Genomic DNA, 110386 nt, shown 5'->3' with positions numbered 1-110386 from the left:
AATTTTATGGTTGTTGTTTTAGTTGACAGTTGCGGACACGGCTCCCCTCACACATGCAACCTTTACTAAAATTTTGAATGTAGACGGAGAGCCAGACACTTGTTTAACCAATGACACAGCTAATTGTGGTGAGACAGTGTGTGTGTGTGTGTGTGTGTGTGTTAAGTTACAGTATAATTCGATTAACAGACTGGAAGTACAGTCAGCTCAGAATGAACATTTTAAGAGTTAAAATAAGATTGCAGCACCACCTGCTGGTCAGCTGCTGCCACTACAGCAAAAAAAAACAACAAAAAAAACCAAAACACTTGTTTGGCTCTAAGTTTAGGAAAATACTCCTCAATCCTGAATCGGCTCTACTTAGGAGTTAAAACTTGTTTGATTTTTGACATTTGTAGCACTCAGACACCCTTTTAGGTTTTTTCATATAGTTCCTCATTTATCTGAGGGACAAAAAAGCTTAAGATAAAAGAGAGCCTTTTACATTTCTTCTGTCATAATCCTTTTTTGCTCTCCAGAAGTGTTTAAAAAAAATAAAAATAAACCCTATAGGAACAACTGTGCTACTACAAAGCTCCAAAACCCAAGAAAAGCTTACTAACCAAACAGAAATGGAAATGCTGCAAAACAACGAACAGGATAAGACATTAAAAGCAAGACAAGTATTTAAAAATGTTAAAATTAAAAAAAAAAAAAAAATTTAAAAAAAAAGTTTGAATATAATTTCCTGAAATATTTTCAACAAACATGATGATGTGACAAAAATGACAAAATAAACAATATTATGACTCTTTAGACATTCTGTCATAAAAAAAAAAAAAAAGACATAAAATTAGTAAATAATCTATATCATTACTATCTCAGATCACTATACACCCCTGTTGAATATACCTATGTTCATTTGTACAAATTAGTCTAAGTGAATGAAATCTCTGCCTCCGACAGGACAGGGGTGGTGGATGAGGACGTGGAATCAGCCAGTGAGGCAGTGCTATTGTCCATGCTCCTCTTCCACGAGCCCTGCGTTGGCGTTGACGGGAACGAGGGGGTGGAGCAGTTGGAGGGCGGACCTGAGCTGGGGCTGCTGTGATTGGACAGAGATGAAAACAGGGCATCCTTTCGGAGACCTTTGTTTTGGAGCTCCAGTTGAAGGTGCTGACGGATTTCCTCAGGTAGTTGCCGATACTCCTCCTCCAGTTCTCTGTCCAACTGGGACTGAAGCTGGACAGGACACACAAAAAAAAATAAAATAATAAAATCAGAAATAAGTTTTGCTTTCTTACAAAGAATTAGCTCAGAGGGCTTCGTTAATTATAACTATACATTGTAAAACTTTATATATGGATAATCTTTAATCCATACAAGTGAACTCTGCAATAAATTTAAGCCTGATTTTGATATGTTGGTTAATTTTACCAAGCAAATGTAGTGACTTGCACTTAAAACAAAACACATAATATTACAAAGGAATTTATTTTAGCTACCTTTTTTATTCCATTAATGCAGATCATTACAAGTTTTACTTAGTCGGAAAGGTGAATGAATCCGGCTTTTCAACAATGCTTGATACAACACCAACCAGTATTATTAAAGTGGAAAAATGATCATAGGAGCATTTCTCCAAACCAATCAGCAGGTGGCATTACTGAACATTTAAATTCTTTCATTACTAGGAAATACTGCAGATAACTGAGATCTGATGAGTTACAACCAAGCGGCAACCTCCGGCGGTTAAAAGTGAAGCCTATGCGGAAGTGCATAAAACTGCAGTTCCCTCTTCATCCACTAGGGGCTGCAAAACAGAGAAAATCCCCATAGACTCCCATGTTAAAAAGGCCAACTTCAGAGCAGAAATAAACATGTTTACAGCCTGGTTCAAAAATCCATTTTCGGTTTACCTTCATGACAACTGTGAGGGGAGTGAATTTTTTTCTAACTCACCCGTTTAAAAGTAATTTAATCTTGAAGTTCGGCATATTTAGGGGCGTGTCCTTTTGATTGACAGGTACTGATCTCCGGCTTCAAGTAAGAACGTAGAACAACCGCGGTTTTTAGCCGGTTAACAACGTGGCTTAGCTTTAGCCCGCTTACCTCCGTTAGCTGGTTAGCTCCCGTTATCTCGGGGTTAGCTCGGTTAGCTTTTAGCTACAGAAAGCTCGGAGTTCGCTCAATGTCAATCATTCGCCATGATGCTCACGGCTCCCCTCTCAGCTCCACCTCTTTGCCCATATTTGTATTTTCCGGGCGAGACGACGCGCATGACGCTGCCAACATGGCGACGGTAGGAACCGCCCACCGAGCTTCAATTCATCTCTTCAGAAACCTATGGGTGACGTCACGGAGATTCCGTCCATTTCTTTATAAACAGTCTATGGTTACAACTCAAGGAGTGGGTGGAAACAGATTCTAATGCCAGCAGAGAAAAACTGGACTTACTGATGGAAGTTCCTCATCTATGTGTTGCAGCACTTCCCGCTGCCTCAGCACCAGCTTATCCTGCCTCCTGGTCTGCGCCTCCTCCAGCTAACATGGAGAAGGGAGAAAAGAAATGCAAAGGCTTCAGGAGATAGCTTAAACAAGAAAAAATGCTGCACTGGTGTAGGTTCTTACCCTGCGGATTAATGCTACGGAATCTTGAATATGTTTCCTGTTGATTTCGTTCAGTTCTCTAGAGAGCAAAAAAATAAAAGAAATTCGTACAACTACATTGACGCAAGGGTTGATGAACTAAATACACAATAATCACTTCACATTTACTCAGAAACACGAAGAAAGACTTTAAAAAAAACAAAAAAAAAAACAAGAAGGTTTACTACATTTCAGCCTTCTCTTTCTCTCTGTTCTTGGCTTCACTGATGCTGTTTTGTCGTTTTCTATCCAGGATTTTCTGGAGCTCCTTCTTCTCCCTGCAGACACAGATGAACATCAATCTCATGCCCACAAAACGACAAATGTAATGTTTATTTGGATTACTTTGCTTACTTGTCACATGTTTCCCTGAGCTTCTTTATCTGGGCTGCTTGACATTCGTGGGCCGTCTCCTTTAATTTCTGGAAGGCCTAACAACACACACGACAACAGACGATGACCGGCCTGTAAATCGCCGTGTTGACACACTGAAGTGGCCTTAAAGAATCTTAGAGGTCAGTTTGAGTGTTGGTTTATATTTCAGAGCTGATGCCAGTGTCGTCACCTCTTGCAGATTGTTCTTTTTCTTCTCTTTTTCCAGCGAGTGAAGCTCTTGTCGAAGCTTTAGGAGCTCCTGCATCTGCCATTCTCGCAGCTGTACCGTCTGCTTCTCAAGCTCCTGATCCAACTTACTCAGCTCATGCCGAGCCTGTTCCTGCGGCTCACTGAGGTACATTTTAAATTTAATAAGTGTCAGGCGTTACAACGTCTCATATTTAACAGGGAGACTAGATTCTGCATCTATTATCGGTTCAAATATCCACAGAAGTTCCTCGTTTTTAGATAAATGACACCTGACCAACATATTTCCTCTCACTTTTAAATGTGCAAAAAAAGGGCAAATTTAATGTGCTTTGGCTAAAAAACATATTGATATTGTAAACATGAATGCTACTTAAACTGAAAATGTTTAAAGATAGGAGGTATGCTTTATGTCTATACTGTACCTGAGGTACAAAAGCTTTAATGTTGGTCTGTTTTTTTAATTGATCGCTTGCTTTTACTCTCATCCATCCATTAGTCCGTACTTACTTTTTCTTAATGCTTCGCTTGAGGTGTTTCTCAATCTGACTGCGTCTCCTCTGGGAGTCAGAATGAAGCTGGCTGCTGCGACTCTTCTGCTCCTTACTCAGATTCCACACCTACACAAGGACAATCCCAAGAGTTTTGTGGTGCATGTGCAGAACAAGATTGTGTTTTTTTGTTTGTTTTGTTTAACTTTCAATTTCTGGATTCAACTCAACTTTGGGGGTGAAATTACAATCATATGGAATGAAATGAGTGTGTTTGCCCGAACCTTCTTTAGGTGTTTCTTACGCAGCTCTTTGACATCTTTACTCTGTTTTTTTAGGAATTTCTGGTAACTTTTCTGCTCCTTCAGTTCCTCCACAGAGTGAACCTGGATGTCTGGTAGATTTACATACAGAAACAGGCAGAGAAATTAAAACCTGCCCACTTCTGGTTAGTCTGACTTATGAAAATGACCGGAACAGATATTTTCTTCACACAGTTGAATTTGGCAAATTAAATGATTTTATTCATTTCGATGTGGAAATGAATGCGTTGCGGTCACCTTACCCGACAGGACAGAGGCTATCAAGTCCTCCCTCTGAGTTTGTGCTACACACAAGCACATAAACACACACACACACACACAAAGGAGAAAAAGCATACACACAGTATACATGAAATGGATGCAAGACTAATGAAATGCACATAAAATAAAAATGGCCTCGTTTAGTGCAAACACAGGGACATGAGCTGTGTTTATCTTGTTTTGGAGGATTTTCATAACTCTCAAATAAAATGATGAAATAACCTTTGAGTTTCTACAGAGAATAATGTTAAAATTCATGAAACGTTGATATTTTGCATGAATTTAACAACATGGTAAAGAAAATAGGGAAACATAATCCCTCACAATTATGTAAACAAAAGTGTATTTACAAATGCTGCTCAGACTGAACAAATTACATGTATGTTATATATGATTTAGTCCTTTAGCTACTTTAAACCTGGCAGGACTACGTCTTGTTGCTTATGCAACTTTAGAAACTCCTGCTGAGGTACAGTGGACTGCAAATCCACATACAGCCAGGTTACGAAGCAAAAAGCCACACAACCTTCTGCATACAGAGCACAGAAAATATGGACATAAATGACAACAGAGCCTGAAAATGGTTGGAAAGTAGACGTTTGATGAAAAACAGTGACTCATAACGTGGATGTTTATTTTAGTATTAGACTTGTGACTATGCAAAGATATATACTATGTATGTGTGTAACCCTTTGTGGATTTCTCTACCTGGTGTAGGTAACTTGATAACATCAGGGTAATCCTCAGAAGAGTAGGGGGGAAGCAGTTGTAAGGGTGAGGGGAGATGATCCCCTGAAATAACTTCAGTCTCTTTGTTGATCTTGCCGTCTCTTAGCTGGCTCCCTGAATTCTGGCCAAAAGCAATGTGAACATCACATGAGTCAATACAGACTAAAATCAACACAGATTAAAGAAGTAAAGGAGGAAGGTTTTCACACTCACACACATGCTTTCACCTCCCTGCACAACAAGAGAACTGCATTTTCTGTCTGATGTCTTAATAATAAACATGTGTCTCACCTCGCTGTCGTCAAGGAGGAGAGCCAGCTGTTTCTCTCTCTTGGCCCACTCACTGATGTGCTTGATGGGGTTGGTCAGAGCCTCTGCGTACTCTGAGTAATCACAAAACCAAAAGAGGAAACTTGACTTTGCTATAAATTCAACTGACTCATCCATTACAAAAAGGCCTATAAACCTTGCAGCGTCATATGCATGACTAACTAAATAATATAATAATGACTAGATAATATTTAGAAGTACAGTACAGTACAAACCCGAGAAAAATTAATACAAGGTCATATTTTGGACTTGTGGTGAAGCAGGAAATAAGTGTTTTGGCTTTGGAACATTTACTTAAATATAAAGATTTGCAGTTCTTACCTTGGTGTTCGTTGGGGATGTAGTCCTGAGCTTCAGTGTAAACCAGAAGAGAGGACAGTAAAAGTGGCTGGTTTAACTCATTCTTCAGGCTGATGTAGTGGTAACCTTGGGAGAATTGATGAAATTAGATGGTTAATGGTGACTGGAAAAGACTGTTGATGACTGATGTTTTCACTGAGCAGCATGTTGTGCATCTGAACTGTTTTACACTTTGTTTCCATAAAGAGACGTCTGTAATTCAATTCAACTTTATTTATATAACATCAAATCACGGCAATGCCATCTCAAGACGCTGTACAGACAGAGAAAAAAAAACATAATAAAAGCCAATTCATAATAGCTTATATAAGGAAAACAACAAATTGAGTTGAGTCCAACTCAATCTCCCATCCTGAGCAAGCACACTGGCGACAGTGGGAAGGAAAAAACTCCCTTTTAACAGGAACGAAACCTCCGGCAGAACCCGGCTCAAGGACAGGCAGCCTGCCATAAATACTTCATGTTGACTGTGTGCGTTTGTGTTTTTACCAGGTCTGATGGCGGATACTGGGAGAATTCTGTGTCCAATGAACTTGCCGTTTTCCTCAAACACAGCAATCCTCAGAGAGGCGAGTGTTGGAAGGACGATCTGGAAAGAGTTGCCACCGTGGGAGAAGTTTAGAAAAGATATACGACAGGAGAAGACGGGTGAGAGAAAGTTTTCTCAGACGTTTGGCTTTATTACCTTATTAAAGACAAACAATTCATCATCCCACACGGGGTCCAGGGAGTTCCCATTCGATGTTTTGGTTCTGTACTTTCTCTTTGTGTCTGCCGGAAGTCCAAAAATGTCCACCTCTACGTAAACACTCACCTTTCTATCAGTCAAGAACAGACCTGAGATCACCTAGCGGAGGTTCAATTAGACATTATTATAGCAACTCTAGAATAAGGCACTCACACATTGTATGAATAAAAGAAATAAAAAATAATCTTTACCTTAATTTTGACTGTATTGGCAACTATTCCATCCACTATATTTTCCGTAAAAGGGTCAAAGTGTTTGTCCGTCCTCCTCATGAACTCTGGTTTCAGCAGGTAGCCGCAGTGGCCGTTATATTCAAAAAAGCCCATGTTGAGCTGCATGGGAAGGTCTGACAGATAGCAAATAAGGGAAAGAGGATTAGAAAAGATTGAGAAGGTTATTTTTTGTGTGTGTGTGAATAAACAATACAGTGAAACAATACAAATCTGATTCACCAACATTTTATTCACATTAGAAAGTAAAAGAATTATCCAATGCTGAAAGAGAGACATTGCACCAAACAAAAGGCAGGAAAAGTAATGATACGAGAAGGAAAAATTTTTATTGAAAGAATACTTTGCAGCTATTTAGGTTAAAAACATGTAAGTAACATGGTTTAGTGCAAAAAGAGTACTTAGAGGCAGTTTCTTGTTAGTAAAGGTGCACATAGATCTGATCGTAAACATGTCATCACAAATACAGGTTAAAGCTCCATCATGCAAACTTCAGTCAGAACTTCAGTCAGAAATGTCTTCTGTTGATAAAAAGTCATTTAAAAATGACAGAGTCAGAGAGGAAAAATGCTCCCTGTTGTAATTGAATAAAAACCGGTAAATTCTTCTAGGAAACTTATGGATGCTGCAATTAAAGAGGAGAGGGATCCTCCAGCTTGTTGTCAGGTTCTGATCAAAAACCCTGTGTCTCTGCAGGATGGGGGTTCATTTGTGTCAGTAGAACTGGTGATTTAAACATCTGGAAAGTCACCATAAATGCCAAAAAGGCATAAACTTGTTTCAAAGCAACATCTGTTCCCATTCAAACAAACAACATTCAAACAAGAAGACGATACTAAACTACGCGTTATGTAAAACAGCAGTTTGGGTCATCACCTGATAAAAACTTAGATCATAATGAAATAAAAGCTTGACAAAGAAGACAACATCGCTCTCCTAAAGCTCAAGCAGCAAGTCTCCTCCGTTTCCAGATGTTTACACACGGTTGTTATAGGAGATGCTGCAGCGAACATGGTTATGTCTTATCCTTTTGGAGACATCTCACTGCCATCAAATTCAAGCGTCACAAATCATTTTATTTAAACCACAAACTGTCTCACTGTCACTAACTGATTTGTTTTAGTGGAAATACAAGATTAGTTTATGAGATCTGTAAATAATTGCATAACATCCAAACTTCTCTGCTGGTGGAGTTGTATTAGTTTCAGAAACTCAAAGACATTTTTCATTGTTCATTATTAACAACAAGAGAGAGGTCAGAAAATATAGTGTAAAAATGAAAAGTGCAAAGTAATTTCCAAATCCAGATAAATGCAAAGACAAATTTACAGTCATGTAGATGTATTCACACAGGTTGCAAACTGCGAGTGTGGGGAAAGTATTTACCGAGAGTCTGAAAGTTTAGCGCCACCATCTGGCAGCCGACGTTCCAGAAGATCTGAGGCATGTAATTGGAGCTGTCCACCCTTGTTCCTTTGGGATAAATTCTGCTCAGCTGGTTCTTATTGTACCTGGGAAAGCACTGTGAAGGATCAACACGCTGGAGACATAATGGGAGGTGCACATGTGCAGTGACGATTTATTACATGCTGGAAGCGGCACCAGAAAAAAATCACTTCCTGATGTTTGGTCAAACATCAGGTCCAGTTTTTCTCACTTTGTGCATTTTAATGTACATTTTATTTTATTTCAGCATTTATTTAAATATTAAATCTTTTTAAAAAAAAATTTCTTTTATATTGTGATCTTAGTCTATGTAACGTGATTTTTATCTCCAGTTCCTCAGTGGGGGCCGCCTGCACTGGGAGCTGCAAATCTCCGTCTTATGGTATCTATGTCTTATGGGGGACATCTGCTTGGTCTGGCGGGGTCTGTGTCAGCGCATCGCTGCTGTGCCCCTGCTGACCTGTCAAAAGGTGGCCACATGGGTGGAGGTGTTCTGGCTTTAGGCAAATAGCAGGACCTGGTGCAGACGACCCCTTGAGATTGTGTTTCCTGACTCAGGTTTCTCTGTATTCAGCCACAAGTTTGCTTTTTTTCTATACAAGTTTTTCTAACTTTTTATAGTTTGTGTACACACAGTGTGTGGGTGTGTACATGAACTGTAACTGTATGATTGGTTATGAATGTATGTATGTGTATAGGCGGTGGGGTGAAGGAGTGAATGGTGTTTTTAAATGTGTAAAGCACTTTGTGCTGTTTTTAAAATATAAAAAGTGCTTTATAAATAAAATCTGATGCAATTTGACTTGATGGAGCACGTTTGCTGCTGAGTCAGGAGAGAAGACTGATGCAGCTCACTTGTCTGTTTACTAAATATGTTGCTACAACAAACGTACATTTGATTCCTTCCTTGTTTTTGTTATTTACACAGATTTTGAAAATAGATTTACAGAAATCTGTAGGAAAGAGGAAACATTTTTGGTGCTGTAGCCCAAGGAGACCTGACCCATAACCCCATTTGTGGAGTCATTTGTTTTGCATCTGACAATGCTACATGTTAGCAGAGATCACATGTAGCGTTGAACATATTAACCAAAGCACATTCTCAAAATCATCAACTATAATCTGACATCAATCTTTCTTTTTATCTCAAGTCAGTCGCTGTCACACAAAACAGGAAATGAGAATGAACAAAATATCCATCATCTTAAAATCTGCTAGAAAGTCTAGAAATACTGTGACATAGATTAGCTTTAAACAACTATTTGTGTTTTGGAAAGCAGAACTCTCATGGGACCGGCTTATAGTTTATAAGGATACTCAACAAACTCAACGGGGTTGTTCTTCAGGGCATCCATGCCTTTGGTTTCCACAAATGAGGACATCTCAAAGAACTTCTTCCTCTCTGGAGGACAAACAATAAGGAGGAAACGGAGGAAGGCAGTCAGAACTGACAAATTAAACAACATGAAAATGCCCTGCATATCTCCTGCATGTGTGACAAGATAATGACCCGTTAACAAGTGCTTGCTTCCTACACAGTTTTTGTCTCAATAATTTAAGTATTTTTCTTTCTCAACCGCTCTCCTTATTATGCACACACACACACACACACACACTTACTAGCTGCCACCTCGAAGCTCTTGAATTTGACAGGTTCGATGTAGTTGACGAGAGTCGACATCTCCTCTGTGGCGTTCACCTCACTGCTGGCGGTACCCTGGGTAAGGCAGATAACACTAATCCATCATTCAGCCCCCGAGCCTGTCAAACAATCTATCAACCTTTCCCGATGCTCCCACCTCGTCGGAGTTGGGCTTTTTCAGATCTGCAACAGGCTCATCCTCTTCATCCTCCTCGCTTTCTCCTTCCCCTCCTGGCAGGAAGAGATAAAGGCAGGCAGAAAATGTTACAAAATGTTTAACATGTTGACACCACTTCTCGTCTATAACGCTCTTCTTCTTGAACCAACCGAGAGATTTGCGAGGCTCTGAGTCTTTGACCGTCCTCTCGGCCAGCTTTTCTTCACCGTTGGAAAGGAACTGCGTTCCGTCGCCATCTGTCAGAGGGCAGTCTCCACAAACAACAGCAATCTGTCAACTTTGAACTGCTTCTGGATACAAATGGGAACTTTGAACATTGGCAAGTGGAATAATGACTTGAGAGAATATAAAGTTGTGGTGAAATCAGCTGCTTCAGGAGCTTAAATCACTGCTGGTCATTCATACCATTAACAGGCGACGACTGATCGCCTGGCTCTTTGCGTCGTATGCTGCCGCTGTTCTCCGAAGGCCGATGATGGCGATGCTTCTTCTTGTTTTTAATGAGAATCTTCCCCAGCATCTCCTGCGGTGAGGGAAGTGGCTGGCCTGGGATCAGCTAAAACCACACATAGATAGATCCGCTTTGAGTGGCATGGCAATACTCAGCTGAATTTGGGTGAACAATATTTTGTTCATCTGACTTGATGTGGAAAACCTGAAAATGTGACAAATCTAAATTTGATGTTTCAGTTTTAAAAGGAGTCACAGGGCCAACAAGGGTTTTATAACTAAGACTCAACATCCCTGAAATCATATTAAATCAACGGTTTGGATGTTTAAAACCACACATGACTGCTTAAGCTGAGATGTGGTCAACAGAGGTTGAAGCTAAATCTTCCCATACTTTCATGTTTAGCCTGAAGGCAACGCTTTTTGAAACATAGAACACATCTTAGTTCTTGCTCCTGCATCCAGATGTGTATATAACCATTTTATGTTCATTAAAATCCAGGATAATTCGTGTTTTGCCAAATATTCATTTTCTCATTACAGAGTTCTGCTTGTCCAACAGAACCAGGACCTGCAGCCTGGATCACAGGCCAGGCTGGACTTTGTTTTCAGAGCGACATTGTTTATGGGGAAGAAATGCATTATGTGTTACGTCTGGTACAAAGTTATTGACACAAATAAATGGTTTGCAGGTTTACTAATGATGAACACAGTCAAAAGCAGTCTTCTGTAATCATACCGGATATTTCTCCAGTGGATCGATGAGCAGGGCGTCTCCAAAGATTGTCCTGCAGTACTCTGCCATCTTGGCCTGTTGTTTAGCACTGAATGGACGGCAGACAAAAGTCAGGTTTAAACTAAAATCCAAAACACCTCCAAGCATCATTGGACAACTTGACAATGATGCTTGGAGGTGGTAGAAGAAGTATTTAAATTAAAATCTTGAGGTTTTTTTTTTTAATGGCAATAAATAAATTGGACTTGTCTAAAAATTAAGAACCCAAATAAACTGTGACAAGCTGGTTGGCCTTTAATACGGAGGAAACTTACGAATCTACATGGTTTTCGAAAGAAAGGATGACAGGGTAAGGTGAGGTCTTGAAGGCACTCTCTGCTATCGCCTCAATCACTTCCTGCATATAAGAGAAAAAGAAGAAAGTTAATAAATTCATTAATATGATTTAAAGCAAGGCAGAATAAGAAATGTCATGTTTGTCCGTGTTAAATAAATTCATTCGGCCCATATTAAAATAATAAATATACGTGATTATAAGCTGAATAAATCTGGTGATAAAATACATCCTGAGTCTACAGTATTACAGTGTTGAATCCTCATCAGACATGTGAACGGCACTGTTTTTTATCACCTAAACGCATGTTTGAGTTTGAGTTTGAGGTCGGTCTGAAGTAAATAAAGCGATTTGTGGCAATGACTCGATCAATCCCGGCCCTTCAGGGCTCAGAAATAAAATAAATTAGCCTGAAATGCACATAATAGTTCCACTTTAAGGTACAGATGAACTTATGAACTTAGATGAACTAACATATACATTACATTAAACATTACAGATACACCACACATCTGTATTTATTTCAGGATACATTATTTTTTCTGATTTTAAATTAATCTAATTTTCTTTCTATATTTTTGAGTGAGTTGTGTAAACAGATCAGTAATAAAAACAGGTTTTTAGGCAAAGTAAGACCGTTTTTTCCAAATATCATCTGACTCTTGCCTCCATTATGCATCATGTAGAGAAATTATCATTTAACAAGTTGAAGGAAGATCTCAAGGTCCAAACACTAAATTCTTTAAAAATATGTTCATGTAAAAAAAAAAAAAAGAAAAGAAAAAGAAAATATGCTAATGTTAAAAAAAAAAGAAAATGTGTTCATGTTCCAAACAATAAGAGAAGAAGAAACAGCACAGCATCTCTGAGTTTCCCATACACATCTACAGAAATGCTAAATGTCGCAGATAAAAAAAACAACAAATAATAGTTTATAGTAGTTTAACATATAGTATAATAGTTTAACATTAGGCTACATATTTTGTCAAACTGCTATACAGTAAATATTATATCACAGGTAAGTGAATCTGATCCAGGTGTCAACATTAAACAGTATAAAAACAAACACCTAGCTGCAGAAATATACGCACCTTAAAAGGGATCTCAGTGGTCATGGTGAAGCCATGGGTGATGTAGGGCTCCTCATCTGGTGGTCGACCCTTCCAGCAGTCCAGCTCGATGCAGCGACAGCCGGTCAGCAGCACCTGCCTGTACATTTCCACTGACGACAGGCCTGTCAGCTGACCCACTAAGGACAGACAGACAGGCATTTAAAGATTCAAATTTGAGACTTTTTGAGCTCCACCTTAAATATGTAACACCAGGCAAAAAGAAGCGCTGCAGCCAGGCTGGACTAAATTGTATGAGTCTGTGAGAATCCCACCTGTAAGGTACGTATTATGTGATGAGTTAATAAAGTAGTGAGACAGCGGCTGGTTCATATCATCAATAACATCCAGCCTCTCTGGGGGTACGATGCCGTTCTCCTCTCCTCCCAGATAGCGAGAGAAAGCCAGCAAACTGATCTGGTCTGCAAAAGAGAGCCGGACAGATGTTTACCTCAATTATTCAACAATAAAACTTCCTTTGACAGCTGATTGCATTAACCAGCATTCATCTGTTTCAATGATCAAAATAATTGATTTGATTTTGAAGGGTAATAAATTAGCATAATCTGCTTTGAAAACTTCTGAAGAGCACAAAAGCTCCTGTTGTTAGTACAGGCATCAACCAGCTGAGTGGGTCATCTCCAGGTTAGATCTGAACACTCTGGGCTGGATGTGGGATCATCTTGCAGGTTGTGGCTTAGAAGAGTCCTGGCAGAGCTGCTTGTGGTTCCGTTTGTTCACAGGTTTAATACATTTTGTCCACAGAAGACCACAGTAAAATATGTTGCAGGACATTTAATCAAACTAGCATAATGTTCCTTTTAAGATTTCACACCAGAATTGAAAATAGATGCAGCTTTGTCACGTCTAAGGTCAAAGGTTTCAAGAGAACAAATTGTGATTCACTTCGCTGTAGCTTAAAAAAACAACACACATTTACTACAAAAGCACACCTAAAAATGAACTAAGTTTGTGCTGCTGCCCATAAAATGATGATAAATAAGACATAGCAGCTCTTTGTAGGGCTCTTCAGCAGCTTTAAGAAAACCAATGCATCAGTGACAACCCCAAACAGAGCTGTTTAAACTAAAACAAGCAGAACTATGTCATCTTTGCTGCCGCTGTTGTTGACTCACAGCATAATTTGTACAAAAAATCCCAAAGGTCACAAGCAGCTCTGCACAGAAGCGTAAATCATGTTTAATATGTAAGCACAGTTACAGACCTCTCTCCAGCTGGCCGTTGTTGGTCTCATATTTCTCCATGATCTGTCGGACTTGCTCTCTTTTCAGCGGGGGGTACAGCACCTCATTCAGCCTGGAGTCTCGCTGCCTGCGGTTGATGAAGTCCATTAACTGATCCAAAGACATGAACGGCTTCCTCTTCGAGCCGCTGCAGCAAAAGACACAAGCGTGTTAACCAGTGTGTGTGTGAACAGATAGCCTAAAACTCCAGGATTTAGGGTGATGAAGGCTAATATTTATTCTAGCAAAAGAGAAGGATAATAAAAATGTCAAATCACAGCATGGGTGTTGCATACCTCTCCTCAAAAATGCTTTGTATTTCAGGTCGGAGACACAAGCTGTCAAGAAACTTCTGGAAAGCATCCCATGTGAAATCATCTGGTTTTATTCCCTCTGCCTGCAAGCGGATGACAGAGATGATTGTGTAGCAACATACAAGAGAAAATAGACTAATGGAGCCAGAAGATGTAAAGCAAATCCTATTCAGTCAAACATGCTACTTTGTAAATAAAATTACTTCTAATACTGGTCATCTACCAACTTCAGTAAATTCCTCAAAACAAGAGACAAATTACTATAATTTACTTTCAGTTTTCATTTTCAGGCTTTCCCCTCACTGAACTTGTTAAGTGAACAGATTTGTAGCTCTGAGCTGTGAAGACGTTGACGTAGAGACAGATAACGGTGTGAACCATCTGTCTTCACCAACACATTCGTGCCAATCTTACTCATCATGTTAAAAAAAACTTATAGATGAGAATGATTTATAATTCATTTTTAATAAGTTAACTTTAGCGCCATGCACCAACAACGATGCTATTAAGAATGACTGGTGTCACTTTCAGGCTGAAGTCTTTGCAGCTGTTCACAAAGCTGACCAGCAGGGGGCGCCAGAGTACAGCAGCATCAGTGGAAGTGCTGACAGCACAGTTTGCATTGTCTGGTCTCTTTTTCAGTGAGAAATGTCTTGTGACTACACTGATTTTAAGTCAAGATTGCACTGATCTTTCAAGACACATGAAACCTTGTTTTACCAACAAACTACAAGGCTGAGTTATCGTACATGGCACACAAGCTTGTCACAGAAGAATAGAGAGAAACACTTAAATCATACTTGACTCGGATTAGCTGGTTTGAGAAGAGTGATTTAAGTAATATCAACAAAAAAATAAAATAGTTACACCACATATGAGCAAGTATTTTAGTTTATATAAGCTTGCTAACTCAAGTTTTGGAAAAATAATTCCTCCCAGTTTATCCATATACTCGCTTATTTCAATTCACGGTTGCAGGGGAGCTCAAGTAGCTAAATGATACAACTCCAGTGTAAATATTCCTCTTATGGCTGTATTGTACATACAACACCATTACAAGGTAGCTTAGCTTAGCCTAGGAGAGCCTGGACCATGGAGAGAAACACTTAGCCTGTAACAAAAATGCCAGTTTTAATATGTGTTTAAAGCCATTAAAAAAAATGTGGTTGAGCATTTCCACCTTGGAACAGAAGCACAACCACAACTTTACAAGAAACAAAAAAAAACATTCTTCCAACTTGAAATCAACTCAGGGAACCATTTTGGTAAGTTTGTGGGCTGGCATGTGCCAGAACAAATATAAAGGAACAAAGTTTGTTTTTAGGTAATCATTTCATTGCCAACAATTCATGCCTACAGTCTCAATGTGCTGGCCGCTGTAGACCATTCAGAAAATGAAAAAAACTGTATTCACAATAACCAAAACTGGCATTGTCATTTGGTTTCAACATATAAATGCTTATGCCAGACTACACACATATGTATATATTTATATATAGTTCTTTTGTCAAAGTGGACAAAAGTTAAGGGCGAGAAGCCACAGCTAGGTGAGTCGCTGCGATAAAAGTGGGATTTTATAAAAACACGCATTAATAATTGGTTGAAGCCATAATGTCACATACATGCCATTTTTTTTAGAGATTATTTTCATGGAAAATAACTTTTTGGGGTTTAATAATTGTCTAAAGTCTAAATATACAGTTGCTTTCATGCTACTCCTGGATGGGCTTGCAGACTTTTTGTTGCCTTCATTGTTTTTCAAGACATGTCAAGAATGCAACAGAATTATCTGCACCTTAGAGTTCAGAGACTTTTTCATCCCATCTTTGTGCATGAGGGGATACAAGCACATGCATATTTCTAGTAGCTCTGTGATCAGTGATTGCATTCAGTGATTACCCTGTTGTTGACCAGGCCGCACTGCTCCAGAGCCGTCTCCACTCGCTTTTTATCAGAAAACAACTTGAGAATACTGAAAAACAAAGAATTATAAGAGACTTAGTTAATGTGACTGAACTATACTATTCTCAACTTAGAATTGAAGAAAAAGCTAAGAAAGTGAAAGAGAAATAGAGAAGTGGAAGAGAAAGAGGAAGTGGAAAGCTCTTGTGTTTAAATGTGTGCAGAGTTGAAAAAGTGGTCAATGAAGCCGTTACTCACTTCTTCACAGGAATCTTCCCATCCTGATTCAACTGCAGCTTTAACTTTGTGTACCTGAAGCGGACAGAGAAGTAGAGCAAGCGTTAGCTGAAATATCTATGAACTGTGAAACATCAAGACAAGACACACACAAAGTCTTACGCTTTGAGAAGGAAGGTGTTCCGGGATACGTTCTGGGAAAGTATGTTTGTGGCCAAAGTGAACAACTCATCTGTCCAAATCTGGAAATACACAGGAGTGGATTAAACTGGGTTGTTGTACGGCATCAATCTATGACAAAACTAAGTGAAACGATCATTATATACAATGTGAAACACACACAATGAAACAGCTCCTGAACAAGCACATGCCTTTGAGTCAACATAGTAAAGTTAGCAATCAGCATATGGCCTCAGGGTACAGAGCAAATTAGGTTGGCAGAAGGAGGAACAGAAAAAAAACACAAGTTAATGTGAAGGTATAGGTCATTTGAGAACATTATAAGATGGCGGTTTCCATGGATACCTTTGCTGCATCCTCCTGCATAGCCTGAAAGTTAAGGAAGGAGATGTTCACCAGGTCGTTGCCGTAGACGATGGTTACCAGCTTGCCTTCACCATTCTCCTTACCGAGACCCAGCACCTCCCGCATCTTTTGCTCCTGATAAACACAAATTTATGTATTTTAAGATGTCTTATAACCTAGACAGAAACAATAAGATGAACACCCAGCAGACGTACTCTTTCCCATGTCTGCCTCCTGAGAGCAGTAAATATGATGCATGCGGCGTAGCACTCTGATCTAATTAACTAAATGACTCTTTCCTCCTTTTTCGTCCACTAACTCCCTCGGACATGCAGTGTCTGTCTCTCAATTATGGATCACTCTTCCTCCATCATGTCTCGGATTACAGAACGGGGGAGGGGCAATATTCCGAGAAACAGCTCCAAGACTCCAAACTTCATGATTAAAGTCTCTAATTTACAGAATATATGCCACTTTTTATCTGAGATCCAAGCAGCAAATTAAGGGAAACATGTTGGCGAAACTTCAGGCGAAAAACAGCTGGCAATGATGAATGATATGTTTTATGCATGCGGAACTACAGCTGATGGACACATGTAAAGATGTTACTGCTTAGATGTGCCAGCTATTCAAACTTGTTTTACAGCAGGTCAACGAATTTTAACAAGGTTGCTGTTGCAGCTTATCTTGTTTCCTACCGGAAACTTGTGTTGTACTGAGGCAGATTTTTTTCCTTTTACTTTTTATCTTTAACTTTGATTTTATTTTTTCCTGTGAAGATTTTAGATGCTTTAAGGACCATTGGGGATATTTTCTTTGATTTTAGTGGGGGTTTTTTGTTTTGGTTTGGTTTTTTTTTGCTTTACTTTGCCTGAGTGACTGAACGAAGTATGCTACTGAAACATTACTTAAAATGCAAATTAAATACATTACTTCAGTGAGTTTTTGTACTGCATGAACTTCCTGTCTGTCAAGAAAAACAAGTACCTCCCATAGACCGTATATGAAAGATGGACGGAGCCTCCGGCGGTTAAAAGTGAAGCCTATGCAGAAGTGCATAAAACTGCAGTTCCCTCTTCATCCACTAGGGGCTGGCTGCAAAACAGAGCAAATCCTCATAGACTCCCATGTTAAAAAGACCAACTTCACAGCAGAAATAAACATGTTTACAGCCTGGTTCAAAAATCCATTTTAGGTTTAATAGGTTAGGTTTACCTTCATGACAACTGTGGGGGGAGTGAATTTTTTTCTAACTCACCCATTTAAAAGTAATTTAATGTCGGAGTTCGGCATAATTTGGGGGCGTGCCCTTTCGATTGACAGGTACCCGATCTTCCACTTCAAGTCAGAAGAACGTAGAACAACCGCTGTTTTTAGCCAGTTAACAACGTGACTTAGCTTTAGCCCGCTTACCTCCGTTAGCTGGTTAGCTCCTGTTAGCTCCGGGTTAGCTCAGTTAGCTCTTAGCTACAGAAAAGTCAGAGTTTGCGATCTCAATCATCCACTATGATGCTCACAGCCCCCCTCTCAGCTCCACCTCTTTGCCCATATATGTCTTTTCCGGGTGAGACGCATGTCTCTGCCAAGATGGCGATGGTAGGAACCGCCCACCGAGCTTTAATTCAGCTCTTCAGAAACCTACGGGTGACGTCACGGAGGCTACGTCCATCTTTTTAGATACAGTGTATGTTACCTCCACACAATTTCTTTCTGACCTCTGTAACTTTGATGTTTCAGTTTTAAATCTGAACCTGAATATGAACTGAAATTTATTCTTGTATTACCAATAAACCAAAAGTTCATCTCATCATTAAACAGGAGATTTCATATAAGTCTCATGTTATAATAATCTGAAAGTTTCCAAAACAAAGGGTTGTACTGAGCCAGAGTGGAGCATATCTTAGTGTGACTTTTATATATTTGATCCTCTTTCGTCCTTACCTCCTTAGCGTATAGCAAATGATTGTCTAATTTGTTGTGTTGTTTCACTAAGAACTCATCCCAGTATCTGCCCACACCACTTTGCTGTGTAACTGTCTAGTTTTTGTCAATTAAACTATTTTAAATTACTTTAAAAGCTTTAAGAATCAATATAAATTTAGGTTTGAAAACCCTAAACCACATCTTCAGTGGCAAATGTTCTGCGGGTTTATCCTCTATTTCCTCCCTATGAAGAGTGCTTGGTTGCACAATTAACCCTCTTATGGAAGCTGGTAACATAATAAACAGCATCCCTGTAACACCAATCTGAGTGGTCACTAATATAATTTCTACATTATCATTTGTTTCCCCCAAAAGTTATTATAATCTTCATACACAGCTTAGAAGGTTTGCTCAGAAATACAGCTGGATTTAGAAAAAACATGGACTGACATTAATCAATACAAATAATAAATTATTGCATGAAACTCAGGGATTGATTTTCTTTTCTTTTTTTTTTTTTAAAATACATTTCCTGTTCTTGGTGACAACCGCGACCCCTTTGATTGCATGACTTACAGATTCTCGGTGAGACAACTGACATGTTTCCTGTGTTGTTTCTGTCAAAAATCAGCTTCTCGCTGAGAAAATGCCAAATTCTGATCTTTTACAATAATTTAATAAATCTGTTTTTTGAAGACGTGATAATAAAAATGTCGATGTAAGGCTGGAAACCTATCAGAAACTCCACAAATAAGGAGGATAAATAGTGACGCCAAAATCAGTTTGTCTCACCAAGATAACGCCAAATTTGTTTTTATTCGCCTTCAGATCACATTCTCCTGTAAACTATGTAGCAGCTTATTGCCTGTGATATTAGCAGTGGACAGTGGACTCCACTATTGTCCATTCATTTATTCATTCATTCATTATCCTAACCGCTTAGTCCAATGAAGGGTCGTGGGGAAGCTGAAGCCTATCATAGCAGTCTTTGGGCAAAATGCAGGGTACACCCTGGACAGCTCGCCAGTCCAGCCACACAGAGACAAACAACCATTCACACTCACTCCTAGGGGCAATTTAAAGTAACCAATTAACCTAACATGCAAGTCTTTGGATTATGGGAGGAAGCTGGAGTACCCGGAGAGAACCCATGCATACATGGGGAGCACGTGCAAACTCCACACAGAAAGGCCACTGCCCAAACCCTACCACAGCCAGGGATTGAACCAGCGACCTTCTTGCTGTGAGACCATAGTTCTAACCACTATGTCACCGTGCAGCCCCACTATTGTTCAAAGAACACCAAATGTTTTGATAAAAACAGGAAGTGACCATGTCACCATGCACGCAGATACTCCAAAATCAGACAAATAATTGACTGATAAATGTAAACAAAGATTTTTTTAAATATCGTATTTCAGAAATTCATGCAGACATGCAGTCATATTGGAATATTACAGTAATCTGATTACTCCCAAGCATCGGAGTTTGATGGTCATGCAAACGCACTCAGTATTATCCAATGATGTCTTTAATATTCAAGAAAAGCTGCAATTACATAAATATCTGTGAACAGATCAACATTAAAGCCAATCAGATTTAATCAAATCCGGCTGCTGTGAATCCAACTGATTCAGGAATTTAATGGTGATACTCAGCCCTACTCACAATGTGAATTTTTATGAAGCGGCCACAGTCTCTTAATGTAATGCTTTCAAATCTTATCAACTATTTAAAGTGCTTTACACAAGTCACATCTATCCACACACCCCCACATATAAACATAGAGTACTTTTTGTATCACACACACCTCGGGGGATAGTAATTTGGGTTCAGTATGTTCCCACAGGACACCCACATGTGGACTGAAGGGGCTGGGGATGAAATGAGCAGCCTGCAGATCAGTACGCAACCCGCTCCACCAGAATAAGAGAAAGAAAGAAAGATTCCAAAGACAGTATTCATGCTACCTAAGACACATCGCAGACCTCAGAGTAAATAGTTTTTCTTGGAGCTGCTCTTTACCCAAGAAGCTGTCCTTGTAAAGCTTTTGGCAGAGTGTTTCTGTGGAATTTCTAGACTGACAGAAACATCGGCGCTGTGTGTAAGTGATGCTGAAGTCTGCGTTTACGATGAACTCATTTCTTTTTCTGGTTTTTTTTTTTTGGCAAATCTGTCGTCATTTGATACATTTTCTATTGTCTATAAAATATCTTTGTTGATCATTGCTCTCCTTTTTTATTGACATTTTGCACATCATCCATACTTTGGTGAATATTTTGGTTGCAGATATAAATACCCTCAAATAAAGGTTGACAGTGTGCTTTTATTATAAAATTGCAACACAATAATGTTTTTCTGTAAATAAGCTCGCTGAAACCTCAATTACAGCTCTAATAATATAACTACACGTTTTTAAGTACATCAATATAAGTTTTATTTGCTGACCAAATTGATTCACTCACCTGCACTATGTCAACATAATCGTATGTTTGAATTATTTAATACAAATACGCCGCTATATCGCAGTCTACACAACATATACACTCTTACACAATGACTTCCTCACTAACAGTCACTGGTTATATCACTTCCTGTCTGACAGCCCATCTGTCAGCCAGCTCATTAACACTCCGTCACCTTTGCACCATCAATGGAGTGAGGAAACACACACACATGCAAACACTGCTTGCCGACAGTCACACTTGAGCATCACATTTGTGGTCTGAGGAGAAAGTTAACAGTAGGAAGTGGCAGCTTGTCTATCCAACTCTGACATGTTACCAACCTTTGGCTGTTTGGCGTACTTTCCTGTCCTGGTGTCCCTGATGGTGCTGATGTCCAGGATCTCCACTTCCTTAAACACAGAAATATCAAAGGAGTTGTGTTATGACCTGTGGTGCATTTTTACAATAAAAACTAAAAGGAAAAGAGGAAATGACGAGATTAGTTACAATGCAAGGGGAGGAATGGTTCCTGTCCATTTACAAATGTCATAATTACCCACATCACTGTAGTGGATGTTAAGTGATCCTTCACAACCACAGTGAATCAAGTCAGAACAGACTGCAGTGAAATTATCTTCACCCAATGCTCAGATAGTAGTTTCAGCTTAATGGGTGTTACATATAACCATCAAGAAACTTCCCAGGAAAGTGTGAGGAAAAAAGCTGATTTTAAAAGTCATAAATATCTGTATCCAGTACTGATATGCTAACAAGTTTGTTTTGCATTAGTAACAAAGCATGTCGGGACAGAGTAATGACATGAATGCATATGCTGCATGTTTGAAAAGGCAGCTGAAGTAGTCTGTGTTCACAATGTAATTACAATGTAAGGAAAGTCTTCAGATCATCTATAGAACAAGAAAAAAGCAGCAAGAAGTGTACTTTTGTTTACATGATAGGGAAGGATGAATATGCATTAAGTATTTCTACTACAATATGCAGTTTATGTGAAAAGCAGTGAGCATACGTGCACAAAAGTTTGCTTTTGGATGGATGGGGGGAAAAAAAGAACTTGAATACAAGTCTGTGCTGAAATTAATTCCCTAGGCTAAAAGTTCATGCTTCATCTAGCCTTTCATCTTCTTCCATTAAATCTCTTTTATTTATCTTTTTGATTCTCGGGACACGAAACACAACCGGGGACATATGAGCATTGTGTGTTTGTGTGCGTTTGTGTGAGCGGAAAACAGAGAGACATACATAGCCAAGAATGCACAAACATTTTTTTTTTTTTTTAGACCTATCTTTGGAAAACATTTGTATCCTTGATGCTGCAGCGGCACAGATGCACACGTGTAAGCAAGGAAAAGAAACAAAAAGTCAGAAGAGTGGAAGGACGGAAGTTTTATTATTTATTACACACAAAATACAACACAGCTCTGTTTGCAATACTCCTCCAAATGGCAGCTTTAGTTCTTTAGACAGGGTAATTATTGAATAGTGAATGAACAAAATAGCCATAAATTCAGTCAGTCAGTCATAAAATTAGCAGGATTTTGTCCCTGTTGGGTGCAAATCCAGTCCACTGCTATTGATAAGAAGCTGATTTCAGTTTATTCTGGTTTTGTCTCAGTGGGAAACGAGTGAGGACCGAGAACCATTAACCAAGATGACACAGTTGGCTTCAAGCAGATATGAGACAAAAAAAATAAAAATGAGATAACTGGACTGAAGGAGGAGTTTTTGGTCATAAATCCAACCATAAACAAGGGGGAGGGTGCATCCATCGTCCTGTGTAAATATTTGTTTAGACCCACACTCATTCCTCAAGCTTTTTCCTTCATTTGTGTCCCATCTTCTCTCTTTGTGTTCCTCTTCAGCTCTGCATCTTCACTGCGGGGCTTTTACATACAATTTTGTACCAGTTTGAATTTTTATTGAATATGAAAAATGTTTTTATCCTATCAAACATGTGGGTTTCTGTTCTAGTCGCTTGTAACCTTGTCCAAAGTCCCTGTTCCATTTTTACTTTCCAAAAAAAGACACTCACAGAAAGCATCATTGTCTAGGTATTGAAATTCACGCCTTCTTCGGTCTTTTGACAGGATCTCACTCTCGCTGTGATGTCACCTCCCTGCAGGCCGTGGGCTCCCCTGGGATTGGTTGTTAGAAATAAAGGTCAGCAGTGTTGCACCAATTGGATTTAGCTCTGTCTCAAACTTTGTCCTCTGATTGGCCTGTGGAGAATTACTTACTTCCTGGGAGATTAAGCCACTTCTGGGTCTATACGAGACACACACACCCCCTCTCCCACAGGCCATGGTTTCATTCTGCCACTGCCATGGTGACTCCTTGGAGACCACAGTAATGAGACTACAACTTTGTCTTTTACATCACTCGCCAGTGAGAAAATGTTAACTGTCAAACACACACACACACACACACACACACACACACACACACACACACACACACTTAAGATCTGTTGATATGCACATCGACACATCATTGATGTGCAGGTCCTCACTTGTGAAACATCCAGACCTGTTGAGCAAAAGAGGGTGTGTATGTCAGAGTGCATGTGTGTGCAAGTAAGAGTAGAAAACCTAAGCAAGTCAGTACACCGTCAGTAGATCCATGTGACACACAAACAACTCCTAGCGACAAATATTCACTGTTGATTAGCGTAAATGTGTCAGTGTGTGATCAGGAAATTAAGTGAGATATGCGTTTTGTTGCATTGTTGTGTATCCGAGCACATGACGTGGCGCGCATGTCTGTGTGAAGGTCAGTCATCTCTGAAATCACATTCCTAACATATTTCAGCCCTCTGCTCAGTTTGCATGTGTGTAGCTGTGGGTTTCAGTGTGTAATATTTAGCTAGTCATGGCAGCTGTAGCCCTCCATTCATCTGTCTGTGTAAGGCTCAAGTGAAGCTCTCCCCATTCATCACTGCAGACTCAGCTGCAGGCTCACTGCAGCGCCAAATGAGTCTGGGTGAGTTTTCCAGGAAGCATGCTGTGATGAAGTGCTATCATTTACTTTAATTTACTGAGTTTGGTTTTTTTTTTGGACATCAAAACTGCCATCAGCTTTCTTTGTTCCCTTCTGCCTTGGCTTTATGATTGCCTACACTTCCCAGAATGCTATCCCAGCAGAAGTTGCATTTCCACAAAAAAAAAAAACCCTTTGCTGCCATGCATTCTGGTCTGATCAGTGGTTTTGATTCAAAGGAAGTGAAAAAGAAACTTGTGCTGTTATGAATCAGATATCGGAACTCTGGTGCAGGTTTGCTGAATACTGCTTGATAGAAATGGAATCATTTTATTTTATTAGTTCTGATCTGAAGTGGTGAAAAGACATAATTAATGGTGCTTTAAACTCAGACTGAACATAAAACCAAACAACTGCATATCAGCTGCGCTAATGAAGATTGTGAGACATCAATAAAAGGTTCAGAAGAATGATTAAATAATTGGGGTGCAATGTTCTGGTAAAAAGGTTTTAAGTTAGATACAGTAAGGAAACAAATGCAAAAAATAAAACTGCATGTCAACATGTTTGTGTAACTTAAAATGAATTAAAATTAAAAAAAAAAAAAAAAAGACAACCGCTTCCAGTAAATTATCCAAAAAACGATTCTTAATTTAAAAAAAAGACAAATACAAATATGCATCCTCTATTTTGATGACAAAATCTGCAACTACATATTACAGGGAGCAAGCAATGTTTCAAGATAAAATTAAAGTTAATTCACACAAACTTGTGCAAAGATTAATTTAATCCACAGTTCAATACAAAACTATTTTCATTTATGTTAAAAAAAAAAAAAAAAAAAAAGTAACATGATTAACTGCAAGGCTGTTTGGTTAAAAACTGAATGAGCACATTTTCAGATAAAGTCCGCATTCAGTGTAAAAACAGTTGAACCATTTCACTTTTACCTTTTGCAGTATTTGTATTATTTAAAAAAATTAAGTACACCCTTACTTTTTGCGTAACTCCACCCACTACCTAATTTTGAAAAATGGCAGAAGCAACAAGTATGTGGGAGTGAGGTCTGGGAGTGTATCAGGGTGTGGATAGTTGGAAGGTTGTGGATACACATGCAGAAATGACTGAATCTCAAACAGCAGCTCAGCAGCTACGAGCAAGATGGAAAGCAATAGATTCACAACGCACCTACGCCACAGAGATTCTTTAAGGTGGAAGACTTTTCCCTTCCAGAATCCCCCCAGCTACAAAACGCAGTGCTGGAGGAACATGGGGGTTCGTGGTTTCTGCACAAATCTGTCTCTAGCCACAGCATCCGCTAGCCAGAGGCTGTAGCTATTGTGCAAGGCAGTGACACTTCCCTGTGGGGACTCGGTAGACCTCAGTTCTAGGGCTTGACTCTATTCTTTATTCACTTGTTGATTTTATTCACGTTGGTCTTTTTCTGTCCAAATTGCATCCATGTGACAGAAATTTTCTCTCTTTCATGAGCAAGCTCATTAGTTTTGGTTGGCTGGTCATCTTTTAGTGAATTAGCCTGCTCTGAAACGTGTCTGCTACGGTCTTTCTCCATGTTTGTTTATATATTGCAGTGTGCATGTCGTCAAGCGCATTTTGATGTAAAATCGTCTGTAAAGCACCTTATTGTAAAGTAAACAATAGAGCCTCATATGAAATGATAGACATTTTCTATCGTCCAAATATATATCGTCATATCGCCACGTCCTATTTAGTTCAGTAGCAATTGTTGCCTAAAAGAAAATGCAAATACATGTACCATTAAACCCCTAAATATCAAATTAGCTTTCAGATTTCTTTTGCAATTACAGCTATCAATAAAAGCAGCAGAAGGGAATATCTGATTATTTACTTCAGAACATCAAAATGATTAAATATTTAAGTTGCATATTCATTTGTGTTTGTTTAAGTCTGTTTATATTTTTACACACGCAAGGTGCCCCAAGTTTAACTTCACTGAAGACACAAAATTCCCATGAAACATGGATGTTATCTGTAGAAATCTTTCATCCAGATCTATGAGGGTTTGCAGCAGAGAATGTCTGCTACTCTACAGCAGCCTTATCGCCTCAACATGGTCTGAGACAGGTTTAACAAGGATAAAATCAGTTTTATTGCTGCCACGCTGCTTCTGAATCTGCTAGATTTAGCTTTTCCATCTTAACATTTAGTGACAACCAGTGAAACTCTTCATATTGATGATTTTTTTTGTTAGTTTATTTTTATTTGTAGTCTGAAAAATTGTAGGTCAAAACAAAAGCAAAAGCAAAATAAGCATATTAAAACATTTTAAACAACTTCTTTCCTCCACTTGCTGCCAAAGCACTTCCAACCAGCAGAGGAATGGACTTCATAAGACCCCCTCAAGGTGGATTTTACAAGTTTAGAGGTGGGACCTGTTTTTCCAGCACATGCCACAGATGCTGGATCGGATTGAGAAAGGGGCATGTGAGGGCTGGAACGACACGTTTCACTCTTTGTTCTGTCCCTCAAACTGTTCTTGTACACTTTTGAAGTGTAGCAAGCTTAAAGAGACCACTGTGATCAGGAAATCCAGCTGCGAAGGGGTGTGCATGGTCTGCAGCAATGTTTAGGTAGGTGTGACATGTCAAAGTAACGTTTATATGAAAGCTAAGACTCCAGTTATCCCAGTGGGTGCTTTTGCTGGTGCACAGAGGTCAGCGTGGGCATGTGTCTTTGCAGCTCCATACACAGCAAGCCGTAGGGCTTCTTTCATCACTTTTTTGCGGTATTTGAGTTTCTTTAGTTCTAACAATCAAAGTTAAACTGTTTGTTTACTGCTCATCTAACACACCTCTCACACTGGCGGAAGAAAACGTTTTTACCCATCAGCCACTTTAATGATGAGGCTATCGACTTCACAAATGTGACACTGCTACTAGATGATTATTTTTCATCCAAATAATAGGGATTAATTAAATATATTGTTTCAATTCAGCCCTGTGATGGACTGGGGACCTGTCCAGAGTGTACCCTGCCTCTCGCCTGCAAATTGCTGGGATAGGCTCCAGCTTCCCCACAACCCTGAATTGGATTAAGTAGTTCAGAAAATAGCTGGATGGATGTCTCAATTCACTTCTAATGCAACTATTATTCTATAAGCCTAGTAATGCTACTTTACAGGTTCCCAGGAGCAGGTGTTAGAAGGTAATTTTTTTTTTTTTTTTTTTTTTTTTTTTTTTAACCCTATAGGGAAAAATGAATCATTTTGCTATTAGAACCTCAAAATGAAAAATTATCCCCATAAACTCTGACAGAAAAGACAAAAAGAAAAAAAGAAAGAAAATGAGCTTTGCAGAGGATTGTTCTGAGTGCTTCCATGTTAAAATGATTAAATACAGATAACTTACCTTAAAGTGGAAAAAAACAAACTAAAAAAACTGGGAAAATGGCTAAAATAATTCTAGCAAACATTGAAGAGAATTGAGAAGAATAAAAACAAATACTTTTTACAGTGTCACATATGACGACATGCTTCCCCAGTTTTAAACTTGTGGTTTTGTGTCGGTTTAATCCTTTCATGCATGAATTAATAAAATACAATGCTACATTTTCTTAAATACAGTATTTTACCTCTACAGACTTATGCAATAATACTTTTCTTTGTTTATTAGTGTTATTTAGAATTTATCATGAATCATTTTAATGTTTTCTATAAAATATTTATAAAATAATATATAATAATTATGTAAATCTTGTGTAAAATATAGCTGCATCATTTTCTTTTCCTATTTATTGCAAAGGCAAACTTGTGTAATCACATTATGTTCAAATATATCATATTTATTTATTCTCCAGTGAGTGGAAACATATTGGATGACTCACTGACATCATCTAAAGTGGTTTATTTACAAAAAATACCAAGATATGCAAGAAAAAGCTTGTAAATAGGTGTTCACTATACGGCCACTATGCATGAACGGGTTAATGAAGTTGACTTTAAGCGAAGCAGGCAGGTAGATTTTGGCGACTTTCCACAAAGATAACATTTCCTCTGCATCCTGTCACAGTGCTAAGCTAAAAAGAGCTAGCCTCAGCCTTGCCTTTTGATGTTCCAGCACTTGTGTGCAAAAGTGATTTGATCCTGTACTGATTATTAGGTCAGCTTATGTGAACGCACTGAAACAAGCCCAGAAAGCGTTGATCTGTTATGATTAAAGCCTCATGAACTATCTCCTTTCCTTCCTTCATTTCTTTGATTGACTTTCTACTTCCCTTCCTCCCTCCCCCCTGGCAGCCTTTTCCATTCATTTTCTAATGATTAGAAAAATATGAAAGAGCAACTAAACAATCAGGACAGCACCACTCCTTTCCTGTGACGTGTCCAAGTGTTCATTTCAAAAGGTCACCACTGCTAAATATGTTTCAAATGGCCAATTATTGCTGCTATCAAATGGCACATGATGACGGCATATTGAAAACTGATCCCCATGAGCGCTTGCATGTGCACACCAACATAGACGGTAGTGGACAGCACGCGCCCCCACCCAATGCCACTTGGCTGCAATCCAATCAGCCAATCAGTGCAGAGGAGAAATGGAGAGAAGGTCTTGACGAGAGACTTTAAAGGACACAGAAACAGCAGAAAAGCAGAACAAAGAGAGCTTCAAACTGTTTTATGGCTCCAATGGGAGAGTTGGCAAGGTGTTTAGAGAAGGAGAGAGAGAGACACTTAATACTCCTGAGAAGCATGGGACAACTTTATAACGCTGTCATCTCATTACAAATCCTTTGTGTATATCAACTGGATCTCACTCTTCAACTTTTTCTCTTCTTTTTTTAATCCATTTCTCCGATGTGTCATATTTTGGACTGTTTAAAGAGCAAAAACTAAATCTAAATTATTAATAAAAGCAAGAATGTTAACATTTGCATTCTACACTCAGCAGTGATTTATAATGTGATTTATTGTACAATCAGCATGGAGACAATGATTTTCTTACTTCTTATAAGAATATAAAAAAACTCAAGAGAAAGAACAAAAACACAAGAAAATAAAGTCAGTCTGAATGTAAAATGATCCCTTATGGAGAATAAAAGCAAGAAGGCATCAATAAAATTAGCATGTGCACAACACACTCATAACCATATGTCTCAAAGCGCAAATAAATAAAGTTGAACTAAACACACACAGAAACTTTCACATAGAGCTTTCAGTTATCATAAATCTTTGGTAAAATAAAAACAAAGATCAGTGACGAGATCTTGCGACACAAACCCTCATGTGCACCCAGCAGCACATGGACACGCAAGTATGCAACATGAAAAAAGGATGAAACATGAAGAATAGGCTGAAAGAAAGAAAAACTGTGTGTGCATCGTCTAGCGAAAAGCAGCTTATCAGTTGCTTTTACCAAGTTGTTGTAGCTTAAACTACAGCTAGCATACAGTTAGCCTAGCCTAAGAAGCCCTAGCTGTTGGTTTCTGGGCTACAAATAAGCCAAAAAAATATCAAATAAAAGGCACAAAACAATCACAGTTAAATATTCTTTTTTTCTTCTTCTTCTTTTAGTTTTTATGAACGATGATCAGACTTTGATATGAGGAATATCTACATCTATTCCATTTAATGAATGGAGGATATTCTTATATTCAGATTTTATGACCGTTCCTCATACATGTCTCATACATCACATTTGTCCTATGTGCCTACATTTTGGCATTTTTACTGCTGTGTGAAAGTTTTTATCTGAGTAAACAAACCAGCTTTGTTACAGCTTGTCAAACAGGCTCTAAAAAAAACACCGGTAGAAGAAATAGACCTACTGTCAACCTTTTTATTTATGAACAGTTTATTCAGATATTCGCATAAATCATAGGGGCTGCATATAAATTAAAATATTGGTCAATTATTCATTTGAATATTTTTAAGCTTTCAGCAGCAAAACAGAATTAAACAAAGATTTGTACAAAGAATTGTTGTTTTTTCGGCATTCACTGTTTTCACTGTTTATTCAGCTGTAAGATTGCTACAACAATGCCCACCATTGACTGTGTTTATATGGAGCTTTTCTAGTCTTGATGACCACTAAGTGCTTCATAAAAGATCACTTCACACACATAAACATGCAGGGCCACTCACTTTGTGTATTTTCTTTATCATAAACTCATTATGGGCAACGTGTGGTTTAATCTTTCCCCCAAACACACTTCAAAATGTGAACTAAAGAAGCCAAACTTCACAACAATTAATGGATGACCCCTTTCTTCAGCTGAACCACAGAGTCTATCAGAGCACGAAACAGAAAACTATGATGATCTTATGAGTTTAAAAGAAGAGCAACATATTAACAAGCCTACTGATCTATATCAGTGTTTTAACAGCTGAAACACAATGTGTAAACATCCAAATATTATTTAAAACACCTGAACTCGGCATGCACCATTACAGCAACACAAATGGAGGAGAGGCTTTTAATTAAGTATCATTCAAGTTTAGTTGTCTAAAAACTGACATTTTTTCCTCATTATGCCGTAATCGTTTGCAGATCCTAACTATTATATTTATTATTACAGTGTCAAACTTTTGTAGACAAATGACTAATGATTAATGATTAATGACAACTGAAACTATGTAAATAAAATCCTGTATTAAATGGTATAATTAAATAAATTTGCATGCAGACATACACAAATGATACACAGACACACACAAATGGTAGAGAAAACACAAGTCACACATCCACACAGTAACTCGTGCAGCGTACAGGAAGCGTCTGCTTTGACAATAGATTTGATACCACGCAATGTCTCACTTCTCCATGCAGATCAACAAACTCGGGTTTAGAGATCTGTGTATGTGTGTGTTCCTTATCTCTGTGTGTGTGTGTGTGCGTGTGTGTGTGTGTGTGTGTGTGTGTGTGTGTGCATCAGCGTGTCTCTGCAAGTTAAATTGAAGATTCCTCTCCAAAGAGAGAATATTCACAGAAAAAACATGCAACCAAGTAAAGAAAGCAAAAGAGAGGAAAGGAAACTGTCGTATTATCAGCAGCCACACTTAACTTCCCCTGAAAACTGCTGTGTGGGTTCACAAGTGACCACCAGTGTGTTGCGTAAGCCCTTCACTCTAAGTTAATTCCTTGGGGATGTCTGACTCGAGCCAGAGAGCTAATCTTTATTGGATCTCTACCTATACCTGCCAACAATCTTTAACAATTCAGCCGGCTCATTATGGGCATTAACACACACACACACACACACGACTAAAAGCCTTACAACTGTAAGAAGCTGCAAACCATTTATTTTTTAGGATATTGGTTACACTTCCCACCAGGGAGGCTGCACCTATACAAACATTATTTCAGTCTTTTCAGTTCAGAAATGCAGAAATAATCTAAATGTTGTAATTGTTTTTCATCATCAAAGAAGAAAATCAGTATTAAGATGATAAATAAAAAGACGCAAATCTAAACTGCAACAGCCTAATCCATCTAGAGGCTATCACCGACTTGTCGTGTTAGATTTAAGCAGCTCAGATCGCTTTCACACCTCTAGGTTGTTTCCTAAAATCACATGACATGTGACACATTACACACTGAAGTACGTTTCCTCGGTTCGTTCAAGGTATTTCAAATCAACTCCACACCACAGCAGGCCAAGCTGGAGGTCTGTTACATCCCCGGGGGCAAAATATCTGAAGGCACAGGTGCTACTGACGTCCCCAGGATGCTGCTGTGGGTTAAAAGGAATTGAAGATAGAAAGACTGACAGAAGGGGAGATAGGCATGCCAGAAAAATCATTAATGGGAAATCTGGTGGAGGAGAAGTAGGCGGAGGGAAGAGGGGGCAACAAAATTCCCCAGCACCTCACATGTCCCCGTCTGTGCAACTTCCTGCCCACTTTCCCACGCCCAAAGAGAGAATGAGGGAGATTAGAAATGTTGTTGCAAGAAATTAAGGAGCAATAACTCTTATAGAGGAGGGTCCACATAGGAAAATTGATGTACTGATGAGGAATGAAGCAGCAGATAGCAGGGGATGAAGAAGGGAAGAAAAAAAAGGTGAATTTGGGAAAGAGGGAATATAGATGGTGAGTTGGAAGGCAAAGAAAGCAAAACGTAGAACAGAGCAGGAGGAAATGTCATCCTTCAGTTTATATTAGAAGAACAGCTTTTGCCTTGTCTATGTGATAGCTACCAGCTGCCCTGAGACGGAGAGACGTGGACAGGGAAATGTGGGAGGAAAAGACCAATGAAAGGTGAATCAGAAGCATAAAACAAAAGGCCAAGCACTAAAGTGATAAAGAAAGCCAAAGCAAAACAGATTGACTGCAAGGATTAGCTGCTGTGCCAGGTGTAGTTTCACTCCGTGGCAGGTGAGGCTTTATGCAGCCAAACTAAACTATGTCAAATCTCCCCCCGTTCATTAGCCTTTTTTTATTAGAAAGTACATTTTTACAAACAAACACCACAACATGCCCAGTTTGACTAGGTGGAGAGATCAGTTTTTACACTGTGTTATTTGTCTTTATCTGAACAAATGCGTGTCCAAAATATGAGCAAAAATTATAATACAATTCAACCTCTGACAGCACAATCCACAAAAAACAACACAATTTTGTACAAACACTTATAAACATACAACCCACTGAGAGAAAGAATGTGACGAGGCTGTTTTTTTTCTGCCTGATGTGCTCTGTCACATGATGTCCCTTTTGTTAGGTTTAGATCCTCTACATGTCACTGCTGTTCCTCTTTGGTAATTGCAAACCATGGAAAAACTCAGTGTCACATCTGTGTGTTTACACAATTATCAATATGTAGAATCAGTTATGACCATGTTGTTTAGTAAAGCGGTGTGTTTCATGCCTGCTCTCCCTTACCGACATAGCCCACTGGCAGCAGATTAACTTCCATCTCCATGTGCTGCCTCTGTACTAGGGCTGGGCAATATATCGAATATACTCGATATATCGTGGCTAGTCGCCTGTGCGAATATAGAAAATGCCTATATTCGTCATATTCGAGTATCCTGTTGTCACGCAGTTGTTTTTAGCTGTGGGTGGGGTTTCCTCCCTCCTCCTCGACTCTGCACCGCTTTGCACAGAGAGTTAAAGCAAGCGCACCTCGTTACATACATAACGTGAGCTACGTGCTACGTCATGAGAGACAGCGTGTAGACACTTTCTCGCTAAATTTGGTGACTTTTTGTGAAAAGCGACTAGCGACAAATCTAGCGACTTTTACTGGAGTTATTGGAGACTTTCCTGGAGTTTTGGCGACTGACTTTGAAGCACATATTGTAAAGTTATTGTCAGAATGAGAGTCTCTCCCCGTCCTAAAGCACTCAGTCGCTCCAGCTGCAGCTGCAGCCAGTCAGAGGAGCAGAGAGGACACCTGCACGACTCCACCCACAGCCACAATGAACAGCCAAATCCGCCACTGATCCCGCTCTGGATTACAGAGTGGGACGTAAATTACAAAGTTTTTCACGTCACGCAAAAATAATTAATTCTATTTGATTACATTCACAGCCTCTGTCATTTACTCACCTCATCCACTGTGTGTGTGACACAAGCATATTTATCTAGCTCGTCATGTCTCTAGAAAGTACAGAAAGGAGTGGGAATCAAATCCTGAATTAAAAACTGTCTGAAGCCGTTTATTGGAGACAATACGAGGACATTCTGCCTGTATTATAAGAGATTTCTACGCTAAACTCTGCGATTAAAATACACGACAACTCAAAAACGTATCCATAAAGCAAAGCCTTATAATAGTTCATCATTTGAAAAGTCCCCCCCCCCCCCCCCCAGAGCACGTTTTTTCATATGTTGCATTTATTACATCATGCAAAGGCACTTTATTTCGTTTTAAAATGACATGTTTCTGCCACTGCTTTAACTGTTCAATAAATACGGTTTTGATCAGTTTGCTTCATTACAATTTCATCTTTTTGGCATGAATGTTTAAAATCTGCATATCTTAATGCAGTATGAACAATTATGTTTTAATGGAGACACAAAATCATCTTACTGATGTGCTTGTATGCACCAAAGCATTAATTCAAGGCTAAGGTAAATATCGAGATATGTATCGTTTATCGTGACATGCCATAAAAATATCGGGATATTACTAAAAGGTCATATCGCCCAGCTCTACTCTGTACTGTCATACATTACAGCATAGTTCAAACTGTGAAGCACAGCCCTGACTTAGCAAAAATGAATCAGGTATATGTGAACATTGCCAAAGTATTTCTAGACAGATGCGGATGCTTTCTGAGAGTGTTGAAGACAAATATGTATTGGAGCTGGCTGTGATTGCTTGTTGGTGGTACCTAAAGTCACTTCTTATCATTTCTACAATCAATGAATTAAAATTGATTCAACATTATTTTACAGAACTTCTTTTTTGAATTCTAATCCTTTTTTTTTTTGGTACATTTAGATATGAGAAAACACTGGATTGTAAGGGCAGATGCTCCTGATAAGGGGAACTGCAGTTAAAATCCCTTCAGATAAAAGGACTTGGAGCATTCATTATGGATCTAGATTGCAAATAAATAAGGGTTGTTTTCTAAATATTTTCTTGATTTTGCTGTTAATATGTCTTATATTTTATAACTTGTGCATTTCTTAAGAAACACTTTTTAATTCAATGCATCTACTTGCTGGTTTGAATGGATTAAAGACCAGTTGAACCAACCATATCAACTCTTTCACCCATGTCCATCTCAACCTTTGCCTCAATTCTAACCTGACCCGCAGGAGCATCCATTAAATAGTCAAAACAGCTTCTTTGGAACATAACTGCAAAGAGGAAAAGTAGGAGGAAGGTTTGGTTAGAGATCACAAAGAGGACTGACTGCAAGATTAACAGGAAATTGTAAGCATATATGTGTGGATTGGGCTCTTGTGTAAGGCATGGCCACTGGCATGCACTTTGTGTTCACAATATAGCCTCAGCTGGAGTCAACCCAATGACCTGCACTCAAAATGCTGAGGAATCTCACTTATAAAACTGGATGCCAAAGGATCTTAAGGTCAGGAGTTAAGAGAAGATCATAAACTAGCTTTGACTGAAATCAGTAGACAAATGAGAGAACTCTTCTTAGACCGCATAAAAACTACAGGAAATTCTGCAGCACATTGGTCATCAAAAGGACTTCTGTCAAAAGCAGGTCTGTTCTGGGTTCCTCCTGAACACAAGCTGGCTAGTGCATGTTTCCCACCTTTATTAAAGTCGCCATTTGCAATAACCCCATTTGTCAAATGTATCCCTCATTTGCAACCCGCTCAGTCCATGCTTGCAAAAGCCAGGAGAGACCGTATTTGAATCACACGAGTGTGGTTGCTCATTGGTTAGATAAAAATGGGCTTGTTGGTGTGAAAATTCACTAATAATCATGATTGGGCAGATTTTAAAGAAAGGATATCGAATGAAAAGGAAAAGAAACCCAGTGCAGACTGGTGCATGGTGGGATTTGTCTCCTCATAGCTGTAGTGTGTGCATGTATCCAATCAAATCCTAATTTACAACACACTTTTCATACATTAAAAAAGTTACAAAAAGTCCTTTGCACATTTAAAAGCAGCCCAACCACCTTGCCATCCCCCCACCTTCCCAGACAGTTTGTTATCGCTACTGACTCAAGAGTTATGGGAACTGAAGGCTCTGACTGGACACACACACACACACACACACACACACACACACACACACACACAATTTAGAGTTCTTGGAAGATGCCTCTCCAAACATTATGTAAAGATGAAGGAAGGGAGATAACAGACAAATAGATAGAAAAAGGATCCCGGGAGGGAACGTGGATGAGTGAGAGATATGAAAGACAAGAAAAGTGTTCAAGGAAAGTGTCAACACAGAGACAGTGGTAACATGAAGTATTGAAAAAACAGAGGAAAGAGCTGGGATATTTAAAGAAAAACAAAGGTTAAACAAAGCGGTGCTGAAGGAGAGGGTGATATGAAACAGGTGGATGTAAGATGGGACGATGGATGAAAACCTGAGAAAAGGTACAAACGATGCAAAGCAAGGTGGCAACACAAAGTGGATAAAGAAGAACTCTTATGTAAGATGTTTAAAAGAAAAACTGCGAGGATGACAGCAGGCGATCCAAATAGAGTCAGATAAGAATAAAAAGTGGTTCATAAAGATGATGATGGATGAAACGTGAACTGGCTGGAACGTGCACCACCACGCAGTGCATGGGCCAACTTTTACAGCTCTGCACGAGGGTTGCACGCTGTTGGAAAAAACAGGCACTGCAATTTTTTCCTAACCCTGCAACATATATTGCAATTTGAAGAAATAGAAGAATTTTTAACAGATGACTTGAATAAAACTTAAAGTTCTGACATCTTGATGAGCTGCTCTGATCGTAATTTCTTTCATCAACGTTACAAACATGGACGTATGCGTGCAGCTCTACTCACAAATGTTAAGATTAATTACCAAATGTAGAAATCAGCATAAAGTTCAATATATTTGTTGATAATAAGAAGTGTGTGTGTGGGGCACGTCCTCTGTAGCTCGTAACATCCATCAGTGTGAAGACATGAAGAACCATTGTTGTGCATCTTCATGTGACTATAATTGCAACCAAACTGAGAACGTTATTAAACTTGGGGTTTTTTTTTTTTATCTATTTAGTTACTTCAGGGGCGATTCTAGGATCAGAGGTTTAGGGGTGTTCAGAATCCAGGGAGCTGCTTGGCCAGGCAAGATTATTATTGGATTTTTATTCATTCATTAGTCTAATGAAGGGTCATAGGGAAGCTGGAGGCTTTCTTTTTATCTTTGGGTGAAAGGCAGGGTACAACCTGGACAGCTTGCCAGTCCATCGCAGGGCCACAAAGAGACAAACACTCACACCAGTTAACCTGACATGCATGTTTTTGGATGGTGGGAGGAAGCCGGAGTACCCGGAGAGAACCCACGCATACATGGGGAAACATGCCAACTCCACACAAAACGGCCCCAGCCGAGGGCCGAACCAGCAGCCTTCTTGCTGTGAGGCCACAGTGCTAACCACTATACCACCATGCAGCCCTATTGGATCTTTAGATTATTAAAATATTATTACTAATTAATATTACTACTAATTACTAATATTAATACTTTTTAACCAAGTAGTGTATAGTTTCTACACTTTTATAGTTTGTTTGGTTTGTTTCTTTATTTTATAAAACGCATACACTAAAAGAAAAGAAAAAAAAAAAAAAACAACTCAAGATTTTAGGGCTGCTTTGCTTCAGTCTAGTGGGGCTTCAGCACTCCCAAAAACTGGCCAAAAAATGCCTATGGTTTACTTGGTGACAAAGCAGAAACTAATTTTCTGATCAACAATTAAATAAAAATTTTTGTCATTGAAATATTTTACATTACCTGTGGAGCTTGAGGCCATAGAGAGTATGTACCGTGTCCTCAGACACTCAAATCCCCAGAGGCTGAACTTTAAACCACATGAAGCAGGTTGCCCTCAATAAAATGCAATGTCACCTTTATAGTAGAGGTTATATTTTCTCAACTTGTAATGGCTTCTGACTTCCTGGGGTTGCAGACTTTTGAGTGCTCTTGCTTGACTTTGCTGAGATTATGAAAACAATGTTGATTGACAGCCTGAGTCAGAAAGTATCTTGCAGATATGTTTGGTGGAAGTTTCTGTCATCTAACAAGAACAGCAGAGAAGCCAAAATAAAAACTGCGCTTGAGAATATTTTGGGTGCCGCTATTCAGAGAAATGGGTTCCATCCAGAATACCCTTGTCATCCATGTGAAAGTGTATTAACTGTTCTCATTAATAATCTCTGGATATCTGTGTTGCTGTGTCCTCTTTCCTCTGAGCTCTGCCTGGAAACCTCCTGGGGAGCCACAGGACTGAATTATAGCTTCACTCTGGGATCGCTGAAATGATTACACAGTCACTCTAAAAGATTCAGGTGTGTCTATTTTGAAGTTGGATTAGCAAAAAGGAGCTTTGCGAGACCAAAGAAAGAAGATGAAGCAGACCATCACATTGTTTTTCTGTTTTTTTTTCTAAGTGTCAATATTTTCCGATCCAGATTTTAAACCTGCATCACTCAAGAAGCTTGTGAGGTTTACAGAGCAGACCTGGTTGCACTGGCTGAAGTTTTACTATGAGGCTCTCAACAGTAAAATTTGCCACAATACAGGCAAAAAGAAATTATCTCACGGAAAGAGCTGGAATATTTAAGTAAATTAACGTAAAATAACGGCCTGCCTCTGACGTTTATGTCAACATCCCAACACTACCCTGTAATTAGCCTCAGTTGTCCAGATGTTTTGAGGTCTATTTTCATCAGTTGTGGTTGTGACTGTCACCAAGCTTCATTCCCACTACTGAAATAGGAATAAATGCCACAAGTCAACCTAGTCATGCCCACATTAATGTTGATGAGAAGTAGCAGTCATAGAAGTGACAAGCATTGTAACAGGCAGTGAAGTGGCACCGACTCTGAATGGATGCCAGAAAGCGTTTTTACTTTGACAGTTGGAGATGTTTAGAAAGATTTGCAGACAAGTCAGGCTTAACTTTTTGTATGAATGCTGTTCACACATGCACTTTCAAAAGTTTTCTAAAAGTTAAAATGAGAGATTTTGTAAGAAATTTAAGGGAAAGGGTGCAGGGTTGCATCTGTAGGTAGGTAGGACAATATATGGAGAGTGTGGTTTGGAAATAACTTTTCTTCACTGCATCTTAAAAATGAATAAAATTTCCTGATTATTGTTTTAGTGTAATTGAAGATATCTAATGAAATATGATCAGGTAATGAGCAACATATTGGCCTGCAGAAAAAAATATGATTTAGTAAATCTTACCAAGATGCAGTCTTGCTTCCTTACAGAACATGCTCATCTGCTGAATGTTTGGCTACTTTACATGTGAACTGGGTCCAAAACTCCAGAAAAGTCCTGAGCAAATGCTACAAACATTTACATTGTCAAAACAGAAAATCTTCAAAAATTTCCCCGATGAAGTTGCATGCTCAAAAGCAGTTTTATGAGCATTTGTGTTGAGACAGTACTATTAGATTGTTATCACAGGAAGCACAAGAAATGCCACAGATGTTTTTCAAAACCACATTTAGAGGTGCAGTAGACAGTGATCTGATTTAAAGCCACAGCACAAATAATATGACACTGAAGGAAGTTGCATTGTGAGAAATGTAGTCACCAGGTTTAAAACTGCGTTTGACTTGACTCAGAGGTCAGAAGTTGAAACAGGGAATGACGTCACAACAGAGTTGTGCATGTTAACTTGGAAACTGGGGAAAACAAACATGGACGCTTCTAAGATCCCTGCTGTTTAGCTTGAGATTTCAGAAGCTAACATGTCAGCAACAGTTCCTAATGTTAGCAGAGAGACTACATCCATTGCTTTTATTTAGTCATTTTACTTAATCTCAGTGTAGAAGTTACAAAACGCTACCTTTAATTTACAGTTAAACAAGTACATTTAGACATACTCTTGGTTTCATTCAGTCTTGTTTTGTTGGGCAGCCATCTCTACTAGTAAACTCGGGGTAGGTGGGTCTGCTCCCACTTACCCCAAACAGATTTCTGACTTCAGAGAGCATTCACGTTGAGTTTCTGACTTTCAAGTACAAACTGAATGCAGCAGGATTAAAACAGAACAGAAAAAAAACATGTAAAAAATCATGATATCGCTGGGTTGTGCAGTTTTGATTCACTTATTTTTTTTAAATTTCCATAGCAACATATTTAAGACATATTTTGATTTTTAAAGTCCCTTTCTACTGAATATTAATTTAAGTATCTAAAGTAAAAAAACAATATAAAAACTTAGATATAATAATAGACTATAGAAAAGATGGACAAAGCTTCTATGACATCACCTATAGGGTCTGAAAAGCTGAATTTAAGCTCATTGGGCGGTTCCAACCATTACCATCTTGGCAGCATCACGCATACTATCGCTCCCAGAAAGTAAAGAGGTAGAGCTGAGAGCTGAGGGCTGTGAGTGTGGAGGTGAATGATTGACATCCATCAGACTCTGACCCGTTCGTAGCTAAGAGCTAACTCGCACCCAGAAGAAGCTAATGGGAGTTACCCAGCTAATGGAGGTAGGGGAGCTAAAGATAAGTCGCTTTGTCAGCAGGCTAAAAACCACAGTTCTTGCAGATGGATGTCAGGGATCCAGGCTTTAAACATGTTCAGTTCTGTAGGGAAATTGGCCTTTTTAACATTGGAGTCTATGGAGATTGACTCCCTGAAGCCAGCCCATTGCACAGGGGTATCCGAAGGGTTTTTGTTGTTTGCCAGCACCAACACACCTGATTCCAACCAAATAGATCCAACAGCCTTTTGTCAACCTATTAATTTATTTTGATCAGAAGTGTTGGAGCATGAAAACAACAAAATCCTGCAGGTAATTGGCCCTCGAGGACTGGAGTTTGACACCTGTCCCCTAGTGGAGGAGGGGAAAATTGTAATTTTTGTCACTTCTGCATTAGCTTCACAATTATCGCTTGGATTTAACAACCATGGTACTTTGGGGAAGCCTTAGTTAAAATTTGTCAAATTTAGTGAGCAGATAAGATTTGTTGAATTTTTCTTCAGAGTGAAAAACTGAAAGAAAAAAAATTGCAGCTTAGTTTCATTTCAGCTGAAATCGTGGCATTCCTCAGATGCATACTAGATGTATCATATAAGACACTTGCTGTTTGATAAACTCAAATCAAAAGTTATATGGTCCACTTTACCTAAAAAACTGAGAGGATAATGTTCAACCATTGTTTTTTTTTAATCATTTCTCATATCCCAATATCAAAATCTGGCTTTTCAATTTGTAATTTGTAAAGTCAGAATTTGGGAATTCTCCAGGCAACAGAGAAATGATAGGATTTCATCTGCCTTCCTTTGCAAGTGGATAAAATATCTCAAAGTACCAGCTGTATACAAGTGAACAACAAAAAAAAAATATTTAGCAAACAGAAACAAAATAGCCAAATAAGTTATTTGCTTACCAAAGTAGACTTATCTTCATTTACTGTGTGCTAATGTGAGCTCATCTGTGAGGAAATGTATTCTAAACATTTAATAATATGTTTAAAAGGTTATTAAGCATAATCTGTGTCTACATCTACATGTATCTCACAGCTTTAGGAGAGATCTCAAATAAGTCCACCCCAGATAGGAGAAGGGGGACACTGAGTGGATTACTGAACTAAACCTAGCTACTATGAAGAGAGGTGTAAAGACTTGGCTGAAAAGGAAGTTAACACTGTATCCCTGTGGTATTTTCACCATGGTCTGTCAAAAACATTTCATTAAGAGCTCAGGAAATTGTGTCAGCTTGTGGAAGACAACGGCTTAGTACCTCACTTCTTAAGTTCTGCATTTGCAGTTCAAATGCAAGTATCACCTCTGTACAACAGCTTTACCATCTTGATGAGAAGGATCCATAGCTGACAGTCTGAATCTTTGCAAAACAGTGTCACAGCTGCACCTCAGGCGACAAATGGCCTATTATCTCAATCACACACATTCACGTGTGTGCAGACACATGCACAAGTAAGACATCAGGATAAAATGAGTATTTAAAGCTTTTTTTAATATGTGAATGCGTGAACACATGCTGACAAACGTGCACACAGAAAGGGTGACGTGTGCTTTGGCCCAGATATGTATACTCCTATACATGTGCACACAGTTCACATCACACAGACACAACACAGTGACAATACTTGCGATCAAAAGACCATTTCGTTCATGCCTTTAGGATAAACAGCCAGATGAGTGGTCGACACAAGACATTTCATGTACAGCAGAGGTCAAGGAAAGACCTGTCACAAATATTACACTATTGCATGTCTGCAAAACCATAAACTCACAAAAAATCATTTCCATTATTATCAACACAAACACAGCAGCAAGAAACTTAGAAATGTGATATTTTACTCATTTTGTTGTGATTATATACCACTCATTTTTTTTTATAAATCAATGGATTTAACATGCTGTATCTCTCAAAAGACATTGTTGCAGATACATTTTGCTTTCATGCTAACCAAAAAACATGAACCCCTGTAATTTGGAAGACGCTCTCTGCTGGAATTGTCACAAAGCTGAGTACGCTCACTAATCTAAACAAATGCAACAGAACTAACATTATATTATTGTCAGAAATAAATGAGTATGACGGTATCTTGCGTCAGCTAAATGTTGAAAAATCTAATATTGCTTCAGTAATGAGCAAACAAATGGCTGACCAAAGAATTGGAAGGGACTATGGATGTGCAGGAGTACTGATGGAGTGAGAGAAATCAGGACTGATAAGACCACAAAGACAACAGGGAGGAGACGAAACAGGACACAAATAAAACCACGACAAATTGATGAAAGTCATTTTGGTTGAACTAATGGACTGAGGAAAACCACAATAAGAAGCTCTGAGATGAAGAAGGAAGGAAGAGCTATTAAGAAGGACAAAATATCTGGATGAAATGGGTTTGTAGCCATACAGCGGTGTTAAAGTGAACAAGTACGTGTTTTACTCAATTTAGCACTTATGTTGGTACATTAAGAATCCGACGTAGTTTGCTTTATAGTGGCTCATTTCTATACTGGCTCATTTCCGTTACTTTATGTGCCTTTTTGTGGGTTCTTTGTAAGATGTGCACTAGTCCATTTGGTTCAAACAGTTGTGCATGTTTCCTTTTTCTGTGCTTCTTACCAGGTTGGCCCCTCCAGTCCAGTAGAGGAAGAATCCATCTGGGTCAACTTTCAGGGTTACCAGAGTGGGGGGACCACTGTTGGGCTCCTAGATGGCAACAGAAATAGAGATTTTAGAAGGATGAACGCAGGGTATCCATCTCACATCGCACAGCTGCCACAAAACATCCCGACAGCTCAGGATTACAAGCAGAAGGCAGGGTAAATATAGCACTTCGAGGATGTTTCGCCTTAGTTTTACAACTGGGGACATCATTTCTGATTGTGAGTTAACACAATCAGATAATTACAAAAGCAGGGATGTTTGGCTGAAATTGTACTGAGTGATTTAACCTGATTGTGCATTAACAACTATCAGTTGGATATAAATCCCATCATCTGCCACAGTTTTGCTTCATAAATAAGTTTCCACCTCTCACCTGCTTGATTTTCTTACCAATAAACCAGGCAATGATTGTTGGCAGCGTTATCTCAAGCAAGATACTTGACCTGACAGATAATATATCCTGCAAATGTTTTTTAAAAGCAGCATTTAATCTAACATATTGGAGAAAGAAATTGGTTGCCTTATTTAATGCAACTGTCTGAGAGTTTTAGATGTTTTAGCTCATCACTCTGTAAGACTCAGTGAAATGAATCATAGAAAATACAGTTACAGAGTTGGATGTTCATCTGACTTTAATGTCTTAAAATACAAATATTACCTACAGAAACATGATCTAAGTGAACATAATACAAAGCTTATCATTTAAAGCAGCAAACAGATGAAGGTCTTGCATCTGTTTACTGAATAAAAATCATGCAATATCATGCATTTCATGGCAACAGCTGATTTATTGTGCCTCAACATTATGCAGGTGTAGACAGACAGACAGAAAGATGGACAGCGGCCGAGTGTTTGTGTTGCATGTTGTGCAACAGCTGTTTTGATTGTGGAAATCACACACCTCAGCCAGCATTTAGATCTCATTCATGTGCAGCATAATAATGGCACAGGAGCCTGAATCAACATGTCATTAGCATCATCATGGAGAATGATCACACACACACACACACACACACACACACACACGCTTACAGAGCTTCTGGCTCTGTAATTACAGTTCTGCTGCAACAGACGAACATGCTGTCCAGAGATCCTGATAAACAGTGATGATCCAGATTGTTACTCAAGTGACCGATGACTCATCAACATTAGTCGTCATGAGCATCAGCATCATCACCACCACCACCATCACCATCAAATGGAAGTCAAGCAAACCCACAGAAACCATTTCACAAAGCTTTTAACAAAGCTAAGTTAATGGTGGAAGCTTAACACAAACATGAACAGGATTAAAAGTTGCATTTCATACATCTGATTTTATTTAAGAATGAAAAATAAAGAATAAAATCCTGAATAAAAAGCAAATTGTGAGGTACGAAGGATGAAATAATATAATAATAACATAATAATAACAACAACAACAATAATAACAATAATAATAATAATAATAAAATAATAATATAGAAAAACTGGAATACTGAAGCAAAAAAATAGAAAACCCAAACATCATATGACCCTAAAACAGGACTAATAAATTCATGATTTTATTGGTCATGCCATAAATAAACATAACTTATTAGCAGCTTTATAAAATATTGACATCCTTCCTTCTGAGAATAAAAGCTAACAATTTTTACTGTGATGACAACTGAAGCACAAACATCTGTATAACCAACATATTGAGAGCATGCTGTGTTCTGTAACAGCTTCTGTAGGTTCCTTAATACCTTATTTACTACAAAATTTCTATTACTTTTACCCTCTAAGCTGAACATACCTTGAGTTTAGGCTCCAAGGTTGGCTAGAGAGGAAGAGGTTAGCAGGAGGGGTGTGATTCAAAGCATGATGGAAGGAAGGGAGCCAAAAGATGGAAGGGTAGCGGGTAGAAGGGAGGAGAAAAGGTTGGAGAAAAAAAAAGGATGAAATAAAATGTCAGAAGAAGACAGAACAATCTGACGCCATGTCTGAAATTCTCATGAAGAAATTAAAACAGGCTGCAAGGAGGCTTCAGGTTTAAAAAAAAAAAAAAAAGAATGATTTAAACAGTTGTCTGTTACTGGCTATAAATTTAGATTCACTCTCTGATGAGCAAACTATTGAGCATGAGGTAAAAGGAACAACAGATGACGAGACACATTACAAAGGCCTTAAAGAGAAATAAGTTTGATCCTAATCCTAAGCTTAGAGTTTGTTTTTATGAGGTTACTTTGATGCAACAGCAAATTCCACTTTACTTTGCCTTCACACACACCCAAGTGACAGAGTAACTTGAGTGTATCTTCAAATGCGACGCCAACTCCACTCTATAAATTACTGAACTTATGACCTTGCTTTGACTCGCTGAAACAACTGCAGAGTTATACAGCCCCAACTGCATGCTGTGATTACCATCTGAAGACTGTGACCTCATGTCAGATGCTCTGCTCTGCTGGATGCCGCAAATGTTAGAGCTGCACAGTTCTGTGACTTGCAGCAAAGCTTGGGCTTCACGTTTGTTTATAATTTGCATGCTAAGCTGGAATTTCAAGAAAGCAAAACTGAACAAAGTACAAATTTGCAGTTTGTTGAGTCCAATGCAACCAAATATCCAAATCACCTGCAGACACAACTGTGCTTTATATTAAATATGCAAGCAGCAAATCAAAATGCTTCGTCTGGGATAAAACAAGTACATGGATCATTTAACTTGAATCAATAGTCAGCTCAACTTAAAGTCATAAACAGAATCAATGCAAATCAGATGAACGCATAGTGAAAGTTTTTCACTGCAAATAAGGAAGTGTTGAAGCTTCCAACTTGTACAACCACCAAAAAAAAAAAATTCTACCAAAGAAAGCACAATTTTTATTATTACAGCGAGCATGCCATTAGCACACAGCCACGAGTCTTCGCTGCCTTTCACTGGTAAGAGTAAAAGAAACGCCATTAAGAGGAAATTCCTGCCATTTTCTGCAGACGAGCATATGTGTTTCAGATAACTGATACATCAGCTGAGCCCACAATATGCAATAAGCTATGGAGCAGATGAAACTTCTCTGACGGTATTATTTATGCTTTAATGTCTTTACAGTTGGATTTTACTTGCACAGACACAGTCATCCTGCAATCTGATACAGCTTTGGTTAAAATCTTTAGGCTATTTGTGAATAGATTCACTTGCATGTTAAGAAAAAGCCAACATGGTTTTGAATGCTGCTAATTATCATGATCAAAAAGTTATTTCAATCTGAATGAATTACAGCATACGTAGATATAAGTTGATTATCCTTACAGCAAACACCTCATGCATTAATTATAATTATACTATAAATCATAATGTATGCTTTATAGTATACAACTATACAACACAATGTAACTCCAAGTCAACCACACTTCTGTGAAATGGAACTGTCCACTAAGGAAGCAACACTGATTGACAACCAGTTTCACATGCTGTTGTGCAAATGGAATAGACAACAGGAGGAAATTATAGGCAATTGACAAGACACACCCAATAACTGAGTGGTTCTGCAGGTGGTGACCACAGACCACTTCTCAGTTCCGATGCTTTCTGGCTGATGTTTTGGTCGCTTTTGAATGCTGGCGGTGCTTTCACTCTAGTGGTAGCATGAGACGGAGTCTACAACCCACACAAGTGGCTCAGGTAGTGCAGCTCATCCAGGATGGCACATCAATGCGAGCTGTGGCAAGGTTTGCTGTGTCTGTCAGCGTAGTGTCCAGAGCATGGAGGCGCTACCAGGAGACAGGCCAGTACATCAGGAGACGTGGAGGAGGCCGTGGGAGGGCAACAACCCAGCAGCAGGACCGCTACCTCCTCCTTTGTGCAAGGAGGAACAGGAGGAGCACTGCCAGAGCCCTGCAAAATGAGCTCCAGCAGGCCACAAATGTGCATGTGTCTGCCTAAACAGTCAGAAACAGACTCCATGAGGGTGGTATGAGGGCCCGACGTCCACAGGTGGGGGTTGTACTCAACACCGTGCAGGACGTTTGGCATTTGCCAGAGAACACCAAGATTGGCAAATTGGCCACTGGCGCCCTGTGCTCTTCACAGATGAAAGCAGGTTCACACTGAGCACATGGGACAGACGTGACAGAGTCTGGAGACGCCGTGGAGAACGTTCTGCTGCCTGCAACATCCTCCAGAATGACCGGTTTGGCAGTGGGTCAGTAATGGTGTGGTTGCATTTCTTTGGAGGGCTGCACAGCCCTCCATGTGACTGCCATTAGGTACTAAGATGAGATCCTCAGACCCCTTGTGGGACCACATGCTGGTGCGGTTGGACCTGGGTTCCTCCTAATGCAAGACAATGCTAGACCTCATGTGGCTGGAGTGTGTCAGCAGTTCCTGCAACACGAAGGTATTGATGTTATGGACTGGCCCGCCTGGAGGAGATCCCTCAGGAGAACATCCACCGCCTCATCAGGAGCATGCCCAGGCGTTGTAGGGAGAACATACAGGCACACGGAGGCCACACACACACTACTGAGCCTTATTTTTACTTGTTTAAAGGACATTACATCAAAGCTGGATCAGCCTGTTGTGTGTTTTTCCACTTTCATTTTGAGTACAACTCCAAATCCAGACCAGTTGATACATTTGATTTTCATTGATAATTTTGTGTGATTTTGTTGTCAGCACATTCAACTATGGAAAGAACAAAGTATTAAAAGTATTTCATTCATTCATTCAGATCTACAATGTATTATTTTAGTGTTCTCTTTATTTTTATGAGCAGTGTATTAAATCATACTCTCCTTATGTATTTGAATTGTGTTGTCATTCTATTTGAACAAATGCGTTTCCACGATGCATCAAAAAAGCTTCAAGATTCAAGAAAAATTAACAACTTGTGCATTGAATATGAAAACTTTAATTGGCAAGAAGTTGCTCCAGTCTCATCAGTCTGGTTTGTTTGATGCTTTAATCAGCTAGATATGTCGATCAGCTGATTCATTAAAAAGAAAAAAAAAAAAGTCCTTTTGATTCTCTTGACAAGCCACTTATGTACACACAGTGTATACATACACACACTTTCACATAAATAGGAACTTCCAATGGAATCAGGCCCACAAACACACATTTACACGCAGACAGGTGTGTGATCGGAAAGCTTAATAGATTGAAATTAAGATCGTATCACTCAAAGAACTTTCAAGCAAGAATAAGTTGCAGAATAAAAACATACACTACTCACAAAAAGTTAGGGATATTTGGCTTTCAGGTGAAATTTATGGAAAATGCAATATGTTCATGCTACAGTGATATAATATAAGACATTTAAGTAGAAGGATGCACTACTGATTTCCTCATCTCAAAAAATTCAACACAAAAGGTAACAACAATGGTAGTTACACCACAACAAAAAATTTGAACGTCTCAATATCTCGTCATGTGCCCTTGAGCATCAATTACAGCTTGACAACGACGTCTCATGCTGTTCACAAGGCAACTTATTGCCTGCTGAGGTATGGCATCCCACTCTTCTTGAAGGGCAGCCCTCAGGTCATTGAGGTTCTGGGGTGCAGGGTTTCGAGCCTCTACACGACGGCTCAGATGATCCTACAGGTTTTCAATGGGATGCAGGTCTGGAGAGTGTGCAGGCCATTCCATTTGAGGTACACCAGTCTCCAACAGCCGTTCCCTGATGATGTGGCCTCGATGAGCAGGAGCATTGTCGTCCATGAAGATGAAATTAGGCCTGTGCTGTTCATGTAGGGGCACAATCACTGGATTAATGATGTTATTCAGGTAGTATGGGCTTGTCACTGTACCATTCACAAAGTGTAGGGCAGTTCTGTACCAAGTGGAAACCCCTGCCCACACTGTAACACCGCCACCACCAAAAGCTCGCCTGGTGACAACAGTGGCTGATGCATAGCGCTCTCCCTGACGTCTCCAACATCGTTGCCGGCCATCATTTCTGCTCAGTGTGAATCGACTTTCATCAGAGAACAGCACTGAGGCCCACTGGTTCCTTGTCCAGCGTAAATGCTCCCTGGCCCATGCAAGACGATGATGCCTGTGCCTGGTGGTGTGGTCAGGTACCCGTGCAGGTCGTCTAGCACGCAGACCACGCTGATGGAAACGTTTCAAATGGTCTGACGTGACACTTGGGTGCCTCTCACCTCTCTTAAACGTGCCTGGAGTTGAGTGGCATTCATCATCCGGTTTCTCAGGGCAGTGTTCACAATGTAGCGGTCATCAGCACGGGATGTGGCCAAAGGACGTCCACTTCTAGGCCTTTCTGTGACTCTTCCAGTCTCTCCATATCTCTGTTGCAACCTGCTGATGACACTCTGTGACACTCCAAGCTCAGTGGCCACTTCTGTCTGAGAACGTCCTGTTTGAAGCATCGCAATGGCAAGGGACTGTTGTTCCATTGTTAGGTGTCGTCTTGGTCTCATGATGTCAAAATGTGAACAGCATGATGAGGACAACTGTTTAAACACCAGCTCTAATTGAACCAGGACATTTATTGGTCAATTCAAGGATCACACACCTGCCGTGATTTTTGCCGTTAAGCTCCTTGTTAGAGAACAGCAACTTGTGCAAAATTTATTGAAACATTTAACAGTTGGACATGTGCATTTAAAAGCTTAGAGAAAATCACATCAAGTTCACCTGTACAGGTTTGAATGCATTTTAGGCTTGTTGTGAAATTTCACCCAAAAGCTGAATATCCCTAACTTTTTGTGAATAGTGTAGATGTCTATGTGCTCAGACACACACTGTTGCAGGTAGAAACATTTGCATGCTTCACCTGCTGTGTTTTACATAACTGCTGGCTCTTTTCTGGTGCTGCTAGTCACAAAACATGCACAGTTTTTTTTTTTTTTTTCCCCATTAACATTTATCAGTTTATCTATGTTTGATAAATCTCTCTTCGCCAGTTCAGATCTCATCCTTTAAAAAACAACCCATCATTGTTTCAAGCTTAAAAACAGAGCAGTTGATGTCCTTGTTTTACAGGGTCATAAATTCTTCATAATTTGGTTTTGGACGGTTGTTTAGATCATTTACTGAGTGACTGAATTAGGCCAATTACACCAATTGCTTGGTTAGAATAATATCTGCAATCTTCTAAATTATCCACTTTTTCTTGTTCAAAGTCGTCGCTTGTTCAAAGTGTGTGTTACATAACATTTCACCTTAGTTTCCAGAGTAAATTAACGAGACTAGTCAGAAACCTTACCAAAAAAAAATAGTCTTCACACATACATCCATCATGTTTATGGCAGACATACACCCCATGGGGTGTTGCTATGTGTGAGTGGGTGGAGGCTATAATTGAACCTCACCCACTACCTAATTAACTGCCATATGTCTTCTGAAGTCTTGTTTTGCTTCTTTTATTCTTTCTTTTCCTTTTTTCCATGTCCATCTTTCTCCCTGCACTCCAGATCACTCGCCCCCAATACCTTTATTCTCTTCCTCTACCTTAATTGATGAAACGCCACAGTTCTTTCTGAAGACCCCCTCCAGATGTTCTGACCCTCTAACAAATGTCTTCATTACCTGTCTATACTGTGAAGCACAGATATACGTGCACACAGTGCGGAACGACCACCTCCCAAGGCCAATGTCGTGCATAGACCAACTAATGAGCACCTCTTGAAAAATCCCAGCCTCCAAGGAAAGTTAAAGCCAAAGAAATGGCTTTTCTATTTCCCTTCTGACTGAATGTCCTCACCACAAAGTAACGCACATGCGTGTGTGTGTGTGTGTGTGTGTGTGTGTGTGTGTGTGTGTGTGTGTGTGTTTCAACTGCTGCTTTAGCAACATGGTAAAAGTTGATGACAAGAGGTAACCTTTGGACTCCAGCAAGAGGAAAGAGGGTTGATAGGGGTGGGAGAGGTAAAAAGTAAGTTATAAAGAAACCCAGCAGGAACACACATAGTAGATGGCATCAGATTAGCCAAACAGCAATCATATTTTTTTTACTCCTAAACTTCTTCATTAGTGTGTTTGCATTCTGAGTTCCTATGAGTCCAATTTCTTGCCCTGTTGGCTGGTGCTGCACAATTTCATTTGTCCACAAGGTTCATTTAACTTTCATCTGATCAGGCCATACATGTTTCAAAGTAACCACCAACCCAGCCATTGGTTCATGCTCTGGAAGGTGACTAATACCCTATGTCCTAAGTCCTAAGATACATTTTTCTGATTTTTCCACCAAATGAACAATTCCCCTGAAATTTAGCTGCTTGCACAGCTGACTGCAATGTGGACCCGCAAATTACAACAATTCAAAATTGCTTTTTTACCGACAATCCCACCACACCAATAAAACCACCAATTTCATGTTAAATACTGTAACACCTACAAAAATGTTGGTTCACGGCATCAGACCCTTGTTTTTTTTAAAGGCACTAAAAATATGTGATGCCTTTGGCTTTCTTTTTTTTCCCATTATGTGTATGCACACAGTATAAGAACTCATATATGCTCAGAATTAAATACATATAGGCTTACAAATGGAGCCCTCTGTGTTCATTTTGTGTGTAACTATTTCGATATGCATTCAAAGAGCTTGATGATACATACATAACAATGCAGTGCCACTAAAACATTGTGAGGCCAGTGTTGTTCTGTACAACTGTGTGACCAGTGAAAGGGACAAAAGAAGAAGCCATGATTCATTTAATGACAATAAAGCACAACAGGCCGACACCGTATATTGTGCTGTTTCTTTTTATGTCTCTTTCAGATAACGTGCATCATCATGATCTCTTTCACAGTCGCCATGTTTGCTAACATCTGAACATGATGTCAGAACTTGGATGTGAACTCTGCACTGCTGTATAGTGTACAGTCTGCCAATAAAGCCTCCAATGTAAAGCACAATTGACATAAAGGTACCTGTATGTACATAAATAGCATATAAAAGGTCCCAAGAGCTACTGTCCTGCAACATTTAGATGCAACCCTTCTCTAACACACCTGGATCAAATGAATGTCTTGTTACCAGGCCTCTGCAGAGGTGAATGACATGCTGTACAGGAATTCAGCCATTTGTTTCAGGTGTGGAAGAGAATGGATGCATCTAAACATTACAAGATAGTAAAGTTTTTAAATTGGTTGGTCTTGGCACATGTTGGTCATTACTTTTGTGTAGTTTATCAGTGTTACAAGTGTCTAGAATATTATGTTTTTAATCGATTGCAAATCTCACACAATATGGCAGCTAACCAACTTCTAGCATCCGCCCTCAAGTTCCCGCCAATGATGAACTTGTGACATTCCTATATCCAGGTTTTTAATATGTACATATCTTTCCCTACCTAGTAAATATGGTATTTTATCATAAAATGAACAACTGATATTACATTTTAATGCAACAGTGTCTTAATTATAAATGGCCAAAATACTAGGGGTGGGAAAATCAAATCAAAAAATCGAAAATCGGGATATTTTTGCTTCACAATTTTAAAATCGATTTTTTTTTTTCCCCCAAATAAATAAATATAATCCATTACAAAATTTTTGTCATTTTTATTGTTTTTATTGATCTTTTAACTTGTCATCTAGGGAGTTATTGCAGCAGAATGATGGTCTGGCTACTGGGTTGTTTTTTCCTAATTGAAATCAAGAAAAATGACGAGCAAAAACAAAAGTTTTATACATTTTTTTTGCTGTTAATCTACAAAAGTTAGCAATATTGAAGAATTGTGAGAATTGCAATTTAAATCGAATCGGCACCCAAAAAGTCGGAATCGAATCGGGACAAAAGCATATCATCACAGCCCTACAAAATACCATATTGTGCAAAATAATAGCACCATTAGACTCTACTCTACTTTGTATGTTTGAAAAAAAGAGAAAAACCTTTGCTTTAGTAAATTAGTGCAGTCAGAGCACAAAGCGAGATCATTTACAGATCTACACACTGATAAATTATAGCTCTTACAGGACATTAATAAAAAGCGGATTAGTAGATAGTGACTTAACTAAGACTGCTACTAATTCTACTAAGATATAATATGTTTTAGTAGCTTTTATATTAGATAGTAAAGTAACTTGACTGTAGACTGTTTACAAAAGAGCAGACAGTCTGCTTAGATACCTGACAGGATAAAAATCTGTAGTTAGTACACAAAATCTGATAAAACAGAAGACACGGCACAAGGAAGAAAAGAAAGAGGAGAAAAAGTCAATGAGCAACCAAAACAAAGAGGCAGACAGCAGATTGATGAACAGAAAGGGGAAGAGGGAGGTAAAGAGATGACAAAATGACTAATGAGGAAAAGATTAAATATAAGATAAAGAGAGACAGCAAGGCTGGGAGTGAATGAGGGTCAGATTATTAACAGAGTCCAAGCTTAAGGGAGAGGGAGAAGACCAGATGTCAGTCCCACACTTCACATGTGGCTGTAGTTGACCTTCCACCCCTTTCCATCTCGCTCCTTCTATCCATCAAGTGGTTATTTCTCACCACTCTGTCAGGATGTCAGAAGTGTTTCTCGACACGGCGTCAGACATTCACACCGTTCTGCACGCTTTCCTTCTTTCCTTCTCTTATTTCTTCAGCCTAATCTCCCAGACATCAGAGTGCTTGTGACATGTTGCTTCCTTCTATTTATCTACTAGAATAAAAGCAAATTATGTAAAATGAGTTATGTTGTAAAGGAAAATACTCTTACATATCAAATGGTACACCGTATATAAGAGTGAAATGCTGACTTTGAATGGGATATTTTAAAACTTCATTTCAGCAGCATCTGAAAATCTGATTTTCTTTCTTTGATAGGATTTTTTTCCCCTTTATTTTAGAAAACTGCATTCATTTTGAATGGATATTATTAACAACAAAAAAAAAAAAAAAAAAGAAGAATCGACAAACATTTGTCAAAACCAAAGCAAATTAAATTGAAAACCTATTTCAAGACAATTTATAGCAAAAATGATTAAGTCCATGCAGAATTAATTTCAGAGAAAAATTAAATTAACACGTGGAGTTTGGAATATTTCCCTAAAAATTACATAATCTTTCTTGCCTGAAGATGGACTCTAGTTTCATCCCCTTTTATAGTAGTCAAAAAGATACATTTAAAGCACTAGAATCTGCTTTTAGGTGCAAAGCTAATGCATTTCTTTAGCCTTCAGTGCAGCATTAGATTACTGCAGTAGAAGCAGGTATTTACCAGTTCTGCCTCCAAATCAGCATTGATAAGAACACTTGAGTGTGCATACCAGTTTAAAGTAATGGTGAAGTCCTCTGGGCTGTTACACTGCTCAAAACTCACTTTATCTTTAGACTAACACACATTTACCAGTGCCAATGACATGGAGGCTCTGACACTGACAGCAACAACTCATGAACAAAAAGAGATTAAACTAATTCGTTTCACCAGCTGCCATCTGTCTCAGCAGTGAAAATGTGTGTCGGACGACTTCCTCGGCATAGTCAACAGTAATAAGCTAATTTCATTACCGTACTCGGTTGTGTTTATTAGAAACTGTTCCAACATAGTCTGCAGAGAGCGGTGTAATACCATCCCCTGCTGACTGCCGTCATATCCAGAATACTAGTACCTTGTCTGAGGCGGCGGTTCTGTGCTTCTGTTTTGTGTATATTGTCACCATCATCATATTATGGTTAAAAACACAATCATTTATAAAAATAAAAGATTTCATCATTCTGTTTTAGCAGATGTACACATATTTTATGCTATTTTTTTGTATTAAAAAAAAAAATTGTACAAGCATAAGCTTGTACAATGCTAAGCTATCTAGACTATTTCTGGTGCTTGCCTCACATTCACATCAAACAAAAACCCAATAACCAACTAGCCTGTGGGACATAGTACAACAGACATATAAGGCTATGTCAAATAAGTCAGAAGTAGACTTTTATTTATGAACTTCAGCTTCAAGTGGCATGTAAACTTTGCCAGGTGGACTTAAGTCAATAAAACAAAGAGCAGAAATGCGTGTGAATCTGATGTAACGGAGAGAAAACAAAAAGGATAGCAGCTGCAGGTTATAGAGATGTAAAGTCTTCCAACATCCAAAGATTGTTGTTAAAATTATCATCACTTTAACAATGTGTAGTTCTAAAACAGAGCTCAATTGGCGTCAGTGCTAACAATCTTGTGGTTTCTGATGAAGTTATGCAGACACTGCATACCACACACAAAAGCAGTACAAACATCTGGGCTGTTTCATAGAGACCTAATCTTTTGCAAGGATTAATGCTTCGAAGCTGAATTTCTCTGTCTCTTGTAGGAGTTTGTCTCTGTGCAATTTCCTCGTTTTCTAAGTGATTTTGAGCGTAGTCAGAGCATGTGAGCAGTGTGCAGAGAGCTGCAACCTTATGTTGCCTTCTTAAGCTGTAAAACACTGTATATTTTTGAGATTTTTTGTCATTTGAGCATCAGAGGAGTCCAAAAATATCATCATCATCATTGTTGACTTGGAAAACATCATGTGAGGGGATATTAGAAACGAAAACAGGAGTATTTCCCAAAATATCCAACTACTGCGTTAACAATTTACCATCTGCATTGCAGCTGAACAGACCTCAGAGTAATTTTGGATTAAACCCCACTTAGAAGTGAACTGAAAATGGTCCAAACCAGACTTTTGGCAGTATCTGCACGTCGCTGATGTAAACTTTCTTGTAAGGTTGCACAGAGACAGGCACAGCAAATGTATGGCCAACAAGCTGGGGTAATGTCAGCAAAAGTAAACAGAATATAAGTGAAAAAAGAACGAGTGCTTGTCAGTTTGGTTTGACAACACAAGGACAAAAGCACCACTGTGCCTCACTTTGCCCCCTTTTGCCCCCACTGTAGTTCTGATCTCCTGCATGTCAGTCTTTAAGATCTGATCTAACCAGATTAGAGGAAAGGAAACAACCCCAAAATGCAATATGCTGCGCTTAATTACGAATCATTCAGCTTATACAGATTTAAAAAGGAAGCCAGAAAATCTCACTTTAAAAAAAAAAAAACTATTTCAGGTTCCCAAAACTCAACTTGTGATTTCATGTGACTTTGTTTACAAGGCCTTGATTAGAACAAATCCAGTGATTACATTAAATTGATTAAACAAATCAAGTCCACAAATCTGGAAAACAAGTGCACTCCTTCCATCCGGATCCAACCAAAGCAAAACATGAGGAATGTTTGTCCTGCTGGATAAAATCTCCTTTTGTTTTGTCCATACAGTTTTGAATAAAAATATCTAAAGTGCCAAGTGCAGCATTCAGAAACTACAAACTCTGCAAAACAGATAACAGTTAAAAAATTAGATGATACAATTTTTGTGTAACGTTACGCATCAAGGCAGATGCACTGAGGGGCAAGCTGCTCTGTAGGCAAATACTCTGCCTCTGTTTGTTTTAATTGGTTGTTTAGGAGGAATTTTAACTAAATTCCAGTTGGAATTTATCTAAATTGAATTGTGGCTGAGCGGCACAGGGCGAAGCAGGAGCACCAGCGGCAGAGACACAGGACAGAAGGAGGGAGAGCGAAGGAAAATGGTTTGGCTCTGGAGCCTCACAACAAGCTCAAACAGGAAGTCATTCAATGCAACACGCACACCCAGAACTAAACACACGCACCCCCCTCCAACGCACATGCACACGGATACAAGCACATGTGTATACAAGCCAAAACACAAAAGAAAGAGTCAATTTGGAATGCATTCCTGGTCATCCTCCCCCATGCATGAGTCAGTTGTAATGTGTGTCTTACTTCATGTGTCTATAGTAAATTGCCCAAAGGCAATTGCGAAAAAGGGGTTGTATGTGGCAACAAAAGATTGTAAAGATTGGAGGAAAAAAAAAAAAGAGTTAAGAGGAGACTAGACAGAAGCAGTTGAATGACTGACAGTTGTTTAGAAGAGCGGTAAATAAATAAGGGAAAAAAATTAAGGCTAAAACGTGAATGGATGGTGTGAGAAGAGCCTGAGTAGAAGATGGAGAAATTAAATGAGCAGACATTATGATGAAAAAGAGGAGATTACGTGAGGATGGGGTCAAAAGCAGGGTTGTCATGTAAACAAGCTGCACTGCCCACAGGCAACTTGTGTTTGCTCTCATTCTTATCCCACTTCGTTAAGTCTTAAGAGAAACCCATCAACGTTTCTGCGACAAATGGCTTGTTGGTCAACTACTGGGACACATTTCCAATAGGCAGATCTTAAACATCTCTGAAATTACAGCTTAGAGACAGATCTTTGATTAGACTGTGTGTATTTGAAACGATTATCTTAATAAATTCAGCATTTAAAGAAAAAGAAAAACACATGTTATTACTGCTGGTTATTATGGCTGGGCGATATGACAATATAGATCGTTTGGACGATAGAAAATCTCTATAGTTTCATATGAGGCTCTATCGTTTACACTACAATAAGGTGCTTTACTGCAGTATTTTAAGTCAAGATGTGCTTTATGGCATGCACGCTGCAACATATAAACAAACATGGAGAAAGACGGTAGCAGACGCGTTTCAGAGCAGGGTAATTCACTAAAAGAAGACCAGCCAACCAAAACTGATGAGCTTGTTCATAAAAAAGGGTCAATTTCTATCGCGTGGATGTGGTTTGGATGGAACTAACAAACTAGCTCAATGTCCCGACAACGGACTCCGACACAACTAACTCATTTTATCATCTGCGCAAGAATCAGAAGAAAACGCTGAAGCAGGCAGTTACCCATGAAACGTCATACGGCCATAGTTCCCCTAAATGGAAGGAGACCACCGCTGCCGTTGCCAAGCACATCTGATACGTAACTGATGACTGACACAAAATCACACAAACAATTTTATATCGTTATGGGGATATAAAACAAGCTATATCGGGATATGAGGTTTTGGTCATATCGCCCAGCCCTACAGGTTATTGTTACATTTATTGCTTAATTTAGGCTAAATTTTGCAACATGCATCAAAGAACCAGAGTGAGTTAAGCCCAGTTACCTTCAATGTCCCCAGGGCTTCTAAACCAGAGAAACTGGATTTTCTTACCGACATCATGTTGTGTAGTCATTTTCCAGGTTTGGGCTAGGTATTTCTTCAAAAACAGTTTTTGCATGTGGTATTGAAAGGAGGATTCCTGATTTTTATGTTTTGTACATGGAAAGAGCTATACAAATAAAATTACCTTGCCTAAACAAACAAACTAGTTCTGCAGATGTACTAGTTTCTCTCTCTTTTTTTAGTGTTTGCTTGTTCATTTGTTAGAAAAATAAGCTAAATACACCTTGATATCATTTCAAATTCTTAAATCTCATCTAAGACATTCATTTGAAAGTATAAAGTAGTAAGATTTCATGTTAAAAAGCTGGAATCAAATGTTACTTTCACTTTGATTTATGGTGAATTAACTGTTTCAGCTCTACTATGGGGATTAAATTGCACGGTAAAATACAAGTTATACTGATCCTTAGTTTAGTTTTAGGATAATATAGGACTGCATTAACAATAAAACCAAATAAACTTCCCATTTCCTTCACGAATGATTTACATTGCAGTACACCAGGAAGTAAAATTACTTCTGCGAGTTTATTTGACCGAAGAAGAACCATCTATTAAGAAAGGTGTTGGTGATCAGGGCAGAATTCACTTCCAAACGCAAGTCAAAATAATGTTTTCATTATTCAGATTTCAGTCCTTGTATTTGGCTTAAATGTTTAATATGATTAAGCTTGTTTAGTCAAAAAAAAAAAAAATTTTTAAGAATGTTGTGGTTACGATCCGCTGGATTAAGTCCCATGAGTTTTTGGTCAGATCTGTTTGCACGTCTCTCAGTCTCGTCTTCTTGTGGCTATTTCACATTGCTTAAAACCATAATTATTTATACTAAATACACTGACTCCTTGACAAGAGTCAAATGACTCGGAAATCATGTGTCACTGTGACAGTTTGCAAGGAGCAGGTTTATTTATCACTAAACCAGGCTTTGTCTTTTTTTTTTTCTAAACCTAGCCAGAAATCTTCTTTCCTAAACCTCACCAATTGACTCTGGTGTACATATACGCGCAAAGAAAACCTTAAAAAAAAAAAAAAAAAACAGTCAATACTCAGCACAAAGTGAAATAGTGAAATTGATGTAAATAAAAAAAATAAGGAGAAAACTGGTTTCTTGCAGGACTCGAACTCTCTTTTCTTTCTTGGTTGAAAGCAGGGTGCTTCAAAATTATGGCTAATCCCTCCCACCCCCTAATGAGCATCCTTGTTTGCGGCTTGAAAAAGCCAGTGTTGTGCATGTGACCCATGAATTTCTCCCATACATGTTGGGGAGAAGAGAAAAAGTAAAGAAAAGATAAAATAATTATAAAAGGAATGTAAACACAGTGCATAATTGCGGTTTCCTGGAAACATAACTTGGCAGTGGAGTTTGGTAACCAGGATGTGTCACAACTCTGATACAGTAATGGCTTCATGTCAAAATCTGAGACTACAAAAGTTACACAGGTGAAATTTTGATGGTTTCACAATAATTTTTTTAAGCTGCCAAATTTATTAGTTTTACTTACATAATATAATAAAAACACTTAATTCAAATATCAGGTCAAAGAATTAAACATGATTCAGTCAAACAACCTCATTACTTAATTTCTCTTCCTCGTTTCCAGAGATTTATTGCCACCTGACAGATAACACGAAGCTGGATCTCAGCAGAGCAATAACTTGAAGAGAAATATGCATGAAGTACATAAGAAAAAAATGGTCGCCAATGCAGGGAATCACTGTGGCGATGATGACACCAAAACCATTGGTGGTATAAAGTTAATACTTACGCTTTCTATTTCTTCTGACATTGCACAAGACATCATCTGCAACATTACTCCAGGACTACTGAGGGATTTTATTATATTTTTCATTCATGCCATCTGTTATTTATAAAATAACAAGCTCTAAACGTGCTTGGATGTATGCTGTGTTGTTTCACAAATACAGAATTGTGCTGCCACATGGGGGCAGTGTCAGAAATATTTGAGCTGTGGGCAGCTCTTGATTGTGTTGGTGCCAGTGTTGGCATTAAATTTTGTCCTGCTGTTGGAAAGGCAGAAGTCAAAGAGAACAAAGATCTACTTTGTGGTGAAGTAAAACTAAGTTTTAAATAATAAAGATTGTTATGTGTAGTTGTTGCCTGTGCTTTTTAAGCGTTTTTCTTTTATTAGTTATTTTTGTCCATTACCATTAACCTACACATTGTACTTTTTTTTCCCCCAAAGACAGCACATCTGTCCAATGGAGTTGTAAAACTGGCTGCCTGCAGAGCCTGAGGGCAATGCAAGCAAATACCTCTGTAAAGGTATATAACAGCCTTTTAACATCTAAGTTTGCTAATATCCACAAAGTCATTATTGTGACACAACAAATCATATTTTTAATTAATCAGGAGTAAGACAGTCTGGACAGCCTTATTGTAGCGTGATAGAGTTTGTGACAAGAAGATCATCTACCAAACAAAGCTCATGAAATTGCCTTCTCCAACTGGGGATGTGCATTATCTGAAAAAATCCACTCAATCTTTTGTACAACTATTTCACCCGGGAACGATCCTGGTTTTTGTGCATGTTCACACTTCATACTCAAGGAAAGGTGATCACATATCACTCAAGGTGACATGAGGTTAATGAATTAGTTTTCTGCAAAGAGCGTGACATCTGCACGACTCCCTGGTGCAAACATGTTCATCTCCTATCTGCGAATGCTTTTCATTTGTTGACTCTTGAGGGACATAGCAGATAACAGTAAAGAGGGGCTGAACGATAGACAGGGAGAAAGCATGTACATGTTTTTGAGTGTTCACACACTTAATCAGCAGCATAACCATTTCCTGGTAATTCCCTTTGAGAGAAACAGGGCGAGTTACTGTGTGAGAGAGAGGAGGAAAGGAAATCAAAAGGATATGGCCTTCACTGTTTGCACGACAAGACCCGTCTTTCAAAGAAAATCATACACAGTTATTATTACAACATTGGATTATGTTTAGTTTCTTAAATGTTCGTCTAGTTTACCTGAGTGGACTCAGCACCTGACCTTGAATCTGTAATTCACACCTCTGATAAACAGGTTAACTGGAACTATATACCTCTCCCAGCAAGACACACACACACACACACACACACAAACACTTTGCATGCAGTTGTTTAGTGAATCCAGGACGTGCCAGTAGATTGAGCCCTTCAGTCATGCACTCAGTTAATCATTGATGCCTGCTCATACACATGAAAACAAACCTACACTCTGCACATAGTCCTATAAAACCCCAACTCACTACATTCAACGACAGGCGCATGCCAGGGTTGCCAGACATGCTTCTAAACACGCGGAAGGTAAAAACGGGGAAGTATATATTGGTTGGAACCACCTGCAGGTGATTTGATATTTCTGCACGGTGAAATCCAACATCTCTCACACACACACACACAAACACACAGCTTCTGAAACAGGTGCCTCTTGCTTTATAATCTGGGGGGGAAAAAGAAGGGAATGTGCATAAAGACAGAGGAGAAGAGAAGAAAGAAGGGTGGAAGAGGGAGTCTGATTTGAACAGGAGCCCAAGGAAAACCGGCTTGACAAGAATTGAACACAACACACACATTTTACACTGCTGGCGACTACAGAGGAGGGATTTTTTTTTCCCCCCTACAAGAGTATCTGATTTACACGCACTTGCAGTACAGGGGCTTCTGTGTTCAACGCAGGACTATGAGGCCACGCACACCTGCACGCAAAACGTATGCCCCCCCCCCACACACCTCACTACAGAGGGTCCACTGTCAAAAACTGGCTCTCACATCACAACTTTGCCTGATGAACAACTTTGATTTGAGTTTTTCTTATGTTCTTGAGGACTTTTGTAGTGATGATAGAAAAATGTGTCGTTTGTACTAAAAGCAACTTTTTCAGCATGCCATTCTCACCTCGTCCCATTTGATGAATTTGCCCCCCTTCTTCAGAACTTCGTGGACGGACACGGGTTTGAGCGTCAGTGCGTGGACTCCCGGCTTGGCCCCGGCCATGACGAGGGACTCCCTGCCCGGGTGCCAACGCCTAAACCCCGGCTACAACAAGCTGGACTCCTCGGAAGTTAACAACACGCTTTTCTTTCCTCCACTTTCTCCTCCGTGCGTCTTCTCCTTGTGTCCCGGAAGAGCTGGCTGAGAGGGCCAAGCTAAAAGGGGAGTTTTTTTCCACGCACTGTCCCTAAAAGTTAGCGAACTTCACCGAGAGTTGGAGGAACATGAGGAGTAAAATCCAGACAGAGAAAGACAGGAGGTCCTGGCTGCTTCAGCGCGCACCGCCGCTCGTCTTGTCTTGTCCGCGTCCACGCAGCGCGGTGACGCGCCCGCGATTCCCTCCTTTTTTTAAAATTATTATTATAAGCTTTGATTCATATATTTGTTCATCTACAGATGGTCTTTTAATCGCGCACTTGAGTCCGCAGAGTGATCGCGATCCTTTCCTTCATTCCTTCCATCTGGTTGCCCCTCTGCTCTCCTCTGGCTCCTCCACCAACTTTCTGTGCTTCCTCACTCTCCTGTCGCCTCTGAGGCGTTTCTTCTTTTCTCCTCCTCCTCCTCTCCTCCCAGCATGTTTTCTGTAAAAAAAAAAAAAAAGAAAAGAAAAGAAAAAAAAGAAAGGTTTTGAGAGAGGAGAGTCAGGGAGAAGGACGGCGTCAGAAAGCGCTGAGAGAAAAGAAACGAGAAGTCTAGGGTTTAGTGTGAGTTTGAGGTTGTTGGGTTTTTTTTTTTTATTCAGTTCCTCTGTTGGTGTTCCTGTCCTCTTAGTACATATATGTAAAGTGCCTTCAACGTGATAGCGTGTATTTTGTAGCTTTACATATGTATATCTATTTCTGGTGCAGCCAGTTGATTTTATTCCCTCTAAGGATGTCTTCAGATCCTCCCAAATTTACCCAAACTGAATGCACCAGTGATTTGATGTGACTATATGGTACAAAAAAAGGGTAGAAATAAGAGCTGAGAAGATCAATATAAACCGAATCATGGTTCTTTACATGAATTTAAACCCCAAAGTATCTTACTTTAAACTCCTCAGTCACATTAAACTGCTTTCAGATTGTGTCTTCCTTCTCTGATTAAATTCATTTTGGTGAGTAAAATACCCGAAGCGAGTGTCCCTTTAAAGATCACATAAAACTGTTTGAAGCTATCAGAGGCTTATCAGACTGAACTTTTGTACAGAGCTATTTAAAAACAAGGCTATATAATATTGGTCCCTTAGTTAAAAGAATCCAAACCAGAAAATCTTAAAACTCACATGCCCAATAAGTCATGAAGGCTACAAAAGCACTCAGTATCTTTGCAAAATCCACTTGTCTATTTGCCAAGACATGAGAGCTCTACTGAGTTAAACGCTCTGCTAGATGAGTTAAATTAGTCAAAAAAGTTTGGAAACTTTAGATATATGCAAAATTATATAAAGTCCCTCTCTTTTGTCTCATCTGTAGGGACATATAGATACCTTTAGATATATTAGAGATATTTCCTTTTTACGTAGTTCACTGCAGGGTGCTGAAGTCATTCTTAGCATTACCTTTGTGTAACTTAATGTTTTCTTTGGTGCTGAAAGTGACAGACTGCCTTAGCACTTATGTTATTAAAACACACTTGCACTTATACAAGGTTTTGGAAATACACTTTAATCAGCTTAGAGGCGATTTCAAAGCAGTAAGTGGTTTTGTATAAGGCACTCAGATTCAGATGGTGAGATTAGGGTTATGTTTTATAAATGCTGACACCAAATCTGCATCACAAAGACATGACTTGGAGGTAAGAGAAACCACTGAGAGTTGTCAGGTTAGTTTCCAATCCTTCCTCCAGACTGGCAGCTCCATGTCTTGTTTTAAGAAGTGTGAGAACAACAGGGGCTGCACAGTTACGGCCTGATCCTGACCAAATCCAGCTGCTGAGCAACATTACAACTTGGACTTCTTGTAGAAAAAAAAAAAAAAATGCTACGGAACAACAGATTTTTTGGCAACCGTTGCCATTCGCTGGCTGCCTAACTACACCAGGCAGGAATGTCTGCTATGCTGCAGCCTGCTGACTGAGTGACTGACTGATGGACTCTTGGTGTAAATTTCCTGGACCAAAGTGGAGAAGGGGAAAATCAACCAAGATGGTCCACAAGAATCAATCACTGTCTCACCAGTGTAAGTATGACCCTGAGTAGATGCATGTAGCCTGCAGCAGGACTGTATTTGTGTGTCTTTGGGTACATTTGATCTCAGAGTTTGAATGCAGGAAGTAACTGAACCCAGGAAGACTGCTGATTAATGTGATCCTAACCCAACACACACACACACACACACATTGTGCACCACCTCTCCGATAACAACAAACACAAACAAGACGGACACATGTAAATGCATCTTTACAGCAGTGTATACAAACATTGGCAGGAGTATTCTGTTCTTGTGATGTATAAGAAGATGTGCACATGATTTATTACACCCAATCTCCAATGGGCCATAAATAAACAGACTTTTAGCCATAATGTGTTGTAAACTGCATGTGAAGTGCATGCACCTGTGGTATCAATAGGCCGCCTCGTCTCTCTGTTCGTCCCACTCTGTTTCTGCCTGCTTCTCTAACTGAAACATCTTGTCCTTTTGTCATCTCTCTGTCACAGTTTAACCCACTCCTTCCGTCCTCCCTATTATCCCTGCACCCAGACATAAATAAGTAAATAAAGAATAAAGCAGCAAAACATCATTAGGCATCATATCAGAGCTGCAACAGGGTTCCTCAGTTTTGGTCTGTTTTCATTTTCAACCTCCTGTTTCTACTAAACAGCTTTGTTTCCCTGTGCATTTAGAAACAAGCAGATCTACTGTAGCACAAGAGCTGGTTTTTCAACTTAACCCGGAATGAAATCAAGACTCTACAAGAAATTCCCAAATGACTTGACAACATATTAAAACTGCATGTGTGTTTGTTGAAACTGCATGTGTGTACGTTGCTGGGTAGAATTTTATTTCAAGCTGTAGAAAACTCAGTCATTAGAGCCACAAATCCATTCAAATAGGGGTTTTTCACATACCCTTATTTGAAGTTTTAAAAGAAAAACGTGCTTTTTTAAATAATTTTTGTAGGCTCCCTGTGACAAAAAATAAGGTTTTTAAATAATAGCTATTATCAACTCATCCACTGACGAAATGTGGAAAATAAGACCACTGTCTATATGGGAGTTATGCACAGATAGTATCCCAATAGTTTGTTAAATATACCCCCATCCCTAAAAACAAGTCTATAACATCACAGAATAGTGTGTGGTTATGTAAAATTTCAAACACACATGGAAAACATGAAAATGCATTCAGAAAAAAATTCAGGCCATATGTCATACATGTCACTAATGTCCCTGGTATTACATAAAATACTGTAAAGACATGTGTGCCTGTTCACTATTGCAGTGAGTAAAAGATCTAATCATGTTTAGGGGTTTTGTACAACAAGGAAGTCAGCATTTTTAAACTATACAGCTTTCTATTTCCCTTGCCCTGATACTGCATGTCAGTGTTATGAAACAAGAAAGCAACTCAACAGAGGGACTAAAAGCCCTGGAAAATGTGGAATAAGAAAAACTTTAGAACAAAACTGCATCAGGACAAAGGGATGTTCTCAGTACTCTTTTAAAGAGGGCAAAAAAAAAGCAGAGAAAAACTCCAACAAAGTAGTGGACAAATGGAAAAGATGTGTAGAAGAAGGAAAGCCCAGGACAAACCAGTAATCTATCTCTCGTCTCACTATCTCTCTCTCTCTCTCTCTCTCTCCAGCTACAGGCAAATCTATCTCTCCAACGCAATGCCAAATACTCACAAAGACACATTGTGTAAAGACAGACATATTCACTGTCTCCCCACACTCGGCCCTCTCTCTACACACATGCACACACAGAAATCAATGCAAGCATGTCCAGTGCACAAACTGGTTTTAATGGGAAAAGCCTTATCCAGTCCACAGTAGCAATAAAATCTTGATCAGATTCCTCTCCACGGTGCTGAGATTTTGGACACAAGTTGCTGACAGTTTGCTGGACACCGAAACTCTGCTGTCTCCATAACACCGCAGGATTATTGTTAGTGTTTTGGAGAAAAGTGCTCATGTGGGCGTGTAGGCAAGGAGCTGATTATAGCTGTCCCCAGAAGAGGGTTTTATACACAATGCAGTTGACCAGGATGTAGGATTTATGTCTATTGTAGAGACATTTAATTTTATCTTCTCTCCAATGGAGTTGTGATATTGCTGCCAGTCCCTTTCACTAAACCTACACACTGTTCTGTTTGGGGAATGGACTTTTTTTGCCCTCTGATGATTAAATCACACTGGCTCCACATGACTGCCAGATAAACCTATGCTGCTATCTAGTGGCCGCATAGCAGCGGCACTTTACCCCTTCTAGCTGCATTTGATTGTGCAACATGTGGAAATGTGGACATTCCAGTTTTACGTCCTCAGCAGTTGTGCTCTGTGCTGAGTATCCACAGGGTGGAGACTACTTGTGCATGTGCACAGTTATCAGTCACAGCAGTGTATGTGAAGTGCACCTGTGTTTACACAGGCAAATCAAAGTAAAATGACTGTTTGTACAAAACAGTACTCTGCACACTCTTTGCTTTGAAAGACTGTGGCCATGCATGAAGTGATTTGGATTGTATTATGAAAGTGATTCATAAAATAATAATGCACTTGTTTTTTTTAGAAATTAATATTTGAATGTGTCTTCTATGGTCGGTACAACAGAGAAACTGTCTGACACTAACATACCAATATATCACATGTTCATCCCAGTACTCTAGTTTTCCTGCAGCATCACAAATAGATCAATGGCTCCCTCGTGTGGATAGAAATAGTCTGTGTCCTTTATGGGGAACAAAGCAGACAGGAGACTCTTTATATGAGTGCAATTTATCAGTCCATGCATCTTTGTACATCAATAAACTGTTGAAACTATTAGGCCATATTTTAGTTTGAGTTATATGTAATGAAATATGCAGGTAAATGCAAAGGTTTTCTAGGCATTACATACAACATAAGAGTTAAACTATATGCAGCTGCTGGGTTATGACACATAAGTTGTTTTTTGCACTTCTTTAGTGTAATGTATAATTTGTTTCAACAGTCCAATTTTTTATGGGAGTGCTGGATACTGTTACCTCCTGGATGGATGGGTAGATTGGATGAATAGATGGATGGATGGATGGATGTATAGATTGGTTGGATGGATAGATGGATGGATGGATGGATGGATGGATGGATGGATAGATGGATGGACAGATGGATGGATAGATGGATGATAGATTGGATGGATAGATGGATGGATAGATTGGATGGATGGATGGATGAATTGGTTAGATGGATTGGATGGATGGATGGATGGATGGATAGATTGGTTGGATAGATGGATGGATAGATTGGATGGATGGATAGATGGATGGATGGATGGATGGATTGGTTGGATGGATGGATGGATTGGTTGGATGGATGGATGGATGGATTGGTTGGATAGATGGATGGATGGATGGATGGATGGATGGATGGATGGATGGATGGATGGATGGAAGGAATCATTTTTATCTATATCGCAGCACTATCTAAAAGTCCTTTTAAAACAGGAGTTTTTAAACACTGGTCCTTGGGTCTGATCTTGTGCATTTCCATCCTGACATCTGTAAACACAATTCTCTTGAGCCCATGACTGGCCAGGTCCATCATACAGACAACAGATCTGCACCAGGTGTCTCATTATATGAATCCTTCTGAGACAAAAGTTTTCTTTGATGGTTAGGGTTTTTCAGGGCCTTTTAAACTTTGTGCTGTTACAGAGTGTTTTCTAAATCTGCATATTCACCAAAATGCACACTATTATATAAATAGATCAATTACAAAGAAAAGTTCCAAAGTAAGCATCTCATCCTGACACACTGAAACAAAGTGGGTGCACACTCTACAGCATTGATGATGTTTATGGCTTTTTGCAATCTAATAATTCTAAAGATGTGATCTGAGCTCACTATGTGACATTTTCTTATGCACATACCAAATAACCTGGCCTTTTCACTCTCATGAAGGCAATCAGAACTTTAATATTACATGCTAACATGCTTTTAACCTTCCTCTCCTTATGTTTGTGTCTCTTTAGCATGAGGCCAGAAGACACAGGTCCTTCTGACAGGTCATATAAGTCTGATTTAGCTGATGCCCTGATGAACAGTCACACAGATATTTCTTCAATGCTTCAAACATGTTTAGCTCCGCCTTGTTAATTAATTTTTGCTTGAAAGTGTTGGAATTACAAGGTGTGTGTTCTAATATGCCAGCATACATGAATGTTTAAGGTGCTGTGTGTTTATGAATGTGTTTTCGTCTGTCTGGGCTTACTCAACTGTAAGTTTCAGACACACTCACTGAATAATTCAGGTTTCATGTCTTGTTGCCATGGTTGTCTGTGGAATGGTTGCTTGGACCAGTATGGCACACAACTATGAACGCACACACACTAATATGAGCATGTTGACAGATGTGAACACCCACTGCTCACACCAAAGGAAGGAGTGAGAGACAGTCATTATGAATTCACTCTCTGTTGTACTTGTTTTTTCTTTTTTTTTTTTTTTTTACCTCTTCTCTCACTTCTCACTTCTGTTATTATTAAAACTTTTGTTATTAAGCAGCCTTGCCAGGGTGTGGGGTTCCCTGCTGATGCAGCACAATGGACTGGCTGTGAAGGAATGTGACTGTTTTCCTATTAATGGAACACCTTCAGTGGCTTTATCACTACGGCTATTGCCTGGGGATGTACCACAAGTTTCATTTCAAAACCAACCTGAGCCAGAAAATCCAGTTGCTCCTGCTGCTTCCCACCTGTGACCCCGACTGTAATCTAAACTGGAACAAAACATCTTAATACTTTGCAAACATGGAATATAATACCTTTCATGTGTTTGCAAAATGTACTTTTATACTTTCATACAGTGTGAAAACAAAGTGTGAACGTTTGTCAGTATAGATTTCACACATTCAGAGGCGGTATTTTAGCAGTTGTGAAAACCCTCAAATTTCAAGTGTTTGAAGCACTTTTGGGAAAAAGGTAAATTTGTGTAAGTATTGTGTAAGGACTGAATGCCACACAACTGAATTCTCACTGTGTTGGCAGTGTATTATAGGCAGTTTAGAGGGTCAGTTTGCCAAAGGTTAGGCTGTTGAATGTGAGTTAGTAGGTCACTGGGGATAATGGAACCAGTATGTGAAGGTGGGAGTAAAGCTATTTGATTAGTAGTGCCAAGAGTGTTGAACAAAGAAAAATGCACTCAAGAAGAGGGAAAGTTGAGAAAGAAATACACAGAATACATGTGGAAATACTACAAGTGAAAGCCTGTCATGACTAAATCTCTTTGTTGACTCTTTGAGTACATCCTGTAACCAGGACCTATCAGGTGACTCCTGCAACCCTGAAAGAGATAAAAGAGGGTATTTTAGAATGGCACACAAGTATGAAATATTAAAGTATACACACTGGTTCTTGCTTGTAGACACATTTAGAAGATTGAAGTGTAACAATACTGAAGCATCAATGAGAGTCTTGTTGTATACCTTCGATCTGCTGGATGATAGATAAAATAGCATAGAAAGTGAGGAATTTTTATTTGTGTTTGGTTGATTTCTTTGTTTTAACCATACAGTCTATGGTTTTAACGATGCTTTTTGGAAATAAATCTTACATACTGAAGTTAAGAAGCCTTGTGGGATGAGCAGTAGAGTTGAGTACACGGAAGAAAGTTATATAATGACAGGAGGCACGTCCTGTCACCCACTCCCACTATCAAGCAGCATTTGCTGCACATCAGCAGAGGAAGTTGTGTTAGTCTCTCTAGAATGAACAGCACATCCAAACTGATCACACAAGTGTTCAGTGGGGCCTTATTTCAATATCTTATTGCATGGAGACTGCATCAACTACTCCATTGTGTGCAATCCTTGTTTTTCCAGTGAGGGAAATGCCGACCCACATTATCAAACTGTTTCAACCTTAAGCTATTATCCTGACATGGTGTTCTCTGAACGTTCTCTACATTTCTGACAAATCCTGACGGACAAGTGTGGGTCGGAGGTGCTCCCAATCAGGTAGCAATCAGACACATGACTGCTAGCACCAGGGATGCAAGAAGCTCAAAACAAGAGTAAACAGCACAAGAAGCCATTTGACATTGGAGGAGAGGGTTTGAAAGTTTCAAACTGAAAGTGCAACACTCATTTCAAAAATGCATTTTCCTTCCACGTGCGGCATGGGAAATAAAGATAATGGGAAATAAATAAGCTTTGAAACAGCATAAAATGTATTGCCAATAATCATAGTTACAACAAAGAAATCACCAAACCCAAAATGTGTTACTTTTTGTAATAAATTTGTGTAAATAAGATAAATGCTTGATAAATACACTGGTCGTCTATTTTTGTGCCTGAACTTAAAATTGTATATTTTATTGTAAATCATACTGAGCTAAAATGTAATGCAGTGTTGTACACAATTAAAATCAGCATTGCCTGTCCCAAGAGATCACAATGTGATTTGTAGTTTTACATACAATAGGAAAGGACAATGTTAAAGTTAGAATTTTTTGGACTTATTCCTATCTAATCTTTGATATTTGGTGAGAAACTGAAGCATTTGAGTATCAACTGAAATCAAACTATGAACGCAATTTCAGAGGAATTTAAAAATATATTGATTTATTGTGATGATTTTATATCATTTGTGGCATCAGTTAAACTCAAAAGAGACTAAATGTGACCAAGAGGACATCTTTTCTGAGAAATTATAGTACAAAAACTTTAGAAACCACTGGTTTAGTATTTTGTAATATGTTGTAAAATCTTAGGTAACATTTTTATCTGAAAAGTAGCTGATAAGTGGCAGTATAAGGTATATATGTCGTACTCAAGTCAAGTAGAAGAGGCTAGAACTTGTACTTTGACGTCTAAAAATGAAATATTAAAGAAATGTAGGTTTTCTTGTAAGAAGAAACCGGATAACAGTTGGGTCACCTTTTTTTTTTTTTTTTTTTCTTCTGTCGCGCTACGTCAGAAGCGCTCGAGTCCAGTCGCGCGCACGCACCTCTCGTGGGGACGAAAGAGAGAGCGACGTGTGATTTCTCTTTGTACTCAATGAAGAGTTGGGGCCGGCTCTGTCTCTGCTGCCTTGTGTATTTTTTTTATATAAGCGGAGTCTGCATGCTGTAAATGAGCCGACAAGTCGTTGCATTTTACGCATTAACATAGCCGCTGCTCTCTTTTGTGTTGTGGAAGCAGACAGCCTCAAATACCCATTTGAGCGATTTTTTTTGGCCAACAAAAGCATCAGGTCCGGCGTCGTTTCTGCTTTTGGAGAGATTTCAAGTCGCATATTCATCAGCCAGGATTGTTCAGTGAGGGAAAAGTCAAGAGTCTCGCACCGCTTTCTACCACCCCTTTTCACACTTCCACACCTCCAGGGGGGGAAATCTTCCTTTTCTTCCCAAACCAAGCGACAATGGCAGCTGTAACAAGCCCGGAAACGAGCCCTCAACCCCGGGTATATTTCCAGACGCCGGCCGGCACCACAGAAGAACCGGAGACACCGGTTCGGAAGCAGGGACGCGTTACCGTCAAATACGACCGAAAGGAGCTGAGGAAGAGACTGAACCTGGAGGAGTGGATTATCGACCAGCTAACGGACCTCTACGACTGCGAGGTAAAGACCCCCAAACAATAACCGGCCTCAAAACCGATCGAAAGCAGCTTATTGATCGGGCGGCTCTGCTTTCCCACGTAAAAGGAGTCTATGGTGTTAATAAGTCAGTCTTGTCAGCTGTGGATTTGTCTTTCTACGCGACCACAGAGCAAATAGTTGGTAAAGAAACATAACAGGCCCTTTGTTAGTGCTTCTAGCCTAGCTTTGCTTTTCTTTTCTTTACAGTCTAAACGCTTTACCATCTGGGCCATAAGCAAGTAAGGTAAAGTCACAAAGACACTAATAAAATATATAAAATAAATAAAAGAGCGTGAACATTCAAACCAATAAATGTTATTTATTTCAGCCACATTGACGCCATGTGGTTAAACTTCCTGCGGCCACCCACAGGTAGGCTAAATGTGGCACATGCTGCTTTATAGCCTGATCTGTAATAGGCAGGCCCTGTTCTTTGTTCTGATTGGCTGAAAAAATTTTAAAGCACACCTGAGAATTGTTTTCATTTGTTGAGAGCGCATGATCAAAAATGACCTCCTGTTGTATCGATGCCTTTAGGTTGTTGTCCTATATTAAATGAATAAATAAATAAATATAAAATATTATAGTTTAAAATAACCAATGACTGCCACAAATGACTAAATTAATTTAGGAAATGAGGACTTTTTTGTGTGTTGCGCTCTTCACATGTGTAAACTCAATCGTTCACCTTGCTGTCTTTTTTAACCGGAAGCATTTAGAGTAGAAGGTGAGTTAGGATTAAGTTTTATCAGACTGGGGCAAATGGGGGACAGATGAGATGATGCTGATCTGCCTTACCAGAGGAGTGTAGTCATGCATCTTGATCTCTTTGCGAATAGTGATAACTTTGCATGGCTGTTAGTTGTAGCTTCCATTAGCGCTTCATTGCACCACATCATACCCTTGGTCATGTTGACACATGTAGGGCCATGTGTTTATAATGTAACCTGGCGGCAGCTGTGGAGTGGCTGCTGGCGTCAGTAGTTGGTAAGCTCATGTCCACTCTACTGAGCTGGCATTGACCCACATTCTATTCCTAGTGTAGTGAATACAACGACTTAACAGGTTTGAAGAATTTAAAGCAGCTAGACAGAGAGAAAAAGACAGGACAGCCCTGGGTAATCATACTTTTAAAGTTTCAACTGGGAAAGTTGGACAGGGAGGGTTCCTGCTCTCGAAACTTGTACTGATGCATGCAGACGTGCAAAGAGAGGCGGTTGCTATCAGGTGACGTTGCTGTCATCATGCAGACAGGTTAGCTGTAAACACAAGAAGATCTTCTCCACAGTGAGCTGGGTGTGTTTATATTTACACATAAAAGCCAAAAATTAATTCCAGTGGATTCCTATAGCCAAATACTACACCAGTTCACAGGTAATCATATACACATACACAGACTGTTGTTTTTGACATTTTTTATTTCTAATAATTTGATCATTTTGTCAAGCACACAACTCGCTAGACGAACAATGGCACGGGAATATCCTGTGAAATTGTATCTAATACTTAAAAAAAAAAAAAAAAAAAAAAAAAAAAAAAAAAAGCTACCAGAGGTCATTAAATGGCCTGAGGAGGATTTGGAAATCAACTTGATTTGATTGTGTGCCAGTATTGGATGAATATGGCCTGCGCAGACTCTGCAGAGATCAAAATGTCTGAGCGAATGAGCTCAGGAGAAAAGCTTGGCCGAAGCACAAGCATGCTTTTATATCATATAGCTAACTAGAAGACACAGTGGGTTTTTAAAATACAGATCTTTATTGCGTTTGGGATAAGAGGGATTTTAATTTTAATCCAGAGAATACCTCAGGATCCCAATGACTGATATTTATCTCTCTCAGAATCTTTTTATTATTTATCCATTGTACGCCCAACTTCCTTTTATTAATCCACTCAGTCATGCATGATTTAATGTACTTATGACTTGCAGTTAGTTTGGTTTATAAGTTCTGTAAAAAGTCCTAAAAGTACCTCCTAAATGACAATATTTTATCGAGTCTACATGGTAAAACTTGAGCTTGGCAAAGAGGTCACAGGCATGTCAGTTTATAGTCATATAAATGGGATATTAATGATTTATTATACATTTTTAGACTCACATTCCTCATTCAGCTCTAATGGTGAGGACAGTTTTTGGCTTTAGTCCACAGTATTTCCCCCTTTTCATAATCCTGATCCATTCTCCGCTGAGGCTATTGGACAACAAAGAGATTAATTTACAGTCGGTTCACTGAAGGAGCCACATTGGGCTCATTTAGAGTGGGAGCTGTGGAGCATGTGTTGGTGAGCAGTGTAACTGGAGAGGCAGCTTCAGCAAGTCAAGGACCAGAGTGGGTACTGGGAGAAGCCCGTTCCCTGACAAAGAAATGAAGCATTCTGGGGTTTTGCTTCCTTTTATTTCCTTTGTGTAATAGTTTTCCTTGCTACATTATCACCCTTTATTATTCCTTATCAGTCCGTCCTGGATTTCAGTCTATCCCTTTGTATAGGTGTGTTTTCACTATTAATGAAACTGCACAGAGTGTACTCCGCAGGGAATTCATTATGAGCCATTCACCCACTCATATGATCCCTTGAAACATGGCACAAGCCACCAGCCAGTCATTTTTGCCAGCCAGCTCGTCAGATATTCATCCAGCCACTTAGTCAGCCTATCAGTCAGAGTTGCTATGTGTTTCGGTGAGGTGCTGAATATGAATCCATGGCAACAAGGCTTGTTAAATGTTTATGATGGTTAACCATATAGTGGGGAGAAAAGTTACATCCATTTAGTAAAAAACAAAACACAGTCCCTCTTTTTTAGTGTTGCAGAATTATAATCAGAGTTGTTTTAATATTAGCAGGGCTTTACAACAGGAAACAATGATGAGGGTTTTTTTGGTGCTAAAGAAACACTCCCTGGTGTCCTTAAAGGGCCCGGGAGAGCAAACATCTAGAAAACATCTAGAAAACTGAGAAATTTTGATGACTTTATTACTTTCTGAGGTCAAATTGAAGGGTTCATCAGTAGAAATGGAAAGTCAAAACTTGTGAAGAAATAAGGTGGAATGTCAGCCATCATCTCATGTCAGATTGCTTTAAATAAAAACATTTGGAACACATCAGGTGTTGTTGATAGAGGGGTGCCTAAGGTCATCGGATACAGGGTGATGGCATGTGTGGGGGGAAAACAGCTGCAGTGGAGCCTCCGAATCCCACAATCCCCATTCCACTGTTTATTTTTAAACCCAGCTAAGGTAGTTTATAATCAGAAACCTTAAACTGACAACTGGCTGGCAGTGTTTCGATAAACACTACTGCTCCGTAAATATTATCTACACTTTCTCCATTGTTGTTGAGCCTCCACTCTATTAGTGGCTTTGCGTATGAGGTGCTAAGTGAGTTAGAGCTTACTCTGGGGAAAACTGCAAGTCCACAGCTCCACTTTTAGCAGAATAATCTAATTTCACTCCACTCTTGGCGTCATTTCCACAGTTGCTGCCTTGTTCATTTTTTTATTTGTCTGTAAAAACTTTTTCCCTCTTCACTCTAATCATCTCGGAGCCAACCAGTAGCTACATAGTTAACCATGAAGTGGGTGGGTGGACCAATCCCTAAACTCCAGTGTCCTACGTGGCCACACATGCACGCGCACAAACACATACACACACACATGCAGACATAAACACTGATGGGAATATGAGTGAGAACAGAGGCATGATTGGTGTGCAGGAATGCAACAAACGGGGGAAGAAAAAGGGGAAAAAAGAAGGGATGGCAAGAGGGGAACGAAAATGTTGTAGGAGGAGGCAGGGAAGTCCAAGACAAGAAAGTGTGTGTGTAACCCTGCTACTGCTTGCTTTATACTGACTGGCAGATAAATGGTCATAGAAGCTCTACTTTTTCATGTTTTATTTGCACGACTTCTGATCTCAAAATAACAAACAATAATTGATTTGCCTTAATTTCACAATGTTGGGAAGCTACACATTTTATGCAATAAAGTGCTTAGATTTTAGTTGAAAATCAGAAGAGTTTTATTTGACCTCTAAATATTAATCATATAGAATTTTTCAAAGCATTGTGTCACATTAATCACTTGTAGTTTCCCTCAAGGCATCAAAAGCCAAGCCCGAAGAAAATGGGAGCATTTGGCATTACTTAGTCAAGAAAAATAAACTAATGGCAAATGAAGTGTTGAAATCCTGATGCAGCATGTTATTTTTCCCAGTAAATCTGATTAAACACATACTTCAGTCATCATGCAGCCATCAGATGCCAACAGGCCTGTAAATGTTGAAGCAGATATCTTGGTTTAAACAAATCTAAACATGAAATATATCCGCTTAAAGTAACATTTGTTATTTTCAGAAACTTCTGAGGAAAACAAGAGATTTGTCTATAAAAGTCAACAGCAAAAGAGGAAATGGTTCTACATGACTAAATGAAGCTCATGACTTCATTCTCATCAAAACCAAATACTGTCACAATGGAGTAATTGTGCTAATTCAACACTAAAGCCTAAAAACTCTCATAAAATCAAAAAGATAGTTTAGAAAAGACAGGACAAAGCTGATTTAATTTGAACTCTTTAACATCAAAGCATTACTCCAATCTCATGCTATCCTGGTTGGTAGTTGTTCTCATGAGGAAGTTTGTTGATATGTTTTTATCTCATTTTCGTTGTCTCACAAATATCAGCGCTTTAGAGAAGTAATGATTATAGCCAGATCATAAACCTTTCTGGTGAGGTAAGCGGTCACACATGTGCATGAAAACACTGACAGTATGCAACATTCTCTTATAGCGTGCACTTAAAGGACTGAATACCAAACAGTTTTACCCTGTTTCATAAGAGAGTGGCTACAAAGAGGGGTTGTTGCACAGCATGAGTGAAAGACTCAACTGTCTTTGTAAACACCCCCCTACGCCAGTGTGTGTGCACACACAGATTTGCACACAGACGGATGTACACGCATCTTGTTAATAGGTTACATGTGGTCGTACATGTTGAACACACAGTTGTCTTTCTGGCTGCATGGGAAAAGCAGGGGGTGGTGAGTCAGCGTTTGCTGCTGACTGACACACTAAGTGAACATTTTTAAAAAAAACAGTGAGTGAGTAAATAAGCCAAGTTGGAGAAGTGGAAAACAGCCAAGACTAATGTGAGTTAGGGAGGCTCAGGATGTATGTTTTGAGGCAGTGTGTGTGAGTAAGATTGGAAGGAAGTTAAGACCACCATGTGAGAATGCATGGATGATGGAGAGGGAGTTGAATCATATAAAGGAATGTTTTAGATTGTTGTCACAGGAAGTGTATGAGAAAGAAAAACACACTCAGTACAAAGAAAACTACAAGTATTACCACTTTCCCTTAAACTTGAAGTTTCACACACATATAAGCATCCATCTTGGTGGTAAATTAACACCTGTGAAACTACACACGCAACAGTTTTTACGGATTTTAATTAACCATAGCACCTTAATTTCATTCTATCAGTATGCCCTGGTTACTGGTTATCCCTTACTGATGCTACAAAAATTCTTTGACAATCAGCAATAAAGTAGTAGTCATAAATGGAACTCTGACTAATATGACTTGGATAGTTTATTAGATTATCATTGGCTTCTTCTATATAGATGCATACATTTTAAAAAGTAAGGTAGGATGGGTAGCTGTGACATGAAATATCTAAACATTGGAGTATATATGGACTTAGTTTGAACCTGAATACAGTGGCAGAGGTGAAGAAAAACTGTGGACATCACTGGAAATGGATACCTAGGTGATGAAGTTCAGAGATGTGGCAAGGTTGAAGCGGAGCAAATATTTTGCTGTCTGTGCAACAGTTTCCTTTCAACACAGTGAGCAGCTCCTCCTTTTATCACTGGCCTATTGTAGCAAGTCGAGGGGGGTGGTGACTTGAGGGCAATTTCAAGCTGGTTAGCCTAAAGACCTGTGGCAGTATTAAATTCAATTACAAAATGTTCATTTGTCAGGCAGTTTTGGCTAATTTGGTTGCATGTGACCTTTTGAATGTTGTAGTTTGAATGGCTGGACAATGTGGGAGCAGAGGAATTTAAAAAAGAAGAAAAAAAAAAAAAAAGCTTTTGCCGAGAGCTGCTTTTTGTTAAAAGATTGCCCAGATGTTTATCAATGCTACTTGGAAATTAAGTAGGGCACAATATTATCATGAGATACAGTACAAGTCAAACGTTTAGACACAATTGCTCATAGGATTTAATGGGAAAGTGTGACCAAACGTTTGACTGGTACTGTATATTTATGGACCCTTGTTACAACAAGCAACAAACACAAGCTTTTTTCTTATAAACACTGCTTCACAAAGCTACCAAAAGAATTGGGGAAGATTCACACTGTTTTCAAATCTACTCAAAACTTAATTTAGTTTACTTGTTTTTTTAAACACACACTACAATAAAAAATGACAAGGTTTAGCATGGAGTGACATTTAACATCATCAACAACCCGAAATATGTTGTGCATGTAAAGTAATTGTGATTGGTTCAAATTAATGACAAACTTTGAGGATTTTGAAATCATAAAAAACTGTTTTGATATGTTTTAGTAGGAGAGGAAAATCTGGAATTTTAATTAGTCTGTAGTTTTAATTAGAGACTATGTATGTATGTCAAGTTAATTTACATAACACAATTCAGTTTGATATACATGGTAATCCATGTCAACTGTCTTGGTACTAACAAGAAACCTTCTAATGTATCAGCAGAGAGAACTAAAAGCAACTGCAGAGTGGCAAATATGCTAGTTTTAAAAATATCCAAAAATGGCCAAGCAAATGTTTTCACTGTTATGAAAATCTTTATATGCATATAATGTGGAGTTCCATGAGGTGAACAAAACAATGCAGGTTTAATGGGAAGATATTTTATATATTTTTGTTAGAATAACAGGACAGAGTTCTAAATATTCAAAGGAATCTTTAAAATAACTAAAAAATTATTAGTAGATCTTTGTTGGATCCATTAACAGGAACCTGTAAACATTAAGACTCCAATGAACACCTTCAACATTTTGGTCTGTAGTCGATGAACAATTCTAATAATTTAAACAATGTATGAACTTTTGAAGACTTGTTTGCTTTGCTGTTTGTCACAAAATGTCTTGTACCCACTTGTCATCTTTCAGCCACTGAAGCCTGTATGTACTGATCATCCAACACAATTCCACCATGTGAACCTTCAAGTATTTTGTTTTAGTGCTTGTTAAACTTGTCTTTCCAGCCTGTGTCACATAGCAGGGTGTAATGTATAGAAGGTTCAATAAATGGGATTTATTTAAAAGATCGAAAGTCAATCTGTTCATCCCTCTGATTCCATAAAACCTATTATTGCTGAAGAATAGTTTTTTAAGCCCATTATTCTGAATTAACCTAATTGTACAGTATTTGTACAGTAACTGTACTGTTTTTAAGGTGTCCAGCAAATTTCTATTTAAATATGAATCTAATTATGTGCTTTTTCACCAGAATTCTAAGCTCAATAAAGAAAGACTAGAAAATTATTTTATGTATTAGTCAATTCCTGTCATGGACTGGCAACCTTCCCAGGGTGTACCTCTCTTCTGATGATAGCTAAGATTGACTCTAACTTCTGCATGTCCCTTAATTTGACTAAGTGATTAAAAAAATAATGTCAATTTTGAAGCTTAATTTGGTGTTTATCTTTGAATAAGTGAACTAATTTCTCATGTGTACCGTTGAAGTATTTTTCTGTGTAACGTGTCTTTATTGGTTAAGTATGGTTCTGTGTCAACATCGTGCTGACAAATTTCAGAACCAGTCTGACAATAAAGATGTATCTTATTGCAGCATATCGTATTGTATCGGGTTCTGTAGAGGTGTATCGTATTTTAGTCGCTGTTATGAAAGTTGTCACACCCTTGAGGAGGTAAGCATAGTGTTGATCCAGCTCAGTTCACAGCCTGATGTTATTTCTGTATATGGCTCTAGGGTGTTGTCTTTGTAATAGTGCTTTGAACTGAGGAATTAACACAAGTTCTTGTTGGTGGGTTTATTAGCCTCTGTATTAAACCATACAGTGACACCACCGAGGCTCGTTCCTGTATCTAATAGCTATGGATGAAGCTAGCATCACATCAAAAAGTCATATCACCATAAGGTGCTCTCGGAAATTATGCTTTCAGGTTGAGCGAGTTGACACAGATTCATTCAGTATTTTGGCCCAAAGGAGGAATATCAGAGTGGATGACAGCATTGAAGTGTTGAGTTTATGACTTCATTCAGTCTGATAATGTGTGTGTTTTTTGTTTTTATCTTCTGTTGTTTTTACTATAGAAAGAAACAGTGTTATATGATATTAACACAAGATTTCATAGTAAAATTAGAGATATGATCCATCAAATTAGTAAAACAAAAATTATAAACATGAGCCTGGACAGGAAAACATTTTATAATAGACCAAAATAAAGAAGTACAATGGTGTGTTTCTCACTGGTAGGTATGTTAACATGTAATGCTACTTGAGAAAAGGTGTTCGAAGCTGTATTAGTTCTGTGAAAGTCCATCCTTGAACGTGTACAGAGATGGTTCATTACTAAACTATGTTAGCACAATTTCTGCCTTAAATAACCGTACGAAGAAGAGCAGAACAATCATAACAAATTTAAACAGATATGAAAATTGGAGGAGCTACTAGTATAAAGCTGTATGTATTTTCACATGTCAGCATTACAATGCAGAATATTTTTAACTTGCAATTTGTTTGTAATGTTAAATTAATTTAAAAAAAAAAAAATAGACTGCGCTTAGAAGCATAATTCTTTTTTACTGTATTGTTGTTTTCCTGACATGCTGCCAAGTCACAGATTTTTACCTGGTCTGAACACAGGTGCCTGTTTACTTCATATGTCCTCTGTGATTTAACTACTGTGAAACTTATTTCAGGTATTTGTGGAATCACAGCAGAGGTAAAAGAACGATGGTGTGGTAGGATTCTTGGCTGGTTACTAAAACTATTCATGTTCAAATATCTGAAGTGTGTTGAAATGGATGGATGAAATATGTGTGAACAGAACAGAACAGAACAGAAGGACAGACGCCCAACAGATTATGGTGAAATAATTATATCAGTTACTTTTTAAATCTAACTTTCCTAAATTAGGCACATACTGGTGGGACATTTAATAAAAATGGATAATTATTTACTTTTTGTGACCTGTCTGAGGCTGATTCATCTTGATTAGGTTTCTGAACAAGAAGGAACACATGACCATATTTGGGCAGTGTGCCTGAGTGACAGGAAGGTTGACAAGCTGCTGACTAATCAGGAAAAGAATCCGTCTCCTGCTGTCCTTCGCTTCACTACTCATTTATAGGATATTTAAATGAGTCATTTATTAAATTTAAAAAAAAAGTGTGTCCATTCATTAACCAGGAACATATTTTACATGCATCTAAATCTGACAAAAATGCTCAGGTTTTATGAATGTTACAGGAAGTTTGGAGACAATAATAAAACTGAAAATAGCTTTGCTTAGATTAAGTTTTTAGAGTTTCTAATTCCTTTAAAAACAATCAAATTGTGAATGGAGATTACTCCATACGCTTTCAACTATAATTTTCCACTAACACTGTTGGGTTCCAACCAAAAGTACAAACCAGGAAAAACAGAAACATCTGTTAATAATAAAGACGGACGCTGATATTTAATTCACCCATGAAGCAAAGCCACCGTCCAAGTTAACTAAAGATTAGAGTAAAATGGGCCAAGTGCATTGATCTGGATAGTGAAGAGCTGCAGCTTTAGTCTTCTGCAGATTGCCTGAATATTGAAATGAACCAAAACATTATCAAATTATCCATTGTGTTGCAAGTATTTGAGAAATCAGATATCAGGTTGATGGTTGATCTGTATCAATAATATTAATGTTCTGTAAACCATTTGAAATCCATATGGATTATGTCTCAGCTCTGACAGAAATATTAAAAAGGCTGTACAAACAATGGATTAAAAACTTATGGACAAAAGTATTTAAAAAGGAGCCTAAACGGCCTTGTTGTGTGCTTTCCTGCCAGACACACAATAGCAGTCTGTGGAGGAAAATAATTTTCCAAGAGTCTCAATGACAAGTGTCATGAGTTTTATTAAAAATCTTGTGCATATTAAGAGCCATCATACAGATCCAGGACATCAGAATGAAACTAACAGAAGATGTATCTTATTTTATCTTCAAAGCCTGGAAAAAACAAAGTTACACACAGGCGGGGGAGGACGTGTGCTATCATGTGTATGAGAACACCACATCTGTGAACAGATACAACTCTTACATACTGTTCTTTTTCATGCAAACTAGTACTGAACATTAACTTTCTGAACTGAATAAGAATAAGAACCTCTGCTAATCTAAATAAACCAAGATTTCCACCACACGTCGCTCAGTGAATGAAATGGCAAATGAACAAGTAAATGTTAAGCCCACTGGTCGTGTCTGAAGTACTTGCCAAGAGTGACATAATGGTAATCTGCAGTAATCCTTGTTTGAATGCGTTCTTACTTTAATCTCAACGTAATCTGCTCTCTCAGTCCAATTGTAGTGGTTTCAACTGTTCCGGCTGGTAGAGGACAAGGGCTTGATCTGTGTTCTCTGTGTGGTAATGTTTCATTAATCTGTATTATTGAGATTGATTGTGCCAATGATGAGTAGTTGACTAAAAAGGGATACAAGTCTTATTTGTTGAAATGTTTAAGGCTACCTTTCCTAATATTGACACACAGAACATAAAGACCATGTCTGAATCTGTAAAGCTGTTTTGTGTCAGTCTCACATCTCTCCTTGTTCTCTGCTGCTCGAGGATACGGAGGGTGAAAGTGGGCACTTGAGATACTGTCTGATTCATATATTTCAGATGAGGACTTTTCAAAGAGGAGTGGGCTGCTGAGAGATGATGAAGGCATAGATGTCACGTTGTGTTCAAATGTTGCAGCCAAAGGCTTTTTGTTCAGTTTCAGTAGTTGCTACAATTGCCATGTGTTAGTTTTGTTCATTTAACTTGAGACAGCTGAAATTAAAATTAAAACTTGAATCTTATAATAGTTTTTTCTTTTAAAAGTGAAAACTGCATTTCACTTGGAGTTTTATGTTTACCTCTTGTGTTTTTACCTGTGTTTTTATCATTTATTGACTTGTATAAAGCACTTTGGAGGCTTTGGCTGTATAATTGTGCTATAGAAATAAAACTGGCATTGACTTGCGCTAACAAAGCTGTTTTGTTTTTTAAAGGTCCCTAACCAGATTAATTGCTGTGAAGTTAAACAGATGTTCAATAACTGTATTAAAGTTTGAACTGCAGTCAATATCCAGTACTTTTCACATGAATCTGATGACATTTTCTGATCTGTTGACGACAGTGTACGGTTGTGGATTAGGTCAACTTGAAAACTTCATTTTTGTCCTTTTTGTTCCAGCATGTTCCCCAGCTGAAGCCATTCTTGTGAGATGCAATCATCTTGACTTTGGAAAGTTTTCATCCAGAAACTTTCAAAATCCTACTTAGCAAGTTAAGATCTTGACCGTTCTAGTGAACATCAACTTGTTGAGTCTTGTTCAGACTTATCTTAGACTCTGATTAGTCTTTGGGCTTTTTCTTTCTTCACTTTTTAATTTTTTTTGCCATTGTCCTTTACTTTGTTTTTGCTAAGTAAAACACCTTGAGTTGCACTTTAGTTTGAAAGGCACTATGTAAGTAGAGTTGCATTAAGTTTCATAGGTAATTACTATAATGTCATATCCAATTCAACAAGAGTCCTGAGCAATAATCACTACTGCTATTTTGCTACAGTGCTCCATTATAGACGACAACAATCTGAAATAGTTTCTGTCTGCACCTTGGGTGAGGTTTATCTGCCTGCAAAGCTGGAAGGTATCAGTTCCCATCAGTATAAGCCTTCTCTGCAAAAACAGGCCACACAGAAAGGTCAGTGATGTATAAATACAAATCTAGTCTGATGTTTGCATAGAACAATATATTCTGAACTAAAGATTAAAAAAAAAAACAAATCACTGATTTGCCTGCAGTCTGAACAACACTTTGGTATGAGCTGAATTACTATCAAGTTATACTTTAACACAACTTAGATTTATTCCAACCAAGTCCAGCTGGGATCCCATTTGCTATTCTTTTAATGTTATAAAAATGTGAATTAGAAAGTATAATTGGAAATAGTTTGAAAAGATAGTTTTTGCCAGTTTTGAATAAGACTTTAGGAGTTATAGAAACAACTGTGTGAATTTCATCTGACTGGGTAAAGACTGAAATGACAGCAACTCGCCTGCTGTTTCTGGTCCGAGCTTGCAAACCATAAACTAACATTTCCATTTTGAGCAATGAATACTGTTATTTCTTTCAGTACATCTCACAGTTTTCCCAAACCTTTGCTGACAGTTAGATGATAACAGCAGTGACAAGCTGTGCCAACATGTAGTGGTTGGTAAGTGTTATACAGCAGCAGCACCACACAGTTGCCAGAACAGTACCAGTTTTACCCAGGGCTAGTTGTGACCCTGAGGGACTGGCATAACATCTCAGCTGCAGACATGTCCAACACAGAGAATATGTTGAACTGTTCAGCTAGCCCAAACAAGCTGATGCATGAATCATTCAAATGCATATGGAGCAGGCATAACTGTAGGCAGCTTCTCGGGTCAGAGTTGGTTCACCTTCTACATTTTAACTCTGTATGTGTGAATGAGTTTGTGTGTTTAGGCATGCATGTTAAAAAATGGCTTTAGACATATATTATTTTCAGCAGCACTGACTGTTTTTGAACTGTTTCATAAAGTAATTGCCTTGATAATGACAAGGACAATGTTACTTAATGCATGGGAAAAAGTCTAAACATATCTTATCACTTACTTTGGTTGACATCATCATTCACTTACTTCACCTACAAAGATATCACTTTCCTTTAGAATGCACGTCAGTGTTGTCAGTGTATGTCACTTCTTCATGATTACACAAGTACAGCCAATCTAATTCTGTGTAATTTAATGAGGTTTTCCTTGCCGCATATGCAGATCTCATCAATCCTCTTGGAGTCTGTCTGATTTCACCTGAAAGAAGTCATGAATAGCCAATGCAGTTCAAGGAAACGCATCAGCCTCCCCAATGTACTATCAGGAGATTTTTTGCCAGCTTTTACTTTGCATAACAGAGCTGTTTGCATTTTATCTGTCAGGTGATAGCAGGAAGGCTTACAGGGCTGTAGAGCAGAAAAAGGTGGAGGCTCTGCCATTGTAGTTTGTTTCAGATGCCTGTGTTTTGTTTTGTTTTTACCAAAGAATATGATCAGTGCATTATATACATTTATTTTCAATAAGTGCACAAAAAATATTAGCAACTTGATTTATATACAAAAGTTTTTTTGTTTTTTTGTTTTTTTTTTAGTGTTTCAAACAACATAAGTACTAAAGATTATTAAACTATATTTTCTCGAGTCTGTAATACATATAATCTGGTTAAAAAGGGGCTGCTTCACATCTGTTCTTCCTGCAGCTCTCCTGTCTGTTTTTCATATGATTCCAAACAGGACATCATTTTCTTCCTATGAGGAAGTGCATCCAACTGATTAGGGGCGCAATAGAGATGAAGATCAGCTGCACACACACAAACAAAAGGTGCACATTCGCTCACACACAACATGTTAAACTGGATGAAGTACATTGCACTGAGTATGGATCACAATGGTTTATAGTCTTTGGCTGCATGTGAGCTGCCAGTCACCACTTATATTAATTACATGTGACAAACACATGCAAGTATTGCTAATGTAGCCCTGTCAACTAGGCTCTCTCCCAAGGTTCTGTGACCCAAACAGGAAGTAGCTGCCTATGTTGTTGAAGAGAGGAAGAAGAGACTTTAGCAAAGCTGTACTTCTGCTTGTAGAGGAGATCCTAATAGGGAAGCAGGCAGTAGTGAGCTTGTTATTATAAGCCCTGCAGATTCCTGATAAGTGTGTGTGAGTGACAGAAGGAGTTATAAGGGGCATGGAAAGCAGCAGGCGATGACTGACACAGTGCATGCCTAATCCCTCCACCCCTGTTGACCTCTTAGTGACTCCACCTCTCTATATCACTCTCATGAGTGATTAAATGCCGATAGCAAGGTGGGCCAAATGATATAAGCATCTCTATAATAGGCTGAGGGTGAATCTGGACATAGCAGTGATGCCATCTAAAGAGAGCAAGAACTAAATGAAACATATAGATAAATGATCAGTGTAAGAGAGCAATGCAGGAAGCAGTTTAGAGTTCAGTGTTTTTCCACTGCTTCCATTCTGGCCTTGACCTGTGTCCATATATGTGTGTTAATCCAATGACCATAGACAAAATTACCAGATGAAACACAAGCATGTAATGCTTTACCACGAGGAGATGGGTGCAAGGCAACTTTTATCTCCCAATTTATTGTCACTCGTTACAGCAGTTGTTGTGAACTTTTGGTGGGATCTGCAAGGAGGCTCGCAAGTCACTGGAAGTATGATGGTGGAAATTAGAAATTCATATTTGTCTTGGGGGGAGACTTGGACGGTGGTCTTTCTGTGTGGAGTTTGCAGGTTCTCCCCGTGTATGCATGGGTTCTCTCTGGGTACTCCGGCTTCCCCCCACCACCCAAAGACATGCATGTTAGGTTAATTGGTTACTCTAAATTGCCCATAGGAGTGATTGTGAGCGTGAGTGGTTCTTTGTGTTGGCCCTGTGATGGACTGGAGAGCTTTCCAGGGTGTACACCGCCTTTCACCCAAAGACTGCTGGGATATGCTCCAGCTTCCCCGTGACCCGTCACTGGACTAGGCAGTTAGGATAATGAATGAATGAATATTGGTCTTGGAAGCTAATTCCAAGCTATGTAAAGAAAGAATGAGTTCTTCCCCAGTTTGTGTGATACAGTCTTGTGTTCCAGTTCAGTCCTGCCTCTTGTTTAGTTGTACGTCCCCCTTGCTCAGTGATAAAGTAAACACATAAGCCTACACTTGCATGCAGTGTGGGAATTTGTAGACAGACTGACTGGCTCATGTGTGGTGCTTTGAGCTCCAGTTGACAGTAAAATGTCATTCTGTGAATATTTATTTATGCAACGACAATTGCATATTTTAGCCTTCATCCACAAAATTGTTGGATATGAGTGATCCATAGTTAAGCCATTTCACTCTTGATTGTATCCAGCTTACACACCAGGTAGCTGACGTATATGAGCTTAATCTGGGTTGTTATTGGGACTTGTGTTGAAGTTATGACATTGTCCAGTGTTATGTTGGCTAGACACAACCTGAAGGTCATGATCTGGTTCTAACTTGGGTTGAATGTTGTTTTTGTTAGATATGGGCCAAATGGCATAACCTGGTTTTGACATGGTTGTGGCAGGTACTTGTAGGTTTAAACATTACTCAAAGGTCTTAAGAAATGCATATTTGTCTCTGTTGAATATGTGGTTGAGTTTAGGCAGCACCTCAAGTCATCGTTAGGTCATTATGGTCCACACTGTAGATGTGGACCATTTTTTGGTCAAACATTCTTTACTATATGCTATCTACTTCAGCAATGTCTGTGCTCACATTTCCTGCAGACTGGTTATGCATGTGTGTAACTTGTCAATGCCAGTGTCCATGGATGCTTTGTACCTTTCATCACTGCCAAAACAACAACCCATGGGCCCATGCAAATTCTCAGTACTGCTCAGACTGACCTCAAAACAGAGTCATGGTATCAGTATACCCATATAGATCACATATTGACTGCCCTCTCCGTTTGAATTCCTGGTATGTGCAGTGAGAAAGGAGATAATTAATACAGGCAGATGAAGCTTTGTCAGAAAATTTAAAAAGCAATTCATGTATATGCTATTGTTTAATGCCGCATGGCCTACTTTTCTTACTTCTTCCTGGTCTTCCTTCCTCTATCCTGTGTGCTCCAGCCATTGCTTCCCTTCGCTTCCAACTCCCCCGTATCATACCCCGCCAAAGCACTGTTTGTTTGTTTTGTTGCAGAGCGGGCGATTGGCCATCCTGTATGCTGATGTTTATTTTTATCCATATTTGTTACTGAGGCAGCAGAAAAGCAAAAGTTGGTATTCATCATCCATCATCTAGCTTTTGTTCAACCTGAGCCTTACTGGTTCTTTATATTTTGAATCCTGCATGGTTGCTCTTTTGGGTTGTCACGTACTTGCATGTTGCACATCCTATTGAATACATCAGAAACTCAATGTGTTGTCACATGCTGTGTAATCCTTGTAGGTGGCACTCTGTGACCTACTTACATCTTTGCTTTCTTGTGTGTAAAGTTCTCCTGAATAATAGGTTCATGTAAGGTCCATTAACTGTTATTATGCCCATAGTGTCAAATGATTAGCCACCTTTGTGCTTTCACAGCATTGTTGATAATCAATTTGTAACTTTTTAAAAACAGCTTATTTTGCTTTAAAATCTATTTAGTTAAACTTTTTTTTACATTTGCATCATGTATCTCAACTTCATATTTAGTCTTGTTTAAGGTGAATTAAAGAAATTAGAAATCAAAACCAAAGTCTTCAGAGAAATTTTGTAAAGATGTGATAAGCCTTTTTGGGCACAAGGGCACTGACCTACTTACATGTGTGCAGCTTATGTTTTTCAGGTGAAATATGCTCTGTCCAAGCATGATGCTGCAACACACAGCCTTCTCGTGAGAGAGCTGCCACTATACCCTACGCGCACACACACACACACACACACACACAGCGTATTCATACTACATGCTCTCATACTGTCACATCTCATTCTGTTCTGTTCTGCACAAAGCCTCTAGACGAGTAGTGTGTGTGTCGGTCTGGTGCTTTTTTCTCCCAGTGCAGTGCTGGTGTGTGAATCATATTTGCAAGCTTGTCAGGAAGAGTGTAATTAAATTTAAAGGCCACAACGATACAGTTTGGCACCATGCCAGTTTGCACGATCACTTTGTTTGTAGCTTAGAGTTGGGCTTTCTCTCTTATTAAAAATTACCTGTGGCTCCTTACAACTACATTACTACAATATAGGGAACAAACCACAGATGCACATAATGATATCTATTTTTAAAGGTTAAATCACATGCTGCTCCATCACATAGCAGCTCTTTTTAGTTGAAATAAAAAAATACTTCATTTATTTCAAAGTGAAATTGCAAAAACACTGCAAACCAAACAACCAATAGCAGAAACAGAACACACACAATTAATTACTATTATGATGAAAACCTTGCCATTTGTTTTAGGCTTTGCTGGTTAAAGTGATGACATTCTTATGTAAATGATCCCAGACATCATTGGTTTTAATAAGACAATAAATCCATGTCTGAACATGTGCAGCTATAATTACATTATGATACAATTAGACGATAATTACAGTGACAGATCTGCTCTCTAAGTGACCACACCTCAGTGGTGAATACACCTCTGGGAACTTGGGGGAACTGCACAGGTATGTGTGCAGTCTGCATTAAGATGAATTGCAGCCCAGTAGCTTTACACTAAAGGTATATCAACCTGGTAACACTGATCCCAGTGTGATTCTGGGTGTATTGCTGTCAGGTCAGGATTTAAAAGATCTTTCCTGCTTTATTTCTGGACCTGTTTGAATTCTCTCACCCATCTCTGCTTTGCTTACAAACCTGCAAAGCACGCCAATATCTTGTAGCCAGCTTTCTTTCCAGACCACATCTGCAGACAACAGCAAACCCCCTCCAGACTCAGTAAGTCAGCCTGGAAGATTGTTTTGGAAATCCTCCCTCGTGATTCCCTGCTTTCTTTGTGTCTCCTCTCTGAAGCCTGTCTTCCGGCCTTTTTCAGCATCTCCCTCGCCTCTCTCCCCCGCCTCCTCCTCTTCTCTCTTTCAGTGTGCTCAACTCAGCTGCTCCCTCTTCTCGACACGCTCCTTAACCTCTTACCTTCCTTCCTCTTGGCGTTCCCTACCCCCCTCACAGATTTTAGTGTCTGTTAAATCACTGTCTTAGTATGCTTGCCAGTACATGCACATTACATTTGAACTTGATGCATAGATTTAAAAACTACAGATTAAAGGAGTTACTTTAAACTTTATCTCCATTTGCTTCCTTTGTGCATCCTGTTCAGTCTTTTTTTTTTTCTTTTCTTCCCCTTTCTTGCTGCTTAAAGACGCACACAGATAACATTCGTCTTTGTGTCAGCCAAAGTGTTATGTCTGCAATCAAAGCAGTTGGCTAGTTTTTAGTGTATGTTCACATTTTGTACCAGAGCTTTGACTTTAAATTATCATATCATCATGTTTTATATAGAAATGATATATTCATAATTTCCTCTTCTTTAACTTATATTTGTTTGGACATCAAAGTCTACTGGGATGATTACAGTCTGTATGTCAGCTTGTGTGTCTATGTGTGTGTTCTGCTTTGCTGACAGTAGGTCTGTCTGTCTCTTCTAGTCTCTATCTCACACACGCAGGCTGTCCTGTGCTGAATTAAATCCTTATACCCCACCCTTTACTCTCACACACACATAAACATGCTGTCAGTTTAGACTTATTAACACTCATTTTTGCAACTCTTTAATCCTTGTGTGTAAGGTGTGTGTGACATTCAGTTTTCCCACTGACTGACTGCTCAGTTAATCTGACAGACAAATGTGCACACCCTGCATGCTGAGCCGGAGTCTATGTGCGTGTTTGGGTGGTGAGATGGGGGGGAAATCGGGCAGGTGCAGAGACAGCTGGTGTGGGCAGCTCCAACGGAGGGGGAGGACCGGAGCGACAGCGAGATTCCTGGAGAACGACTTGAGTATAGGGCAGCAATTGAGCTGCAAAATAGGGGGAAATGAGTGTTTGTATGAGTGTACGTGCATGTATTCTTGTGTTGGACCATTTTAGTAAAGCACACTAAGCCAGTGTGTGCGAGTGAAACAGAAAGGGGAAACCGAGAAAGACGAGACTTTTTATAGAGCACCAGATTAACTAGAAAGAGGAGTTGATAGGATAAGGAGAGAAAATAAGGAAATAAACATAAACTAGCAATGAACTCTGCTTTCTTTATATAACAGCCCGTCTTTTTTAGAGGGATTCAAGTGGTTATACTTTGTTAAAGTCAGCTAATAGAATCAGACAAAGATTTGCTGGAACTGCAAGCGTGAACATGTTTTTATTTATTGGAGTAAGTTCAGTTTCAATGTAAATTACAAGCCAGTTTTAAATAGATAAATCTCTTTGAGGATTCAAGAAATTTAGAGCATGTTTTCACTTGACAGTCAACAATTGGCAGCCAGTTAGCAGCTACTTTCTGTGGAAAACATTTAGTATTGAGAATTCATATAAATCTTTCCACATTTGAGTGATGGAGTTGCTTATTTCCTTTATAGAACTTTACATGAAGTCTTGTTTTTATAGCAGAATAGCGAACATGATTGGTCCCTATGCTATAAAGGCAACGAGTCTCTCCTACCATGGAATTTCTTACCCTTTATAAATCAAGCTACTGATCTGCGTCTCAACAAGATGAAGTTGATTTGTTTCTCTTCTGTTTCTCTTGTCCTGCAGATGATTACCTCTGTTAAAACTAGTTCAGCCAGTTAGCAAAGACACACATTCACTGGTTTGGACTGTTAAACGATAGTTAATAGCCATTGTGATGTTTGCTGTGGGTTAGCGTCAGGATAACTAAAACTTTCCTTAGTTTAGCTAAGCATACACTCTGGAAATCACAGTGATACCCAGCAGCCACACAACCAAGTAAAATTATGTGGTTGAGATCACTGGAGCATCAGCTGCAAGTACCTTTGCAATAATCCAAAAACACATGAATCTTCTTTTTCTGTCATGTGGAAAAAGCTAAAAACAATATTCATCAATTGCTCTTAGATTCCCAACTTTAAGAATCTCTCTCTACCTGCGATAGCCTCTTAAGTGCACGATAGATTTGGTCAGGCCCTTCATGTCTAGCATTCCTTTTCCTATTAATTTTACTGGTACCAATTAGTGTTTGAGAAGTTAATAAATTGCTGCCAACATTTTGAAAATGATTTTCATTTTTAATTCTAATTTAAAATGAAAAATGACAGTAAGAACTTAATACTTAATTTTGTTACTATTTTCATTTGCAAATATATTTCATCAGTGCTCAGTTTCAAACCTTGTGAATGCTGAAGATGATGAACGTGAAGGATTTACACAAACAATTTGAAGTGCTGCATATTCTTCTTTCCTTTACACTAAATGTTGTCATGATTTAAAATATCATGCTCATAAAATCTGTTTGCAAGCCTTTTTCTTTGTTACTCGTCCTTCGCAACATGTTGGATAGATGTGCACCACCCTCTAGTGTTCAGCACTGGACAGAGTAACCCCCTTGTCATAAAGAGAAAAATGCCATAAAGCTGACAACCACATCATTTAAACAAAGACTGAGAATAAAAAGGATGCTAGTGACCATTTATTTCCACGTCCATGAAAAGCACTTTAGTCAGCTGTTATTTTCATGGTATGGGACGACACTGTCTGTGTTGGCACCACTCATTGTGCTTTTCTGTCGTTTCATGTGCTACAGGAGGAGGCCATTCCAGAGCTGGAAATAGATGTGGATGAACTGCTGGATATGCCCAGTGATGTCGAACGAGCAGCCAGGGTCAAAGTAAGCTACACCTTCTTACTTTTGTCATTGCATGCAAGACACATGCATATCACAAACGCAACATTTCATGTTATGTTTCACTCCACAGGACTTGCTGGTTGACTGTTTTAAACCTACCGAGGTAAAGTCCTTTTACTTCTCTTCCCTCAGTTGTTTGCTCCTCTTGTGAAATGCACATCTCATGAGTTATGTGTTTCCTGTACACTTTGCAGGACTTCATCTCAGAGCTGCTTGACAAGATCCGAGGGATGCAGAAGCTCTCCACTCCTCAGAAGAAATGATGGGCTCCCTCTTTGTTCGACATATTCCTTTCCTCATCAGCCCTCACTTCTTGTCTTCCTACCACACCTCACTCTTTCATTTTAATGTCAGCTTTCATTCTTTGAAAACCTTGAAATGTTACAAGTGAACCTTGTTTCTCCTTCTGGTTAGACCCTTTTATTTTCCTTCAAGGTTGCCTGGTTTGAGCTCCATATGTCACTTTTCTTTTTTTCTTTTTGGAATTGGTTCTGTTTAGGACTTTCTATACTTAGAAAAAACCATCAGCAAAAAGAAAAAATTAAAGGAAAGAATGAATCATTCTGAAAATGACTTATTGGTCTGAAACCAGGCACTCACCTCCTCTCTCGTCTCTACTGCCACATCTCTTGCAGCCATTATTTGGCTCTCCTCTTCCTCACCCAGCTCTTCTCCTCCTACCCTCCTCTGTTCCACTCTCCATCTGTCTGAAGAAGAGGAGGAAAAGAGCTGAGTCCTATAATTATTGAAAGCAGGGCGGTGGAGAGTGGGAAGAACAAGATAAAGAGCCAGCCACAGCCAAATGGGGGAAAAAAAAAAAGAGTTGAAGGGTGAAGATGGCGTGTTAAAGGGAGAAAGAAGTAATCATGGCTTAAATTTCTACCAATGAGATTCCTTATGTTGTTATACAAGCGGTTAACTTGTAAATGACCCAGCTACCAATCATGTATCTTTTTCTTTTACCTGATTCATTTTGAGGGCATGGGAGTCATAATTTCACCTTGTTTTTCCCTTTTATTTTTGGGTGGAGGGCGTACAGTCTTTGCTAATTATCCTCCTTAAATGGGGGCATTGCTGCAGTGGTGCATTTAAGGACTGTCTTCTTTTTTTCTTTTTTTTTTTTCTAGCTTGTCTGTTGAAAATCTGCACTGTGTAATTTTGGGGAAGAAAATATGAACTTCTGCCCACAAAGAATAATGCATGGTGTATATTTAGTACAGCAACAAGGAAAATTTGATGCCTGGAAATGGTGATTGAACCTTTAAAAAAGAAAAGGCAATGGGGCTGCAGTGGCCACAAGGTCAGACCAGTTTTAGAAAGAAAATACACTGATCTTGTTTTAAAGCTAGACCAGAAGTAGGTTTGTTTAGGCTGAATGTGAATTTCTGTAGAATAAACGGTGTGTTTTCTTTCCTCAAATGTGTAGTACAGCCACAAGAGGCTCTTCAGAAGCCACTGCTGTCCAGCCTGCACATACATATGTATGTCTGTGTTGCTAAATGCTATTAGTGTATGTTGCTACATAATGTACAGCAACATGTTATAGTATGGAGTGTTTTTTGGGCCTGTATATTCTGCTGTTCTGTATGACTTTTTTTGTTTTCCTGTGTAGGACTGGTTCCTATCTTTCTTTTATTTATTTTCTTTTTTTGGTCACACACACACACAGACTGTCTAAAAGGGGAACCCAGAACTAAGCTGCCTTTTTTTTTTTAATCACAGGACACAAGCCTGCCATCTCTTTCTCACCATTGCTCACTTTTCCAAGAAGTTACAGACCATCACTTTGTGTTTTAAAGCATTCAAGGAGCTCCCTCCTCTGCCTGCCATGTCAGTAGACCCACCACTAAGATGTCTGAATAGGAGGGAGGTATTATTTTTAAATGAAGCTGCTTTAACCTTAATGTGTCCACCCTTTCCCTCTCTCACACGCACATGGGCAACCTAGGGGTGGAGGAAACATACTAGCAAACACAGCTGCCGTCACCGCAGATGTGCACATGCACCAGGTGCAGAGAGAAAGTGAGACGGGTTCACAGTTGTCATGTGATCTGTGTTGCTCTGCTGCAGCTGCCAATCATATCTAAGACTAAGCCATCTGTTTCTGATCCTGGGCCAATCAGATCAGACACTGAAGCCCATCGGTCATCTTCAGAAGCAGTAAAATTCGCTGATTCCTGTGACTGATTGCTAACACCTGCAGTGACAGCAGACTTCTGTCTTTCTCTCTGAGACAATGGCCCATTTTCATCTTGCTGCTCTGTCCCTGACATTTCTTCTGTTATCCATTCAATCCCATCCTTCTGTCCACTCTTTTTCACCTCTTTCTTCAGTTTTTTTTAAACAGATGTTGCCTTAGGTGTTATTTATGTTACACAAAACCAAATAAACAGGAGACATCCATTAAAAAAAGGTAACACTAATTGTGTTACTGAGCAAAACTACAGCGTGTAGGGAATCTTGGACCTTATGTCGCTTCTTGTTTTGAGATTTTTTCTTTTTTTTTCTTTTTTTCTGTTTTTTAGCAGTGAGTCTTTACTACTTAGGCCTTGATACAGTGATTCTGTTTTAGATAAACAATGTTATTTGCATTGACCATTTGAATACTGGTCTGTTCTTATTGTGATCATGTCACTTCTTGATGCCAGGCCTTGGATTAACATGTAGTTAAACAGAAATCCATTCAGATGCATTTTGGTGCGATTGCTTTTGCCTTCTTTAGTGGTGTTTTCAGATCCAGCACTCAGCAGGTTTTTTTTGGAGGGGGTGGGGGGAATGGTTGGCTTACACCAGGCAACTTCAATCAGTAGCTGAATTTGAGTGGATTTTCATTTCTAAATCCAGGTTTGGATGATACCTTCTTAGACTGTTATTGACAAGTCTGTTTTTTTACTATTTGGGAAAAATTGCAAAAAAAAAAAAAAAAAAAAGATAAACAAAAAAAATTATATATACTGATTATTATCATTGAGGCTAAATACAAGAGCTAAACCATGCAGATTGGAGGAGTTGTGGTGTTTTGTTATTTCACAATGATTAGACAAACCAACAAATGTAGCAATATCAACAACAGGTCTTGTTTTGCCCAATTTTGTTACACTTTTATGCAACTTTAATAAAAACATGAAAACTTGATGCTTGTGTTTGTCAGCTCTTTGCTTCAGAAAAGCCTTCTAAATTATAAATGTGTATGGGATTGACCTGATAAATTACATTTTTCACAGTGTTATACAACTCTAATTCCAAGTAAATTGAGAATTTGATGCCCACAACACACCCTCAAACACTGGAAGAGAGGGAAGAATAAACTGGAAAGTTCAGGAATGAAAAAAAAAAAGGCATGGCAAGTTTATTTGATCTTATTACATTTTTTTTCCATCAGTTTCTTTATTAAGCATTTTAAGCATTATAAACACAAATAAAACAGGCAAAACAAACACCACCATACACATACTGGGAACAAAACTACACAAAACATCCAAACACCAGAGGACTATCACAACAAAAAAAAAAAAAAATTATTTTACAGAACTTAAAAATAAAAAACAAAAAATACAAGCTGCGAATGAAGCGGTAGCAAATAACATTAGAATTAGCCTTGTCAATACGAGACTCAGTCCAAGTCTAGAGGGAAGTCCAACTTCCGAGCATATTCAAAAAAAGGGGTCCATATAGTGAAGAATTGCTGTTGTGAAGATCTTAGCATACATCGAATTTTTTCCAAATTAGCAAAGTACAGTACATCCCTAATCCAGTGAGCATGAGATGGCGGAGAGGTTGATTTCCATTTCAAAAGAATCAATCGTCTAGCTAACAAACTCACAAAGGCAATAAAAGATCTTTTTCCCAAAGACATCGACAAGCCATTTAAGGTCACGCCAAACAAAGCAGTAATAGGGTTTGGCACAATGACCACACCCGTGACCTCACTCAAAGTGTCAAAAATCTTAGACCAAAAAGCAGATAATGTTGGACATGTCCAGAACATATGAATAAGAGATGCATCTGCCTGACGACACCGATCGCAGGTGGGATCCATATTTGGATACATTTTTGATAACCTGACCTTCGTCAAATGGGTTCGATGCAAAATTTTACACTGTATAAGGCCATGTTTGGCACAAATCGAAGAGCGATGAACTTTATCAAGAACTTCCTTCCACATATCCTCGCCCAACTCAACCTCCAAATCATTTTCCCAAAGAGCCTTAATGGAGGTCAAAGGAGCCATTCTTAATAAGTGAATCTGAGTATATAGATATGAAATCATGCCTTTCAATGCAGGGGCTGGAGCAAAGAACCTATCCAGAGGCGAGTCAGGAGGAGGAGCAGGAAAGGATGGGAATTTGTCGACCACAAAACTACGTAATTGTAAGTATCTGTAAAAGTGAGATTTAGGGATAGAGAACTTCTCCGACAATTGTGCAAAAGAGGCAAATGTATCGTCAATATAAAGGTCCTTAAATGTCTCAATGCCCTTAGACCGCCAAATATTAAAAGCCCTATCCATTAAAGATGGAGCGAAGACATGGTTTAACAATATGGGGGCTGAAGTTGAATATGCCATAAGACCGAAACTGCGACGGAACTGGTTCCAAATTTTCAAGCCTGTTCTCACAACAATATTATTAGTATATTTTAACGGGAAGTTTGACATGAGCGTGAACGAGAGCAGAAAGAGAAGTAGCTCTACAAGAGGCACCCTCCATCTTCAACCAAACAGGGGTAAGTAGATGCGAGTGCGAGTGTAACCAAAACTGTATAATTTTAATAGTAGCGGCCCAGTAATAGAATCGGAAATTCGGCAGAGCCATCCCACCCAATTTCTTTGGGTTCTGTAAAAGTTGTTTACGCATTCTGGGAGGTTTCCCGTTCCAAACAAAGTCCAACATAATAGAATCGAGTCTTCGAAAGAATGATTGTGGAAGAAAAACTGGGAGTGAGTGAAAAAGATACAAAAATCTGGGAAGTACGTTCATTTTAATGCTATTAATCCGGGCAGCTAGTGATAAAGTCAGCATTGACCAACGATCCAAGTCCTTCTGGGCCTGAGCCAAAAGAGGAGTAAAATTTGCGTTAAAAAGTTGCTCATGTTTTTTGGTTACCTGTACTCCAAGATATTTAAATTGACTGGGGGCAATCTTAAAAGACAGAGTATGTGTCGGGTATTCACAAGCGGCCCTATTAAGAGGAAGCAATTCACTTTTATTTAAATTCAGTTTGTAACCAGATATGGCTCCAAATGAGTCAAGAAGCGAGAGCACAGTAGGAATTGACCCAGAAAAGTCTGTGACATAAAGAAGAAGGTCATCTGCGTACAGCGATACTTTTTGCTCCTGACCACAACTGACAATGCCTTTAATCAAAGGATTACTACGGAGAGCAACAGACAAAGGTTCGATAGCTAAAGCAAATAGCAGGGGACTGAGAGGACAGCCTTGACGTGTTGAACGATGCAAAGGGAAGTATGAAGATTGATTATTATTGGTTCTAACAGAAGCCGAAGGGGATGAGTATAAGAGTTTGACCCAAGAAATATAATTTACCCCAAACCCAAATTTCCGTAAAGCGTAAAATAAATAACCCCATTCTACCCGGTCAAAGGCCTTTTCGGCATCCATGGATATGACCGCTTGGGGAAAAGTAGATGTTGGAAGATTGTAAATAGTATTGAACAGGCGCCTCAAGTTGAAAAAGGAGTGTCTGTTTTTTATAAACCCTGTTTGATCAGGAGAAATTATATGAGGTAGCACCGATTCTAATCGAACCGCAAGCATCTTTGACAACAATTTAAAGTCTACATTCAATAAACTAATTGGCCGATAGGAAGAGCAGTTCTTTTTTCAAAAGTAAAGAAATTGAGGCCTGATTAAGCGTAGGAGGTAATTTTGAAGCGCCAAATGATTCGTTATACATATCTATTAGAAGCGGAGCTAGTTTCCCCAAAAAACATTTATAGAATTCCACCGGAAATCCGTCTGGGCCTGGACATTTACCAGTAGACATTAATTGGACAGCCTTAGATAATTCCGCTTCGGTAACTGGTTTCTCTAATTCTTCTGACGCATCCGAGGCTACCTGGGGGATTTCCAGAGCAGAAAAAAATTTTTCATATTCTAAACCGTCAACATTAATTTCTGAGGTGTACAGACTTTCAGAATAGTTTTTAAATTCTTCATTGATCTCTAATGGATCCACTGTGGTACCAGAGGAAGTATAAAGTTCAGTTATTTGGCGTGAGGAGGTGTTTTGACGTAAATGATGAGCCAAGAGCCTACCTGCCTTGTCACCCTGCTCAAAAAACATACTACCAGTTTTATATAGTAATTTAACGGCTTGGTCTGCAACTAACGTATTAAATTCAGACTGTGCTATAAGTCGCTGTTTGTAAATACCAGAAGAGGGAGCATTCGCATAGGCAGCATCCAATCTAGCAATGTGTTCAGCAAGCTTAGCAAGTTTTTCTTTCTTCTTCTTCCTCTCATGGCTCAACTAGGAAATCACCTGCCCCCTAATATATGCTTTAAGTGTCTCCCACAAAACAGAAGCTGACGTATCAGGTGTTTTATTAAAACTTAAAAACAGATCAATTTGTTCAGAGATGTAACTGTTAAAATTGACATCCGACAGCAGGCTAGTATTAAAACGCCAGGGAGATCGCAATGGAGTGTTACCACCAAACCTAATGCTGACGGCAACAGGAGAGTGGTCAGAGATAACAATAGGTTCATACGAACACGAATCAGGGTCAACAGAAGAGATAAGCCGACTATCTAATAAGAAATAGTCTATCCGAGTAAACGTACGATGAGCGGAGGAAAAAAACGAATACGCTCTACCAGTAGGATTAAAGAAACGCCAAGGGTCTGTAACAGAGAAGTCGCCCATAAAGGTCTTAATTACTTGAGCAGAGTCAGAAATTCTTACAGATTTAGCTGAGGAACGGTCAAGAAGATGGTTCAAGACTTTAGTGCGCTTCACTGGAGAGTTAAGGCCTTTACAGTTCCAGGAAACAAACTTGAGCTCACCACCACCAGGATTGAAGTTTTTTCCGGGGTGAGTCATTTATAAATGAAATAAGTCATATCAACGGCTAATGGATAGACCGACGGCACCGCAGCAAAAAGAAAGCACTGAATTAAAAGTGTACACAAAAAACAAAAATCACACACATTCAACCAGTACAATAAACAACAACCCACCCACCCCGGTGTCAGCATCCACCCCAAATGGATGCACACAAGCCCAAGAGAAACACAAAGAACTCCAAAACGCTCCAAAACAGCTCCAACCGAAACTGTGATGGGCTACCTGAGAAAAATCTGAACAAAGTAAGCAAATGTACTCAAAACCTTAAAGTTGGTGCCTGTGACAAAACAATTAAAAAGTAAAAGTGAGGATTCATCCTCCTTCTCGCCATACAGGTATTAGAAAAAAAAAGTTTTTAATCATATAAATACCTAAATAATAACGGCACCGAAAGTGATGAATATGACCATAATAGAAATAACAGTCATAGAAGAATTACTGAAATGATAACTTATACTCCAATCTGGAAAAAAGATTCAAAAAGAACTTACAGAAGACGTCGCAAGAACAGACATTCAGCCACCTGACAGACTTACCACGACCTGAGCTATTTAAAGTTCTGTTCGACAAAAGTTGCAGCTGAAGACGGGTCATCGAACTGCCGCGAAGTTCCATCTGGCAGCGTTATCTTGAGAGTCGCCGGGTAGAAGAGTCCGTACTTCACACCTTTAATGGCACGTAATGACCGCTTTACAGGTCCAAAGGCCGCCCTCTTCTTTGCAATGGAGGTGGTAAAATCCGGGAAAATGGAAATCCTCTTGCCTTTATAAAGGAGCGGTGAAGCTTCACCCGCGCGTTGTAGAATCAATTTGCGAATATGAAAGAAGTGCACACGGGCTACTATGGTCGAGCGGGGGTCCCAGGCTTGGGCTTTTCCCTCAAACTGCGGTGAGCACGATCAAGTAGTGGTTTCTCGGTCAGGCCCAATAAGTCCTGCAACATCCCAGCAACAAAGTCAGTGACCAGAGACCCCTCGCTATTCTCTGGGACCCCTACCAGACGGATGTTGTTCAATCGGGATCTGCCTTCCAAGTCTTCACATTTCGCGTCCAGAGAAATCACCTGGGAGGCTAGAGTGCTAACTTTAGCCTCGAGCTCACCTATACGGCCGTCATGGTCGTTAGCACTTAGCTCGAGATCCTTTATGGTAGCCTCGTGAGAGTCAACCAGGCGCTGAAGCGGTTCAATCGAGGCTTTCAGTTCGTCATTAGCAGAGGAGATTTCCGAGTGCAAATTAGCGGCCACAAGATCCATCTTGGCGAATATTTCTTCTTTCAAAGAGGTCATCATACTTCGTAACATCTTAGCATCCAAGATGCTATCAGCGGTCGTAGCCTCGTTGGCTTCATCCTCAGCTGCCGCAGACGGCGTAGGGGAGTCAGCAGAGCTCGGGGATTTACGGCCCACCTTGCCCGCTTCTTTGTTACGTGTAGGCATCATTAAATATCAGGACAAAAACAAAAGGAAAAAGGAAAAAAAAACAGCACAAAGAGTTCACGAAGGATATCCTACGTTGTCACAAAGAGTTATTCCCAAAAGTACATTAAGTTTAAAGAAAAAGTGTCAGATTTCCTCGGAGCTGTCGGAGGACACATCTACTCCCTACCACGCGCCATTTCCGCCCTCTGATCTTATTACATTTACATGACAAATTAAAGCGCTTACTCCTCCATATAAAGATGGTGCAAGAAAGCATTCCAAAGTAGTTAAAGGAGGCAACACATAGCAAAAATCATAAATAATAAAATTATTAAAAGCAAGATGAGTTAAAAACTAGCATGCAGATTTCATGCATGAGACAGCTGAACATTCGACAGGTGAACAGATTAATTGGAAACAGGTGAGTGTCATGGTTGGGTGTAAAAGGAGCATCCATGATAGGCTCAGCTGTTCACAAGCAATAATTAGATGAGCTTCAATATTTTGTGAACAACTGTGTGAGTAAATCAACAGTATAAGAACGTTTCTCAGCATACAATGGCAAGAAATTTAGGGATTTTAATAATCTGAAATCCATATTATCAAAAACTTCAGAGAATCTGAAGAAATATCTGCACAGAAGGCTGAAAACCAACACAGACTACTTGTCACCTCCCATCCCTTAGCCGCATTAAAACCTGGCATCATTGTGTAAAGCACATAGAGGGGGTGGGGGGGTGGGGGTATGTAGTAAAGGATTTTACCAATAGAGAACAGGAACACTTTAGACACCTTTGTCAGCTAACACAATTTGTCACAAGATCTACAAGAAGAACTTGAAACTACCATGCAAAGCCATTTATAAAACAAAAGCACACCATGTATCAATACAGACATATTGTACATTGCCTACATACAAAGCAAATCAAACAGACAAAAATAAAATTTTAGTCAAAATTGGGGTCAAATATCAAGTTAAAAATGACAAAAACTACATCTGGTACAAATCCACATATTTTTACTTTAACTGAATAGATTCTGAGTGCAGTCTTAAATAAAATTTATTTAATCTTGTTGGTAATCACCTATCTACAGAGGAGAAGAAAAACAACAGTCCATTGTTCAGTGCAAGGACAGCCAGTAATATTTACACAATGGATGATAAACAACATCAACGTAGCTTCTTATGGATGTGTTGCTGCATTTTTTGTCAATTATGTTGACCCTGTTTAACAAAGAGTCCATGTTAAGATGTGTGCCATGGGACCAATTTACCAAGGTTTGGTATTGATGCAATAACCAGATCGCATTCATAATGAGAAATATGAATAATGTATTCTTCCAGAATAACATCACATTTAAAAGATTCCACACTCACATCTACAAGTGACAATAAGTTACATTTTTTTCTAAATATTTTGATCTATTGAATTTTTATGGGTTTTTTTTGTTTGTTTTTCCAAGCAAATTTAACAAAATTTGATCAAGCTGTGAACAGAAATAATTGTAAATTTCTAAAGAGATAAATAAACAAGAAGCTTTTGCTTATCATTCTGCTTTTCTTAGTAAGACTCTGTCATGTATAGACATGTCTCTGGACAACCAGCAGTTAAAATTTCTTTGTTTCTTCATTAAAAGACGAAATCCAATGTCCTCAACGACCGTAAACGGCTGATCACCAAGTGCGATAAAGTGCAGAATCTTTTCATCTAAAGCCTTCGCCTGGAGTCTTTTCTGTCGAATTTTCTTGCTTTTCAAACGCTTCATAAATTGACAACAGCCCCGTAGCTTTCTGCTTGTTAGTGTTCGCTTTTGACTTCACGCCAGCTGCCGCTTCGATGTCTTTCCACAGTTCCTGACGGTGAAGCTTTAAATGGCTTATCAAGTTAGTAGTGTTAAAGCATTTTGATTTCTTTCCTCCCCGTGGAACTTCTTTAGAGCAGGATTTGCAAATGGCAAGTGAATTGTCAGTCTCCGACACCAAAAAGTACACCCAAACTGGTGACTGCCCCGCCATGTCTTCTTCATTGCCGCGCGCATGATTTATGTCACAGGTGCGCGACAAAAGATTCTGGGAGGGGAGGAGGTTCCAGCGCCAGGATAGGCGCTTAAGCTGCGTTTGCGTGTGTGATGAAACGGGAGAAAACTATGCATTTTATTATCGTAAATAACTATCGGTAGATTTTTTTTATTATCGGATTTATCGACATGACGTCATAATTTGCAATTAGCGGCCGATAATTATTGCCCAGCAATATTATTGTGCATCCCTATGTTAAAGAGGAAGCATGTCGGGCATTTAAATTAAACAAAGTCTGATTTGCCTTGGTAAGATTGACATCTACACTAACTAGCAGACTGAGACATCAAAAATAAAACATATTGTCTGACTGACTGCCTGACTAAAGTATTTTAAATTATATGCATGCAATCCGAAGAAAAGAGTCACATGGACCCCTTTCTATAGAGCTCTGAATGCTTTATTTTAAGCTATAAATGTCATTAAAACCGTTACATTCAGACTGTTGGAATTGTAGAGTTCTCTTGCAAAACTGTGCAGTTGACCACTAAATGTTGTTGTTTCCCTTTTGGTTTGTCCCTTTTCGGAGGGCTAATCGGCACATGTTTTGTCACCCCTCCTGATGCAATCCTCTGCATTTATCCTGGCTAGGAACCAGCGCTAACAAAGCAATCCTTCTCTGGGTTGCAGCACATAGAGAACAAGATTCAACCTGCCAACCATCAGCCTACAAGACAAGCAGCTCTATCACCTGAGCCACTGCGCCCAGTTGACCACAGAATGTACTTTACAAAAATGCTCTTCGTTTTATTTTCTGTTTTACTGCTGCTAATGTGCCTGCCCTTGGTTTGGAGTAAAAAAATGTTTACTTAAATTTATTATTATTTAGTTTTTATAAGCAAGCCAGCATCCGCTAGTCTGCCATTTTATGAAAGGAGCACGCAGGCATCTTCCTGTGTCCTGGTCACTGGTACCGCTTGTGGTAGAAATTATGCACATAGTGTAGTTTTAAAATGTTACTCCTTTATTAAGTTTCTTTTATGTAGTACAAAATATATACCCTGCATAGTTTAGAGTAATTCAGAAAGCTTGCTTTAGTAGGTTCATGCATAAAACAATGTTCTGTTCAAGGCCTGTTTCAGCTTTGACTGATGTTATCTTCAAGCTGGCAATTGTTTTGACTAGTGCTGCCAGGCAAAGGTTATTTGTGTACGCCTAAAGATCACTGCAACACCCTGAGCAGGGGCAGAGCTCTCGAGACCTCTTGCTTGCAACAGCTGGGCATTGTCAATAAACTGGACAGAACACAGTTGATTTCTAGATTTATTTCTCATCAGATAAATTCCACAACGCCGCCATGGGATCTGGTTGTAGTTCTGGAGGGGAAAAAGGGCCTCCTTTTTAGACTTAAAGGAGTCATAACCTGGCCTTTTCATGTCTCCACTGTCCTATAAGTGTTTATAAATAATTGTTTACAAACCTATTAATAAAAATTTGTTTTAAAAAATGCTTGTTTTGACCCATTATTCATAACCAAAAATTTTCTCGTGAGATTTCATGCAAGATTTTGATAAACATAGATTTTTGTTTAAATGATGTTAATGAGGTTCGCGCTGATTGATTGCTGGAAGTCCAATGTCGGAAGGGGGGGCGGGCCCAGTAAATCCAGGGTGCGTGTATGTGGGAGTGTGTTGGGGCATGTATGTGTGGGGGTGTAGGGGTGGAGGATTAGGGGAGTGCGAAAGTACATGTGTGTGGGGTGTAGGTGGGGTACGTATGAGGGAGTGTGGTGGTGTATATGTGGGGTGTGTATAGAGGACTGTAGTGGTACATGAAGGTATAGGGGGTGAGGGGTGTGTGTATGGGGGAGTGTGTGAGGGGTTTTGGGGTGGAGGTTTAGGGGACTGTGATAGTACATGAGTGTGTGGGGTGTAGGAGGTGTGGGGTGGTTTATATGTGGGGGATTTATGGGGAGTGTAGTGGAGCATGAGTTTGTGGGGGTTGGGTTGTGTGTAAGGGGGAGTGTGTTAGGGCATGTATGTGTGGGGGTGGAGGTTTGGGGGAGTGTGATAGTACATGATTGTGTGGGGGGTTGGGGGTGTGGATGAGGGAGTGGGTGGTGTGTGTGTGTATGTGGGAGGGGGTAAGGGCTTGTGTGTGGGGAATCTGGTGTTAAATGCATGGGAGATAGGGGTGTGTATATAGAGGAGTGTTGAGGTGCATGTGTATGGGGGGGGTAGTGGTCCGTGTGTAGGGGGGAGTGGGGGGGGTGCATGTGTATGTAGGTGTATAGGGGGGTGAAGGGTCATGATTATGAAGGGGGTAGGACTTCAGTGAGAGAAGTGGGGAGTTGTGGTGGTTTGTTCTAGGGTCGGTAGAATGGGAAGGAGTGTTTTGTGGTGGGCAGGGGGGTGAGTGGGATGTAGGGTTTTGGAGGTGGACTAAATTTTTGGTCCTGTATCTGTTAGAATGGGTGTGTATCTGTATAGATGTATGTGTGGGTCTGTAGGTGTGTCTGTGTGTAGATGTGTGGGTATACCAGGCTGATGGTGAGGGGGTGTGAATGTATTGGTGTGTAAAGGAGGAGGGAATGCAAAGTGTCTCTGGGTGGGGGCATCTCCTGTGGCTGTGGGGGTGGTGGGGCCTTGGTCTGTCTCTCCTTCTGCCGCCCCTCCTCTTCCTCCGGGGGGGCGGCTCTTTTGTTGGTGTTGCTGAGGGCCCTGGTTGTTGGGGCAGCTGGCCTTCGGGGGCCCCGGGAATGGGGGACGTTCCTCGTGCCGCAGGTGGCTCATCTTCTTGAGGGAGGCGCCCTTCCTTCGGGACCTAAATCCCCGGACCCCCCTCCTTCCCTTCTTCCACCACACACAGGCAGGGCATTGGGAGGTGGACTTAGTCAACATAACACAAAAGAAAAACACACACTGACAACACATGGACATATTTTGGGGGGCAGGCCATACAGTGTGCAGTGGGCGGGGCTGCTTTGGTGGTCCCGCTCCCAACATGATGTGGTTACTTCTTCCCAATTTTAATTGCAAACAACACACACTTCACAATCATTCATAAGCTGGGAGGGAGGGGGTGTCGATGGGGTCCTGCCACGCCCCTATTTCCGGGGCTGTGCCGGAGGAGTTTGGGCGGGGGAGTGGTGCTGTTCAGGGGACGTGGGTCTGGGCTGGCCTGGCAGGGGTGGGACTGCTGCTGGCCCTGGGTGGTGCTGGATCGGCTGCATGTGTGGAGTGGTGGGGGGGCGTTGACAGTGGTGGGGGGTAGTTGTGGGGCCCTGATCGGGGCCCTCCTATCCCCTGCTCCCCCGGGGATATCTCACAGGGGACACGTTGGGAAAGAAAGGTGAGGGCGTGCATGAGCCAATGGATGAAGTGGTGAATGAATGTTAGAGTAGAGGGAGTACGGGGAGGAGTGTGTACTTGTGTGTGTGTGTGTGTGTGCGTGCGTGCGTGCGTGCATGGAGGAGGGTCTTGGTGCTCGGGGAGCGCTGCTGGTGCACTGGGGTGCGGCCTGGCTGCCACTCTGTGGTGGTCTGGGGATCCCGGCCCTCTGCGGGGGACTCTGGCTGGGACCCCCCTCTGCCGCCTCCTGGGTCGGCGCATGGCTGGCTCTGGGGTGGGGCGGTTGGGGTCTGTGCCTAGGGGTGGCTGCCGATGGCCCCGGTCTCGGGGATACTCCTGGTGTGCCTCTTGCCTTTGTGTTGCAGGGGTCACACTGGCATGATCGTCTCTGAACACGTTCCACTCTGCCTGTTCTGCATGTGACACAGTCACCGAGTTGTCACGCAGTTTTATTCACTAACAGCAGCTAGTTTTCTCATTTCTGTTTGTTTCTCATTTATATTTAACTTTTTAGATTTATATTTTAGTTACTATGATCTAAAGTATGTGTATGTATATGTGTTAAGACTGGCGAGTGCGTGTATGTTTGTACGTATGTATGTGTGTGCATAGAGGTGTGTGTGTATATATATATAATATATATATATATATATATATATATATATATATATATATATATATATGTGTGTGTGTGTGTGTGTGTGTGTGTGTGTGTGTGTGTGTGTATACATATGTGTGTATGTGTATATGTATACGTGTGTATATGTATACATCTGTTGGTTGTTTTTTCCTTTTTGTTTTGGGGTTATTTTTTAGTTGGTTTTTTTTTCTACCCCTTTCCTCTCCCTTTATCTCTTTCACTTTTCTTATGAGGTGTTTTTTCCTCCTTTCTCTTTCTGTCTCTCGTCTGTCCTCTCTGGTCCAGCAGTACAAACTCTACAATTCAAACAATAATACAAAATAAATATAGAAATAAAATAAAAATTCAGAAAGTCAAGGGGATCATTATATCTATAAAGCTTCCCTTGGCAGAGAAAATTTGCTCAGCAGAACACAGCACCCAGACCATCATTCTGCTTGCCTAAATGCTGGACAAGACAAAAAAACAAAACAAAACAAAACAAAAAAAAAAAAAACAGCTAGTGGTAGCAAGCTAACTGACAGTCGGAGCTTTCTGAATTCAACCGTTTATGTTTGAACCCAACTCTGAGCCTGAGAGAGAAGATAACGAGATGGTGGAGCGTGTTTACAACAAACTGTCTCTGAATGGTAAAGTCGTCATTCTAATGTCTGCTCACTTTGCCTGTAATATCAGATAGCATGTTGACAATGAGGCATGTCAATACATCTCAATTTTATTCTGTTAGGCCATTTTTTAAACTATGAATGTACTTTTTTTTAAAAATCCAAAGTTAGAGATGCAAAAAATGAAGTAATGTTGACCGCTGTACCTTATCTCCCTACCAAACCTACACTACACGCCACACCAAACTTACCAGCAGCCAGATAAACACACATACATTTTAACAACACGGAATTACATAAAACAGTGCATTTTCTTCAGATTTTATTCACAGTCAGGTTTTTTTCTTAATGAATTAGCCTTTTTAGATGTTTTTGTTTTAGCCAGGAGTCTGGCAAATGTCATGATTTCCACATGCCAGATCTCTGGTTGATTTAGCCAAATAACATGAAGTTAAATATCCTGTATAGGTATACATCCTGATGAGGCTTCCAGCTGACCTATGTAGATATTTGTTTTATATATGCAGCATCACCTTCCATCTTTTATGTTGTTCTAATTATCGTCTCTGTTAAGCTGCACATGTGGAAATTTTGCTACAATGCTAATAGAAAGAGAACATGGACACTGCAAGATATTACTTATTACTTTGCTTAGAAAACAAAATGTCTCTTTTTAATTTCTCAGGTGCTCAAAAGGAAGGATGAAGCTCCAAACCACCACATGTCTGATCCAACATCCCGGCGAGGAACCTGTGTGTTTAAGACTACAGAGTTTTTGAAGCACTGGAGGAAGCAGGTTTGAAACATGCGCCTCTCAAGACAGTGTTGTTGCAGGCTTTAGCCTCGGCTAAACAGATTAGCGACATCCACACACTTTTGGTTCAGCTGACCTAGAGCAAGAACTTTCATGACTAATACTAATTTACATAACAGATATGTCCTGTTCTGTTATATCTGCACAGATATAACAGAACCACTCAACACAGTGATGTGTACATTTGTGGGCGAGTGGAAGAAAATACTCTCTCACTGTTGTCAGGATGGCCGAGCGGTCTAAGGCGCTGCGTTCAGGTCGCAGTCTCCTCTGGAGGCGTGGGTTCGAATCCCACTTCTGACATCACTTTTCTCTTTTCTTTTACAACACGCCTCAAAAAAATAAAGCCTATGAAATAAGCGCCGTTTGTGGACATTTTTGCTATTATATTTTTATTAAAACATGAATAATTCAATTAATAAGGCACATGTCAGGATCAGGATTCATCAACTGAACAGCAGTAGTTGCAGATAAAAACAAACAAACATTGTTTTAAGACAGAAAACAGAGTAAAAAAAAAAAAAAAAAAAAGACGAGAGGAAATAAGCTAGAGACTGTTCACTTTTAGTATTCCTAGTTCCTAATGTGGTCAGACTCGACCTCAAGACTTGGTTCTGCCATGTCATGGTGGCTTACACTCAATTTCGGGGGGTGCGGGGGCTGGGGCTCAGTGAAACGTAAGGGCATATTGTGCAGTGTGTGGAACCACCTGCAGCCGTATTATAGCAGTGTAATGCTGCTATAACTGCTTGGTGACACAACACCAGACCAAACTTCAATACCCTACTACATTGCACTGTTCTGCAGACACATTTTAGCTATTTAGCACCATCAAAGTTAGCCTATTTAGGTAAATACAAGTACACTCCAAATGATTTTATAGAATAACTTATGGCAGGTACAAAATAACATACTTAGCTAATATAGCTTCATGACTGATTTAGCACAGCCTAAAAACTTTGTGAATAGCTTTAAGTTATTTCAATAAAGTTAAAGCAACAGTTTTAAAATCTCCTAAAACAGTTAACAGGACTTTTCTGACCTTTCTTCTTCATCATCTGTCTCCTCATCCTCCTTGCTACTTGATAGCTGCTTTATCCAGGACAGAGCTGCTTTCCTGGGCTGACAACTGTACTTCCCTTACTCCTCATACAAAGAGTAAGTGACAGTATGAAGGTACATATGACATTCAAATAGGAAATGGTATTCTGTATTTATTGTATGAATAACATTAAAAGGTATGTAAATATTTGCTGTACACAGTGATGTGACTTCTATGTGAAAGCTTGATTGAGATAGATTTGAGTCCTCTGACTGACATACACCCATTATACATAGATGGGTAGTGTGGATTTGAGTAAGCTGCAATTCAAACAATGCTATACTATGTGTCAGGTGATGGTGTGGAGTTTTTTTAGGCTGTTCCTTTTTTCACAGTGTAACATGGTTGCAGTTATTTTCAATTTGTGCACGTGTAATTATGAAAATAAATTGTGTGAATTCAATTTAGGAAAATAATCATTATCAGAGATTGTCAAATGTTAGTCAAACTTTCCCAAGAAGTCGTCTAAAATGTCTTTAATTGGAATTTTGTCAGCTAAACTAGTGGTTAACATGATGTGTGCCAGTCCTTACCATGGAAATTTCCCTGCTATAGACTTGCTGCCACTCTGAAGTTCCCCTCATGTCCACATCACTGGAAGGCATAAGATTCCAGTTAGTGCGGCCATCCGCACAAATCCAGACTGCTTGCTGTGTTTCTGCATGGAAAACCAATAAAAACTTATTCCTCATTTAAGGGACTTCTCTCTTCTTCAACTTGAACAGTCAAACACTTAACAACTCTATGGCATTGTTCTAATTTTGCTGTTCTAATTTTACAACTTTATGTGGCAATTTCAATGGACACCGAAAGATTCTTGCACCCTGTGGAGGAACACGTCATCAATTAGTAACTTTAGACAATAGATTGACATAAGAACTTTACTCACTAACTATTAGGGGTTTGTCACTTTTCTTTATTTGAATTTATCTTTTAACTTGTCTTCTTGGGCATTATAGCAGCAGAATGATGATATGGCTACTGTGTTGTTTTTCCCAACTGAAATCAAGAAAAATGACGA

General features: G+C 39.3%; 2 protein-coding genes across 2 annotated transcripts; one reads left to right on the top strand and one right to left on the bottom strand.

The window, feature by feature from the left end:
• Positions 1-915: 915 nt before the first annotated feature.
• Positions 916-61911, bottom strand: plcb3 (phospholipase C, beta 3 (phosphatidylinositol-specific); the record flags this gene model as incomplete). The annotated part of the gene is made up of 36 exons (XM_079257803.1): positions 916-1221; positions 2437-2523; positions 2611-2668; positions 2817-2906; positions 2983-3059; positions 3194-3353; positions 3721-3830; positions 3986-4095; positions 4267-4390; positions 4759-4814; positions 4994-5135; positions 5306-5397; positions 5666-5770; positions 6194-6293; positions 6390-6551; positions 6644-6798; positions 8069-8193; positions 9446-9530; positions 9749-9845; positions 9928-10001; positions 10098-10199; positions 10354-10504; positions 11138-11222; positions 11449-11531; positions 12560-12717; positions 12853-12999; positions 13803-13969; positions 14118-14218; positions 16035-16107; positions 16296-16349; positions 16437-16516; positions 16800-16934; positions 21511-21579; positions 42881-42967; positions 44703-44726; positions 61813-61911. 36 exons carry the CDS (start codon positions 61909-61911, stop codon positions 916-918), a joined length of 3930 nt encoding a protein of 1309 aa, XP_079113929.1.
• A 9176-nt stretch (positions 61912-71087) lies between these two features.
• On the top strand, positions 71088-95453 carry ppp1r14bb (protein phosphatase 1, regulatory (inhibitor) subunit 14Bb). Its single transcript, XM_079257704.1, has 4 exons — positions 71088-71647; positions 92225-92308; positions 92397-92429; positions 92521-95453. Exons 1-4 carry the CDS (start codon positions 71447-71449, stop codon positions 92587-92589), a joined length of 387 nt encoding a protein of 128 aa, XP_079113830.1. The 5' UTR covers positions 71088-71446; the 3' UTR covers positions 92590-95453.
• The last annotated feature ends 14933 nt before the right edge of the window (positions 95454-110386 follow it).

The sequence above is a fragment of the Telmatherina bonti genome (assembly GCF_933228915.1).
Source record: "Telmatherina bonti genome assembly, chromosome: 18".
Lineage (NCBI taxonomy): Eukaryota > Metazoa > Chordata > Actinopteri > Atheriniformes > Telmatherinidae > Telmatherina > Telmatherina bonti.
This window is presented reverse-complemented; position numbering and strand designations above follow the sequence as displayed.

Bases quoted from the DNA above. Each gene is read 5' to 3' on its own strand.
- ppp1r14bb (XM_079257704.1), top strand. From the start codon at position 71,447: ATGGCAGCTGTAACAAGCCCGGAAACGAGCCCTCAACCCCGGGTATAT. The intron at 71,648-92,224 runs GTAAAGACCCCC...CATGTGCTACAG, and splicing joins CGGACCTCTACGACTGCGAG to GAGGAGGCCATTCCAGAGCT. The intron at 92,430-92,520 runs GTAAAGTCCTTT...TACACTTTGCAG, and splicing joins ACTGTTTTAAACCTACCGAG to GACTTCATCTCAGAGCTGCT.